The sequence below is a fragment of the Haemorhous mexicanus genome, chromosome 4, assembly GCF_027477595.1.
Source record: "Haemorhous mexicanus isolate bHaeMex1 chromosome 4, bHaeMex1.pri, whole genome shotgun sequence".
Classification (NCBI taxonomy): Eukaryota; Metazoa; Chordata; class Aves; order Passeriformes; family Fringillidae; genus Haemorhous; species Haemorhous mexicanus.
The window spans coordinates 31,965,922-32,110,100 of NC_082344.1; the positions used below are offsets into that span (position 1 = coordinate 31,965,922).

The 144,179-nt window shown below is 41.8% G+C and overlaps 1 long non-coding RNA gene across 1 annotated transcript; it reads left to right on the forward strand.

Moving 5' to 3' along the window:
- Positions 1–27,056: 27,056 nt before the first annotated feature.
- Positions 27,057–104,378, forward strand: LOC132326912 (uncharacterized). Its single transcript, XR_009486364.1, has 2 exons — positions 27,057–27,179; positions 104,172–104,378. It is a non-coding gene; the product is annotated as an uncharacterized LOC132326912 (long non-coding RNA).
- The last annotated feature ends 39,801 nt before the right edge of the window (positions 104,379–144,179 follow it).

Consider the following 144,179-nt stretch of genomic DNA (forward strand, 5'->3'; position numbering starts at 1 on the left):
TTATTTTTGATGTATTCACAGTTGCACATAACCACTTACCGTAAGCAGACTTGGGAGTGCACAGGTCTGTGACCCTTCTCCATGGTCTCCTTTTGCTTCATGCAGCACTAAGGTCACATCCTTCCCACCTGTGCTGTGTCACAGGACACGTTGCTTGGCCAAGTGGCACACGTGAGCAGGCGGCTTTGGGGTGGGATACATTGCCAGGAGGGACAGTAATGGTAGAGGAGGGTGTGTTTGCAGGCTGTGATGCGGGATCCAGCCTTTGTTGAGGGGCTTGTCACAGGCTTTGGCTTCTCTCTAATTGGGATCATACTGATTGGTTGCTAAAATGATGCTCCCAATGGGCCAGTGTGAGTTTTCCTAAAGAGAAGACTGAATCACGTCTCTCAGCATGGTAGTCTGGCTGATGTGAAATAAAAGGTATGTTTGTCAGTTTAGTGTCACGCTTCCTCCCTCACCTCCTGCTGGGGAGTAGGGCTGATATGATTAGAAGCAGCTCAGACATGCCTTTTGGATTGCCTGCAGCAATACTAGCAGGGACTTTGTTTTTTGTTTTCCATTTTTAAAGCTGGACTTGGTTTCTTCCAGTTCAGCTTTTCTGCTGCTCTTCTGAAGATTGCTCAGCTCATTGAATACATACAGCTATAAAAGCATTGCTTAAAATAGCCTCAGATTTCTGTCTTCGGTCACAAACCAAGGAGTGAAAATATTTAGTCAGACGTACCCTGTGTGTTTAAGCCATAGACAGCAATATTTGCAAATAATCCTAAAAAAAAATAGGGACTTCTCTGGAAAGTCAGAAAATTACTTTCTCTGGAAAGTAATTTTCTGACTTTCAGATGGGAGCCTGCAGAAGTTGATTAATGGGTGTGATTGCACTGACAGTCAGGAAGGGTGTAACTTGGAAGGGTAAAATCTGCAGCAACATTTGCAAGTTTGATGCCACGTTTTGTGTCAGTACACACCGTTTATGCTGAGCACACCTTCACTTTCAGACGTGCACAAGGGAAAATTGGTTCAGTACTTTCCATGTGGATGATATTATGGCCTCTGTGAAACACAGAAATGTAAAATACTTTAAGCCATGCAAAAACCTAAATATCTCAGACCTTTGTGGGTGAGCCAGTGATCAGCTAAAAGTCCAGTTTTTCTGAAGGAGGCAAATAAATTTTCAACCACGTCTCTGCAGCCTTATTCGGGAAACTCAAGCCATCAGCTCTAGGATATTGAGCACTGGTACTGTAATTTCTGAAAACTTGGGCTGAGAAAAACATTCCAGGTCTGACTTACTCCAAGCCTGTGTGATCATCAGTCCTGCTATGTGTGCTGGATTGTGTCACAAGCACTTCACTAGATGGGAACCAGCCCCTCTGCAGTATCATCTCCTTTTGCCCCTGGAGCTGTATCCCAGCTTAAGAGTTGCTGGATTTATAAGGACTTTATGCAGACCACACTGAGAATCTCTGTAGCGTCTGAACCTCCATTAGCTTCCTTCAGCAGGCTCCATGGTACAGAGGGAAATTTTGGGTTCCCTGCTTCCCTCTAGAAGTGCTTTATTCTTGCCTGCAAAGCCCCTGTCTGGGCAGTGTGCCATAGTCTTCAGCCTGCAATAAACTGCCACTGGCTGATGGTGCAGTGGGCATCGAGTTTAAAGGTACTGGTATTATGAAAAATGTTGTGTGATGCTAAATTAGCTCTGCCAAGGATTGATATGACTTTTATCCCATTTTTTAAATACATATAAAAGTGTCTGTGCTGTAGAGCTGCCTCCTTTGGCAGATTTATGTGCACATTTGGGAATAATGGTGCCATATGATGATTATAAAACTATATAAAGCATCCTTTATTGTTCATTACCATTGTTCTATATTAACTCGCCATTATCTCCTGATGCATTGCAACTGCAAATCCTGGGCCCCTCCACATGGGAGTCTGAACCATCTGATCTCATTTGGACACTAGATGTTTTGGGGAAGAATGTACTCTCACTTGTTTCCATGCAGAGGCAATGGCTGGTCTTCTTTCTATCAGCTTGCAGAGTTTCCCACAAACACTGGAAATGAGTGGTAGGAGGTTTTTCTAGGGGCTGTGGGGAACCTATTTATAACCCATGTTGCAGATATGCTAATGCACCCCCAGGCAGTCAGCAGGGCCGTGGGATTCCTCAGAACAAGCAGCCTGGTCAGCTCAAAACCTGCTCAGGAACTTGGGACTCAGGGACTGAACAGATGCCACAGCCAAAGAAAATGCCCTTCTTGCAAGGAATCAGTAATGGTGTAACTTTTAAACCTAAGGGGCTTCAACAACAAACTGTTGCCAAATCTTCAGCACCTCTTAGCATGTTGCATACCAATAGAGGGGCACTTGGAAAAAAACTGTCAGTATTACATTAGCAGGAGCTGAGCTCTTTTGGATACCTGGCCCAACTGGTGTGAATTAAACGGCCAAAAAATCCAGCCCTGAGAACCTCAAAACCTTTGTTTTTTTTTTAACGTGAGGCAATTCCCAGAGATGGGCCTGAAAATAACTTTCATTGCCTTCAGAAGGATTGGGATAATGCCATTAGCACCCCAGCTGCTTTTCCTCCTGTTGGTGAACACGTATATGTGGGAATTGCCCGCTGATTTTTTGAACATCAAACTTGCATCAATTAAATATCACAGCGTACTGGGATCGCTCCTTCACTGCTTGTGACTTTTGTTTGCGTATAAGACATCTGGCTCTGTGAATGCAGCATCAGTTTGATTTTTTTTTTGTTTGGTTGCTTCTTTCTCTTTGAGTGAAACAACTCCCATCTTCAATGCCTTCCCCCGAAAGCAAGAGTACACATCTATGTCTCATAGCCATGCGTGCAATGGCATTCTGATTGCATTTTGTGTGGCTGGCTGATGATAACATTTTATTGAATTGGTGCATAGATTAAATCCCTCCAACTAGGACAATTAAATACAAAAAATGTGTATGCCATTTACAAGGATACTATTTAATCAGAAATAGACAAGAATATGAGTCATCAGCTCAGAAACAAACCCAGTCTTTATATAAATTCAATTGTACTTGTTCCAGCTGTTTGCAGCAAAAAAATATAATTTTTCATAGATACGGCAATTTCAACTGAGCCCAGTTGAATTTGACCAAAAGCAGAACCTTCAGGGCATTTTAGAGACCTCACATCACTGTTTATTGATGGCAGCTGTGGAAAATAACTAAGCAGTGGCAAAGGCCAAGTCACTGTGGGAGCACTGAGGGTGCTAAGCAACATGAGGCTTGAGAATAAGGCACACAAGCATCGCATCTCACTATGAATTCAGTTTGCAGGTATGCATGGCTGCCAATAGCTGCCATGCTCTGGTCCTGGCATCCTGTGTGCAGTGACCTTGCCCACTCCATGGGGCAGAGACTGTGAGGGACAGATGTTTAGGTGGAGGCATGGCTGGAGCCCGTGAAACAAATTTTTTTTATACATCCTGTTCCCCTTAAGGACGACATAGAGAGCACTGGGCACTCAGCTGCATTTTTGGCAGTCAATTAGTATTAATCAAACCCAAGACATAGAGATAAATTATTAAGAATAGTCAGAAATGAATAGCAGAGGGAGGTCTGCTGGGACAGCAGCAGTCTGGAGAGGTTCCAGTTGTTTTCAAGTTTACTATAACCTCTTTGGCAGAGAAACCATGCTGGATGTTTCAGGCTGACAGGTTTAGTTGCACAAGATGACACTCCAGCCTGGTTGGAGACAAAAGCAGGAGGAAGTTTCTCATTGAAACTTTGCTCCTGTGTTCAGGGTATCTAAGAATTTCAAGTGAGTATGCATATCCACGAGCAGCATCTTCCTGTCTGCTGGAGATTTTCCCCAAAGTCACAACTTGTCAATCAGTTCCTTTTAAATCCATTCAATCTGCTCATCTGGTTCCAGACTTCAATGATTGAAGTTCCTCATGGTCCCAAGCACAGAAGTCAGAGCAGGATGCAATCTTTGTGGCAGCAACCTTAGGACTTTTCCAAAATTAGTATTACATTAATTTGACAGGGTCATTTGCCCTCATAAACCCATGCTAACTGAGGTTAATTATTTCAGCCTTTTATTCCTTACTAACCCATTTCCTCTCACCTGCCTAAACTAATTTTGACTGACAGTCCTCTATATACTGTTCCCTTTAACAATTTTTAGGCCTGATTCCTGTATTTATTTTATTCTGGCCCTATGAGATCTGGATGTGTTCCAAGCTGAAAAATCAATGCTGATTTTGCTGAGTGCCCCTCGGCCACCTCTTTCTAAAAATCTTGGCTATGAAGTAGACTACTGCTCTTAATATGTCTGACTTGAGTAAATGAACTGGGTCAGGCTAGATGGGAATGAGTAACATTAGTTTCACCTTCCTAGACATTTGCCTCAATGAATGGCTCAAGGAAGTTTCAGTGTGGATCAGCTAATGACACTGAAATCAGCCACTCTGCTAAAAAGACAGGAAAATGAATTTACGTCCTCAAGGAGACCTTGTGCATCTGTGTACAGCTCAGCACAGAGGATATGCACACATTTACTTAGAGGAAATGCTCAATCACCGTGCTGTACAAGCAAGAGCACCAATGACAGCAGGCAAACAAGTGACACGTGTGAGGGTACAGCAGTGCTTTTCCTGGCATGGTGGCAATGTCTCTTTTTTACTCTTTCAGCCTTCTACTGAGCAGAGATGCATTTTCAAAAAGTGCAAGAGGTAACATCCAGGGCAATTTAACGTGGTGTTGAATCAAAGATAGGGGAGCGTGGGGAGAAAAAATTCTAAGCACTCTTTTAGGAGAGAAAACTAAAAATGCAGCGTGCAGCTAGTGGAGAGGGACATCAGCTGATTCTCTCTCTTAGGGTATATCTGCAGCCCAGTGTGGGAATGCAATTTGGGTAGATGTGCCTGAGATCCCACTGCATGCACAGTTTGGGAACTCATGGTCACAGAGCTGCAGCGACCAGCACTTAGTGTGCTGGTCAAAACAGAAATGGTCCTTCTTTGGCTTCAGCTATTTGCATGCCAGCTAGACTTGTCTCGTGACCTTGAAACCCGAAGAAAATGTGTTTCTATTGTCATCAATCATTCTTCTGCAAATGCAGGCTCTACTGAAGGCTAGGACAGCAGCAGGAAGGCAATATCCTCCAGTCTGTGACTTGCCTTGCTTGGCAAGCTGGCACGCTTAGTGTGTGAAGGAGAAATAACAGGTAGATCAACAGCTCAAAGATGCCCACAGTAGGTGGCATAAAATAGGGAAGTACTTTAGCAGTACTGGCTCTGCAAAGTCCCCTTGTAACCTGCTGCACAGCAGCAAGCTGCCAGTGCTCTTCTTGTGGTTACAAGAGACTCATTAAGTAGGGATCTGCCTCTCTCCTACAATCTCAACCTCCCTGGCTGTAGAAAAAGCTGGTTTTTTAAAAGTGATGAGATGTACTCAGTGTCACCTCGCTTTCTTTCCACTCTCACCATTGAAGTCTCCTTGTGTCACAGGCTGCACACACTGAAAATAGGCTGGAAGGAAGTAGGTGACACAAGGGGGAATGCAGATTACACTATTTTGTTTTTTTTTGTCCAAGTAGGCCATTTAGATGTGGCTTTTCTTAATGACTTTATTTGATGGCTGGCACACTCAGTTGTTATCCAAAAGTCAGTGGAGCCTTGGTTTAAAGGTGCGGAAAAACGATGTCAAATCAAATCCCTTCTACAGAAGTTGTGATATAACTTCAGTCATAGCCTAGCTACAGCTGTCTGCAGGTACTCAAAATATTACAGGTGTAGCTGTTGCAAAAGAATATCTCTGACATCAGGCTTTGATTGAGGGTGAATGTTACATTATTTTTTTCCATAATACTAGTAGCACATTTCAGAGAATGGAGATGCTCTCTCTAGGAAAAGGAGAAGAGAGACACAAAGAAAAGTAGCAGACAAAGCAATGTATGTTCCTGTCTGAGGGCAAATAGGTCGCATTTGAGACGTCAAAGGTGACTTGGGAGATTTATGTTCAAGCTTCCCTGAAAGCAACTTTTTGTGTGTCCGGGAGCGGGTCCTTTAACCTCCCTGTGTTGCAGTGACCTGTTTGTAAACCGCAGACATTTTTTGCTTAATTTGGGCTTGATGATGCCAGCAGATTTTTTTCATGTGACCTTGGCAGGAATTGCTCGTATCCTCAGGCTCTGGGGTCTTCAGGAAGGACTGGAAATGTATAATTGACTTACCTACGTCCTACACGTATTTGCACAGTATCTTGTAAGGTGTGATCCTGATGCTACTATGTGGGCTTTTTAAGCACTGCCAAAACAAGTGTCATGGTCAGTAAAACATGATAGATGAGCTCTCCTGCCTCAGTTTTAGTGTTGCTGGAAAACTGAAGTATGAATTGGTAAGTAACATGTCTCTCTGTATATGTATGAATGCACACGTAGTGCTGTGCTAAGTGAGCAGAAAGCTGTCACTGTCCTGGGAAGTTAGGAAGCAGGAAGCTGTGCACAGGACAACTATTATAAGACAGAGAAATGTTTGTGTTGGAAGTAGCCAGGCATTTCCTAATAGGCTGTGCTAAATTCCTAGGCAGGGGAATGAAAATGTGTACTTGCTTTGACAAGTTCATGCGTGCCTATGCAATAACTGCCAGAATAGTATTTTATCCCTATCTAAAAGATAAAAGCTTTGCTTTTGTTGTTGGAGAAGGCCTGTTTAAAAATTGTGTCGGAGCTTTTCTTCTTCCTCTTGCTCTGCCCATGAATGTGTGTGAGAGAGAGAGTTGCTATGGTGAACAAAGGCTGGGAAGAACTCTGATTTTTGCCCACAAAACTATAATCTTATTCCTCCTGATACTGTCTCTTTTCTGAAATATATATATACATATGTATATATTTATATGAAATATATATATGCATGCAGTCACGCACATTCATGCACACAGAGCTGCTTTGGAGAAAGGGAAATGTGACTTGTCACCGTGTAAAGCGACAGGCTTCTAGAGCCACAGAGCTATTTTTTTGTGAATGGCTCAGCTGGTGACATTACTTGGCTATGTTTCCAATTTAAGCAAAGCAATCTTGGGAGGACTACATGAATCAGAAAAAGACTTCCAGATTATTAGCATTTTAATAGCAAAATGAGGCCGATGGTCCCCCTCCCCCTGCAATGCTCATGTGGAGGTGCAGTAGAAACGTGTATGAAGAACTGGAAGCTGTAATATTAAAGCCATCCTCCTTAGCCACTGCAAACTGAAAAATGAGCAGGGAATATAATAATCTATACTTCTTTGTTTAATGTTTTGTTAGAGTAGAATAGTTTGAGCTCAATGATTTTATTAAGGAAAGAGAAGGTTTCAGCTTTGTGTTAATTTTGCCACAGCCAAATTTATTTTAGGGCTTAAACCTGTGGACTGCAGCACATTCCTGCCTTTGCAGTGAGCTAGTGGGAATGTTTTAATCCAACTTCATATCAGGGCTGGAGAAGTTAATGTGAGTGCATATTGTTTTCTGCTGGGGACTGACAGTAAGATGACAGGAAAAGGGAAGCATTTCAATGGCATTTTAAAACTTCATTTTGAAATACAGGTGACTTCAGAATATACTGTCTCTAGTTTTTGTAAGTGGTGTTTTTCAGTGCACTGCTTCAAAATGACTTCTTGTTTCAATCTGTGTCTCTCAAACAGTATCATTTGGCTCGATAAACTCAGAACTGACATAACTTCATTTTCATGGAATAAACTGTCACCAGATAGACCAGATAAATATGGTTTAAGTAAGGAATTCCTGCATATCTGTCCCTCCATTGCCTGGGTTATTCCCCATTTTTTTTAGGATCCGCATCCAATTTCTCTTCTCACATGATGTTTAGACATTTAAAAAAATATTGGAGTGCCTGGCCCCTTTTGACCAAAATACTCAAAAGTGGTGACAGTGGCATCAGAATAGGGCAGATACTTGCTAAAAACCCAACACTTTCCAGCACTTTCTGACCCAGGTAACACAGGTCCATATGGAGAGCCTGGCTGGCAAATCTCTTCATCTCTACTGTCACAGTATATCTTACTCTTGAATACAACAGGGCGAAGTGTTCTCCGTGGTCATTAAACATTATTGCTGTAATCTTTGTTCTATGGTTTTGTGGCTTTATTATTTTACAAAGGTCAGCATTAATTTAGCAATTTTCTTGCCTTTGTTCCAGTAAAAACCTTACAATATCCATTTGTTCCTTACAGTTTATTATTCCAAGCCTTGTGTCTGCTGATCAATGCTTAATGGAAATACTGCAAAATATGATTTCCCACCTGTCTGTGTGAGTTTAGTACTTACAGCAGTTTTGACTAATTTCTTAATCTGCTCTCTCCATAATTACAGCTGTGCCTAAGTGTAATGTGTAGTCAAGGTAAAAACAAAGGAGCTCTTCTGATATCTTGCTAGTTTTCCCTTTTAAAGTGAAGGACAACCAAAATAAGAGGATTTTTTACTTTTGCAAGCATTTCAAATTATATTTCCCCAAATTTTTTTTTGGTAGCTGGGTTTAGCTCTGAGCTCAGTCATAGCTTAAGTATCCTTGAGCAAATCAGTGATGCTGAGGTCTCCACCTGGTGAGGACAGAATCCTTTTTTAAGGGCTGGCAGTGGGATAAATGCCACTGACGAGTGCTGCATACTGAACACTGTGGTGACAGAGTCCAGCAGAAGTGCTCGAGTGCTGAGGCATCTGTCTCTTTCTTTGTCATGCCAGGTTCACCCTGCTTTGGCACCCTGAGTCTTAGCAGGGCTTCCAGAATTAGCTTTGACCTTTTAGGTGGCTTGCTTCCATCTAATGAGCATGGCAGCTTCTTTAATGAACATCAGAGCCGGGTGCCGACTCAGCTAATTTGATTGCGTTTTATGCATTAATCAAAACCCTCACAGTAATCTGACCTTGACTAGGACATCATGATATTGAGTGCTGGTCTGCACTTCCCTTTCAATGCTATGGTGGGGTGTTGCAGGGAAGGTCCTCTGGGCCAAAGCCCAACCTGCCCTCTGACCCTTTCTGTAACATATATTCCCTGGGAGTCTTTGCCCCCTGTTTTATTCACAATGCACAGTGCCCCTTTCTTCTTCACCTACAGGTATCAGATCCTGAGAGTCTATCTCCCACCCATCTTTTAGGTCACCATGTTGTGAAACTTAAAAAAAAATCCCATGGAAAACAAAGTTCTCTTGGAAGCTATAGGAGTGCTTTTATTCAAAGGGAGGGTTGCTCCCTCATTTGTGACATTAATAATGGGGAATATTGCCTACAGGCTTCTAGTAAGGCAGCTAGATAACTTTCATAAAATATGAACTCCAGAAAGGACTTTGGAAGATGATGACAGTAATTAATGTAACAATTACCAAGGTATCGATTCATGATGTCTTAAAGTTTTTGTTGCCATTGAACCAACTAATAACTTATCTTGACAGAAGTAATGTTGGTTCAGCGCTTCCATCAAGCATCCAGGCTCTGCTCAATCTATCAATCAGCTGGGCTTGGACCTCAACCATCTCCCACCTGGCAAAAAGTGCTCAAGTGCTTCTCTTTGGCTTTCCTACACCCAAAGAAGGCTTCAATGGCTTTATTACAGTAGCAGCCAACATGGAACAGAGGTGGAAAGCTCAGCACCTCTTTACATGACCCCATCAAGGGCAGAGACCACCAGAGGTCTAAAGGATGCCTTGTAGATTGCTGTGCATTATCCACATGAAGAAATCCATAATAAAAAATGTTTTTGGGGTGAAGCCACATTCCGATGTACATACCCACACATCAGCCTAGCAAATAATTTTCTAATCAATCCTGCTGTTTATTCTCAGATGACCTCACCTCAAGTTAGATGCCTTAATAGTGCAGATGAATTAGATCCTAAGAGGAGCCGGTTTTGTTTTCTTGGTTATGAAAGAAGATGGACTTTAGTCCATCCACAGCTGTTGGTGCTGTGAATGTCTGAAATTTGTTGCAATTCTGTCCATATCAGCCCACCAGTCTCATATGTTTCCCACTCATGGAGATTGACAGTGGATTTAGGGCTCCCAACATTCCTGTAATCTTTTTTTTTTATGTGTGTGTAATTTCTAACCATGAGGGCAAAGCCAGGGGTAAGTTTAGTGACCTGCCTAAAACTGCATAGTGACTTAAACCTGAATTGTACCCACCTTTCCATTCTGAATAAAGACTTTAAGGCTGGGGTCAGAGAAAAACAAGAACTCAGTGGACTTGGAGGAAGCTTTGACCTTGGTGAAAACTTTGATTTTGGGTAGCTGTGTTTAGAGTCCTGAAAGCTTCCCATCAGAGCTGGGGACTTCAGCTTTAATCCCAGGTTTGAGTCTGATCCGATGAATCACCTTGTGTAAATAATTTCTATTACCTGTTTGTGTTTCCCTTTCCTCAATCTGTCTTTTGTATCTGACTAGAAAGGAGCAGCTCCCTTTCACTTTAACACTATGGGGCCTGTGGTGTCTGGCGAAGCTGCTAGTTGCTACTGAAATGTAAATATTGATTATGTAGAGAATATATTAAAAAGCTGTTAAAGTGGCAGATGGGACAGTCTGAAGGACAAACAGGTCAGCTTTGGAATGCTTCTGAGATGAAGAAAAATATTTTGATGCCTTTGAAAAAAGACATGTCAAAATGTCCACATTTCTTTTCAACAAAACAGAAGTTTTCTGTATTATTTTCCTTTACTTTTTGTTTCTATTTCTGGGGGAAAATAGTCATCAAAAAGAATTGCTGTTTGTTATACTTTACATTAAAAATTCCAGCTGCATTTGCAACTTTAACACTCTTTCTAATTGTACAGTATATTGGGCAGGTTATTTTGTTCAAAGCAAAGTGAACCCATTCTGGTTTTGCCCAATCCCCTTTAATGTGAAAACTGCAAAAGCAGTCCCAGCTCAGAGATCCCTCCTTCAGACATTCCTGTCATTTGTTACATGTCATGTATCACATGGCATATTGATGCTGTTGCAGACTGTCCTACTGTAGCCATCCCACCAGCTCATCTGTGTCTGTCCATCCTGACTTCTGACAAGCACTCCCTGAATGTCCCTGTCCCTCTTTCCCCCATCTGTCCTTCCCTCTGCCCTATATATCCCAGATGTTTAGGGCTTACAGCTGTCTTGTTGAGAACACACTATAGTAGGGTCATGTTGCCTGTGCATGTGTACAGGCAAAGTCCCCATAATTTGCCTCTGGCCTTTGTTCTTACACACGTTTTATTCTCATCCTGCTGCCAGATGCCTTTGCTCCTGTCTCACCCCAAAGGGGTGCTAGCAGCTCTGAAACTACAGCTGCAAGAAGAATAAGGGCAGGAGTAGTTCCATAGTCTGCAATGGAATAACTGGCTTGACAGACTGAGGCAACTATTGATCTTTGAGAGCTCACTGCCACAGGGATCGTCAGCACTTCTGCAATTAGCAGCTGATCAGGGTGAGAAAAGATTGGCAGACTGACTTCTTCTGCACAGATAAGCCACATTATATTTTTTTAGTGCCACAATCTCCTTTCCAGCAAGAATAATTTTCTTCTGCCTTTGAAGGTCTGCATGTTTTTCAGTCAGTTTGTTCTTCCTAGTTCCTGGTTGGCACTATGCAGTTGAACAGTATTCCCAGGGGACAAATTTTAAGAGTGTTTGTGAGAGGAGAAATAGAGATGTCTGAAAATTGACAGGATTCTGGCACACATGAAATTAAAATATTTCCCTTCCATGGTTGTGCTTTTGTCAATTCAAGACTGACATCCAAGCATAACCTGGAAATTGAGACCTCATTAGCACTTCTCTATATTGCTGTGTTGGGGTATATCTCTTTAGAGTGTAGGCACATGCTTATTGGTGTGACTGGAATGGTTTCTGTGTGCTACTGACTGGCTCATCAATGGGTCCATCTCTCCATATCTGTACACAGGACTACAGATACTGTTCTACTGCCATTGCTGCTTCATGAAGGAGCATATGCCCTACTGTTTTACACTTTACTGCTTGAATTCCATCACAAAAGTTATTTGCATTTTAATCCTGAACCTCTTCAAGGAAGATGTGAGCTTTCTTCACTGTAATGAGAGAAAAATTCTTCAACCTGTTTGTCATGGGATAAGGTTTTAAAAATGCCCCCTTTCACAATCTGGATTTAGTCTCAGAATTCTTTATTCTTTTCTGGCTTAACTAAAAAGCCCCCAAAAACTATTCACAAGCTTGAGATATTTTTAACTTATCTGGAATTATGCTGGAATGGGAAGCTGTAGGACTGGAAAGAAAGCTGGTGACTCTTCTTATTTTAATAAGGCAAAATAACCTGGATATCAGACAGCCAAGGAGCAGAAAATGAACTACAATTCCTTGTATGAGAAGCAAAGCTTGTATGAGAAAGAGTAGTCAGGCTGAGAGAGTCGTGCAAGCCATGCCAGAGACAAGATGCTTGTTGTAGCCTGTCCTTTGCAGGTAGTTGGTGCCTTTCCCCTGCGGACTTGTTAGCTCATCTCTGCCTTGAGCTCCCTCCGCTGCTGGCCATCCTGCTGCAGTGTCGGGCACAAAACAGTTCCATTGTGTGCCCTTCAGCAGAAGGTAGCTCCTGTTCTGAGGGAATTACCATCTTCAATCGGCAAGAGCTTAGAGGAGAAGGAGGCAGAGGGATGCCCTGTTGTGTCAGCCACAGGTCAGCGTCGCAGCCGGGCGCGCAGCTCAGGTCGCAGCTCCCCCCGGCGCTGCCTTCACGGGCCAGCAGGGTCACTGATAAAACCAATTTGGGAAATTAAGCTGTTAAATATAAATGTGATTTGGCTTTAACAGCACTGCAAGGCTGGGAAACAGGTCGTGTCCGAGGGGGCTCTGTACAGCTATGTTTGAAAATAAATTGTTTCTCTGTGAACAGAAATGATGGGAGATTGCGAATATTGAAGGAAACCCCATCAAATCTACCAAAAATATTACAGAAAAATCCTGTATAAACATATACCAAGCTTGCTGGCTTGTCTTTTCATGCAGAGTGTGTTTTATGCAAATAAAACTGAAAAAAAATGAAAGCAAATCACCTCAGAGAGAATGAGCAGCTAATGCACATTGAATATAAAAATCCATATGAGTTCTTTTATTTTTCAGAAGTTAGCAAAGGTCATTGAATCCTTTGAAGATTAATTCCCTTTTTAAAAATCCCAATTCCCCCAGATGCAATCAAATTGTTTCTTCCAATGACCACAGATACAATCTCAGAGCCAAATGCTGTATTGTGCATCTGTCAGAGCTGCAAATCACTGTCCTAGTATCAGGTTTCTGAAAACGGATGCAGCCTTGTGGCGCGTTCTTGTTTGTTGTCTGCACTCACTGCTTGTGTTTAATAGTGTTGGCTCCTTCCCTGTTATCTTTGCTAAGAATATCTTTGAGTGAATTGCACAGCTTACCAGTGGGAGCCTCGACTCAATTTCTGAGCCAAATGTACCTTTTTCAAGTCTGGGTGGAAACTAGAGTACACTTTTTGTTACTCCTCCAAATAAACCAGCGTAAATCCTGCTCCTTTTTCCCTGCTGTTTCATTTGGCTGCAGGTTTCTTTGTATTGCAGATGGAGTCCAGGTGTCAGGTACCAAGGCAAATGTCCCTCTGTTCACCTGTCTCTCTTCCCTGACTAGCCAAATTGACCTGCACTATTTTATGTAGCTTGGAGGAATGGTGATTGCAAGGAGAGAGCATATCTGAGGGTTAAAAGCTCCCTAAATCATGTCTTTTTCTGCTGTCTTCCCTTCCCTTTGAGTGCACTGATTTTGCAAGCTTTTCTGCATAGCCTGTAGTGCTGATTGCATTTGAGATTCCTCTGTGATCACATAAGGGCAGGAGCCAGTGTTTTAAGAAAGACAACAAATATTGTTTGAGTCATGAGAGCTGGGGCATGGTGTGGTCTTAAATCTCTTCCCAGTGAAATCGATATAAATTTCCATATGGACAGAGATAAGCCGCTGCTAAGAGCTTTGTGGGGTGCACAAGATACTGGACTATTCATCTTATTCCATCCAGCACTGCCTTTTATGGAGTAAGAAAATTCTGGTCCTAGTCTGGCCTTGATAATGCTAAACTTCTACAGTTAGTCTTTCCCTGGTTCAATGACAAGAAAGGATTCCTGTGGAGCAAAATCAAAGGCTGTAAGAATGGAAAGGTCTATATGTCAAAAATCCCCACCATCCACTCAAAAGCAGTTGAAGCTACGATCTCCTTCAGCAGGTGTTCTCCAGGGGAGAGCCACTTCTCTGTTAAATGCTGCATCTCTTATTTTATTCTGAATATATCCAGCTTCAGCTATCTCAGCCTCAGTTTGGGGCACGGTAGAAAGGCTTGGCCTATATATTAGTCTCTCAAGTTCAGCCCACTAAAAAGAAAAGACCTAAACATGCCAGTCACTTTGAAATATAAGGACAATTTATATAGTCAGAAACGTAACAATAAAAAGAGGGAGTGCTTGCTCACTTTTTTCTTCTTGCTGAATTTTATTTCTACTTGATTGTGACTTTTAAAAATAATTCCCTCACCCCTGTAAATTTTATTCATTCTATGTCCTTAACCGAGTTCTCTAGTTTTTTCTCACTCTAAGATAGCAGGCTGATTTTGTGACCTACATATTTGACATAACATCAATGAAGAAATAATGAATTGAGACCTTCTTTAGTGATAAAGCCCATTTTTTAGAATGGACAATCGGAATGTGTTGGCTCTGATTGCTACATCAGGTGATAGCAGGTGCTTTGTCATCTCTAACTTTTATTTTCAGTAACATTCTCTTCTGCCTTATGGGATCATTTGTCTTGTGTTGGTAAATTCCCATCTGCACTCGAGATGACTTTTCAGTGCTGTATCGATGGATGGATATAGTCTGCCTCTGTCCCTTTAGTCTTCGTCTGTGTTGTTTCCCACGTTCTTTTGTATCACAAATTACAAAAGGGGTCTGTTTACAAAAACACTTCTGTTGTCATTTTTATGCATGTCAATTTATCAATATTTTTTGCTTCTAGAGCGATGTTATATTTGTAGAAAGAGAAAATACCATTTAAAGCCCATTTAAAGAACTTCAAGAAATAAAATATTAGTTAAAATTTTTGGTGCACAATCACTTTGATTTCCCTGAAAGTCAGAAGTCCATATTTTAAATTTTATTAATTAAAATGATATGGCATTTTTGGGTCTTTTTTTTCAGATATGAAAGCAATCCTAACAATCTTCTTGGGTACTTTTGGTCCTCCAGTCCAAAACCACATAGCTGCCTACAGTATAATACAGCTTTTCATGATGCTGAGCTTCTGTGAGAAGCCTGAATCAGTGATTACACTTGTCTTTTCATTCCTTTTCAGGAATGAAGAGTCCATAGGAGTATTCAGCAGGAAACAGTCCCTGTGCACTCAAATAACAGTGCAAGGCTGCAAGGGCTGGAGGAATTCTGGCACAGCTCTTGGGATTGCTCATGATTACGTGGCTGTCCATCCTGGAGACTGAGTGATCCCTGCTTGATGGTGGGGTTGTCCCTGTCCTGCTAAATTTTACTTCTGTAACCTCTTACAAAATAGCTTTCACCTTAAAGGCACTGCATAGCCAGACTGAAATGCAAGAGGGCAATATGACAAAAGAAAAATACACAGCCTATATTCTCACTGGTAAAGCACAGTAGTTTCACTTTTCAGTCTAAAGCACGTGCCACAAGCAAATGCCACTTCTGTGTATCACAGGCAGATTTCCTTTTAGCTCCATTTTATCTCTTTTGGAAAAGTTTGCTTTTCTTTAGCCTTTTAAATGTCATGTTTTAACAGTGTTACTGTAGACAGCACTACTCGATGCAGAATTTTTAAGGCCATGTGTGTATGTACTTCTTATCTCTGTCACAAGTCCAGACCCTAGATCCCAGGCTAGTTTCAGCCACTGTCAGGACTAATTCCCTAAAAGGTTTTCAAGTGCTTTGTCTTTTCTGAAGTAAGCATCCTCCATGAACTCTGCTCCCCTAACACCATCCATTTCCATCCTACATTTCCATCCTACTCCTGTTTGCAAGGGTCTAACTCATGCTACCATTCCTATTCACCAAACCTCATAACATCCAAGACTTTGAAATTATTTTTTCTAATAATTTGATGGTAAACTACAGAAAGAGTAATTTTTTTCCGCTGGTATCTGGTTACTAACTCTCTAGTAAATACTAAGTGCTGTGATATTAAGTGACTGTTCTTTAGGATGTTTAATTATCCCCAAAAAGGCCCCAAAGTGCTACTAATGGATCCTCTGGCTCATGACACACATTACTGTCAGCTTCCTTTGCTTCTGATTCTTATTCCAGTAACACCAAAAAATGGCACAGGTCCTGCAAACAGAGGAATTATTTGCAACATGATCCCAGCCTGCTTCTGTTTCAAAACACAACATTTTTGTAGTTCACTGATCTTGACACATTCTATATAGGTCTCTTTTGGGGCTTGCTTTGCAGTGCAGTGGAACTGCAGGTGCTTTCCATTCTTTTGTGTCGTGGGAAATCAGGTTGATGTTTCAAACCTGTTCCCCTGTGGCTGTTTTAGGTAACTTGGCTATTCATCCCAGTCCTTACATACATTGCTATCCTGCCTTCCTCTGCAGGGAGGAAACAAATCCCTGACAGTGACAGGAAAGATGAAGACTTCTCTCCTTGGAGTAGCCAAGTCCCTTGGACACGCATATCCTTTGGCCTCATGGAAAAATAGAGTGAAAAGCCTGACCCAAAAGGAGGCAGAGCAGTCTCAAAAAGCCAATCAGGACAAAACACCAAGTACCTTTTCTGAACAACCTTTGCAAAAATGGCCAGCTGTCTCAAAGTTGGTTTTTATTTCATTTTCACATCTGTATGGATTTTAATTGCTGTAGCTTGAAATACATCTAGTCTGATTCCTGGTGACGTGGTGTGTCTGGTGAAAAATGGGGATGATAACTTCCCAGGGAATGGCCAATGCTTCAGACAACTGCTCAGTTAAATGTCTTGGCTGCCAGATGTGTTTCAGACCTGCACTGCTGCATTTCGTAAGCCATGGAATACAGTTTGTAAGAGCAATCATCTTCCCAGATTGGTCATTACCAAAGTTAATGACCTGTTTATTAGAGCATCAACCTTGGCTTTGCCTCATGCTGTTAATTAACAAATCTGTCATTAACTGCTGCTAGCCATGACTTTGTGCATGTGTGTGTTTATTGGGGAAGAGGATAGAGATCCTTCGTTAGGCATATTTAAGGTGGTATCCCTGCATATTGGTAAGAACTCATTCCTCTATGAGTCTCAGAGAGTGCACCATTCACATGTTGTCCACGAATTTGTCTAATCCCTTTAGGGACCTGCTTTGTTTACTGTTTTAATCAAGTTCTGCATCAGTTTCTGCAGGTGCTCCCTAGTTCTCATATACAATATATTCTCAACAAATGACAGCTTTGCACTGACTTTACCCCTGCCACAGCTGTGATTTGTGATCACTGTGCATTTGGAAATGCACCCAGAGGGGCAAAGGGTTAGCCTCAGAGCAAAGGAATTGTTTATTATCAAAACTTCTCCCTGCAATAAAATCGTTTGTTATGCAAGAGGTACCCATAACTAATTAGCTATTTGTTACTTTCAAGAAGAATGAAATCTATAATTGTGAGGTCTGGCATAACATCTGTCTCCTTAGAGAGGGTTTTGAAAACCATAATTCAGGTGAGAATTACAGGTTTTATCCACCTTTGTCGAGATAAATGTATTTTGCCACTCCTCTTAGCCTCTAGTGCTAATTACACTAACATAAAATACCCTGGATTAATGAGGTTTTGAAACACACATCCATTTTGGCCCCTTCCTTTTTTCTGCCCTGAGCTGTTCCTCCTCTCTACAGGTGAGTCTCTTTGTATGACTGTGCAGGTGGAGACCCCAGCTGAGAGTGACTTCCACGGGGTCCTTTGAGTTACACCCAGTGTGAACAAATTTAGAAGAAAGCCCATCCAAGAAGTTTGCAGACCAGGGGCAACCTTCTGTGAGGTGACCGAGTTGGTGTCATGATGGTTTTGCCAACAGGAAGATCTTCCTATCCCAGCTCCTATCCATTCATTTCTTTCCCTGCCTTGGCTTCCATCACACATGGCACAGACCCAGTTCATCTCACTGCCCCACCATGAAAGGAGCTATATTTTCCATGCTTAGTTTTACTAAGCAGCACTGACTTGAGGAGGGTCTAGCAAACATCCTGTCTGGGTGGAGACCACAGAGCAAGTGTGGGTGAGCACGGGGCATGGGAAGGACAAAAAGAGGTGCAGGGACCTGGTGATGGTAAAGCACACGGGTAGCTTCAGCCAGCCTGTTGCACAATGAACTCTCAGACAAAATAACTAACTCAGAAAAAATAGCTCCTTGGGCAAATACCCCATTTTCAATCTGATGAGAATCTGTTAGCAGGACTACTTTTGGATCCAAGCTGGTTTTTTGTATGTGCTAAGGCAGTTTGGTATCCAAATCTCTCTCCAATCACCTGAAAATTAAGTCCCCCGAGTACAATTAAAATTTTCTACCTTAGAGCTGTATTGGCTGAAGGTGTAGATAACCTTTTCAAGGTCACAGAGAAAGGCAGGAGGTAAACCTTCCCCAGTGCCCCTCTGAGCAGGGTGTCCTGCCACCCTGGCACAAGATAAAGGGAGATGACACTGAGGTTACCACACTGGCTGTTGCTGTTTTCAGGCTCTGTAAGGATTGTCAGCACCCAAAGCATAATGTATTCTACAGAGAATAGCTGAGCAGTCCTTTTCCTTCATTGGTCATTTTACCTGGTGGCTGGATTAGTCAGGAGTTAAAGTGTTTGCAAATAGTAGCTCCTTCACACTGCAGACTCTCCTTTTCTTCCTTTTCTTTCCCCCTGGGAATTTTGCTGTTTAAAAATAATCTGTCTGTATTTCATCGGTGGACAAAGGAGAAAGAGGAGGAATGGATTGATGAGACCAAGGTGTTTCATACATCATGGACAGATACAAAGCAAAATAAAATGTAAATTTTAAGAGTCACTCAGACGAAACCTCAATCCCTGAGCTCACTCAGCTGGCAAAAGACAAACCCTTTGTTTTCCATCAACTCTTAGTTCACACCTGGAAAAACAAAATAAATAGGGTATTTCAGAATAGGTGCTTCAAAGCTATTTTTACCTTTGAAATGTATCACTGAAAACAACACCTTCTAAATAAAATAAAAAGAAGAGAACAAATGTTACCCTATTCACCAAGTTTTTAAGGAAGGAATGTAACTAAAGACTCAAATCTTGAAAGGTGTCTTGGTTCAACCTCAGACAGCAAATAGCTACCATGCAGCTGATTATTCACTCCCCCACCAGAGGGACTGGGGAGAGAATCAGGAGAGTAAAACTCTGGAAACTTGTGAAACTTGTGGGTTGAGATAATGATAGTTTAATGGGCAAAGCAAAAGACACACCACCCCCACCCCAAAAAAAAAAAGAAAAAAGAAAGCAAAGCAAAAGAAGGAATTATTTCACAGCTTCCCTTGGGCAGGCAGGTGTGCAGCCATCCTCAGGAGAGCAGTGCCCCATCACACATAACAGTGACTTGGGAAGACAAATGCCATCACTCTAAATGAGTGCTCCTCACTTCCTTGTCCTTCCCCCCTCCTTATCTACTGAGCATGATGCCACATGGGCTGCAAGAGTCCTTGGGTCAGCTGGGGTCAGCTGTCCCAGCTGTGTCTCCTCCCAATTTCCCATGCACCCCAAGACTTCTTGCCAACTTCTTGTCTGTACAAGAAGCAGAAAATACCTTGACATTGTGCAAACACTGCCCAGCAATAACAAACTGTCTCCATATTATCTACCCTGTTTGCAGCACAAGTCCAAATCACAGCCCCATATTAGCCAAAGAAAATTAACTCTCCCCTTGTCCAGGGGCAGAAGGTCCAGTTTTAGGGTGAAAACATTTAAATCTGATTTTTTTTTTTTTTTTTTTTTTTGTGACTTTAGTTGGCAGATGTCTTAGTCAGAACTCACAAGTTCTTTGTAGGCTCCAGACTGCTCTACCACCTAATCAGAGCCCTGGTCCCTTTGGAGATCTAGTGTGATGACTTGTATATATACATAAATTAAAAAAGTCATCAAAACAACCTGAAGCTTTGATTGGACACTGGAGCATTCATATAAATGTCAAATAAGTAAATGTTTCTCCCATTTGTGGCAAAAATCCTACCTTTTAAATTCAGTGTTTGATGTGCTAATTATAATTAGGCTGCTTACTGAATGCATTTAGAGCAGGAACAGGGACAGAATGGAACTGGAAACATCATGTTTTCAGTAAATAATTTCTTATAAACAGCAGTCTCCTTACCGGCTAAAGATGCTCTCAAGTGCATCTGGCATTGTCAACAAATCCTGTGTCTTTTTGCTTGATTGATCATGGAGTTTAAAGAAGTGGTTATTTCCCTGATAAATGAGATATCATATATATTCATCTATTACAGAACTCCTGTAGATAATTAATCACTGCCATCAGCTTATTACAGCTTTTAAGAGCATGTGTGAATGCTCTAAGTTAACAGAATGAAAACTCCAGGTGGAAGGTTAATAGTACTTTGAAAATCAAAGTGACAGTGTAGAATAGGTCAGCCACAGCCTTTGTAGATTTGGTGCTTGCCCCACAGGATCCCTCACAAGACACCATTCCCCTAATGACAGGCCAAGGCTGCACCTAGTGGGAAGCAGAGCAATTGTGCTGAAATCTGGGGAACCATCCCTGCTGCAGATGCAAAGCTCTGTGGGTACTGCCAGCTGAGAAAGAACCCTGCCTTGTCACTGGGAAGTGTGACACAAGGCTAAAAGCAGAACAAAAAATGTGTCAAACACACACAGCATCCCATGGGCAAACTGCCTCTGGACCTTGTCAGTCAACAGTAGGTGTGATCATTTCATGCCTCCCTTCATTCTTCCTAGCAGTGGGTAAGAGTGGACCTGCTCAACAGTGGTGACAAGTGTTCACTTTAGGAGAGGTGACTGTCATTCTACCAGTTTGCCCGGTGTCCGCATTGTTTTCTTTCAAAGGCTTGTCTTTAAAAGCAGCAGCATAAGATCAACTCTCTCTTGCTGAGCTGTTGAGAAAGATTATAAGGAAATTTTTTATTTCTGCCAGCAGTGGCCATGTCAGATAGCATGAAATCTCTCACCTGTATGTGCACGGCTCCTCGGGAAGTCACGGACCTCACACCTCGCTAACTGATGCCGTTCATCTTGATATATTACCTCCTACTGAATCTCTTTCTTTCAAAGCCTTTGGGAAAAAGTGCAGATAAATGGTGAAAGATTTGTTTTCTTTACCCACACAGTTCACTCATTGGTTTGCACAAATACCTGTGGGGTGTCTTGAGTCAGGTTGGGCTATGTTCACGCAGGAAAAAAGGCCTTGGAGGGACCCGTAGAAATGACCAAATATGCTTCCTAGAGGATTTTTTCATAATCAACTTTGAGGCTCTTGCTTGCAGGATCGGTTCAAGATGTGGTAATAATAACTAAAACAGAAAAAGAAGTTTGAACATGAAACAGTCAGGAGAGCATTCTAGGAGAATAATTTTCAAAAAGAAAGACTTGTTTTCATGCTTTTCCAGATTTCCAAGTAGGATTAGCACTGTGTTTGTGGATAGAAAGGCTTTCTGGAGGGTTACAGTTTCGTAGAGAGCATTTACTTTTAGCAATCTATTTCAGAGTTTTAACAAATTTGAAAATCATCTTGTTCTGAAATAAGGGTGTTCTAAAGTTTTTGATTTAGAATTGTCGCAGCAGAAAGAATAAAAGGAATAAAGGCTCGGGGGAATAAAAAGCAAGGGCTACCCCCGGTCTTTTCAACAAAGACTGTTGAAATAGATGAGTTTAAACGTATGCATATTAAGTGGTTGAAGAGGGCAAAAGGTTGTGGAAACAAGAAGACGGTGACAGTGGGACAAATGGGACATTTGAGACAAGTTCTCCTCTGAATTACAAAAGGAGTTTTGCTGATGGTTTTCTCTGTCAATTGTAATTATCCTTCCACTAGTGAAACAGGGAAGAGTTCTGGCAGGGACTTCAGGCTGGAGCTACTTCTCAGGAGGGCTCAGAAAAGGCAATTCAGGCCTTGATCAAGTGAAGGATCTCAGCTCATCTTTAAATTGACATTAATGAGTGATCACATCTTCAAACAAGAACAGTTTGCTGAAGTTTGCCCTGCAAGATGGTTTTAAAGTGCCAAATGTCCTTCTTTAACCTTGGTAAAATTCAGACATGTTTTCAAAGGGAGCCCATTCACAGAGCAGAGAGAAATCATGAGAGAACAAAGATTTTGGTTCCACTGCAGCTGAAGCCAGAGAAGGAATGCATAGAGCTACAAGGAAGAAGAAATAATGCAGCCAGCTCTGCTGGCCAATGATGTACCAAAAGCCCCAAGGACTTGGATTTGCTTGAAAGCTGTTGAGGGATATGAACCCATGCACTTAAAAGGAGTTGCCTTTTGAACAAAAAAACAAAAAACAAGCCAGCCCTGTCAAAGGAAGGAATAAAAGCAACTTGATGAATTCTGACGGTGAAATAAGAAAGCAGGCACATACAAAAGCCAATGAGCAAACTGTGCAAGTCAAGAAATGTGATATGCCCCGTATTCTTTTATTAGTTTATTACTTAGAAGATTACATGATATTGACACTGGTGCTTGAAAAGTCTCCTACTGTTTAACAGTACTCTGCAATAAAGTGCTGTAATCTGTTAATTCTGTTAATGCACCATACTGTCATTATAACCCAGAGTTTTTAGGGGAATTCTTCCCTTCCTTTCAGTAAGTTGTCACTTTGCTTAAAGAAAGAGAAGAAAGTGTGATTTCTCTCCACCCTCTTTTCGCTGATTACAAGCCCCCAGCCCTGACTGCTGCTCCCTAAGAGCTTCCTTCTGCCTGGGTTTTCCTTGCAGTCATCCTTTCCTGGTGCTGCTCAGAGGCTGCAGAGGGAATGGCAAGAATACACAGCAAATTGAAGCAGAAGCAGCAAGGCAGCAGTGGGTGGAGGGAAATTGCCGTTTCCCACATTCAAGGAAAGAGGTTCTGCCCTGGCAGAGGGCAAAGGGCCCTCAGGCATGGGGAAAGGCTCTTGTGCATGGGAATAGGGCTCCAGCTGAAGGCTGCTGCAGGGGGAATGACTTGCTTCAAACAACAGGCTGGAATGATCATCCCTTGGCAGCATTTGGAGTTGGCAGTAAGGGATAGGGAACAGCTCCAGCAAAAGATGAACTCACCAGGCAGACAGGAAAGGCCAGATCTTAGAAATGTTCTGTAGTAAATGTCCAAGATATGGATGTGGCTTTGGCTGGAGAGAAGACCACATTAAGAAACAAGAATGAAATAAAGAGTTTGGTGGGTTTTGCAAAGTATCTGGATGCAGAACTGAATGGAAACATGGAGCAGAGCTCTTATTTCATCATAACACTGTAAGCAATCCCTGACAGTGCATTACTTTAATATTTCTCTCCTTCAATAGTTATAGCAGTAGCTGCTGGAATTAATTATGATTAATTTAATTATAGGTATAAACCAGGTCCTTTTCAAAGTGAATTATAGTTTCCTTCAATAGTATGTGGTGGTTAAGTGCTGGTAATTAAGGGTTTGAATGAGGGTTTGACAGTGCATTTTCCCATAATTGAAATTCCACTGCAAACCCCATAGTGTTTGCAATCCAGCACACAGAAATGAGCTTTCTCTGGGTGGTTTTTTTTTTTTTTTTTTGTGGTATTTTATATATATATATATATATATATATAAAGTAGGTTACCATGAAGGACTGCCTTTATGAACCTACTGCTGAATGCATAAGCTCTCTAATAATTCATTTAACGTGTTTATCTCTGTAGTGCAGTCTTTGTAGGGCAGGTAGGGAAATGATGGTGCTGTGAGTTTGAAATTCCAGTGTCAGTTTCATTACTGTGGGGAGAGGATTTGCACTGAGCCTGAAGTCTCTGACTCTGACCCTCCAAGGGGAAATGGCTTTTTGAAGACTACTGGGAGAACATTCCTCAGGGAAACCCAGTTATTTCACAGAAGATATGTTTGTGGACTGTGCATTTCCAAAAGCTCATGTGCCAATAACACATTCTAAACAAAGCACAAACCCACCTCAGCATATGCTTCCCAGGAATTCCTGTCCTTCTTGGACTGGCTGCTGGCATGCCCAGCCAAACCAGGTGGGTTTCTGTGGCTTTTTAATCCTATGTGAAAATGAGCAGGTTGATGAGCTGCTTGAGGAGCCATTAGTTTATTCAGCTTGAAGTTATCTATAATTTCCAAGTGTCTCCTGTTGTAGGTTTAAGGGCAGCCCTACATTCAGGTTTTCTTCACAGTGAAATTTGTCACAGGGTGCAACTCGGAGAAAAAGGCAGTGTCTGGGTTGTGACAGGAGGTGGGTGCTGGTGGAAGCTCAATGCCCAGCAGGGGATGGCTCAGGTCTCTCCTGCTTCCACATAACAATTCCATAATCCACAAAACTAGGGGAGGTTTGCACACCACACTGTATTGGCTTTGTTCTGGGCCAGCAAGCTGTTGTGTAAAAACATGCATCCATTCCCTCCCATGGGATAAAATGGCACCACTGGAAGTGTGTGAAGAAGAGCCAGGGATTCAATTCAGCTGATCACAAAGGTGGTGTCAATTAGGTATGAACTCAAAAGTGCAGGATGGTGGGGGAGGCAGCAAATGCCAATTCCTTCTCAAGTCTTCTCCATTCTTTCCTCTCAACCACCGAGGAAAAGTTTTCACATTGAATTTGTGGTATTTTGTCAGGTTGTCACAACCTTAACATTATTTAAATGTAATTTTTTAGTCTATGAATTTGAATTATCCATGGATTTGATTCATTACCAACACATGCCTAGTAGCCAGTTTCTAAATTATGTTGCTGCTGACTTGAATTATTATAAATAAGACTGTGCCAAATGTCAATTGATTATTCAGGAGTAATCAATAGAGAGAGAAAAAAGACAGCTTTTGTTGACTAACAGCAAATGATTTTTATTCCGCAGTCCTGGAATTTAGAGTAGAGGTGGTAAGCCAGGCTGCATGCCAGACCCCCAGCAAACAGAAAAAGTAAAGGGATGTAAAATATAAAAGAAAAGGGATGCTGGCCTCCTTACAAGCAGACCCAGCAAGGCTTCAGTGGGGCCACAAGCATAAATGCCCCTGAGAAGGGCTTGCAACTGATGAATCTCCAGATGGTTTTTGTTGGTTTTTTTTTTTTTGGTTGGTTGGTTGGTTTTTTTGTGGTTTTTTTTTGGTTTTTTTGTTTTGTTTTGTTTTTTTTTTTGTTTTGTTTTGTTTTGTTTTTTGGGGGTTTTTTTTGTTGCCTTTTTTTTTTTCCCCAAAACAAGAGAGCTCCTTCTGCATCCTCTCTGCAGCACTGTCATTCTGATGCTGGTGTGGCAAGCTGGCAGTGATCAGCTGCCAGGTACTCACCTGGACACTCACTCCCCTCCCCAAAAGGAAGGGGTGGTGGGGAAATGAAGTGAAAAATAGGCTCATGGGTCAAGATAAAGACAGAAAGATCACTTACACTTAGCATCACTGACAAAACAGTCTTGACCTGGGAAAGTTTATGTGTTTTCCCAGAGGGGGTATCACCTTGGCTGAAGAGCTCAGAGAAAAAAGGCAAGGAAAAGTACCTCAGGATAACTCAAAGTGAAGTTTTGCTGCCAGAATTTGTTCTTCTTTGCAAAAGACTTTTCCCTTGCTCACAGAGAGGAGGCCATCACCTCAAAACCTGTCTGTCCTTTTGTCACCCTTCTCAGCATGAAAATCTGAATCCAAAAGGGAAAACAAATATAAATGTGTTTTGTGTGATTGGAAAGAAAGGTGCATTAGTTGTGTCCTTTTATATTTGCATACACTTGCCAAAGGGAATGTTTGCCACAGGTCATAGTCATGTGTCTGGTTGGGGAGTTGTGTTTGCCAGTGCTTGGAACAGACAAAGCTTTTATACTCAGGGACTGAGGTCTCGGAGCAGATTTTCTTCTGCTCCTGGGGCTACATGGGTTTGCCTCCAAGACTGAAGGTATTTAAACTGCAAAACTAAAATTCATCAGAAAAATTCATCAGAATCCTCAGAGAGGCTTGAAGTAATAGCCAAAACCTGGGCAGATGAAGTTCTCTTGTGGAAAGAGCTGTCCTGTGCTCAATAGGTCTCACTGGTCATGCAGCATTGATAGAAAAGTGCAGCAACCCTGTCCCAGACACATACCCAGCCCCTCTGTCTACATACAACCAAATGTCCGGGCTAATTTTTAATGAGCAAATTAAATACAACTATAAAGTTCATCCCTTGTGTAACTTCATGAATTTTATTACAATCATAGAGGAAAAACCTGTTTATTGCTCTGACAGATCTGCAGTCTTATCAGTTCTCATTCTCACACCGTCATGGTGCTTGCTGATTTCTGGAAGGCTGTTGGAGTCCTACAACTGCAGGGTTCCCTGCAGAGGAATGAAGCAAATAAAAATAAACTCAAAATAAGCAAATAAACAGGAGACATGCTTCTAGATACTGTAGCTGCAAAGGGAAGCTTTAAAAATATGAACACAAAAGGCAAATTTTAGAGAATCATTGAGAATTCTTTAACAGAGATGATATTCAGCCAGGGTAGGTTTTTTTAATTTGTTTGGGGTTGTTTTTATTTTTGTTTGTTGGGTTTGGTTTGGTATTTTGTTGTTTTGGTTCACCAGTTTGTTGTTTTGGGGTTTTATTTAAGTAAAAAAGCCCCTCAATGAGAAAATGCTAGAGGTTTTTAGCTGCTTAGGTGGGAAACATGAAAATCGTGGTCTGAAGAAGCATTGCTATGTCTGAGATTTTTGACACTTGTCTCAAATCATACCATAGTCATTGACAAAACGTAAGCTTTGTGATTTTAAACTTGGGGCTGGTTTGAAGTTTTATGCCTTGGTGAGCTTTGGGTTTCCAGGTGCTTTGATGTTGGTAAGAGCTATAAAATCACCTCCATTGGTGTCAAAGGTCTTGTAATTAGGTCTAGTGAGTTCCACCTGTGAAATGCAGAGCTTGTTCACACCAGCAGAGAGCGGGAGCTTGGGAAAAGGCTGTGAGAACCTACAGAAAAATAATATTGGATTGGTGCTTTGGCTGTAAAGGAATAACCTGGATGTCCCACTTTGAAGTGAAACAGGTATTTGCTTCCTGTGGGTGTCTACCAGTTGCTGGTTGCATTAGGAAAGGAATTAGACCTTCTTTGTTACTGTGGGTTAGTGGGAAAAACTGTGTTTTGCCATGTTTGGTGTGAAATGGGGCAGCAGCAGCTGCCACAGCAGCCTGTCTTACCCTTGCTTCAGCCTTCAGTGGGGCATTGGGGGTGGCTCTGCAAATAAGTCTGGAGCTGTGCTCTAGTGCCACAGGAGCTGCCCATGGCATGTGAGATATGGGGAATTGCCTACTTGGGGGGGATGTGAAGAGACTGCAGAAGTTTTGGGAGTTATTTTCTCCTGTACCCACAGTCCCTGTGCAGGGCAGGTGTGGAGCTGGATACCTCCCTACGCCCTGAGCTCCACCTTTATCCAGGAGGGCTGTGTGGGTAGAGCCCTCCTCTTTTTTGGCAACGTCCCTGGGTTACTGTAGCTTTGGCTTTACACCAAAGTGGTCACAAAAAACTGCTCCAGCATCCCGAGCAAACCTGCAGCACATGGCTGGTCTGAGACCTCATCAGAAAAATATGGTTTTCTTTGTGCCAGTCCAGTCTGGGCCACTCCAAGTATGCTGCTGTCTTTTATGGCCAAGTCCTCATTTCTGACCTCTGGCAAAAAAAGTTAAGGAGTGCTTTTGAACAAGGTGAGGGTGCACCTTGTTTAGTGCTACTGGGGGTGGTTTAAGCACAGATTGAAGAGGTGGAAAAAGCTCCTTGTAGAATTTAAATAAAGATACAGACTGGGATGTTTAGTAGAGAAAATTTTTGCAGATGGTGATGGGGAGAATGGCAGCCAAACCATTACAGAGAGCTGCAGGTTTCCTCCAGGCTACCAGCACATGCAAGCATCAGTATTTCAGCTAAAATAGATTGCCTTTAATTCTTCTTTTCTATGAAATTTTAGCTGAATGGGAAAGAATGATGTTCCCGTGTCTATGAGATCAAACAACTCCCTCTTATCTGGGCTACCTCTACACCCAGAGTGCTTATGGAACAGGTGAATAGGATGTGCTTTCAAACTGACAGCCAGCAAGTCTTTTGTGCTAGACATCCAAACACCAACGAAGTGACAAAATGTTCCAGACGTGTCGTAATTATGTGCACATGTGCTACAAAGGCTGCTAATATCAGAGCAGTTCAATCTGTGAAATATGTTGGCATGTCAATGCTTAGCATCTTTCTGAGAGACTCATTTCTATAATGCTGTGTGTTGTATGAAAAAGTTTTCATGTGCTGGAAAGTTTTTTTTAAAAAAACAAGAATTAATTGCTTGGCTTGAAATATAGTGGAATAACTCAAGAGAACTAGGCTTTTAAAAGTGACATAAATCAATGGGAGCCCTAACTTGGGATTTTCTGCAAGCAAGAAACAATCAATGTACTTGGAAGGGTTGTTTTCAAAAAGCACCTTACTTCAAATTCTTGGAACAGCATCCGTGACAAAACTAGTGGTTTTAAAAATTTTCTTTTCTTGTTCTTTGTACCACACTTTCACTGAAGGTCTGTGGTGTGAGTGTTTCCAGAAAGACTACCTGCTGGTTATTCTGTTTTGTGGGTTTAAAGCAGCAAATGCTCATCAAATTAACAGTGGCTTTCAGGAGAAAAACTGTAATGGATTTTTTTGTGCTTACCAGTCCTGCAGGGTAAGGCATGGTTTCATTTCATGTGAATTGCTGGCTGGGAATATGGTACTGGAGGCTTCTGCAACCAGAGTGCAAGGACTCCCTGGTCCCAGGTGCCCCACCAGCAGCAATGCAAGCTTGCACTTCTGCAGAGGAGTCTAGACAGAGCATCAGGTGGCTTGGGGCAAAACTTCTCCAAAACGCTGCTGAACATTAAGTGGCCTTTGTGATGCCAGGTGATTCTGTGCAGCTGGTGCTGGCTGCTGCAGCCTGGAAGATGGGTGGGTTGAGCGACCTGAGCATGTTTGCACCCGCAAAGGTGCAGGGTGGGTGCCTCTCTTGCACGTGTCATGTAGGGAATGTTGGGGAATACAGTAACTTCATTCAGTGTCTTATGGAAGGAAGTACTTTGAAATGTGTCCAGACACAATTTGTTTGGCAGCTTGAACCTCTTCTTGCATCTTGATGGCTGCTTAAAGAAGTCCTTGCAGTGATTGAGGCCCCCAAAGACACCCACTTCTGTGGCAAGTCTCACAGGGTGGCTACAAATAAACAGCAGTCAGAGAAAAACTTTCTCATCGCATCTTTTTTATCCTGAGTTTGCTTTTATCCTTTGAGGCATTTTGCTGTTGCAGTGGGGAGCATTGTGTGTAAGCAAGGCTGGTAAAACCCCAGTTTCTGTGCTTATGAACAGTGGGGGTAAATGCTTTTTCAAGAAACTGAACCTCTCCAATTCCCGGATGCTTTTCCCCTCTTCCCTCGGTTTGTAAGTGCAGGGAGCACTGGCGGTATAAGCACAAATTCTCTGCTTTGAGCAGCACAGGCAAATCCTACATGGACAAGATGAAATTAAATCTGTGCTGTCATGGCTGGGCAGTAAGAGCAGCACATGCAGCACACCCTCCCTCCTGAGCTGCCTGATGAGGTCTGTGTGCAGTCATTACGGGTACCAGGGAGCTGGGCTGCTCGGCATTGCTGCAATTTGTAAATGGCTTCATTTAGATGTCACCAATGAACTAATTTATGGAAGCTGTAATTAGTGGTGATGGGACTGCAGGTGGAAAACAGTAAGTGGTGACATTACTTAGTGACTTCATGAGGATTTTGAATGTCCAGCCGTTGGCTGCTGCACATAAGGAAAGAATGACAACAAATGAGGGAAAACAAAACAGCAACAACAACAAAAAAGGCAAGCAACAACAAAACACACAAACAAATGGAATACATCTGGGAAGATGGATGGAAAATTAAAATCACCTGAGTGTTGGATAACCTGATTTTAGGCAGTTACTTTCCAAGCAGAGGCACAATGCAGCCCTGTACATCCTGTCACAAATGTACTGAGTCGAATAACTTCCTAGTGGTGCTATGTTTGTTATTCCCTTGAGGATGCTGGTTAATCTCTGGAAAAATGGGCACTGTGGAAAGGTGTGTGCCCTAATCTAAAGCACTGCAGTGCAAATGGCCTGTCCTGAGCACCCCCAATAAAAGAAGTTGTGTGTGTGAAGCAGGGACACAGATTAGCCTGACTTTAAAAGCAGTGCTTAAAATGACTGCTTGCTTCACCAGCAGATGCCTACCCTCTCATACCTGCAACTCTGAGTGCTGCTTCCTTGCTGTATGATGTTCCCTAGGAGTGTACAGAGAAATGCTCAACTATGGTGAAAAAAGAGTGGGAGAAAGTTCACTACTGTGCTATCTGCTCCTCACTGGAGGGTGTTTTCAAAGGAATGTAATTACTCGTGTGTGGGTGCCAGGTTAGAGCCCTGCAGAGATATTGCACTGTGGTTGTTGCATCATTCCTGTTAGAAGCTGTTGGATTTAGCCCTTGCTTGTGCTGCAGCACAATGAGGGGAAAAGAAACCCCAAAAACAAAGGAAAAAAAAATAGACCAGAATTGCAGTCACTGTCTGCCAGTGGGGAGCATTTTCAACTTCCTAAGGTTGTGCAAAATGAGTTTCTGCCTGTGAGTTGAGGTTCCTGTGACCCCCACAGAAATAGGTAAGAAATAGCTCTTTGTAGTGAGATAAGCAAGTTGTGGGGGCATGAGAGGGAAACTGCCCAAAGGCAGCATTCTGGGCTGCTGCTGTGGCTTGTCTCCTGATGCCTGCTGCAAGAGCAATGTGGTGAGTACCAGTGCTGTGCACACAGGAGCAGTGGGAAGAGGCAGTCTATAAAAAGTGATTCTGCAGGTGCTGTGGTTCTGGTTTGTTTTTTTCCTGTGCTCTCCTGTGCTACTGGCCCTCTAATGAACTCCTGCAATATCCACAGTGTGGGAATGCGTGACAGACTGAACAAATGAACCCTAATAACGTGCTCTTTGCACTTTGTGAAATAAAAGGAGTGCTTGAAGCAGACTAAGACAAGTGCCTTGAGGGTTTGAGGCAGAGGTGGTTTTTCACATGAAGGCCACCCACCATGAAATATCCATTGCATGCAACTGTTGGCCACTTTCATAAGCTGTTTTCTCTGGGTGAAAAGAGGGAATTGCAACACAAGTCTGATGGGAAACTCACATGGGTTAGGTCAGATGGAGGGAGGGAACCAAGCACAACGTGTTCTTTTATCTGGTAGAATAGAACAATCTCAAATGCAAAAGTTTTACTTCCTGGAGGTGCTTTCTCCTCTTTGGGCCTGCCCTGTTTGGCACTGTTAGTGACTTTTGCTTTGCCAGCTGCAGCCAATAGCTCTCCAGTGCTTCCTCCATTCCTTACCCACTGGCAGGGTGGTGCCTCTGTGGCTGGGCTGAGTGACACTGCTCTTCTGGCTTCAAGGGGATGAAAAAGCAAAATGCACACTTTGGGGTACTTTCATTGTGACTCCAAAGCTTGAGAAGCACATCTGCAGCCTCCCAACTGCTGAGCTTGGCTGGAGGAAGGTGATTTCTAAGTTGGCTCTGCAATCTCAAGCATAATAATTTCCCCTTTCTTGCATGCTAAATCAGCTTTTTTTTTTTTTTTTTTGCCATAATGCTTCACTCCCTGGACTTGTGATTGATACTGAAATTGCTTTCCTGTTCAATTAAAGAACTACCTTTTAAGTAAAAATGGTAGGAAGAAAGAAATGAAATAACTATATCAGTCTTTTCTTGTTAATTAGGGAAAATTTCTGAGCTACCAGTAATGTTTAAAATGCTGTGAATAGAGGAAACTCTATTTCAGCATATCTTTTGCCTTAATTGCAGATTGAAAATAATTGAATATTTTTCAATTAAATATTGAAATGCAACTTTCTGTTTCTTTAAATCAAATTTCATACTTATTTTTCCTTCACAAGTATGAAATGTCACATTTTTGATGAGTTAAAAATTAAATCAGCATTCATCTAAAATGCTACTCTACCCCAAAAACTAAACCAAGGAAACACATTTTGCTTCATATTTTCCTGATCAAAAGCATCTTTACTTTTGTTTTGTAGAAATAATTAAATAACTGTAACAGAAGTCCATAATGAGTTGCTCTCTTAGCACCTTTGATTCAAGGCTGCACATTGGGCTTTTCACACAGTGGAATTACCCAAAGAGGGAAAATCAGACTGAACAAGGAGTTGATACCATTGAATCACGTGCTGACTAATAAGGAGTCAGTATTTGTGCAGCCTAGGCAGTCTGAGAACTGCAAATTCTTCAAAATGAAGCTGGATGGGGGGTAGCCACAAAATGGAGCAGAGCAGGATGAGCTGGCCAAAGGATCATTGAGAACTCGTGCTGATTTCTCAAAAAGGAAAGGGAGGAAAGGGAGCAGGGCTGGTGGTTTGCAACCTGGCACTGCCATGCCTGTGTCCTGACAGAGAGTGAGAGAGAGCCAAGCACAGGCAAAATCAGTTTAGTATTCCCCTTGGGTTGTTATAAACAAAATCAATATGTACTAATGACTGCAGCAATAAATTTCATCATGCTTCACGTGGTAACGTTCTGCACTTACCCAGTTGTTGGGTTGACAGAGAGCAATAGAGTTTACCCTTTTAAAGTTGTAAATTACTGTAAAAATGCTGAGCCTCATGATAAAATACATTCATGGATGATTTTAAGCTTAGGAAATATTGTAATACTTTCACTAAGCATACTATTAATATAAATAAATAGTATTTATTGCTTGGTTTCCTAGCTGCAGCTGGGTGAAGAAACATGGCATGCATGTTTATCATGCCACTTGTGGTTTCATAATGTTTATCTAAAATTGATTCTCAAAGAAGCTATCTGAGAAGCTTATTTTTCCACATATTTGTCCAAAGAAAAATCTTCCCTTAACAGATTTCTAGCAAGTAAAATCTTATTTTTTTTAAGTGCTATTTAGTTTAGGAAATGCTTTTCTATTTAGATATTTCTTCTTGCCTGCATTTTTTATTTTTTTCTTTCTGGCAAATAAACACTTGGAAGTTGGATTAAATATTTCAGCCCCAAATGAAACATTGCAGACTTTCTGCTCATATTATATTCCAAGCTTCAACACTCTATCTTTTCTTCTGAATACAAATAGAGTGCTGAAATTACAGGAGTGTTCCACAATGCAGAAATACAGATTTACTTTTGTCTACATGTCTGCTACCATATAGTTTTCTCTCTTAAAATTTGGAGCTTGTAGGGCGATGTAAAATCCAGGGGCTTTGAGCTATACACTTATTATTAAAATCAGTCCACCTGAGAAATCCTGAATGTCAATTTTGGATAGCCCTCAGCTGTTTTGCAGTCACCTTCATAGACTCCACTGAACTGTGCACTCTGTTGGCCCTTGAAAGCAACTTTAGGACACAGGTCTTAATTTTGCTTTCAGAAAGGATCCAGATGAAGCGCAGGAGAAACAAAAGATAACGTTTCTTCTCATTTTTTTAAGTTAAATGTCATTATCTGGTTGCACTTGTATCTCCAGGTAGGACTCTTTGAGGTGTGTGGTGCCATCTGCACCATCCTCAGGGAGGGGCAGATCCATCTCAGTGAACCCTTGCAAGAGGCTCAGCTTCTGCATTAGTTTATGAAGTTTTCCTAAAGCTCACCTACTGCACTCTTAACACAACTCAGAGGGAGTTGTCTGCATGTGAATAATCTGAATAATCCAGGCTTCCCATCCCTGAGGGCAAATGACATCTACTCCCCAAGTCTGCTTCTCCACAATGATTTCTCATTGATCTGGAAATAAAGCAAGCTGCCAGAAGCCACAGTCTGAGTGTGTGTTATAGTTGAGAATAAATCAAACCTGCCATAGTTTTGGCAAAGACCAAGCCTGCCCTGCTGGCTTAAATTCTGTGCAGTATGGTTGCACAGCATTTGGTCAAAGAAAGCAATAACAAGTGCAGATTAATTCTTTGGCAGCTGCACCTCTGTGCAGGGAAGGGAGGAAGCCTGGCCTTGCTGCTGTGCTTCACAGCCAGCTGTTGCTGGAGTTTGGCTCCACCAAGCCAGACCTGTGCTACCCAAATGCAGAGGGTTTGCTGTAGTAGGGGGTTCCTTTCTTCATTTCCTCACAATACCTGGTAAAAGGAAATACCAGTCTGCAACTGCACTGCCAGTGTCCCACACTGAGAGGAACTCTCCAGTGCTCCTCAGTGAACCTTTTGGATTTGAACCTCCCCATCCTGGAGAAGAGCAGTCATGAGGTTGCAGCAGAGCAGAGCCAGCAGAATCACACCTAAGGGCTACTCAATGCACATGCTGCAGACAGCTGAAGGCTGACATCTGCATTACAGTACATTGCTCTGAGTTTTTTCAAGTTAAGTTCACTGGTATATACAGAAGACCAAGCATGTACCCACAAAAATGTCTGTTTTTATCTTAGAGTGTCCTGGCTCTGAAATAATTATTAATTTGGGAGATATACCATGCTCCAGTATCCCAAAAGAGTGGCAGTTCATCAGTACCACTCATATTGACCCCCTTTCTCCCCTTATTTCTTTTGGGTGCTCTACACAGTCTGGAGCTGGAGAGGTACTGCTACCCCTGATTTATTTCCAGTACTACCTAGTGACATTCTAGGAAAGCTGTGGGGTTTTCCACATAAGTTCATTGCTGTACTAGACAGAGGTAGCAGATAGCAGATGTGCATTCTCCAGGATGATTTCAGTATCTTCCATGTGGCCACTTTTCTTTTGTAAAAGTAACAATTATTGCAGTCAAAAGAACTGCATATCTGTGCAGAGGGAAAACACATAGAAAGCACTGCTGTCCTGAAACATTACAGTGGCCCTGCACCATGCACTCCATGACAAATCCCTCCAGTGCTGCAGCGTGTGAGATTGGGAACTTGCAGGCAGAAAGGGTGCAATGGATTCAACTGTATAAACATGAGACTTGCACAGATCCAGGCTCTGCTCTGAGCCTTTCCCCTTGTCTGGGGCTGCACTGCAGTGAGGTGCTTTCTTCTTTGGATTGGTCAGGGCTATCGGGGCAGAAAGGTGTTGGGGTGCCTTTCCTTGCTATAGCTTGCCCTGCCATCCCTTTCTGGGGACACGAGCTCAGCCTCAAAGAAGGGAGGCAAGTGAGCAGCCTTTGTGCTGCTGCCTTCTGCTTAGAGGGCAAAGGCTGCTGCTTCCCAAAATATGTTCCCTGCTTCCAACCCTGCACTCCTCGGCCCCTACTGGCAAATGCCATGAGGAGCTATTAATGACAGGTGAGTCTTGTTTAAGGTAGGGCTGGAGGTCTGTCATTTCTCTTTCGGGGGGATGGAGGCATGCTCTGTGCTGTGGTTTACACTGCTGTGTTGTGACACGTGCTGACGTCTCAGCACTGTCCTTGAGCTGAGATTCACTGTTCCACATGCAAATTAATCACACACAGCAAGATGGTGCCTTTTCACAGCCCTGTAGGCAAGCTGCCCATTCTCCACGTGAGCTGAGGCTCAGGCATGTGCAGGGAGTCAGATATTGCCCAGTGTGCTGGCAGAGAAGCACCCCTTGCCAGAGCACAGTGGCTGGCTGGGTCAGACTGCTCACCCCAGTCAGGCTGCTGGGGTGGGACATGAGGCTCCTCACCTTCTGCTGGTCTGCAGCTGAGGGATTTCCTAAGGCACAGGTAGCACCGCTGTCCTTCCTAACTTGAGAAGGGTTTTTCTATTCATTAATTTCTCCAATTCCCAGAAAGGTTTTGGCATATATAGTATCCCATGGCTCAGCTGCACAGCTCAACCACACTTCTTGTGAAAAAGTATCTCTTTTGGTCTGCTCTTGAGCTTAATGTTTTGGGGTTTTTTTATTTCATTTGATAACCTTGAGGTTTTGCATCAGAAAATTATGAGCAGTCATTCCCTACACTCTGCCATGCTGTTTGTGACTGTTACAGGCTTTTACCATATTATATTTTCTATGCTGGAGTCTTATTCTTTTTAAGTCCCTCTCTGCATAAAAGCAATTGAATTCCCTTAACTCTTTTTGCTTCCCTTCTTTATACCTTGTCCAGATCTACTGTAATTTTTAAGCAGGTGAGGTGGGTTCTACCTGCAGTATTCAAGGCACCATGGATTTCTGTGGTAATACCAGGGTGTCTCCTGTTTCATTTTCTGGCACTGTCAAACTGGGAGGACTGTGGGATTAAATAAAATGGTGCTGCAGGGTGTTAATGAGCTGGCCCCAATCCCAGCCTGTTACTTTCAGTGTCCTCTGCTGCAAGGTATGTTTTCTTGTATCAGAGTCCTGCTATTTTGGAATGCTCAGCCGTGGGGCAGACCTGCCTGGGACCTCAGCAGATTTCTTGGCACTGTGTTTTGGAATCAGCAAAAAACATTCCTCTACTTTTCACATGTAAAATTAGGACCAGCAGTGATTTCCTGCAATACCAGGGGCTTCAGTGGAGAAAAGAGCTGGTGTAAGGGCACAAAACAGAAACATGATCCGTCCTGCCACTTTGTCTGTCCCTGCTGTCAGGGCCTGAGCAGGTATTTGCCCAGGAGGCAGGGAGCAGCTTGAATCTTTGCTCTTGTTCCCTACCTGCTAAACTCACCACCCTGCAGCTGCAGCAATTCAAAGGCAAATTGCCATCTTCCACCCTGCTTCTTCAGCTAAAAATGTCCTTTGCTGGTGCAGTGTCAGCCCTGCTATATTTCATGTTGAAAAGCTACATTGGGAAGGGACAGGATCAGACAGCACATTACATTTCTAGTTTGTCAACTGTCTCAAGGCTGTCTACAAAAATTAGTGTAATATCATAACTTGTCTGTATAGCATTAAATCCCACAAAAGAATAAATTGCATTTGAGTTAGGACATGAAGCTGCTATTAATGCCTATGTTAATTTTCCATGGTTTATTAAGAAAATCATAACAATGCATTCTATTTATGCAGGATGTATTCAGAGATTTATCTCCCTAGTTGGGTATTGAATTAGAACGGTAACATTAGAGACATACAGTAGAAATGCTAATACATTAATCTTAGAGCTAGGATTATATCACAAAAGGAATTAGTTCTGTGATCTCTTCATAGATCCATTTTCAGGGCTATCTTTCTCCAGCTCATTGGCAATCACAGTCACCTGGACAGATTTGTGTTTGTGTCACTTTTCTTCTTGTAATTCTCTTTGCTATAAACAATGGGACACTGGGAATTTCAATGCTTAACAGGGTCTGGGAAAATAGCTTGTTCTACTGCTTTAGTCCTTACTTCTGGGAGTTACTCAGCCAGTAGTCCATGTTTCTTCCACATCTGTTGCAATAATCCCGATGGCAGCATCGTAGGGCATTGGAAAGGCCACATTCTCCTGCTATGGCTGTCGTTCACTGAATACATATGACAGAACAAAAACTATATTTTTGAACAGAGGTTCTTATTTAAATAGTTACATTACCTGTGATGTCAATAAAGAAACTGATTTTTTTTTAAAGAGTGATGTTGTGAAATTACATAGAGAGGAACTTGCGCTGTGTGCCTTTTGGGCTGGTTGTAAGATGGGCTGTAATGTCAGCACTTCAAGGCTGCCTCTTGTCTGTTTTGTTGCTAGAAAATCAGGAGATGGTTCCCTCTGTGTTAGTCCTGACACAGTTTTGGTGTAGGGAGTAACATACTGGCAAAGTGCTTTGGAGTGTGCTTCATGAGCCCTGCTTCTGGGTTGAGGTTTCAGTTTTCACACCACAAGCTAGGACTGCAAGTGAAATTCAGTTCTTTGATGAAAAACAGTGAGAGAAATCACCACGTGTTTTCCCCCTCCAGAGAATACATAGCATTTTCCAAAAATTAGTCTGAGATCAGGGAAATCTCTACAGCTGCTTTTTGGTTACCATATGGGTAAAAAATTTTGTTTACTCTTCTTCCAAGACAAACTCAAATTGCTCATTTCCATCACTGAAGCGCCAGTCCTCAGAAAATTGGCTTTTCTTTAGTACCAGCTGAACTCTGTGCAAGTGGCCTTCTCCTTTGCTCTGCTCTGTCCCTGGGGACACCTGAGCATGTGGGCTGAACTGAGAGCCAGAAAAATTGCCTAGGCTTTTCTGCATATGTATTTACAGCCTTTCCTGTCATTTTCTGGACACCTTAGCTGTCCTGAATATAAAGATGGTGAGGCAATGACTGTCCTTTGTGATGTTTACCCACTGCTGATAGCAGTAGTGCCCAGCTGCTGTCCACTGAATCCCCCATAGCAAAAATAATATGAATTTAAATGAGATTACTTCTTTCTCTGTTTTTCTTTTTTTTTCCTGTTTACACAATGAAATGCTGCCAATGTGAAAGGATCTGATAGAAGCAGGAGATGAATGATTTGACTTTGAAGCTCTGTGTATTTTTTTTGATTCTGTAATTTCAATGCAGTTTGAATGTTTAAATTAAAAGAGAAATGAATTATTTCGTTAGACATCATTAGGATTTTTCTTTCTCCATCTGTTTTCCAAACAAATCTAATTAAACCGGACTAATCGTATGGAATATTTTATAATCTCCTCTTCAAAACAAAAATATCTACTAAGAAAATGTTCTTGATCATCTTGTATATTCTAAGTCACTTAGTATTTCAGGCATTTTCACCCACAAAAACTTTTGCTTTCAATAAAATTCTATAGGAATGTGAAAAGTTAGTAATTAGCAAATATTATTGTGTGTGCTGAAAAGATTAGTACATGCCTTAGATGTAAAGACAGTTGAAGCTCATCTTTTCTTTTAAGAAGGAAAACTACTTAAAAGTATTAATTCTCATTTGACATTTCTTGAGATGCAAATGTGCATGTTAGACAATTCATGTGTGGGTGGGCTGGCCCTGGCTGGATGCCAGGTGCCAACAAAGCTGCTCTATCACTCCTCTTGTCAGCTGGACAAGGAAGAGAAGATATTTTGAAAGGCTCCTGGGTTGAGATAAGGTTGAGAAAGAGATCACCCAGCAATTACCACTATGGGAAAACCAGGCTCAATTGATGTGGGGAAAATTGATTAAATTTATTACCATTCAAATACAAGTAGGATGTAGAGAAATGAAAATGAAAAACCTTAAAACACCTTCCCCCTACCTGTCCCTTCTTCCTCACCTCAATTTCACTCCTGGTTTTCCCTACTTTCTCCCTGCACTGGCACAAGGGAACAGGAATGAGGGCTGTGGTCAGTTCATCACATGTTGTGATTCTAGAATTTTTCAGTCTTTCAGAGACGCCAGTCTCATTTCTGCAGTAAGGCAGCTTATAGGTTACAAAATAACCCTGCATAGAGCAAGTTGTGTTTTCAGTCCTGCTGCTCTTACTTCTGGGTCTTGATGAAGGCAGTCCCTGCACCACTGACTGTGCCTGCTCTGCAAGCACACAGCCTTCTCTCTGCCATTGCTGTTGGGTGGGTGCAGGTAATCTGTCTGGTCAGCCAAGTGAGACATGTTTGCTGCTTGCACAGAAGCAAGCTGGAACTGGAGGATGTAAAAGTGGCTGTTAGTGCTGTTTTATACAGTTTTGAGCTCCATTTACCTGAGCTCTCTGGCCTGGCAGTGCCCACAGAGGCTTTCAGCAAGGCTTGGGGCTCACATGTGCTGGAATTCCTTCTATGCTGCTGTGGAGGAATGGCAGTAGATGGGTACCAGCAGCACCTGAAGAGATGGACAAGAGGGTATGAAGCCTTCAGAGTGCTTTCCCCAGGTAGTGGACCTCAATGAGAAAGGGTACACATCATTGCAGTAACTTTAGCAGTGCTGCAAGGTGTTATTTATCTTAGTGTTTGACATTGCAGGAGACTTCAAACTGGGAGCTGGCTTCCTGTGGTCTTGTGATTTTCAGATTTTGTTCTCTGCCTGAAGCTGATCCTTTGGAAAAGTTATAGATAAAATTATTCAACCCTTTCTAGAATCATGGCTAAGGAAAAAAAGGAAATTTATTTTCCTCCCCTTTCTGGGACCCAAATATATTATGGGAATTTTAATTAAAAGAAAAAAAGTAAAATCAGAAAGAAGTTCTGTCCTCTACCTGTCTGTCATTTCATCTCTCCTTGGCAAGACAAGACAGCCTTAAGGTGAGAGTAAAAGTTTCTTGCAGTCATTACCAGGCTTTCTTTTCACATTATGCAGTGCCAGTCTCTGTGCAACTGCTTTGGGCTCAGGGCTTGCATGAAAGAAGCTGAAAAAGAGCACCTAGCAATGTGAAAGGGCCCTTTTGCATTAAATCTCCTTAGTACAGCCAGGAGCAGTGGGCAGAGGCGTGTCTGAAGTGGCGCAGCTTGGTGTAAGCCATGTTCTTCTCCCCACACATCAGTATTTTGGGACCCTATCACACCCAGTCACCGTTGCTTGACATCACTCGCACTTGTCTCCAAACTCTGTCACTTGTTCCTGGGCACACACAGCCACTCTTTAGGTGCCTTCCCCAGCCACATTAAGCAGTGAAGCTGCACTTGGCCATACTTGCAAAGCCTCCTGCAGCAAGCCTACTACATTCTGACTGCAACAGCTGCTGGGCTTCCTCATAGGTTAACTCATAGCCTTGCAGGTTTGTGTCTGTACTCATGTACCTTGTGTGGGAGATGAGTGCAGCTGACCTGTGAGCTTGGACGTGCAGGGGGTGGTGAGGCTGCATCCTGCCATCATCACAGCCTGGGACAGCACAAGCATGCTGCCCCAGGCTGCACCTTTGTGCAGCCAGATGAGATGAGGTCTGTAAGCCAAGTAACACATGTTGATGTGGCATTCACATTCTCTGAAGAGAGAGAGACATAATTTTCTCTCCCTGGATTTTTCCTGGAGAAGCACAGAGAGAAGAAGAGAAAGCAATTCTTATCTCTACTTGAGGCTCCTGTTGTTTTCGCACATGTGGAATGTGTTAGGAAGATTGTTTACCTGAAGTGATTTGTCAGTTGGATTCTGCAGAATTGTTTTGTTTCCTTGGCCAATTGGGTCAAAGCTGTGTCCTGGCTGGAGACAGTCACGGGTTTTTCTTTAGTATTCTTTAGTGTTATATAGTATTAATGTAATATAATATAGTTTTAATAAAGCAATTGTTCAGCCTTCTGAATCAATGGAGTCAGATGCCAATCATTCCCAGACGCTGGGGTTGCCCTGCATACTAGATGTTGATGATCCTTGGGGGTTTTGCCACTGTGATTTCTCTGTCTTGAAAAAAAACTTGGCTTCATTCACGTATGTCTCAATGTGTTCAAGCATGATCAGAACGTTCTTTTGGAAGACTTGTCAACCATATATCTTCATAAATTACTGCTTGTTTCATCACTTATCTCTTCTGGCTAAGCATCCCAGATTTTTCAAAGGTTCATACTTGACTAGAATTGGTTTGCAATTTAAATGGTCCTTCCTTTAACTTAAGTATCACCGGACTCAGGTGAATTTATTTAGTGTGCACGAAATAGTGATCAAGCCAACATGTCAAGCAGCTCATCCCAGACACCCTAGAGACATGGTGCTTCTGGCTGAGGGTTTATCTCTTCTGTGTTGGTTCAAGTTAGTGTTTTATTTTCTTTCGTGTCAGAGAAATTTGTTGATCAAAAATGCTGATTCATCTTGGTCTTTACTTTTCCTCATGCTTCAGAAGACTTCTTTATCTATGTAAAGGGGACTTTTAGTTTACCTGGAGAGAAGCAGGGAAAATTATGGATTGATTTATCCCTGAATTTGATAGTACTGGTAGAATAAGCTTGAGTATTCAATATTAACTCCTTATTTTTGGATGTGTGAATCAGCACACTAAGAGAAGCCTGATCCTTATCATAGGTGCCCCTAAATTTGGGCCTTCTGAATTGGCATTCATATTTGAGGATTCTATAAGTGCTAATTCCTGTATTAATTAGGAATCTGCTTCTGAAATTGGGTGTCAACCAGACGGTTTTTGTTACTTTGAGCAAATAAAAGATGCTGAAAATGATGCTTGTAGACTGTGAACCCTGTTGATACTGGCGAATAGGTTAAATTGTAACACAGATTAGGGAGAAATCTTTTGGACTTTTGTCTATCCAGAAGTAGATTGATCCCCTTTAAAGTTTATATTTTTATTTATACCTCTTCAGGCAACAAAGGCTGAAGAGCAATCCCATGTAGTCCAAGGAAGCAAGCATGAGATTTGACTCATGAGGCAGGGCAAGCAAGGAAACAAATTGATTGACTCTGCTGGCTCTCCAGGTGATCTTCTGAATGGGATGTCATTGTCTGTTTGAACCTTTGGATTGTGTAAGAGCAGAAAAGCCTCAGGCTCAGAGTTTATTTAGGAGGGGTGTCTGATATGGGCATAAACAACCTGTAGATCACACAATTCAAATACATGTATTTCTGAAGAGACTTAGGATGAGTCCAAATAATGCTGGGCTCTTGAGTGACACGTGCACAAGATGTGTGACTAAACCTCAGGATAAGGTTGGTAAAGCTTAGATCTAGAGTGGTGTATCTGTAACAGCAATTAGAGGACTGTGTGCTTGGCAGCTGCAAGACAAATGGATAGTTTACCATACTTAAGGGACCTTAGTTTACCATACTTAAGGGACCTATGAGCATAATGTTTATTTTTTGAGGTTTCAGCAGCGCCTGGTGCTCATCAGCAGGAAAGCCTCATTGTTAAAATGAGGACGCTCTTTGAGGGTACTGGTTCTGACCTTTTGAGTTGGCATGAATAAAAGCCAGGTTAATGAAATGTGTTGCTCCTGTAGCAAATTAGGAAAAAAAACCAACTTGTCTGCTGCTTGGAAAGACAATAAATGCCACAGAGATTTATGCAGAGCTTTTGGTGTAGCTCCATAGCCATGTGAGCTATCTGTACATAATATACTGGGGAAAAGAAGTCTCTGCTTGGATCTAGTGAAGCACACAGCTCCTGATGTCTCAAGGTGACAGATAACAATAGTCATAGTGATTGTGACTTGCTTGACAGGATCCATGATTTAGCGTTCTTGCCCTTATCGCTTGCCACTTTCAAATCCACAATCCTGAAGTGCAATCAGGAAAACTGTATTTGGCATGGCTTGTGGAAGAACAGCATAAATCCCCCAGCACCAGGCAGTTACGTGTGTGTTAGGCTGACCACTAAGTGCCCATTCACTGAGGAGTACCCAGAAGAGTTGGCTGCTAATGAAAACCCTGGAGCTGGCACTGAACTGATAAGACTGCTGGGTCCCTGTTTTTGTTTTCTGGGCTCATGCCAGTTTAACGACAACCTCTTGCAAGCAGTAATTTTTAAGCTCAAAATATTAATGTAAAGTGGGTATAAAACTGGCTGGGGACTTCAATGTCAGTGCTTACCAAAGGAAACTATTTCTTGCTAAGCATGGCTGTTGTTAGCTGGATTACTTTCTCGGCGGTAGCGCTGAGGTGTTGGCTCTGCAGCAGCTGGGTGTCTCTCTAGCAGGCAGCAGGAGGTGGCTCCTGCCGAGCTGCCAGGCTGTGTGTGTGAGGCAGCAGGGCTCCGTGTGTCTCAGCGCTGCGCCAGCTGTGTGCAAACCGCGGCCAGCCAGACATTTATCACCGCTGCGCCAGCCCAGGGCTTTGCTGCTGCTGCAAGCACAGCCTGAGATACGGGACTTGAGGCAGAGTAGTTTGCTGCTACACCTCTTTGCTCTTCCCATTGCTGGTAGGGATAAAATCCCTTTGGAGGAGCTAGTACTCCCAGCAGGGAGCAGGACAGCTGGGATGCAACACCGACTGTCTTCAGGGGGACGTGGTGGGCTCCTGCTTTTAGTGCATAGCAAGAACTCCCAGTGCTTTAGGACTGGGTTTCTGGATGGGATCTGGAATTGAGGGAATTGTCAGGCTCTGCAGTCCAGAAACTAAAACTGGCTTTGTAGTTACTCGATGTACTGCTGTATGGGATGGAAGGAAAATTATGGGTGAATTTAATACTTCTTTCCTTGTGCCTCCCCATGTCCCTGCTAAACAGAGGGAACAGAAATGCTGTGGCAAGGCCCATTTTAAGATCAAATCTGGTTGTTTTATTTCTAGCCTCACTTTCCCTGGAGTAAAATACATTTAATTGGCTCAATTCAGTCTAAAATAAACCTCTAGTTCCAACAGTGTTGTCCTGGAGCACCACTCCTGGCCTCCAGCTGCTGTCCAAAAAAGCAAAGCTCTTCCGTGGCTCCTTTCTTGTCTCTGTTGGCCTCACAGGAAAGTTTTGCCTCCACTACAGCATCTTGAATGATGCTGGGTGCCCAGGCAGTGGCACAGAATCTGTCCTCACAGCTCTCTCCAGACTCAGCTGCTTGGAAGGATCATGGAATGAATGAAAGCCTGTGGATAAAATTTCATAGTGGGTGACTTCTTTTCAGGGCCATTAGTGAGACTGAAAAATCAGACTTTATATTATAAAGCAATCTTCCACCTGAACTCAGGACAGCTACTCTAGTTCCACAATATGTTATTTAAAGCCTGTTTTATAATAGAATTTGGTATTGCAGTATGTATAATTTATAATATATTAAAACCCATTTCATAATATATTTTAATCTCTGATGATGAATAGCTGGGACAGTCTTGCAGGTTCTGTAATATCACTATGGCAACATCCTTTAAAAAAAGAGGAGTAGGACAATTGAGAGATACCAAGGACTGGTCAAGGAAAGAATAATGACACTTGTCAATTTGCATTTTTTCCTATAGTTTATTTTCTTCTTGGAAATGGCATCTCTTCCGATGTTTTTGCGTGTGTTTTCAAGAAATCACTTGCGACATTACTGAAACATTGCATCTCCTTTAACCTTTGAGGGCTCCACTCTGAAAAGATTTGTTTTCCATCTCAGTGCTAAATGACTTAGCCCATCTATGAAGATGAGCAGAGCTCAGCAGCTATTGGTGGACTGGAAATATATCTTCCATCAGATTTCCAATGTTTCTCAAAAATCAAAATAGTATTTATGAGTCCAACCTAACATGCTTAATTTAGAAAAATTGGACTTGTCTTCTGTACTAAATGATTGGCTGTTTTTAAAAATCAAGGTGCTTGCTTTGAAGGCTTACATTTTGACTAAACCTCTAAATAGCAGTTATTCTTTTCCTGAACAGTACTCAGCAAAGCACATTCATCATACATTTGCAAGGAAAGAAGAAATCTCAATTGCCTGCCTTTCCAAGCAGCAGTGGTGCATCTCTAAAAATGTCACTGCAGTGTCTCATGTGTTAGGGATCAAAAAGCCAGGAGATCTGTAGACCACTATTTGCTTATCAGGTGACACAGTGCTCATTCATGGAAGACTGATTTTTGTTGTTTGCCCTAAATCAGGCAGTCTCTTCCTGAAGGGCAGACTTTTGAAGGTCCCAGATCTGAGGACCAAGCACCAACAGTGCAGCAGGTAGCCTTTTGAGATGTTTCTATTGCTGGGTGTTATTCTTAGTTTCATGCTTTCAAGCATGGGAAAGATACTTCTTGAGGATCCAAGTTAATGGTTATAGCGGTTTGTTTTCTGAGTAGCTCTTCTGTCAAATGCTCCAGGCCTGAGTTCCCTGTCCATGGGGAACACAGTAGTTGGACCTGAGCTATGTAGGAAGTCCCGTGCCCTTTGTGCTTCCTACTTTGGTTTTTTTAAATACCTCAGGTCTCTGCTGTTTCAATCAATTCAACAAATACTTCAACTCTCTTCATTCTTTGTGATTCTCAGCACAAGTGGTTTCCTTCAGCCTCCAAACTCTTCTTTTTCAGGGCTACCCCTTGCCATCACAGGTTTTAACACTCCCTTGTCCTTCTCCACCTTTTACAGAACAGACTCTTTTTGGCTGTTCCTTCTCCTTCGTGAGCTAAAGTTTCTCTAGTGCATTTCTGCACCCAGCTATGTTTTGACTAGTGGCAGGTCCTGCAAACCAAAGGCAGGTATTTATTAGCCCTAGTTACATCAGCTGATATGGGGCTGAAGGTAAGAATGTGCCTAAAATGTCTGGGGACACCTGAGCATTCATGTTTTCCCCTGTTTATCCCAAAGCAGAACACAGATGTTGACCTTTACCTTACTAATGCACCTGCTTACTCAGGCTTTTGCTTGAGGGGTGACAGCAAGTGAATTTCTGCCTATAGGGTAAATTCCAGGATGTATCCATTACTGTGCCATTGACATTTGCCAGCCAATTCTTATGTTTTCAAAGTAATTTTGTTCATGTGCCCAGGGAAATTAGCAGTGAACTGTTACTGCGGTTTAAAAAGCATTTCTGGAATAAAATTTCTTTTAACTCTTCCTATTTAAGTCATTGCTTGCATAAAGCTACTGATTAGAGAAGAGCTAGAATCCTCATGAGAAATAGGAATAGTGAACTTGATGAGTTTTTATTCTGACTTTTTTTTTTTGTTCTGCAGTTACAGGAAGTCTTTTGCCATTGGCGCCTCATCTGTGACATGGATCACAGTCTACAAATAATTCTAGGGTTTAATTTTTCCAGTTCCACTGCTCTTGCAACATATCTTGTAAATGTGCAGCTCAAATCCCGTAACTAGATATCTAAACAGTGAGGAGACAGTCACTTTCCAGCGAAGGAAAAACTTCTATAGTGGTGGCATAGAGATCCAGCTTTACATTACATCTGATGCTCACACTGAAGCTCTTGTCTGTTATCTAGAATAAAATACAACTAATACAAATCATGAGAGTGTATGAAAATGGACACATTGAGTCTCTTAGAAAACAAGATTATAAGGCAGGAATCTTTCTGATTTGGATAACACTGTTAGGGCTGATGGGATTTCTTAGGGTTTCCTCTTCTAACATTTATTGAACTTGAGAATGAAAACCAGCTGAGAGCAGTATCACATAACCTATTTTCCTGTTCTTTGTGGAAGATGAGTACTTTCTTATCCTAGAACCACTGGGCCCATTCATATCTGAAACCTTTAAAGTTTATGAACTGTGAAATTAGGTGACTAATAGACAGGTGAATCATTAGGCTGAATGCATTCAGAGACCTCCTTGTTCCTGTTTCTTATATCTCCCTGTAGACAAACACATTTACTTCAGCACAGAAGAAAACCAACATCAAAAACTCCTCATGACACTGAGGTCCTACATAATTGCCAGAGAATGGGATTTTTGCCAGGACACAGTGAATGCCTACTGCATCTGTCCATTTATTTTCTCAGGGTGTCATGCCTTGTGCCACACTGGCATGTAGGAGTTTTTACTGGTTTATTGGTTTGTTTTTTTTAGTTTCAATGGGTTTTTTGTTGTTTTTGTTTGGGGGCTTTGTTTGTTTTTTGGGAGGTTGTTGAGAGTTTTCTGCAATATGTAGGAGAAAAGCTTTGCAGCCTCTATTTGCTGGAGATCTTTTTCTTTCTTTTTTATACCAGTCTGTCCTGTGCAAAGAGGTCTGAACAAGTCGAGAGCCAGGAGCAGATTTGTTTCAGGTACTCCTGCCACAGCAATGTTCTGATAATAAAATCCTCCCAGCTGTTTGGAAAAGCTTCAGCATTCCCTGGGAGTAAGAAATGTCTGACACAGTCCCAGGAACAAAACAACTCAAACCAACCCAATCAATAGCACTTCATTTGCTTACTGGAATGAAATCTCCACAAGTGATTTTTGGAGTGAAGAGGGGACTTCACACTGCAGTTTTGCACATGTCCTGGCTTTTAGATTTTACATAGGATGTGATTCAGGAGCATTGAAGTGGTCCTCATCTTTATCAGAACTCCCCTCCAACTTAGTTTCACCAGTTATTTATTGTCACATGTGGAAGAGGAGTTTTAGCCAGGCTGTATATCTTAATTAAAAGGAACATCTGCTTAATATAATGCATTATATAAATGGTATTTCCTTTGTATACCAGGCTGCATGAAATAATCTGTTGGCTACTGACCCAAGTTCCTGCGTGCCTATCAGATAACCCACAAAAAGCATAAGGTCTGACATCATGCGTGTCCCCTCCAGGCAACATTTAGAATAAATACTGTAAGCTTACATAGAAGCAGGTGAGTCCAAAAGCGCAGAAAGGGATCTACACATTCCCAAAGTACAAACTTAAGTGGTAACAGATGAATCCAGAAAGTGATTATAAACCCTGGAGCTGATTCATAAACTTCTCAGGCTGCAATCTCCAGAGTCTGAGGGCAAAACTGTCTCTGATAGGCTTTTTTCATGTCTTTATGGCAGGAATAAGTTCAGTTCTTTGTATACTTAGGGAATATGGATGAAGACGCTGATGTTGTTGAGTGGTCTGAATGCTCAATAGCAGTGAAATCAAAATAGCACTGTTGAATGGTGAAGCCATTAATGAATTAGAAAAATTTCTCTGGTTTCATGCAGGCAATGATGCAATGCAATCTCATCTGACCTGCCATATTTTGCAGATCTTGTTTGCATAAGAAATATTTCAGTACTTGGTTTGGGTTTTTTTGGGTTTTTTTTTGTTTATAGAGCCTAAATTTCGAGTAGGACTTTGTGGGGGGAAGAGTTGGATCTACAGTCAATAGTCCAGGGAATTTTGGCTGTTGACTTGCCTGTTCCTTGCTGGAAGTGATTGCCAGAGGTCTTGTGTTGTTGGGTAAATGTTGGGGGCAGGAGGGGTGTTGGGTGCTTTCCGTTCTACATTGGTACTTTGGTGCATATCTTGCAAGCTGAGAAGAGGATGCTCTGCAGTGCTCTGACACTTCAGTACCTGACTCTTGTTGGTTAGAAATGGAAACAGGGGTGGATCTCACTTTGCTGATTCCTAATCCACCTTCATCATGTCTCTTCCCTGTCTTTTCCGTCTGCTTTGGCTGCCAAAATGGAGATGTGCTAGAGCTAGACATGGTTAGAGGCAAGCCATGCTGACACTGTGAGGGCTTTTGGAATGCATAAGAGAGGCCAAGACTACAGAGGAGTTTATTTGCAAACCTCTCTGTCTAGTTAGCTCCTATAATTATTTTCTGTGCTTATCCCACTACTCAACACACAGCTCAGAAGAGCAGCCAAACCATTTTAGATGCCTTTGTTACCTCAGACATGGGAGCACAGGATGCTACCTCAGTAGGCTGGGCTGTGTTTGCTATTCTGATGCTGGAAACAATCATCTTTGCTCTCAGGACAAAACATTCCCAACTGCCTGACTTTGGGGTTCCACTTTAATCCTACGTGCTAATGTGCTGGTTTACTGTATTAATGCAGATTAGCTGAAAATAACTTGGCACGTCAGGATTTTCTGCTCTTCTTATGCTTTATAATCTCTTTGCTTTGGATAATGTTTATCACATACTGAAATAATGGGTTTAGTGCTTTCATGACCTCTGTAACATGTTCTTTTTGTGATTCCACTCAGAACTGCTCTTGCTGAGCAAACCTCCCAGCCAGGAATCAGTCCAGCACAATTACCCTGGGCATGCTGGCAGCCACTTTGGGGATTCTCTTGGGTTGGGTCCCACTGTAGATCTGCTGCAAACAAAACAGGCATTTGAGCTTATTAATTCTGGCTTATTAATTTCTTTCATTGCAGCTGCAACCAAACAAGAGCCTTCTTCAGCCCTCACCCTGGCTTCCTTCTCATCTGCCTTGTTTAGGATGCAGCATAAGATGTTTGGAGGCTCACCAGGCAAGGTTGATAGAGAGCTTCCTTGGCTGCCAAAGCATTTAAGACCACCTCAGAAGGGCTGTTGGGGAGATTCTACAAGCACAGAACATATGGGCAGGATGGCCTGTATTTATTTTGGTTGCTAACAGACTGCTTCTGCTCCATCCATATACGTTCATATTGAGCTTTGTGTATCTCAGTAATCACTCTAATCTTCTGGCCAGATGTTGGATGGTATTGGGAGGCCAGAGGTGTAAAAACTTCAGACTCCACTTGCTTAAATGCTATGTGTTAACAGATTTCTGGGGCCTTCTTCTGGTCACCATCTGTGCTCTTTCCAGCTCTTTGAGTCTGCTAATGCTGCTGTTTGCTCCCATCTTTGTTTTTCTTCCCTTGACCCCCTCCTTTCTCTATCTTCCCAAGGATGTGTTTCTCACAGCCTCCATTATCTTTTCTTCTTTGCAGAAGGGATCTGAAGTTGCACAGCCACAGCTGGCACTTTTGTTATTTTTGGCAGAATTTTGCCTGCCCTATGTTTTGGGTGGCAGAAGCTCTGTGGGAGCCTTGCTAGGCAGCAGGGGAGGATAAGCATTGCTGCTGTGCCCTGTGTTGCGCCTGGCTGTGGTTTAGACCCTTTTTCCCTAAAAAGCTGCTGCTTGTGCTGGCCTAACTCAGAGCAATTCCCTCAGCTCTTTGCAAAAATTCCAGTCTTTCAGAGTGGAAGCTGGACATGTGTCTTTAATACAGAGCAGGAGCAAAGAGGAGGGAGTCAGCCTTACTGAGGGCAATTAATTTTGCTACTGACAGTGAGCCTGTGTGCTGCCTATTCTAACTTTCTTTTCTTTGAAGGTGACTTTTACAAATGGATGGAGATTGTCAAAGCCTGTAGCTTCAGGTACTATGCCACCTTTAATATTGAAGTGAAATGAGTCTCCACCATCTGTCATTGCTGGGAAAATGACAGCATTACCATTGCCTCTGTCTTCACAGAATTAAAACATGACATCAGAGACTGTCTACATCTTCTCTCTGGTTTTTGTGCAAAGATTTTTGCTTCCTTTTTCAGTTTGCTCCTGTTTGGAAGATAATGAGGGCTACTGTCTTCCATGTGCTTTTTATCAGGGAACAGTGCTCTTCAGCAGACTCATTAAAATAATGAATGGCCTCAGATGGTTAATTATCTCTGAAACTTTCTTGCTGTCCAGCAGCAGGGAAGCTTTCTTACATGGGGTATGGATAAGAGGTACAATGACTGTCCTTCTACGATATCCTTTAAGACATCTGACAGAAAAATAGTATATTGATCCCACCAAACCCAGATGAAATTATTTCTGTCATTTAGGTGTGTGGTATGATCAGTTTGACAATTGGGAGTGGATGGATTTTGGATTGGGAGGGCAACAATAATTCACTTGGTGGATGGGAGTGGCAGTGGAGTTTGGGAGGCATGTTGTAAAGATGGATGAGAGAATTACAAAGATATCTCTTCTGGAGACAATCAAGATTGAGGGGAAAAGAACTTGGGTTCACCAAGGCTTCTAAGCTGTCAAAAAAATGCATGTTCTGGTTAATCCATCTCTTTGGATAATGGGTTGCATATGGAGAATTGAGTGAAACGTGCTTCCTCCATCCAGATTCTCATCCCTTAAAAGCCAGCTTTGAACAGTATTCATAACAGCAGAGAGTTCTTCTTTTTCAAAAATTAAAAAAACACAAGTCTATGAAATACATCTGTTTTGTTTAAGGGAGTTCACCTTGCCTTGGTTAATCTGGGAGAGAATTCTAGACAAATTTGGTGGTCCTGACAGCATCTGTTCACTAGGGAGCTCAGGTCTCATTTAGACACAGATATTAGTGCTGCTGTTAGTTCTTTGGACTTCTCTGGGGTTAGTGCTACTGTTGAGCAGTCGCAAAAACTCAGCTGTTTTGTTACCTGACTAAATGAGTACTTATTCAGTCAGGAACTACACAGTGGCTGGCACCCAGGTATGTTGTGTGATATCCAGTATAATTAAAATCAGGACTTGTCTTCAAATAGCCATTAGTCATAGAGAATCACATTCAGACGGCACAGCAGGATGTGTGTCAACTAGGTGCTTTGGGAAATCTTATGCAGAGTTTTGGGATTTTTTTGCCTTTTGGTTTACTTGACTATTTCATTGGAGATGAGGTCCTCTGAACTTGTTCAGGGTGAGTCTGTGACATATGAGATGAAGTCCATTTTGCTATGGAAACGGAAGGAAAAAAAGAACAAACCCCTGTAAGTCAAAGCTCTTGAAATTGCAATTTTTTTGGTATGTGTACAGGTGCCTTATATATACCTCAGCAGAGGTGAGCCCCGGTCTCTACCTGGCATCTGTATGTGGTGTTTTAATTCAAATAACAACAGGTGTCTGTTTGTAGGTTGCATTTTAAGTATCTGGAATTACTCACCTGGGTAACATTAGAGATCAAAGCTGTAAGAAAGTGCATCTATGACTGGGGACCTAACATTTGATGGGTGCTTATGAGCTGTGAGGAACATCTGCTCTGAGTGGGCAGCAATTGCTTTTCTGTATTGAATATTGAAGTGGGTTAGCACACCGTGGAATAGGTTTCTTTCTTCCTTTCATCTCCATGGTATTTTTTTCCTTCATGTTGTGATTTCATAAAGATTGAATACTCACAATGAAAGAACAGTAGACAAATGCATACAGAAACAATTTAGCTTTCTCTGGTGTCAGATGCTGTTATAAGAAATAAAGTTCTGCAGGTTTCTACTTAAAATCCTCTGACCTGGCAAGTGTGAGCAGCTGCATAAGGTCCTCTGTCAGAAATGTCATCCAGCTGTCCTCTCAAATAAACATGGCCTGCTTGATGTGCTGATGTGGCCAGCATAAAAAATTCAGATCTTTTTAGGAATTAACCTCTAACATTAATTTATTCTTAGGAGCATTAAGTTCCTGGGCCTCATGGTTGCAAGGAATGCCTTTAAGATGTGGCCCAAGAATAAAGGATGTCTCTCCTAAAGCAAGTCCCTTCCTCTGCCCTTGGAGGACTCAGAGTTGGTGATTATACCTTTAGTTTAATTCTAAAAATCTTAAAACTTTTAAAAACCGCCTCTGGAGGCACCAGGGCTAGGAAGGGGGAAGTGCAGGATCTGGTGCAGGATTGGGAAGAATTACTCAAATTTCACTTGACACTTTACAGGTCTTCCGTTGATGGCCAGGAGCCGTGTGCAGGTCTGTGGTGTCAGCAGGCACCTTGTGTGCCCTGCCACCTTTATTGGAGGTCAGTCAAACCCCATAGGTTCAAACTCCTCTCCTGGATGGTCCGCTTCCATTGACCCCTTGCCATCTTTGATGTGACAGCTGGCACCCTTGGGCTTTGTGGCACACCACCTGATGTTTGAGAGCACCTGCTGCACTGCTCCTGCCTGTGCTTCCCTGTACCAAGTCTGCTCCAGAAGTTGGCACCCCAGGAGCAAGAGACTTTTGTGAGTTGCAGGCTAGCCTGAAATAAGCTTGCAGGAGAAGGAGAGTGAGACAGAAAGTGTTTCTCTGGATCAGAGGGTGATGCGTTCCTGTGTTTTGTGCAATGAATAATTTCAGTAAATAAGAATTTAGTGTAGATGAGACCTGCCTCTGTCCTGATGTTCTCCCCCAGAAAAACTGACTGAAGGCAGGAAGGGATCTATGTAGTTTCTGGAAGAATTTGGTGAGAAATACCCAGCTGTTCTTCCAGAAGAGAGGGTGTGTGTGGAACTGACTAAAGCAGGAGAACGAAGCCCTACGTAGCTTGACAACTGCATTTAGTTCCTATTCTGCATAGTCCCAAGTGCAAAGATAAGAAACCATTGTTTTTTCAGGATACTCACTGCTGACAGCTCTTGCCAGGAAGGGCTGGATTGACTTTTTACTGGCACCTTAGCACTTTTGATCAATAGCTTCACAAATGGGAGGAAATTAATACTCTGCCAACTAAGCTGTCTTTTTTTTTTTAAATGCTTTATTTTAATCAATTTTTTCTTACTAAGAAAAAGAGTAGTATAAATGATCAAGGATTAAAGCAACTTTCTCAGTCCAACAAATGTGAATTTGTCACTTCAAATCCAGTTTCCTTCGAGGAACGCCAACACTGGATTAAAGCTTTACCCCAGACTTATAATTAAAAGGCTAAATCCCATATATAGCATTACAGCTGTAATGCAACTGGAAGAGGATTGCTCATTACAGCCCACAGGGATTTCAATTATGGCTTTGGGGACTGATAGCCACCCATCTTGCCATGAATCCTCTTAGGGCAGACACCAAAACACAAAACATTGTGTTACAGCTCTTCATTGACAAGGTTTTATGCAGACACCACCTTGCACAGAGGATCTGTGGATTCACATTTTCTCCAGACAGACAAATGTACATGAGGATGCACCTGCAATAAGCCCAAAAGACATGCCCATCTGGCACAGAGCCACTATTTCTGTCTGTAGATCAGGTTCAGCATATGCACTTAGAGGAGGAAAACCGTACCAGGGCCCAAGACAGCCTTTGGAGTGGGATCAAATTGCTCATTTCTCAGAACAGGCCAGCAAGGACCCTAATTGCCAGTGGGGTCTTGCTGCTGACTAGTGCCTCGGAGGCGAGGAAAAGCTGCTTCCTTTCCATTTGTTTGCTTAAAGACGTTGGGAGTTCACTGGGTGTGATTTGTGAGGACAGGTCTCCTGTGGTTTGGAGATACATGTACCAGAGGCACATCTACCTCCAGATTATAATATTCATATTAAAATAATAGAAGCTTTAGGTACGTATTGTGTATGCCTGTATATTGATTAAAGTCCACCAGCATCCACTTTTGTATCACACAGGGTCCAGCTTTAGGGCAAAAATAGAAATGGGCCCCAAGAGCTGGGACCCACTAGCATGTTTACTACTTAAAGTGGCAGGGCACCTGTGTATAAAAGAAAGAAAGAAATAAAATCAGCAAAACAGAGAAAAACTGGCAAAAATGGCAAGCCCTTGGTAAATGCTTTCCACCACTGCATCACTGTCCCTTTGAGAAAAGTTATTTTTATCTATTCCCTTCTGAGTGGACTCAGGCTCCAGCCCTCCCTACCTTTTCCTGCTGCAACAATTACAGTTCTGCATCTACCTTCCTGGGGTAATTATCGGTTAAAGCCAGGTGACATCCCCTCTAAGGGCAACAGGCAGGCTTTGACTAAACTTGATTTTTATTTACTAGACATGGAAATAACTAGTTACACAAAACACAGGAGCATGTAATCCACCTATCCAAAGCAATTTTTAAAAAACTCAGATGTGTGTTTTGTGTGATGTCGATGCCACACATCACTGCAGTGTGTGAGTACAGGTGTTCCTAAATGGATTTTTTCTGATTTAAGTCTGGTTTTGTTAACTTCATTGTTCAGAATTGTATGGTTTTGGTGGGTCTGTAGGTATTGGATTTTCAAGGCTTGACTTCAATGATTATACTTGACCACATTTCCAAGGAATTTAAATTATCTATTTTACAGCAAGAAAAATTACCTTATTGGAAAAGCTGATTTGGGTACAACAGAAATGGTCATTTGAGAAAATTTCAGCAGTTTTCTTTTTTTACATGTTGCTTAAAGGAATCAGGCACCCAGACATTTCTGGAAGAACTTTAGTCCCTCTGAAGCCAGAGTTTATCTACATGAAATCTGCTCTGCCTCAGCTTGAATAGATTCAGATGAGGCTCTGCCTTGCTAAAAGAGACAGGGCTCCAGTCCAACAAGGCTGGGACAGAATGGCTGGCAGGGTGGCACTCTGTGCCAGTATATCTGAAATACATCTGTTCCTGGTTTTGGTAGCGTGGGGATGCAGTTATCTGGAGCTACTGCTGCCTTCTGCTTTTTGTGATTTTAATATGGCCAATCAGTGGGTTTGAAATAAAAGCTGAATATAAGCGCTCTTAAACATAGAAATCAATCATATTAATAAAGGGCCCTTATTAATATGGGGGCCTCTCTCTGTTTCTGTTATTTATTGCTTCTTGTGCCTTCAGTTCTCTCAGATACTGAAAATATACACAAAACCATTGGCTTCTGTGAACTAGCAGAACTGGAAACACACTGTAGAGCAAGCAAGTGGGTTGCTACAGCAGGTGAGGAGACAGCTTAAGGAGTGGAATTTTGGGGCCACTGTTGCATTATCATACCGAGATTTTCACTAATTTGAGACTTTTATGGAGAAAATTGCTGAAATTTCCAAGTCATAATAGCGATATAAAGAGTCTGAAATATTTGGAGCCATCAAAAGTACTGCTCTTCTCCTGAAGCATTGCAGATGAAAGCTCTGGTTACTGTGTCTGGCAACTGCCATGCCAAGAGGACTCCTCAGGCACTAGGTCTGTGTTTCAGCACTCAGAAGAGCTGCCTTTGGATTGGCTCTGTCTCGCCCCCACTCAAGCAGAGTGTATCAGTAGGAGCCCTGCATCCTGCTCAGCTCTTGACCACAAAAGTGACTTTTCAGTGCTGGTCATTTTGGGTCTATAAACGTCCTTGGGAACTTTCCATGTCAAACGATTGTAGGAAAAGGTCATGTCAGACTGACCAAATCATCTGACTCTTCATCTCATCTTTCTCCTGTGTTTATCAGGTCACTTGAAGCCATCTGTCTACTTAGTTGTCACTACACTGACTCTTTGCTATTAAGGATCATTAATATTGTAAGGGCCGTGCACTGTCTGTGCAGCCCGGCTAATTATAAAAGACAAAAGCAGGTACCTCACAAGTCATTCACTCTGGAGGGAATAGACCAGAAGCTGGAATTTAAAGTCAAGCACTGGAAGCTGCACTAACAAAGCACTCGTGTGGCTGTTGAGGGCACGATCTGCTAAGTCACACTCAAAAAGGGCTTTAAGTCAAAAGTGTAAATTCTGCACAGCCAGATTTGACTATGATTTCCCTATAAGTTTTGGAAATACAGATGGGCCTGAAAATGGGATTGCAGTTTTATAGTCCTTTTTCTGCTCCCTTTGAAATAGTAAATACTGCAGCCCATTGAATGTGGTGGAGTTGCTGGACTCCAGCTACTGCATACTCCTGCTGGATAGGTATCCTGAGCCCAGTGAGCTACTCTGGCGTTCTCAGGGGTGAAGAAACTGCACTGTCCCAAAAGTGGGTGGCAGAAGTCACCTCTGTCCCTCTGGCTTCCAGGAAGCCAGCCCTGTCCTTCAGGCAGGAAGTCAAGGACTGCGGGAAGTGTTGACTGTTTGGTCTGTAATTAAAAGAAAGGTACTTACAAGGACCTATTCATATCCTTTATGATCTCCCCCAGGATCATTTAACTGACTAATTTGGACAGCCTAGACAACAAATGAGGATCGGTCTCCTCTCTTTCTACAAGTCTGTAAACATAATCCTTGATTGATTGGCCTCTAATACATCAGACCTAAATGAAAAATTAATTAGACTGGCTGCAACCCTGAAGTGAGCATTTTACCACTTTGTTGTTTTGTACATTTGATCCTTTCTTCTTTGATTTACGGGCAAATGAGAAAGGGGAGAGAAAAAAGAGGAAGAAAAAGAGGTTTGTTCTTGATGTTCCTTGAAGTCAGATGGGTTTATTGAAAACTGAGCTCTGCTTGGCCAAGAAGCAAAATGAGCAGCAGCAGCTGTTCCCTACTGGCACATACCATACAAGTAGGAAGGTCCAAAGGGAGCTGCTCTTCTCCCAAAAGCTATGCCTTTAAGGAAAGCCCCCACATTGGTTTTAGCAATCTAGATTTTCCCTGGCTGTGTCCATGTCCCAGTTTCCACGGCCCTTCCCTGCAATGAATTTTTTTCTCCCTGAAATAATGGGGCTATTACTCGGATCTGCCTATGGAAAGGCCAGTAAAATATGTTTTGTTGGAGATGGTAAGATTCACCACTGCTGATTTTTACAAGAAGTGCTCGAGGCTTGTGAGAGCTGGCCAATATGATGCTGGTTTGTCTTGGAGAAATCTTCTGACTTTGTTGAATACTGCCACATCAAAACCACTAGCTAAACACATGGCAGTCACCATGTTTCACAATCTCAAAGGGTGAAGCATACCTCACAGTGAAAAATAAACCAAATGCTTTCTAAGTTGGTAATGTAGCATTCAGAGCAGAGTTAGATGATGCAACATAAATTTAAAAAAACCCAACACAGCGAAGAGTGGAAACAAAAAATTTGTCCCAGCCGAGGTGAATAGCAAGGGCAAGTGAAGAGCATGTTGTTAATCAGAGCTGAATTTTTGCCAAAGCCTGAGGCCCAGAAAGGCAGCTGAAAAGTAGCAGTATATTAAACACAAACCAGTCTCATGGCCAGGAGGAAATAATGCAACTCTAAAGTGAGGCACAGTTGAAATAAGAAACTTTTATGTTATTTAAAGAGTTATTGAGAGCAGAAATTAAATTGAATTCCAGACAGCAGTTATATGGGCAGATATACAGAAAATTTTGCCTTAGTGTGGCTTTATCCTGAAAAGGAAAACATTTGCTCCAGGCTTGAAAAATAATTTTTTTTTAATTTTTTTTTTTTGTAAATAACAAAAAAACCCCTCCTATTTGCAAGAAAATACTTTGATATAAACAGTGGCTGATTTCAAGAAAGCTTTTATTAAAGTAGCAAAAGCAAAATTAAGAAAAAAAAAAAAGAAAAAGCAAAATTAAAGTATCATATGGATGTTATGTTTCTTTGCTGTTTCCAGAGAGCTCTTCATCAGCTGTCCAGACACAGGAGACCGAAAACTGGGACACCCATGTCCTTGACTTCCTTGACTTGACACCCTTGACTTCCTGCTCAGAAAATGCTTTCTTTACAAACCATCTCTTCTGCTTTTTTCCTGTCTCTCTTTCCTTTCTTGATTTGACAGGATTCAGCCCCAAAGAACTACCCTGAACACTAGTCTGTGTGGTTTTGAGGTAGAAACTGCATTGTGTGTCTGTGTGCAATGTTTTAAAATATACTTAAAAAGGCTTATTATTCCATTTTCACCTGACTGGATGGGGAACAAACAGAATTCAGACTTTTTCCATTTCCAAGTCAAAATCTCCAGCATTAAGTCAGGCAGAAGAAGGACTTTTGCAAGGATTTCAACAATCCTTGCACTGATTAATTAGAAGACTAGTGCCAGCTCGGGGAACTCTACCTTGCATCTTGTAATGAAACCTTCAAAAGAGCCCTCTATTTTTAACTGTCACAAAAGCAAATTTACAGCCATGGTGCTTTTTCACTAAATGAATGTGCAGGTTTATCTCCAGCTGGTGCATGGTGCAAGCCAGGCTCGCTCTCAAGACAAGCTGGAAAAAGCTCAAACTTCAAGCAGTGGTAATGTGTATGGGGCAGGTCTGCAACTGCAGGAAGAGGGGCTGCTTTAGCATGCCCAGGCTGAGGGAATGTGCATTCAGTAGCTTGGGATGCGTTCATGGTATGGCTTGGACAATGAAGCCTGAGATTTCTAGTCCTAAAAGGAATTTTCCTGTGGGTGCAGGCCTGTGGTGCTGTGTTTCATGTGTAACAGAGCCTGCCTGATAGTCAGTTTGGTCATCTCTGAAAAGGATAATTTCTGCCTCTCTTACCCTAGTGAGATTCTTCTTTCCACTCTGGTGAAAAAAAAACCAACCATGGCACAATCGGATTCTCGTCCCAACTTCAGTGCACCTTTTCACCTGGGATGTTTTTTGCCCTACAATGCCATGGTGAATTTCTTGGGACTATTTACAGGTGTTCTATGGGCTTCTCCACTTTATTATCCTAATGGTGATCTTTGACAGTTGTGAATGAGACCAAACTGGGAAAAGGTGGCTGTTTTGCCCAAAGCCACTTTTGTGCTCGACAAAGATGATACCTTGCCTAAAATGGTACAGTATGAATATGCTCCATGTGACCATAAGCCCATAAAAAGCATGGGCATGGGCATTACTGTGTATTTTCTCATTACAGATTTCAGATTCATGTCCCTTTTCCTTTTATAAAAAATATGACTATTTCCAAGGAAACAGAATCTGAGAAATTAATTATAGCAGGTTCTGCCCTGGAAAGGAAAGGCCTGCCTGTGGAAAGGATATCAAATTCACAGCGTGACTAGGTCAGGAAAGCAAAATATGCACAGCACTTTGGGCACTAGAGGTTTGGTGGCTGTGGGCCTGAGCTTATTAATGCCTGTTGTGTTGGGTGGGATTTCCCAAGGCACTTGTGAGCCATGTGTCTATGACATCTGGCTACTGAACACCCCTTCATCTTCTCTGTGGCTGCAGTAACAATTCTGAAATTTGGCTGTATCACAAACAAGCAAAGGTAGTGGCACATCTCCTTAAGAGGATACGTGTGCACCATATACACACTTTGCCACTTATATATCTCTGGTCAGCTTTTCTCCTAAGATCTTAATCAGTTTCTGACCCAACCTTTCAGAATTCCTTTAATGTGTAAATTAATGATATCTCAGTTGTTTGGAGCATGGTGTTTACAATGTGAAAGTCATGTGTTTGATCCCCATATGGATTATTCACTTTAGGTCTTGACTTGATGATCATTGTGGGTCCCTTCCAGCTCAAAATATTCTCTGATGCTGTAATTTTGCTGATTTTTTTCATATGAAAATTCCATGGGAGATATTCTTTGGAGCCGAACAGAGATCCCACCTAGCAGTATCCATGACTTCTGCTCCCCTGTTGCAGACTGTTACCACTGTGTTGCTGTCTGAGACAGGAAGAGCTACTGCTAAAAAACTCACTGAGTGAATAGCTTTTAACTTTAAATTTTCAGTGAAAACCACTGACATTTTAATTTTGTGCAGATGCTTATTTTCTTTAAGCTTTCATTTTCTGCAGATTGTCTTGGGGAAAAATGTTTTACATAATCTCTTTTTCTGCTTTTGGATGCTTGACCCTATCTCTGGAGCAAATGCAGGTAGGGAGAAGAAATTGTGATGTGACTTTTAAATATGTACATTTAAGAATCTACCACTGAGACTTCTTTTATAAGTTTTTGGATACCATCAAATAAAGCCATTAATTTCTGAAAAGGATTAAAATGAAAAAACTTTGAAGTCAGAAAATTGTCCTGGTGAGTTAACTCTGTGAGAATGGAATGGTGTGGGTTTTTTCTTTTTTTTCCTTTCCTTACAAATAGGAAAATGATATGTTGTAACTTTAACCTGATCAGATCAGTGTCTGAAAACTCAGGGTGAAATATTATCCCTCTTAAAGTCAGTGTGAAAGTCCCCACTGATTTCAGTAGAGTTATGATAAATCCTTGTGGAAAATGACACATCGCATTACAGTAGTCTCAACTTCTTATTTTTTTTTTTCCCTAAGTGATACATCTTGTGAGCCATATACCTGGTGCTTTCTCTCTTCTCAAAAAAATACAGCTTTCATTGAGAAAACCGGATATGGTGATCCTTTATGTCTTGTATTTGAAAGTACTTCTATAATTTTTAACATAACTGCTACAAGGTGTGGGAACAATTTCCTCACGTCCATCTCAGAAATATGTTGACACCAGGAATGTTTGTTCAAGTAATAATAATCAAAGGGCTGGTTATTCAGCTGGTATTCCTGTTGATGCTATTAAGTCAATTCCTGAGCTGGTGGTTTATTTCTTGCTGAATGGAGCAAATGAAGTTGCTGCTTCCTGCTTAGAAAGGTCAGATGGAATAGTCCATAGATTTGGGTTAGAGGCACAAATGAAACAAGGCCACATTAGTGGTGACAGCCTTCAAGAGGAACTTTCTTCTTTCCTATTAGCTCCAACACAAGCAAATTATGACTGCCTCTCTGCCTTCTGTGCAGGGTGATACTGTACCCAAAGGACAGAGGGGAAAATATTAGTAGTCTGCCATTTCAGACCTCTTTGGGTCTTCAGAGGAGCTCAGCATCAATCAGTCACCATGATGAGCACCAGGAACTGTAAGGACCCAGTATTAAGATAAACAAGCTTCAAAATGGAGATTGAGCTCATTGAGGAACTCTTCTCTGGCTCCTTTTCTGACCTGGTTTAGAAAGCTGTCCCTTTAACTGCAAATTTTTTTGGCTTGCACATTGATCTGATTATTTCAACCTGTAAATAGCTTCTATGATGCAGCTCAGTTACATTACTTGTTCCAGGTTTCCATTTTGTTTCTCTCTGAGTTTATTTTATTGCAGGGAATGATATAGCCCAGAGGATTTTTCTTCATATCAAAGTTGCCAGTATTTTCCTCATAAAATGTAGTCTGTATGAGATGGAAGTAGGCTCAGCCTACAAGGGAAATATTCTGAAGCAATATCAGCATTACAAATCTCTCATTGGTCCAGAATCATGTAGGACCCAATGGTGAAAACATCCTCATGAATAGTTTACACTGAATTTACCAAATTCTTTTCAATGTCAATGAAGCCTGCTGTAATGTAATATGCCTCAGAATTTGCAGAATGGGATTTTAGGCTTTTATTTGGCATAGTACTTGAGCATGTGCTTAAAATTAGGAGTAGGTTTGTATTCAAGGTGAAGCATGTACTTTTTGTTGCCAAACCAGGATGCTTTTTAGTTGCTTTCCTGTTTCAGAGGCCTCTTTCTCAATTAATGCCAGGTAGCTGGCCTTTTCTGCTTGCTGGAGCCTGTCTAAAATTAATAAGTCTCCTGGCAAGTGGGGCTTTAAGCTCAGGTTGTAGAAATGTGAATTACAGCTTGGAATTTGCAAATAAAAACTGATGACAGTTATGAGAATGGAGTAAATAGTCAGTGCATTAACTTACTATTAGCTCATTTCATCAGTTTCAGGTCACTCTGTGTGACAGTGCTGAGGGCTGACTGTGCCAAGCTGTGTTTCTGGTCAGTGCCCACTGTGCTGCTTAAAATGGATTTTGGTTTTCCATCCTGATTTTCCTCCCCCTTTTAGTGGACTGGGGCTATTTGGAGCCTTACTGTTAGTTTCTTGAAAAGTCAAAGAATGGAAGAGTTGAATTAGCAGCCTGACCTGCCAGTCAGATACCCCACGCTCTTTGCAGACTAGTTATGCATATGCACCCTTAACTCTCTTGCATTTACTTGAAAATAAGGAGCTGGGGGTGCCAGTCTTGTAAAATGAAGTAATTTTGCCTTCTAAAGAAGCCAATAATGAGGGGAGGGAAAGTAATCACTGAGGGACTGCGAAGACTTAATCTACAAAATGTCCTGCTTCATTTTGATATCTTACCTGTTTTTAAAATGCTTAAATAATATCCCAACTAATTTTCATACAGGATTTTATAAGTTGTAGAAAGTCAATTGCCTTGACCTACTCTTGCTCTTGCTCATTGCCAATAATTCTTAGAGGAACTTCACCTGGATTATTTTTTAAATTGTTGCCAAGATGCCAGGAATTGAATATCTTGCTGAATTATTTCATACCCTGATCACTTGTCTTGTTCTGATAACTTCTGTTCCTGGTTCAGGGCAACTATCTTCTGTTACATGTGAAGAAATTTGATTTTTATTTCTAGGGTGGAAGACATTTTGGGTGATACAATCTTTTGAAGGAGAGGTGCAGAAATCCCTTCCCTCGAGGGATGGCTAGCAGATGGTTTCTCTCCAGCAGGCCTCCTTGGGGCCCATGAGCTGGCATAAGATGCCATCAGTCAACCAGCCTTGTTCTGTCACCTGCTTTTACTATGTGAGGTCACAGCCTTCCATCAGATAATGCTCAGTGTATCCCCCATTCTTGATCCCAATTTTTTCAGACTGGATTTTTTCAAAAAGCAGTTCAGCCATTTTGCTGGGCTTGGTGCCTGAGCCTTGTCCTATGTGACAGCCAGAGGTGATCTGATGCACCTGGGAGAGGAAATGGAGGTGCTGGGCTGGCCCAGCTGAGTGTTTCTGTGGGCTTGCAGTGCTCAGCCCATGTGTGTGAGAGCACGTGGCAGCTTGCACAGATGCAGTGCAGCACCAGTGCCAGGAGTTTGGGGCACCCAAAATATGGGTGAGGGGAAGGCAGCCAGTGCAAGCTGGGTACCAGTCCATTGACTTACCTAGAAGGACTGACAGATGAAAATAAATGCAAATTCTGAGTGTAATCACTGACCTGATATGTTATGTTTACCTAGTGGATAAGAAGAAGAGAATATAGCACTAAGGACAACTGCAATATAGTCATTGAGTACTTCAGCTTGAGAGATTTTTCCAGTGGTAATTAACGTATTTAACTTATTTCTAAAGATTTACAAACATTAAATGCCACTAAGCATTCCATGCCACGAATGTCAAAGAAGCTGATGTAACTTTGGGAGCATATATTTCATCCATCATAGCACTCCTGTCACTTAAATGGCACTCAATCCACTTAAAATTGCAGTGATTATGGAAGAACATCAAGTTTCATCAGCAGTGATTACGCTGTGATTATCACACACACACTTCTTAGGGCTTCTTCTGCTCTTATGCAGCTGCCAGTTTGCAAATACATATTGGGGAAGAGTCTTTGGGGCTCTGTAGATAAACCTGGCATTTCCATTCCATCAGTCAGTCTTTTCAGTGTCTTAATTTGCACTTTGGGCAGAGAAATTTAACTCTTAAGAGTGATTTGGAACAGGAAAGAAGTTAACATCTCAGTGAAGACCTTCTCTAGCTGCAGAGGACGGTACTGGTAGTGAGGTTTTGATCAGCCGCTTTGCCTTTCTCTCATCAATCTACTGGGACCCTTTAGAGGTAGTGAACCACCTTTTCTGGCAGGAGGATGGAGATCTAAGTAGTCTTCTCTTTGTAGAAAAGTAGGGAGGAATCTCTTCATTCCCTTGTTTACAACTCATATGCCTGACTTAAACAAAAATTTTAGGCTGTGTATTTCCTCGGGAAGAAAATAGCAGAGAGAGATGAAAATGGAAGGCCCAATCCAGACCCAAGTTGCTGTCAGAGGAAAAATTTCTGCCACTAATCTTTAGGTTTCAAGATGAAAGTGTAGGAACTGGGGGAGACGACAGGAAAAACAGTTCATTGTGGCCAAAATGCATTTCCCATGAAGTTGGTAATAAAGTTAAAGTACAGGAGAAAATATGCTGGTTTTTTTATTTTTATTTTTTTTATATTACTGTAGCTTTTGAAGCCAAGTTTCCAAAAGGACTCAGCTTCCTGCAATTCCTCCTGAGAAGAGCAGTGAAGCTCTTTTGAAAGGATGAATTTCATACAACATCTGTGTCTGATGTACTCCCTTCCATCTGCCTGTCTTTTTGCGTTTGCCTTCCATACTCTAGCAAACACTTTGAGCAGCAGGAATTCTCTCTCAAAGAGTGAAATGTAACACCACATTTGCAAAAAAGCAAACCATTCACTTCTAAATCCCACCACTGCACACAGAGCCCAGGAGTCAGGTACACAATATTCAGGCTGCTTGCTTACTAAGCCCTCCCTAGTTTTTTCCCATTATTTTTGAGGAGCACAGGTCAGTTCTGTGATTTGCAGCCTGGTTGCTTGAAGGATTCCATTGGCAGCAGTCTGGGCTATCTGAGCAGACTTTGCCACTTGGTCCAGCCCTGCAGGGGACAAGAGTCCGTGTCAGCTGTCAAATAAGTGAATTTATAAGGCAGTAATCCATGTGTGATGAGCACTGACTGATCTGCCTTGCTTTGATTATTTTTTTGCTATTCAATATCTCCAGCTGCTTGCAAACAATCTGTGCACCCAAACTGAACCAATAAAGCCTTTCAAAATTTCAATCTATATATATATACCTGCACATTAAACTTAAGCAGAGCAGGCTAGCTTTTCTAGAAAATATGTTGTCTGGGAAAATATTTACTTGAACTGACACTTGATATATATTGGGGGAAGACAAAAATAGGACTTTATTCTCTAGTTTGCTAATTCTACTGGTCCTGAAAATACCACTGCTTGTATTCATTGCTGTTTATGTTTACATGAAGTTGTAGATATTAATAGCTGTTGTTCACATATGTTCATATCTAGACTGCATCCTTGAAAGAAATGCATTTCCCTTCTTTAATGAAAAGAAGAAAAACTCTACTCAGAAAGGCAGATTTTCCAATACATTCTTTGACTGCTGCAGATGTATGCACTGAGGCAGGCAGTAAATACCTCTTAGTATTGATCCTGGGTTTAACTGAGTGACTTGAGCAGGTTTGACCTTGAGAAATGGCATACATTGAAATAACACAAAATCCTGACCTATGCCATGGAGAAAAGCAGATTTCTCCTAGCCATCCCTGGGACTTAGCACTCCTAGGTAGCTCTGCCCTCTATTCAGCAATATAGTACATATATGAACCTTCATGCTGGGTCACAGTATTTCAAACTAAGCCAGGAAATGGGGACTGTGTTGTAGCTTAACATCCACATCTAGTGCTGCACTCTTAGAAGAATCTTATTTAAATGCATATGAGTGTGCATGCAGGAATGGAAGGAGAAATGGAAAGACTGGAGCCTTCCCTCTCTTCAGACATCCTGTGTTATCTTCTGTGTCCTTGCATTTTAGAGTTGGTCCCCCTCTCCTCTTTTCTCTGTGCTATTATTGAAATGAATAGGCACTCCTAGGCATTTTTTGTTTTGCTGCTTACCTTTTAACATGCCTTTTGAATACTTGAGAAATGGACAGTGTAATAAGTGGGATTATTTAATTCTGTGCCTTCATAGTTTTTAATGGTGGAAATTTCAGAACATTGCAGGTTAAAGATAACTAATTTTCCTCTTCTAAGCTTGAAAACACAAAGGTGAGAAAGTGAAAGCCTTTGCTGCCCTTTCTCCTCTTGGCATTTCTTGATTTTATCCAGATTCAAGGATATAAAAATGAAAGAACCCCAAATTTCTGTTGTTAGTGGTATGTTTTTAGACATAAAATCCCCAGAATTTACTTTGAAATTTTTTTCATTAATAAACAGAAAATCTGACCATCTGTCAAAAGTGACATTTTCTTGGATAGCAATGGATTTATTTATTTACTTATTTTGAAAGTCCATTTTTCATGAAGGAGGTTTGTTGAGTTGGAACATTTTTACAGCTCCTCTGAAGACTTGGTCATGAGGAAACTCACAAAATATCTGGGGGAAATTTCATAAATAACAAGAAATGAAGCAACTCCTCTGCGATGAAGCAGGAAATGAATGCTGGCATCCAAAGTTTCTGCTGTGCTAGATATCCTGGGAGGATTATTACTATTTTATCCCTCTAAGTTGGAAAGCAAAACAAACCTCTCCCAAAAGATCTAGTTCAAAACACTCTAGATTTAAGTTTTGTTGTTAGCTGTCTGTCTTGTTATTGGTTTATTTTAAATTCTGTTTAGGCAGACAGTGCTAGAGGTTTTTCTGTGCTCTGCAATGGAAAGAAACAATATTTGCTTTGAAAGCCTACCCAAACTGCCATAAAAATGGTGATTAGAACTTCAAAACTTCTCCATCAAGTAGTTGTGCATTTTGTTGAGAAATGAGGGAACTCCAATCGTATTCTCCATTTTTGCCAGGATGAAATTATGAGCTTTTCAATTTGCTTATCCCAAGAGATCACCTTTTTCAGCCTGAAAGTCTTGTTGGCCATCCTTTCTGAGAGCCAGAGGGTGCTGGCAGCAAGAGGATCATCTTAGTAAAACTGGCTAATATAGTTGTATAGTTGTAAAATAATAGTATGGTTTGGGCAACAGCTCTTTGCACGGTTAGAGGAAAGGATTGCTGAAAGTCCACTTAGAAGTGTACCAGTTCAAGTACATTTGAAAGAAAATAAAACACTGTAGGCTGGTGTCTACAGCAAAGCAGGAGCATCAGCAAAGACAGGTGTCTTTATCTCCTGGAGAAAAACAAGTGGTCCTTTACGGCTTGTGAAACAAAACAAGGTCAGAAAAGGTAGAGATTATGCTGTTTCATAAGACTAATACCATATTGAGTTTTCCAGTTCTTGTACAGCTGTCAGTCTTGTTCTCATGCTCGCTCTTGGATGGCATTTTGCATGGCTCCCAGGTGGCTCAGAACTGACAGAGCATCAATGGACTGTTTTTGTGTGTCTTCCCCCATTAGCAGTGTGTTCTTTATCTTTGAATGGTTGTGTAATTCATTTCTGGTGCAGGTTGCCTCAGTCATAATTATATCAAGATAGTTAGAGTAGCATGAGGGAGTGTCTTCTTACTGATACTTTCTGTTTCTTGGCCTAAATACCCAAGTTTAAATACAAGAAAAAATATTTCTCTGTCTTGAAGAGCATAAGTTTTAAACTGGCAACAATTTTTCTGTTTTTAAAAAGGTTTGGAGAAAATCATGTCACAATTTCACTGTATTTCAGTTACCTGAAGAAGTGCTGATGGTTCCAATATTTTAAAGAAAATGAGGTGCTGCAATAGGAAAGATATATTCCTTGCTTTCCCAAGCTGCATATATTCCCTCCCCATTTATTCCTACTGCAAGGGTCTGCTATTTTGTAACTATTGTGCTTTCAGACTAAATTTGTTGACAGTGGAGACAGATCTAGCTGTGCTTATGTTAACACTGGTTTAAGTTGCCCCCTTTGGATATTTCTGAGAAAGGAGGAGAAGCTGTGTGCCCTCTCAGCTTTTATTTTGCAATGCAAAACATGGCAAGTTATTTTAGTTTCTTGTCCTCAATTGGGCTGGTCACTAGCCTTATTTAAGTAGCCCTAGTCCGTATGTTTTCCTCTCTTGGCCACAAGAGATTGCAGTGGCACTTGAGCTTCCTCCTGCTTCCTAGACTGTGCCCATGCCATGGGAGTCCTGTCCATCATTCACTGTCACCTCTGCAGGTTTGACTTTCTAACAGCACCTTCAGACAGATGATTTGAAATCATTTTATGAATTGCCTGTCCTCCCGAGGCTTTTTCTGCCATGCTTTCACACAGTGAAATCATTGAAGGTGTTATCACCAGTGATCCCAAATTACTGCCCAGAAACCTGCTCAGCTCCATCCCCTGGGCCTTTTTCCAGATAATTTTGGCTGCAAAATGTGCCAGCTTAGCCATGGGATGGCAGTTCATTCCAGCATCATATCATCAGCAAATCACATTGCTCCAGAAGTCACACAGAGGCTATTAATTTAAATAATAAAGAAAATTATTCCCCTGGCCAATTTTTACCTTCCAGAGTGGTTCACCCTTCCCCAGTGCAATCTGTTGCCTCTTCGTTAGTTTCATAACTCCTTTTAGTCCCTCTGATAATCCCCGTTTTCTCAATTTTGAGTATTTCCCCTGTGTTATTATAACCAATGCTTTATTTGAAGTTTGAATAGTCTCCATTCTTGTGTACCTTTTATCTAGAAAATGAGTTATCTTTTTAGAAGGTACCTGCTAAGGCTTGTATGATCTCTGATAAGCTCATGCTACACTTTTCCACCTTTTCCTCTTTGTCTGCCTTATATTGTTTTTTCCTTCAAAAGTTGTGCCTTTGCTGTCAAATTAATATTTTGTAATTGCCTCCAACTCACACTTTTCCTCACTTCCATGCTCAGCAGATTGGTATTTTTCACTCTGTGACACTACTGTGAGTTGCCAGATTTAATAAAAATCCTTTCTATCAGCTTAGTGCTCTCATGAGATTTGTTAAAAAAAATAAAAAGGCAGTGAAAGTAGAGGGCAAGCCCATAGTGGCGCAGGAGATAGAGCCAAAAGAGGTCAAGGAAGTGGATTTACACTCCCTGAGCTCAGGAAAAAAAAAAAATATCCCTCCCCTCTGTATCTCCTACCACTTGAGAATATCTTCCCTGCTTTCAAAGTCCAGTTGCTTCAGAATGTTCTCATTTTTTGGGACTGAAAGGACATAGATTCACCAGGAATAGGTGTGAAGTGTATCCATTTCTGGGGGAGAAAGAACAGTACCTGTCCTGCCAGACACCAAGGTGTCTTTGAACTGTGGTGGGCCCTATTCCCCATCTGGGCAAGAACACCCTCAGGAGTGACAGCCAGGCTGTGCCCAGGCCAGCCCTGCGTTGCAGCTGCCCAAGTGTTGTGTTTCACTCTGGGCATGTGTGAGCCCCTTGCAGCCAGCCTGGCAAGGCTCAGAGGGACACAGGCTTCTACCCCCAGGTATTTCCTGTCCTTAGGGAGTACTTTGTGCTGGAAATTATGATTTTTGTGAACAGTCCTGGGATCCTTTCCTTTGTGTTTGTCGATGCTCTGGGGGGGAGCTGCTGGGCACCTCCTTGGGTTTTTTACCACTGTTTGCTCCGCTGCTGTTTTGAGAGGGCAGAGCGCTGTTGTACTCAGTGCTGTATGAACACATCACAGTGATTCCTGCTCTGAGGGATTTCTAGTCTAAGGAGAGCACTGGGAGAAGGCATTTATGGATAGTGTTCAGAAACAGAGTGTAGAAAGTATTTTGCAATAGTCACCTGCATGAGGCAGAAGTGAAAACATAGCTCAGTAATCATGACTTTCAGTTCTGTACCTTGATTTATCTATAGTGGAGCTTGTACTTTAATTTTGTATCCCTTTATGCCTTTTCTTTTTCAGATTGATGATTTAAAATCTCCATAAATTAACATACATCAGTAAAAATTAATGTGGCTTAATTATCTTCCCCGCCTTTGCAAATTGAGGTTGGCCTCTGTGACCATCTTTAAATGATCACTGCCTTTCTGACTTGTTCTGTGAGGAACCAAAGTCCAGTGGTGCTAAGTCACATCCAAAAATGATAATAGGCTTCCAGTGTGGAGAAGGTTTTGAAAATCCATCCCACAGAAAATTGCTAGCTGGGAAGCAGCAAAATTCAAGTGTGTGTTGGTTAATGGCCTGCTTATTTCACAAGGGGCGTGAAAAATAATAAAGCATCAGAAGGTGAATTTGAGATATAGTAGAAAGGGTTATAATTGGAAAACTACATTGCATCTCTTCCATCAGCTGATCAACCATGCCTCTTAGATGGCCTTAGAATCAGCATTATTTTGGCAGTAAATAATTTTAGGATTTTTTTTTTTTTAATTTTCTGCTCTCAAAAATAGTAGAACCTTTTTGCTTTGGCAAGTGTTGATTTTGTGATAATATCCATAAAGGCATTTTGCTGCCAGGCTTGGTTGAACAACAACAACAACAACAAAAACCAAAACAAAACTTTTTTTATCAGGTGGCTTTTGCTATCCATGCTTAGATAAAAGCTGTGTGGGAAACTTTTCAGAATGGTTGTATTTTTCCTCTGCAAAATACTGATTTGTCAAAACAACTTTTTTTACTGTAATGTATTGGTCTGATATAGTGTTCTGTGCAAAGATGCTGCCTAGACATCAGATGAGATGAAATTGTGTGACCCTCATTACATCCCAGAGCAGTGACCAGCCCTGTGTTTGAGGCACACAGAGTTCAGACTGCCTGTCTGCTTGTGCTAAAAGCCAGGCTGTCCTAGATTTGATCTGCCTCTCCTCCTCACTACACTGCTATGTTTTGTTTCTCTCTGTTTTATCCCTTTCCCCAGACCATGTCTCCTATAGCTCATGGTGGCCTAGGACATTGACCCAGATTCTTCTCCAAATGATATGTTATCTATTGATTGGATACAAGACTCTGGAACAGGATGTCTTTCCTGGTGGACAAAGAGGGAGCTGGTATCCAGTAAGTTTTACTGAAAAGTGAAAAAGTCAGTGGGGCTCTTCATTCTGGGTGAGGGGCTCTGGGAGGGCTGGGAATTTAAACCAGTAAAAGAAAAGTAAAAGGCAGCATGATACTCTACTGTATCTTCTTTATATATTCTTCACTAGAGGGAAAGCTGCCCTCTATGAGACGTTTTTGATAGCAAGGAACCATGTAATAGGAGCCAGGAGCTGGGAGCTGAAACTGGAAAAATCCATCCTCAAAACAAGATATCCCTTTTGTAAAAAACCAAAAAAACCAAAACCAACAAAACCCAGCAACCCCCTTGCCCCACCCCCAAAATAAACCATGACATGAATCATTATGGCAGTTTCCCAGAAGATATAGTGGATCTTTATGGACTTCAAATTTGAGACAGCTTGTTACTTTGAAAAAAATCAGTCTAGGTCTGTACAAGTTTTAGCGGAAGATGGGAGAGCTGCTGTGTGACATCTTCTGCCCATCATAGAGCTAAAATTAAGAGTTCATTCCTGAGTGCCACTTTATCCCTAAACTTTCAGTTACTCAATCTCCTGTTAGTGTTTAAGTACTGGTGATGAAGTTTTATTGATGCCTTTTAGATTTTATCAAGTGCGTATTTATTCTGTATGCTGTGCTGAAGAGTCCAAGCTCTCCAACAATAATATCTGTGAAAATTGCAAAATGCAGGCCTGAGAGTGAATGTGTTTTGCATGGTCAGTGTGCCTTAATTTGTTTGTTTGATTTTTTTTTTCCTTTGCTTTTGTTTTGCTTGAATCTGATTTAAATGCCCAATGCTAGACATATAATTGAAACATTTTGGTCTCAAACTTAGACAGTCGTATTTTTTAACAGTCTCTGCTGCTCCCTTGCTCACATAGATGCTGCTTTCTTGTGCTGTGTCATGCAAAACAGAGCGCACCCTGTGCTGTCACTATGGGGACAGAGCATAGAAGGGACTCCTCTCCAGAACAGGGGAAACAGGTGTCCCTGTCCTTGGGAAACTCTGGCTTCCACCACAGCACCGGTGCCCAGACAGAAAATGCAGAGCTGGCTGTGAGCAGGTGGGACAGGGGCCAGGGGGTGCACGAGTGCACTTCCATTGCTGGTCACAAAGCACTTGGCACAGTGAAGCCACCAATGCAGCCCCTGCAACCAGATGGCAGGTGGGCTTGGAAGATGGAGCTAAGCAGGAATAAGTTGTATCATTATTGACGACCTCTGCATAGAGGGAGGGGATGATGGTTTGGAAAGGGAGGTGTTGCGCTGATTTTCCTTACAGGGCAGTTTTGTGTTAGCAGTCAAAGAAGAGAACCTATAGGCCTGTTTTGTTTGGGTCCTCTTTGTATTTAGCATGGAGCCATCCCTACCACAATTTAGGAAGGAAAAAATCCCAGCCTTAAAAGATGGAACTAAAAATTGCTTCGGGGAAAGCACAGGGAAAGCAAATTTGTATGATGTATGAAGTTAGCACAGTGGTGCAGTAAGCTTCGTAGAGGACTTGGAAAGTCCCCCTCCTCCACCTCCAGGGTTTGAAAAATACTTTTATTGCTGTCTGAGGCATACAGATAGAATAGGTTTACCCATAGCCTATGTCACTGTAGCAAGTGACATATGTGAGCCCTGACTTTCCCCCTGACTTTGAGCTTTGTGCCTCATTCATGATGTGCTTCCTCCTTCTCTTGAGGCAACAGAGTCATCCAGGACAATGAGGTTCTTGGCCTATTCCTGGTTTGTGGGTAGTAAATTTCAGAAGGAGAGGCAGTTTGAGTGAGCCTCGGTGCTGTGACAAAGGCTGGCTGTGAATACCCCACTTTCATAAGATAATCAGCACTCTTGCTTTGTGGCACCAGTTCAGCCTCTCTTTCTGTCTCCAACTTGTTCTTCTTGCCTTGACCTGAATCCAGACATCCCCAACTGCTCTTCAAACTGTCTCATGAGTGTCAGCTTCCACGACTTCTCCAACAGGAGAGACTTCCAGGCAACCAGCTTTGCTGGAAAGTTTCAGACACATCACTGCATCATGGCCAGGATGCTTTCTACCTAGCAGCCATGCAAGAAATGGGAGACAGCAGCAGGCTCAGCACAAGCCTGGACTTAGTGGTAAGTGTACTGAGTGAGAAGACGTGGAAGAGCAGTTTGCTGCTCCCTTGATGCTTTAGAGACTTTCCCAGCCACTGCTACAGGTTCCAATTTCAGTTGTGATGGACAGGGAATCGAAGCAGTAAGGAGAAAGGAATTTATGTATCTAAAGTAGGAGGATCGGTGATGGCTATGAAATAATTTCTGCATGGCATGCTTTCATAAAGCTAAAATTCTGAGTTTCCTGAAAGGTAGACTATTTGGAAAAGGAGTTTTGACTAATTATTTCAAGATAATTAAAGCCACCAATGGTACAATCTCCCTTCTGCACAGAGGAAATACCAGGTATTGTTTAGTTTCTAATTTAAAAACAGAGTTATCCAAAACTAACTTTAACACTCTAAGGGCTGTTACAAAACTCAGTGAGAGTAAGATGATAATCTGCACTTTTGAATGTTAGATCAAACCACTGGGACAAGAGAAATTAGGAATTAGATGCATGCTATCAGCCAACGTGACTTTGAAGAGTTTGTCCTGTCTGCATGATATACAGTTTGTTGCTTGTTTTAATCAAGAAATTGGTAAGAATCTGTTACATGCTGGTGCTGTATGACTTGATACCACAGTTCAGATTAAGTGTTCTGCAGAGTTATGTTAAATATGGAAGATATGGTAGAAACAAGATTTAGCCTAGTATGTTTTTATTAATAGCTTCTGATGGAAGGATAAGTTCAAGCAAAGACTGAAAGGGGGAAGGAAAAGCAATACAGTATTTTTTGCACAAGCTATTGCAGTAGAAAACCAGGATAGTGAGGAACTGGTTGAAGAGAGGTTCAGTGGTAGACTGGAAGGAGCATTTCTCCTTTGTGCTGAATTTATATTCTTTTGGTTTTACTTCTATGTATGTTGCAAGTCTTTATTAGTTAAATATGAAAAGAAATTAAATTTCATCATTTTCCTATAGCTTGAACTAGTTGCTTTGGTATTGTTTTTGATGCTATTGACAGTGTGCTGCTTTGAATAGGGTTAACACTTCTATTTATGTTTTATTGTGATCTAAATTACCCCACATTCTGAAGATAAGACAGCTTGTAATGATGCAAGGAAACCAGACTGCAGACTTATCATTTGTGCCATTTCTGTGCTTGGCATTTTTGCTATGTATCCACATGGGTCTCAGCTACTATGGGTCCATGCTCAGCTCTGCTGAAGGCAAGGTTTGCTTCAGCATGTCTGCTCAGTGTTGGCTTTCTTGAATTTTGTATAGAACATTGTACACAAGAGACCAAGTGTTTAGGTGAGAGAACTCTTGGGGCCCACTGCATAGCCAGAAACATGAACTGGTTCAGGAGATCGCTTTGGTTAAAAGCAGAGGAACAGAGGAATTTTCACAAGGTTCTGATATGTTCCCCTTCTGATATCTATCCTGTTCTTGGTGTTTTCTGGGTACTTGCTCAGGGCCCCTGTTGGAGACAGGTTGAAGGGTTAAATGGAGCCTTGGACTAGTCCCTGTTCCTTTGAGCACAGGAGGGTTCAAGTCTACGTGGGGCTGTGCACTGGGTTTATCTGGGCTCCACAGGTCATGGCCGTCTGCTCCGGAGCGGGAATGCCGAGCACACTGAACTGGACCTGAGGAGCTTGCTGGGTGCTGCTGGGGGTGCCACCATGAAATGACCTGGCTCCCCACCCAAGCATGGGTCAGCTCAGCCCTGGCACACACGCCAGCCCCAAGAGGTGCTTGTGCAGTGCGGGTGATACATGGGAAGGAGATGGGTGACCCCTGGCCAAGGGAGATGTCACCCTCAGGAGTCCTGGAATGGCTCTGTTTGGTGGGTTGGAATTAAATGGGATTCAAGAGAGCAGACATCAGCTGCTGACTGGGAGTGCTGGTTTAAGGAGCATCTCTTTGTTTCTGCTCAAAACATTTTGGGCTGATATTTTATTTTCTGCATACATTGAAAAACAGGGGTATTTGAACATTCAGATGACTCGATTTACTCTATAAGACAGTTGGTAAGGGAATTTGCCAAATACTATATGGATTTGATTTTTATTTTAAAATGTCTGTTAAGCCACCACTACTGTACAAAAAGGAGGATAGATTTTACTAACTATAAACCCTTCCTATATTGTCTATGCCCAGAGAGGGAGAAGTTGCAACTACTTTTTCCAAAAAATCAGAGTTTAGACTATGCATTTGTCACTCCTGTGCTGCTAGAAGTTAGTAGATTATTGCATTCTTTCCAATTATCTGAGCAGCCCTCAGGTCTTTTAAAATAAATAAGATGTCAGGGTTTGCTGACTCCATCAGGAAAGTCTGTCCATTTTTAGTTTTAACTATAAAATATGCACCTTAATCTTCAATATCATGTAAGTTGCCATTATTATCTCAGAGTCAATAGTTCCATTAAAATTTTCTCATCTTTCCAATGAGAAAATAGCTTAATTTTTCTCCTTGCTGTTTTGGTCTATATGGAAGTCACACAAGGCTGAGAAAACGTCCTCTGATGAGCAATGTGTTCAATGTGCAGTAGAGCTAAAGGGCTGGACTGTTATGGGAGCTCAGCTCCCACTAGCCACACTTCATCTCATTAAACACCTCGCTGTGGTAAGAAACACTGTCCCATTTGATAAGACAGCTGTTTAAATAGCTGAAATAAAAAGAAATTATCTGCCATGTCAGTATCTACGGTATTGCATCTTTTGGTATTGGTACGTTGCATGTCTGGTTTGAGCACAGCTATCCAAGTGACTTCTGCACAGGCTTCTGCACTGTGCTGAACCTGAAATCTTCCCACTTAGAGCTATCGTCTTTCCTTCTTCTGAAATGGACTTAGTTTTTCAGTCTGCCTTTTCTTGTTATGTAAAAGCTGACATGTTGTGAGGAGGTTTTAAATCAGGAATAGCCAATCCTAATTTTATTAGGAAAGAGGAAAGAAATTAGATCAGACTGCCTGTCATGGAGAGGCTCAGGACAGAAATGGCCTTAGCATATCTGCATAAGTAGAATCACCGTAGTGCTCTATGCTGGCTCCAAAATCAGCTGCACTTTTTCATGGTGAAACATCACACATTTTTTCTTGTGCTCTTATAATATCATGATTACTTTACCCACTATAAATCTTAGAGAGACTTTTGGATTTTGAAAGAGAGAGATATCTTCAAAAGGTACCTGATTTCTTCTGATTATGTGAGGCAAGTGCCATACCATAAATTATCCTGCTTGATATATCAATGGCAAACATTGATTCCAACTGCAAGGGCATGTGCTGCCTATACAAATGTCTGACACTGGATGCAAGCCACCTTTTTACCATGTTAATTGAAGATGGATAGCAAGGACCTGAGATCAACAAATGGGCCTGTTTATCATGTTGTTAAAACTCAATCTGTCTGACACTGAAATGTTTTTCAGCTCCTTAAAATGAAAGGGAAACTGTCAGCCTGAAAATCACGTGTCTAACAGAACTGTCATCTTTTTCCTTTTCACAATACTCCTTGAATAAGAGCTCAAATATAGTAGCTGGGAAAAAAAAAAAAGGCTAGAAAATGCAAAATTGCCTTTTATGGAGATGTGAAAAATATTGTCCAGATTGGATTGTGGTGGAACAGATCCATAAGCACTGACCGAGCCCTGTTCCAGTGTTCCTATGCCAGCCATGGGAGTGCCTTTGGGTTTTGGGGAGGCTTGGGAGAAGAGAGACAAGTGTGAACAGAGATGTGAGCATTATCCCTGCAGAAGTCCCAGAAAAGTGCCTCAATTTTCATTAGTGTTGATGGTACAGTGTCATTTCATGTGGATCTTTTGTTATCAATGGTCTCAGGTACTGCTGCTTCCCAGCCTGAAGATTTTATTGTGAGATGCCCCACAAATGTCTGTGAGCTATTAACAGCTCCCTTGCTCCACGGGACTGATGTTGCATTCCCTGCTGTATTAAGATCTGGCATCTAGGTTGTTGGACTCTTGTTTGTCTGCTACCACAAGTAGCCCATTTTTTTGTGTCACTATGAATGTTTAACAGTCATCTCTGAGTTGCTTCTCCTTGCAATACTGTGGAGGAAACTTGAGTTTTCAATTTATAAAGGCTTATGAATGAACTGAAAAAAACTCTACAAAGAGTAGCCCAAGGGGATGCAAGCTAATTGTTCACTAGTAGCTGATGGTGAGCTAGGGAAAACGCAATTATTTGGAAAATAATTTGTAAAACACTGAGTTTTGCTTCTCCCCACCCCCATCTCAATGGGTGTCCAAGGGGAAAAAATCCCTTATGCTGTAAGTGCTGAGGAATGGATTTCTGCACAGTGTTTGTCTTCTCTTGACTACTTCTGCTTGGCTATGTCTCCCTTGAGAGGGAATATGAGCCCTTCAGAGGCATGACTGTGTGTGCTCTTTGGGCTTCCTGAACTATGGGTTCATTTTTATCTAGACGTGCAAAAATAGGATTACCTCTCTTAAGCTGATTTATCCCCCTCGAGCATAGTGTTTCTTTAAGTCAAGTGAGCCCATTTAGGAATATCTTAAACTGTGAGATTTTAACGTATGTGATCATTAATTTTAATGCCATTCAGTCAAAGTCTGAGATGTTTCCAATTCATGCTGGTGCTTCCCTCTTGCTGCATTACACTGAGATATGAAGTGGTGGAAGAGATTCCAAGGGATGTGTATGAATGTGGATAAGTTGCTGTAGGTCTGGTAATTTGAGGAAGTGTCTGATTTACACCGGTCACAGGTCTGCCTTCACTTCCCATTTACATTAATGGGCATCTGGTTCCCCTGATATACCATAAGGAAAATTGGTCATACAAAGATTAACACTAGGGTGATCATAACATCCTCTGGTTGTTACAATAAATCTGTTTATCAATAGACTCTAGACACATTCAATATTGGTGTGTTTCATAACAAATTACTGTAAGTTGCTGTTCTGTTTTATTCCCTTATTGCATTTTCACAGCACATTATAGGAGTGATAAAATTCCATGAGCCATAACTCCTAATGGCAGAGATGATCAATTTGACTTCCAATTTGGAAAAAAAAAACCCATTCACAGTATACACTCTGCCCTAGTGCAGAATAACAGTTCTGCTTGTCTTTCTGGCAATATTGGGACATTAGCAGTAATGATTAGCAGTAATAGCTTTTAACAATAATTTATTTCTAGGTATGGAAATGTATTTGATTCATTGGTCTTGGAACTAATGCCAACAATATCAAACAAACGTGTGAGAATGTGCATTTTTGAACGCATCTATAATTCAGAGCATCCCTGATGTCTTTTTAAGGCACAAGAAGTTGTGCACAAAGAGATTAACTTTTGCCCATGGTTTGTTCTACCAGTGCCTGGTAACCCATGGCAGTCTGTGAGATGGGTACCTGCAGATCTCCTGCAGAAAGAAAGTTAATGACTTAATTACAAAGTTGAGCTTGCCCTGCTCACAGCATCATCACAGTTCTGCATCAATACGGGGGGGATTTTTTTCTTTTTATTCTTTCTTAAAATTTTCATTGAGAAGTTGTTTGAGAAGTGAGCTGGAAGCTCTCTGGAGCAAAGGTTAGGAGGGTTTGGATGTTTCCCTTTTTGCCAACTTAAGCAAAGCAAAAGCTACGCTGAAGCCTTCCAGTGACTCCTCTATATGCACTAAAATGTGCATCTCCCATTTGCAAACTATTGCCTATTCAAATCTATTTAATTTACAATTAACAAGACACCTCTTACTCTTTCAACTTAATTAAAGAGCTACTGACTCTTAGAAGGATTGAAATGCAATAAAGAAGATAACCTAGTTAGGGTATAATTAAGGAAATTTACGTAAGTAATAAACATGGTATTGCTGCCTTCTAAAAAAAAATTGCCCTGAACTTGTGTTAATTTCTAGAAAAGCTTATCTTAAAATAAGTGTTCAGATGTTTAATTAGAATAAGGCAAGGTAGCTATTGCGAATTAATTATATGTAATTTCCTTTAAGTAACCATCGAAAGCATGGCGTACCAAATGGCCTCTGTGTGATCTGTCAGCAAGCCAGGGCTTTAACTTCTGTGTCTTGGATTAACCCCTTCTGCACAGCTGCTGCTTTTAACTAAATCCTACAGGTGCCTACTTCATATTCTTCAAAGAGGAAAATTGAAAAGTGGTTGGAAGTATGAAATAAAAATTATCTGCTTGTTTAAACACTCACTTGACCTTGAGTTAAAAACAAAGAGTTCATTTTTGAGGACTCCAACTGGAGCAGGAAGTAAGGAACAAAGCATTGTTGCTGTGCACTGGTGGCTGGTACTTATTTTGCCCTGAGTGTTATAAGCCTGGTAAGCACAGCGGCATGGGCCTATTCTAAACCAGAAAATATTCTTATTAAGGAAGAGGATTTTGTTGCCAGTCCTAGCAGAGGTATCTGCCTTGAGTTTCAAGATGTAACCCCACTTTACTTTGAAAATTGTTTGGCTTTTTGAGTAGGGGGGAAAGAGTGCAAGCCTTGGTAAGTGAATATTGGTGCAGAGGTGAGCCTGCTACGTGCTCGCTTGTGCTGCAGGAGAGCGTGGTGGCTCCTTACGGACCACCATGGTTACAGCTTGTGCGGAACAAATCCCTAAAGCACCGCACTTGGGTTTCTTGTAGCTCAGCTTCTCTTCAACCCAGTGAGTTTGCAGCTGCCTGCTTGGCCAGTGGTGTGTGAAAGTACAGTCCTGAAGCTGCTTCACCAGCGCCAGTGGTAATTGCTTTGCTCCCACGTGTACCTTGCTGGATGCAGGGTATGCAGTGTTTATTGTGCACAGGCAGTCCAGAGAGAAAGACTCGGTTTTTTGGTTCCCATGCCATTAGGCTGGGGATGAAGGTAGCACAGCCACACATTTAAATGAGTTGACTGTGGCAGTTAGAGCTATTAGTGCTGGTGACAGAATGGCAGATGCTTTCTGATTGAAAACAAAAAAAATCTCCTCCACAAATTACATTAAGCCCTTCTTTGCATTTTGAAAAGCGGTATGTGCTTTTACACCTGCCATAACTGTCAGCTGGCATGTGCTGACTCCAGCCAGGCTTACTTCTGCAAATTCATGATCTGGGCTGGCGCTTCCACACACAGCCACTCTTTTCCTGGCTCCGAAAAGCTCTTGACTTGTTTGCTGGTTGTACGGCATGCAGGTTCAGTCTGAGGGGGCAATTAGGACTTTCCCAGGAAGGTCCATGCTCTTCACCTGCTTTAATGGACTTCAGAGATACCTGGTTTTAATTTTGGAGTTTTTTCATTTTTTATTAAAGGGGCTATTATAGCTAGTTATATTTTAACTGAGTGTGTGGTATCTCCATTTCTACTCTAAGCTAAGGTCAGTGTTTAATTCATCTGTTTCTGTACATTTTCATCTAAAAAAACCCCTGAAGAACAGGTGCTTCATTGCTGTATTCAAACTAATCTTGCCTGGGCATCCCATTTTGATTGGTGGCTGAAGCACCTTGAATCAAAACAGATATTTGGAGACCATGAGGACAAGTCTTCCGTCAGTGCAGTGACACTGTTCTGTTAGATGTGGGACTCAGGATATATTTATATGCCCGGTAGCAATGTAACAAAAGATGACAGATTAATTACTGCTGGAGTTGGGCCAGGCAGAGGAGATGGTTCTACCAGGCAGCACATTCCCCTTGTGATAGATCATGTTTGTTCAAGCACTCAGAAACTCATTAGGTTCAACCTGAGTTATTTGGTAGAAACTGTTATTTAGGTAATTGCTGCTGCGTTGTTTGGGTGAGCTTGTGTTAGCAAGACATTTGCAGGAGGGCTATTGGGGTCTGGTGAGCTGCAGGGCTGCAAAAGTTGTTCAGTTGAAGTGGGTTAATCCAACTGGAAGCATAAGAGTTACAAAACCCACTTTGAGAGGTGTTCTTGGTTTGAGTTTCTCTAAACAAGTATTTGTTTTCTCGACTGTTACAAACTTCCAAAGAGGAAAAGTTGGAGGGGTAACTTACTTAGAGTCTTTTAGAGAAAGAAAAAAAGAAAACCAAGAAAGAAAATCAAGAAACCTTTAGAGAAAGGAAGAACTTTCCCTGTCCCAGCACATTTAGAGCAGAAGGAGGAACATGAGTGGAAATGTGTTGTTAAAGCATTTGGTCTGGAGCTGCCTCTGACAAAGAGACAGAAGCACTTTTCCTCCATGCTGTGGCATGAAGGACAAAGGCTGGGGCGTTTTTTAGCAGTATAAAAGGGTAGAAGGTGTGGCTTGGACCACATTTCCCCTCTCTGCCATGCTCTTTGGGGATTTCAGTACTTCTTACTTGGGCTCAGGTGCTTTTTCTGCTCTTTTACCTGCTTCAGCTTTGTTGTGGTGCCTGCCCTCTGCAATGGAAATTGTCGGTGGTAGGAAATGTTTACGGGAAGGAGCAAAATAATTTATTATCAAAAAAAAAAAAAAAAAAAGAGAGAGAGAACATTGTTCCTCCAGTCTGATGTTTATTTAGTGGCTGCATATCAATTATCTGTTTGAACAGGTTTCATTACAGAAAGTGCAAAACCCCTGAGCATGTTTTAAAATATGCTAATCCTTACTTAAGCAGGAAATAGAAAAGGCTCACTTACAGTTTAATTTCTAATCCATGTGGGCTGCCATGTTGTATGCTGGGACATAAATAGAAAAGCTGGAGAGGACAGCTCACTCACAATAAACAGGTGCTGTGGCTTTGCTTTTCTGCTTATCCACTCTAATCATTTGTCATAGCACAAGCCACAAAACATTGGGCACAAACTCTGCCAAAACCTTTTTATTCTGTGCTTTTCCTTTTGAGGGATAACACATGGGCAAGAGCTTGTAAATCAACACCGATGAGGAGGGAATGAACAGGTTCCTATCTGATGTGCTGAGGACCTGCACAAGGAGCTGCTACAGCCCTTTCCTTTGGCTGGCCATATTAACAGAACAGGATCAGCACACAGCCCCACAGAATACCCAAAAAAAGCAAAACCACATTTCCCACTCAGATTCCTGCTGCTGCTGCAAATGCGCTGGGACAAAGAAAGTTCTTCTCTTTTTTCTTGGTTTCCTTTCTCTAAAGCAGTCGTGTTGCACTAATGAGCTCCCCCTCCAACTTTTCCCCTTTAGTAGTTTATAACATTAATGAAACCAACTAATCCCTCTGATAAGATATTTATTCAGGCAAGGCTACCAATTTTGCTATCAGGCCTCCCGTATCAGTGTTTAGCCAGTTGCCCAATGATGTTGTTTTCTGGGTGATACAAATGTTATCCCTACCTTTTCAAACCTGGGCTGTGTGCTCCTCCCCTTTGAGATTTCTGGAAAGAAGATAGAATTTGCAAACTTTATTGTGCAAATCTTTCATGAAATAGCCGTCTCTGTAGTTATAAGAAAATCAAGAGAGAAAGGCATGTTAGGAGCCTGGGAGGGAAAACCCAGCTGTAGCAGGAGATGCAGTGGCAGTCCTGGGCCTAAGCAGTGAACAGAAAAGGAACATACTTTTTTCAGGACACCTGCTAACACAGCCTTGTCAGGGAAGTGACAGATATCTGAAGTGATGGGACACAGTGTATATTTGATATAGAGCAGCAGAGTTTAATTGTGGACAAGAATCAAATTGATATTCATAGGGTGATAAATAAAAAATATGTATGCACAGCCTTAGGCTAAGGTTGGTAAAAAGGAGAAAGCTGTGGAGGGAGCCATCTTTTGGCAGTGCTGTGTTCCCCTTGGCATGCCCTTTGCAGCTGCAGTGTGCCAGGAGCTGAGGGCTTTGTGATTTTCAGAACCCTAACCCTAGGCAGAACCCTAACCCTAGGCCTAGCAGCAAAAGCAGCCTTGGGCTAAGGCTGGTCGAAAGGAGAAAGCTGTGGAAGGACAAGAAGGACAGAGAAATACAAGAACATTTTTCTCAAGTGAGAGAAGTAAAATCAGCAAGACAGACATTAAAAATTGATCTATTTAGCAGAGTTTCTGGTCATGTGATGAATGCATCAGTTGATGGGGCTTGATCCCTCTTTTTCTCAAGGAGTCACTCACATCTTGGCTAAAGGCTATGAGATGGTCTGTGGTCACATATCTCATTCTCTTATCTCTTCTCTGAGATTTCCAGCTAGCGTTTTTTCTCCTCGGGGGTGTGAAGTGAGCCTCAGGAGGCTTAGCAGCAGCCGAGAGCTAAAAGGACAATAGGAAAACTGCTGGACCTGATTTGATGGTGATGGAGAGAGAAAGGAAAGGGGAACAGTATTCTCCCTGGTTGGCTGAGCTGGGGGTACAAGCCAGCACACACCTATTCAGCTGGAGGCTCTTTAACATGGGTTAGCTTTTATTTTGACCTTATAAAAAAGAGCTGGGCAGTTCACATTGAAGGATCAATGTATCAGTGCTACAGCTGTTTTTTTCTTTTCCTAATTTCAGGAAATGTCTCTTAAACAGTGGGTGCTTCTGACAAAGTTCCTCTCTGAAACACACCTGTTTCTTCAAGATAAAGTCTCAACTTTCACATATAGCCTGATGTTTCTTGTACTTGCAGCTATGGACATAAGCTTAGAAATTTCAAAGAAATTCTCTGAAATGAAAAAATGAGTGAGAAAATCAGCATGTTATGCTTTCAGCAAAATGATTAAAGTTTTACTCTTGGATTTGGGGAGTGGATTTGAGGCCTCACGTCATAATGATTTCCATACGTGGTGCTGTCAATATTGTGCTAAAAAAACGTGGGAACTAACAAAGGCTGACAGAAAATGGCAGCTTGGATGAATCAGGGACTCGGGTGACTTTCATTTGTCCACTGAGCACCTTTGCATGCTTCAAAAGGACTTAGTCCTGGCTGTGCCTGAGTCGGTGCTGTGCTAAGAACCAAATAGCATTTATTTCTAGAGAGAAGGTAGGAGAAAGATCACGCCAAAATATGTGTATGCGTGCGTGTGTGTGTGTGTATCCATATGTATGCATAAGCTTAAAAAAAGATATAAAGGGGCTTTTAGGTCATGCTTATTGTAGCCAAAGCTCCATGGGGCAAGGCAGCTTCTTGGTGCTCCTTCTCTTCCTTTATCCCCTGCACTCAGCAGCCACCTGCCCCAGCAACTGGGGGGAAATCAGAGAAATGCTGCCTTGGCAAAGGAGAGCTTGACAAGCATGGAAGGATTCCTTTTTAATTAATTTTCTTCTTCTTTAAAGAAGACAGAGAGAATGTAGTGTGGAAGAACAAGATCTGAAACAAATTGCTAACTGTGGTAATAATAATTTTGTCTTGCTTATAAGTTTGGTTTTTTTAACCTTGGCTGATGGACACACAAAAGTCCTGTAGCAAGGATTAAAAGAGCAGGCAAAAGTGTGATAGAGGCATTGCTTTATTTTCATGTGACCTAGGAGGTTTTTCAAAGTTTTCCAGGAGGTGTCAGCAGTACTTTAAGCCTTTCATTTTCTGTGATGGAGAGTTCTGACAAACTTCTTTTTCTAAATTAAATAAAGTGAAGAATCTCATGCTAAGGAAATAGTAAATATCGTCATCCAGTCCCGCCCCTGAAGAGATGAGTCCTTGCTGCTGGCTCAGGCTACGTTTGCAAGCTTTTGGGCACTGCATGTTTTGGCAGGGCTTCTTACCACCAGACTCTTGGCTAGTGGGCTGTGTTGGCATTGTTTTCCTTCCTGTGTTCTTGGGAAGCATCAGCCCTGCAGCTGGCTCTGGAGATCTTCTTGTTAAGTTGTGGGACTTGGCAACTTCCAAGTCCTGCAGAACCTGAGCTTTCATTACTATAAAGCAAATTTTTGCCCAGCTCCTATAAGAAAAATCTTGAAAAATATAACCCTGCGTGCATACATCAAAAGATAATTTTAAAAAAAATTAATAATGGGTTTTTTCTTTCAAAAAGAAGCAACCAACCCTGGTTTTGGGATTGGAAGTGCTGCTTTTTGGATGAGGAGAGAAACAGCTCTATTTATACTTCATTCATTGTCCATAGCTGGCTTTCATAGGAGCTGTTAGGATAATCTGCTCCAGGTTCTCAGCTGGTGTAAGCTGGCAGAGCTCAGCAGGCTTCACAGAGGCTGAACCACATTATACTGCTTTAGAAGCCAGGAAAATAATCATAATGGCAGAGAGAACACTTTCCACCTGACGATCAGAAAGGAGACAGGAAAGCCCATGGAATCTCTGAGGGAGAGCATTACTGGAAGTGGCACTCTGTTCAGCATTGTGCATCTTTTTGTGATAATAACAAAAAAAAAAAAAAAAAAGGTGGGAGGATGCACAGCCATAATCTGGTGCAACTGGGAACAGAAAATGCTGTGCTTTAAATCCTGCTGTTGGTTGATGCAGCAATGTTAGTGAGAGACATAGGTGATTTTGCCAGTCTCAGTGCTTTCAGTCTGTTTTTACATGGCTAATTAGTAAAGAAAAAGGGTAATCATTGGAATAAAAACTTGAAAACATTTCATTTCAGGGCTTGCTGTGAGAAGGCCTTTAAAAAAAAAGCACAGGAATTGCAAGGAGATAAGGCTTTTCTATTTCAAAATCCAGCAGAGTCCAATAAAATCAGGCAGATTGACAGGCATGAAAAATTACAGTCAATTTACTTTTGAAAATTAGTACCATTGGGTAGATAGTGGGTAGATTCACTCAACTAAGGTCTGCTTTGGGACTTTCGATCCAACTCTTGTATGTGATCATAGATATCACCAAAAGTATCATCTTACTGATGCATGATTTTTCACATTGCAGTAATTAAGTGCTGAGATGCTCAATAAGCGCTGGGGAGAGCTTGGGTGGATCACAGCAAGTACTGAGCTAGGAAAGCCACACTGCTGTGACGTATGTTTGCTTAACCTCTTGTACTTGGCTCTGGCAGAATATTTTATGAAATTATCTTTTAAAATAGGTCAGTTGTGTAAATATAATCAAGACATTTGCCCGTGAGTAAGAGTGGCTTATTAAAAAAAGCACGGCGCTGTTCAAACCATTAGTGGCCAGCAGAGTTAGAGAGGAAAAAGAAGATAAATCTGTTGCATAGGACTGTGTGAGATGGAAGGTCCTCTGCAGAGTGTCTGCCTGAGTCTTACCCCATGCTAGCAGGTTTGGAAAAACAAGTCGCGTCAGCGCAGAGCTAGTGGAGCCTAGTCAAGTCCAGCTCGCTCTCATGTGAGTTCTGTCGTGTATAATAAATTTGCCCTTGGTAGAGGCATTGATAAGGTTTTTCCTGTCAATGCCAGCTTGCAGGAAACTTGTAGGAAGCACCAAACAGAAAAGGTAAACCAAAACTGGGCAGTGGGCTCAGTACATGATCACTGCACAGAACATTTGTTTTCCCGGAAACTCAAATTCCTTAGCCGTCAACCTCTCAGCTGAGCTGTCTGAAAGGAGGAAGAGGAGAAGACAGTGAAGGACAAACCCCAATGTTAAGATGTACATTAATGAGTTCATAAGGGCAAACAGAGTAACTGTGTGTGAGCAGAAGTGTAAGGGGAGGTTTTTGGGAGATTGCAGGAATACGGTCTCTTTGCGTCATCCCTGTCCGGCCTTTAGTTCTGCTTGACAATTGCACTTTGCCATGCTTGACTGGGGTATTAGAGAAGGGGGGATCTTATTTGCCTTTTTTTTTCCTTTTTTCTTTATTTTTATTTTCCTTTTTTGCCCCTTGCTAGATGTTCTTTCCGGAGCATCTCCTCTCAGGCTGCCTCAGCCCCGCTTGGCAGCAGCGCGCCTGCGTGCTGCAGTGCCCTGAGCCGTGCCTAACGTGTCCCCAGGAAACCTGGCCCCGCGTCCGCTGGGACCGAATTTCAAGGCATATCCCTATTAGCTTATTTTGATGTTTTTATCTTTCCGTGATCGGGAACCATTCTCTGCAGCCAAAACAGACACTTTCCCGATGGCATCAAGTGAATTTTTAGCTCTCCTCTGAGGAGAGGCCTTCAATAAAAGATGAGCCGCTTGCCACGCTGACTGGCTGGAGCTCCGTGGCGTCTCCGGCGGTTCCTGCCTTTTGCTGTAAGTTTACACTTGTATGAACATCGGCTCGGCTGCCCCGTGCTGCTGTAAGTGGAGCTTTGCACGCAAACATGGCCTCCCCAGAAGCCACCTCGGGCGAAAGCACTTCCCAATGCAGCGTTACCCGGGGTCTCCAGTGGGTAACTCTGCCAGTGGTTTGGCACTGGGGCATGTTTTAGTCATGAGGGATGGGGGGCCCTTCCCTCCCTCCTCCTCCCTGACCAGGGAGCCTGGCAGGTTTGCTCAAAGGCACTTGAGAGCAGATTGCCTGTGATTTCTGAGGAGAGGCACATCACTGCCACAAAAAAAAAAAAAAGAAACACCAAAAAATAAAGTAAAAAAGTTTGACTCAGCTATGGGAGTGTTTGTTGAAGGTTTGATACACGCAAACCTTGTGCTCTGAAGAAACACCATGGAAGCTCCGACCCCCTCCTTTAACTCCTGAGCTGCCACCTTCAGTTCCTTCAGCAAATAAACCCCACCAGTTATCTTCTGCAGCTGGGAAGGTACAGAAGGTCTGTGGGTCATTCAACTTCCTCTTCTACTGAAGCTGAAAATCCATGGGAAAGTCCAAAATGGGGACACACACTCTCAATAAATCAGGTCAGATTTTGCACCTGCTGAAACTTCCCGGTTTCTTTTCTTCATGAGGCTAATGCTTCTGTCTTGCTGCCCTTAATTACAGGTTGGGAAGCTTCTTTGTTGCTTCAGGGCCGCCCCTGCACTGTGGCACAGATTGCTGGAAATGTCCCTGAGGTGTGGCAGTTCCCACCAGCATACAGCTTTTTGCCCAGAGTCTGTAAAATACAGTTGAACAGATGTGGATCCTGCATGGCATAAACCCCACAACTTTTGGTCTCACCCAGGCAGCATGTCTATTGGGAAGTGTGTAGGACCAAGTGAGGAGGCTCCACAGGAGGTTTGGGGCAGAAGCACGAGTGAAGAGGGCATGGAGAAGAGAAAAACCATTGGCAAAGTTCTGTGAAATTGGTGGATCTACACTCTGAGCTATTTCAGTACTGTAGTACCCAAAATGTAATTAGATCTGTGTGACACTTACTAGCTCTTAAGTGTTTCAACAACTGCTTTATAGGAATTTCCAAAGCAGGCTGAGGCTGTCCTACATCCCAGGTGGAGAGAACGTGCCTGGATAATAATTTCCATGGGCTGTCCTGCTTGTTTCCCTGTGCCATGCAGCCAACTGCATCCAAATCCTGGGGGAGGCATATTTCAAAGTAATGCTGAACCAGATTACCAAAGGAGAAATTCTGGAAGTTTTCAGGAGATGAGACCTGGGGTGTTTCAGGAGGCTTCAAGGCAGTGGAGCCAGCGGAAGGGGGAGAGGGATACTCACAGCAAAGATGCTGAAGCTACTTAGCTAAAGGGGAGATGATTAGCTTTGGAATATATTTGTAGGAGGACTGACTTTTTGGCCAAATATTTAATTTTTCTTTAGCAGCTTATCCTTCTATATCTGCCAGCACTGCAGCAAAGCATGTGAGAAAATGCTGCTGCTGAAAGTGGAAGTTGATAAAGGGAAACTTTTCACAAGCAGGTGGCTCCTTGTGGTCCCAGGACCCACTGAGTTTCAGTCAAGTTTATTTGTTACTCTGGAGCTTTTGAAAAATTACTGGAAGTCTCTCCCCTCTCATTACTGCGGGCTCCCCAGCAGGTAGCTCAGGCTTCTATAATCTTTAAATCAAGTATGACAGCTTCTCTCCTGTATTGGTTTTCATTTTCACACCAACTTCAGGATAGATATTTCTCTTACTCCTTGTTGCCAGTGGACTGATGTTAACCATTTTAAAAGAAGCAACAAATATTATCTGCTTTTGTATTCAGGTGTGCCGCTAATGCCAATTGCTGCAGCTTTGGGTAATTTTGGATATTAAAAAGGTAGTGCTCTAAAAGGAAAGCCAGATCCATGCTAAATGCAGTAGTATTATTTATGACTGTGTTTGCTTTCTGTTTCCCAAAATCTCCTCCATAAAGTCAATATTTGGCATTAAAATCTATCTTAAGATATCAGGCTGAAGTGTGTAAGGAAAAAAACAATAACATCCAGCAGCACATTTTCATTACCCTGGAACTAAAAAAGTCCACTAAGAAATAGTGGAATGTTTCCTTGAAGCCTTTTTTTTCACCTTTCTGTACATATTTTCTCAAACAGTTTAATCAGGCAAAAGCTTACTTTATCATTTGACTTTTTTTTTTTTCTTTTACTCCAACAGTGGTTCCTGACCTTTTGGGAAATTGCTTATTTAAAATGTTGCAAAGAAAGTGCTGTCAGTTATTTATCGGGTTTTATGTCATGATTTGGGAAAACCGACCTTGATTTACTTGTGCCATTAGAGACTGCGTGAAAGGAATAAACAAGCATTTTTCAATAGCATCCCCAAGTAAAACCAGCAGTCTGTGAGTCCCTTTTTCCACGTTGTGTACTTGAAAAAGTAGGCAAAAAAATTAATTTCCTTGTTGATTATATTGATAGATCCAAAGCAACTTTAAATGCCTTGACCTGGTTAGTGAATATTTCCTCACTAAAATCAGTATTTAAAATTCTTTCCTATATATTCCCGCATAACCAGGAATGGGAATGGAGAGGTGCTCAGAGCCTGGTGCTGTGGGAAGAGGTACAGTGTGGGATTGAAATGAAAAGGCAATTATTTCGTTTTTAAACCGTTCTTTAAATAAATGCTCAGCTCTGCAGGACACTGTGAGAATCACCTTTTGGGGTCTGGGAGGGCAAGCACTGCCACCAAATATTTCTTTGCCCAGTTAATCCCTTTGGGAATTCTCATGTGCTTGAAATGAGGTGCCTGCTTGAGTACCTTCCCCAGTCAGAGCCACGGGCAAGGAATAACAATGATGTCGGTGGCAAATGCAGCAGGAAATAAGCTGAAGATCAGGAGTGTTCGGCACCCTGTGGCTACCCGTGTTACCAGGCATTTACACATAATTTTTAAGACTTCCTTCTGCTCCCCACATTCTCCTTCCACACTAAAGCTTTGGGCAGAATCCTGCTTTCCTTTTCCCTAAACAATTGTTCCAGCATATCTGGAGAGTTTTTTAAGTAGCAAAAAAAACCCCCTTATAAATACATCTAGCACCCACTTCTCCATTGCTCCATCCATTCCTCATTGATTAGGACCTGGAGAGGCTCAAGAGGTGCTCACAAAGGACTGATTACAAAGTCAAGGAAAATGAGGCATTCTCCAAAAGGGCTTCTCATCTGCTGCTGTTTGTGCTGCCGTGCTTTTCCTGCAACTCTGGACCATGCCTGTAATAGCTTTGCACCTTTTTCTTTTTTTTTTTTTTTTTTCTGAAGAACTCACTGAACAGGATTCTTATTCCTGGAAGCTCCTTTGAGAGGCTGGAGGTATTTTTTAAGAGTCATTCCCTACGTGTTTAACATGAGCAAATATTTTAGAGCTCCACTTTGACAGTTTTAAGTAAATATAACTCTGGTTTCACTACACAGAAAGAATCTGGATGTTTCACCTGTAGAATAAAAGAAGTGGTTTTCTTCTAGGCATTTATAACCCCTACCCTCTGTAAGCAAAGCCTCTTTGCATTTTAAAAAGAGTTCAGAGAAAGTGTTTTCAAATTGCATCGTGTGCAGTCTGAGGTAGAATGTAGGCTGGCTGTATTTTGTGGGCATGATAAATACAGCTTTTGATGAGAGTCTCAGCTGTAGGTGTTAAGTGAAGTAGAACAATAACAGCAAAAACTTCAAATTCTTGTACTTTCACCTTCCCTCCAGATTCTCACTTGAGAATGAAAAATCAGCAGTAAGGGCAGACTGGACTGTGTTTTGCAATAGCAAAAGATAATGTGGAATCTTCTCACTCGGGCAAAAACAGGTTAAAAAATACCAGATTGTGGCATAATTACCAAATTACGACATCTAATTTGTAGGTTTAACTTGCTAATTATGTGTGATACATGGGTTGTGAAGGAAGAATACCAAGCACTAGAAGCTTTCCTTTTGTCTTTGGGAATTTGGTTTGGTTAGGGGGAGGAAGAGAAAAAAAATCTCTCTTTACCACATGCAACTGAGCCTTATTCTCTTGTGCCAGGTGGAATAAAAAGTAACTATACAGAGTTGTGGGTGATGTGTTCGTTTTAAGAGAAATAGAGGGTGTGATAGGTGTTTTCCAGGGTTTAGATGCCTCTAATGTATGTACATATGCTTTTGTGAAAAAGAATTCTTCCAGTAAAGACTAGCACCCTGAAGTTTTTATTGCCAGACTGTGTTTCCAATGGCTGTCAGGAGTGCCAGTGCCGATATTTATGATGAATCTGTGTGTAAGTGCCAGCCCTGTCTGCACAGACAGTTGCTCCACGTTTTTTTTTTCCCTCTGCTTTGTAAGTAACTGTCAGTATTTGCTAGCCAATATTAAGCAGGACTATTTACCTTGTCAAAAATGTATGTTTTTAAATTAATTCTGAAGCGGGGAATATACTGCTCTCCCCTGCAGCCGATAGACAGGGTTAATGCTCTCGCAGCTGAAAGCTGGGGACTGGAGCAAAATGCAAATGGCCACGGAAGAGGCTTGAAAAAACGGCAGCAGCGTGTGAACTTGACAGTGAGAGAGGCAAGAAGGAACAAAATGACCTACATTTGCTAGGACGAGCCCGGTCGTTAATGAAAGAGAAGGGCATCCAGGCATTTGTACTTTTATGTGTGTACATTCATAATGCTCACGCTTGCAGTAAACCCACAATCTGTCTAGAAATCATTCTGAGGTATTAAATAACTCTCTATACAGCAGATGCATTTGAGCTGAATCTTCTAGGACTGCAGCAGTAGACTTGAAAAACTCAGTCAATATTGGCAAAATTTGAAGCACTGCCTTTTTTGCTGGTGGACATGTAAATATTTTAGTTGTTAAAGGAGATGCTTCTCTGCTGCCTTTAGCTGTGTTTTAGTTAAAACAAACCAACCCAAAACAAAAACCCCAACCTAATCCTGGCAAATATTTTTCTTTGTATTTCAATTTTAAGAACTTGCACCCCTTTGGAGAGAGAAGGGAGAATGTTGCAGCACACACTGATTAACCATTGGGAATAACACAATGCACTCAAACGAAACCCATTTCAAATCAATAGCAATCCTAACGCAAGACAGATTTAAGTTCACCTGAGAACTGTATTTTACCTTGGAGATAAGGGAAATGGTTCCACTGAGCTTAGTTGCATTAAGAATAATAATTACATATCGAATTAAATACATTTTGCCCCACATACAGCACATTTCTGCAGCAAAACCTTCATTAATAAGAGATGCAGAAATGTCCTGTATGGAAGAATGAGAACTGAACTGGGATTACAAAGTCAGTTTTGTTTGCAGGTTACACTGACTCCGCTGTTATTTTTTTCCTCCCATAAATTCAAACTCTTAAAGAAAACAGATTATGATGATATTTATTGTTACTGGAAACAAGAGTTACAGGCCATATTGTTGTACCTTGGAAATCTAATCAGCTCAGAGTTTAGAGCACATGTGGGTGGACCAGTCCAGTAATTAAGGGACACCTCAATCATTCACAGCAATCTTTATTTCAGGGAACTGAATCCATGCTCAAAAGCCTAAGAAATAAATATGTATAGTTTCAGAAAATAGGAGGCAAATGTGCATTCTGAAACAGAGGAAAGGCTGAAATTGAAATGTCATAACCAGACAGGCAGATGCAGTTTCCAGCGTGCTCTTGTAATTGCAGATGCGTACTTGTGATAGCGGATCCACTTTCTCAGTCTTGCTTATTTTCTCTTTGGTGTGGTGTTTGGAGTCAGAAATATCTCAGGTCAGTAATAGCCTTGCTGTCAGAAGAACCCTGCAGCTTGAAGGGGGTGTCCTTTCACAACAGGGGGGCACTGAACAAATATTTAAGGAAAAGGGGGAACAGAGAGCCTGGAGAAGCTATGCTGCAGGCAAATAATCTGCTTCTGTCCAAGGGAGCAAGTGAGGCATCCTGGGCCATTCCTGCCTTTCTCAGTTCCTTTATAGGCTGTGGATTTCAGGGGTGTAAATCTCCCTGGCTAAACTCTTTTGTTTGTTCTTTTATATGCAATATTCTCACAGTAGGGACAGCAGAATGTGAGAGGCTTTCCAGTGTTTGAGTTGCACGTGTAGATATCCTCATAGCTCCACTTCCCCTGGCTAATATTGATTTCCCCAGGCAAGCCATGTTTGCACAAGGAGGGTACACCTTTCAGGGACACCCTCATGTCCTTCACAGAGAAAGGAGAACCATCTCCTGGACACTGCTGCTTTAATACAGGGAAAAGCTTACCTTCCAGCATATGTCATAATTCATCTGGCTTCTTTCCACAGTTTTACCTTGCATGGCTCAGCATGAGTGGAACATGTTTGATTTGATCCTAATTATTTTTTTAATATATCTTAAATCTCAGATGTTGAGACGATTTACATTAATTAAACTTCAGTTGGCTCTAAAATTGTCATGTATCAATTTCAGCAGCGTTTATAGAGAACAAGATAGAGGATTTAAATTACACACCATATGGGGCAATGCTAGGGACATTTGCTATTGTGTTAATTGCTTAGAGCTACATTTTCTATCCTCCTTCTGAGCAAGACATTTGCTCTCATTCTTGCTGAATTAGGTGAAGAGTTTCTTGCTTAAATGGAGTAAGCACAGATTTCTCCCCCTCCCGCTGGCTTTTGCTCTGCTGCAAGAATCAGCTTTTCAGAGGGGCTCTGCTGCCATTAGCACCAGCCTCACATCTGCCTTTTCTGGGAGGCAGAGATAAAGGTGTCTGAGAGGTCCCTGGCTGACACACCAGGACCCCACCAAATTCTCATGGGGATAAAGAGCCTGCTAACTATGAAAACATGCAGCCTTCTTCACTGCCAAGGTGGAGAGGGGCATGCTTTGCTGGATCCTGAAAGGAGCCTGAATTTTCCAGCCGCATTTCTGAGAGCTGTCATCACAGTTGTGTCTCGGTTTTGTTGGCACAACAGGGACAAGCCTGACAAGTGATCCCCAGCCTGCTTCTGCTGCAGGGGAATTAACATTTGCAAGGTGCAAATACCAGTTTGCAGGTCTGTGCAGAGTGTTGGCCAAGTGGTGCCAGACATGCCACTGGGAAAGGGGCTTGAGTCAAAACCGGAGGCTCCTATGGATGAATGTGTACAAATAGGGATTGTGGATGCCACAACTGGGAGGAAAGGGCTTTCCAGGGGGAGCTGCAAGGCAACATCACCCTTTTGCTAAAGTTTGCAAGTGATGTTTTGAGCAAGCCTACTGAATCAGTGTTTTCATTTGAGGGAAATCAAATTTAAATGCCTTAGGAGCTCAAAGAACATAAACTAGTGAGTAGCATCCTCTTGAGAACTTTGGGATTAGGGATCCACTCCTGGGTGAAACAGCTCACTTTTCCTTGTCTCTTTAAAAAGCTCCATATCCTTCTTGAAGTAAGAGACACAGAAGGGGTCAGATGGTTAGAGGAAAATGATTCAGTATGCTCAGCAAAGCTTTCCTCCTTGGAGACCTTTCTAGGTGAGCCCTCAAAACCTGAACAGGATGAAACCAGAGGTCTCAGTCCCTGTCTGAATCCCTGCCAGATAGAAACTTTTGCAAAGAAGCCCCTCCAAATATCAGTACAAAATAATTTTTGCCTTGCAAGAGCCGCAAGTACTTGAAGGTTTCCCCACAGCTGGCTTCAAAGAAGTGGTGAAATAAAACACAGAAAGATGTTAGGGAGGTGTTATGTGCATCTGTATCTACCAGTTTGCAGAACCTTTCTGCTTTTGTCTGGTGCTTCCTGCTTGGCAATATTGTAATGGGATTCTCCCATATTAATATTTTAAATGAATAAATAAATATCTGATGAGATACTGTGGATCTCTGCAATATTTTCATAAATTCTGTGGAAGGCAAAAAGAGAATTAAAGATGAGATTAAAACAGCCTGGGTGATGTATTTCTCTGGGATGTGGTAAAGTCTCTAGGTATTTATGCTGTGCAGTTGATGTTACAAGTTACATCTGTATTAGAAAGCAGAGGGGTTTCTCTTCTCTCTCTCTTCATAAAGGCCATGCAGGCTGTCTGCCAGCAAAGGGGGTCCCAATTTCTGCTAGAACTGCTGTGATAATAGCAGTTAATAATGTTGTGATGATAGCCTATGGCAGCAAACTGTTTTTAAAGCATCAGTTCCTATGTTTGCACTTAATTTTGGTCTGAATCTATTCTACCAAATAAGTCAGCTGTATGAGGATCTTGTTTTCCTGATATTTGGGGGAAGTGTTAAGTATTTTTTTTCCTCTCCGGCTCTGCATTGCAGAGTCCAGTTCTGGTCTGAAAGGATGCTGAGCCTTTATCCAGAGTTAGTGAGAAGTGCAGGGTGAGAAAAGATGATGGAAAGAAACCACCCTATCTCCATTAATAGAATTGGAATCTCCAAAAGCCTGTCAGGAATGCTGCTCTACTCCAGGACAAATACTAATGTTAATCCCAATGTTATAACTATGTTATTAGGTGTTAACATAAATCACACCTGCTAGACTGAGATTATTAATAAATTGAAGTCCCTGGTTTCTGCAGGACTTCAGGAGTACTCAGGAGTAGTTTGCATTGGCCTGACTCTTCCTAAATCAGGAGATCTTGCAGAGACCTTGCCAGGGCCAGGCATTTAGACTGCTCCTTCCCCTTCCTTCCAGATGTGCTGGAGATTCAAGATTTAGGGTTAAATTCTCTGTCTCAGATGTGAACATTTCTGGAGGTCCAGAACCCTATTTTAAGTTCACTTTAGTGCTAGTGCAAGGAGGATTAGTTGTTACAGGTATAACCACTGCATCTTGAGAGATTCTCCAAATGAAGTCAGGTGTGAACTAAAAAACTTGTTTTCATCTAGGAATGAAATGCATGGTTTCTGTATTTTTTTCTGCATGAGAAAATACATTTATCTTTCCCTGCTGTACAGCACCATATGAGTTTGTAGGGGACTGGGGGAAAAGGATGGGTAACCCCCCAAAACATGTTATTTATAGGTATCTCTGTCATGTCAGCTGTGACAGAACATGACCCAGATTGCTTGAGTAAATTCCATATTTAGGTCCATTATTTGTTTCCTGTATCTAACATGGAGTTTTGTTCGATATTTCTAAATGGCAAACATTTTTCTTGATGCAAAATGTATAATTGACAAACTGCTGTTGGGAAAAGCAGCGTTATTTTCACCAGGAAAACTCTTAATAAGAATAAACTATGACATTTAGTCATTTTTCAAAGTGTTTTCTCACTGAAACTTTAATAACCTCCTGCTACATATCCTAAGTCATTGCTCAGCACCTACTGTGAGCCTTCCTGCCAGGCAGCTTGTGTTTTGCAGGCAGATGGAAAAGTCTCATCATATTTTGGCCAGGTTCTGCCTTTGACCTTCAGCTGCACACAAACAGAAAGCTCCCAGCTCAATGCTGGAGCCCTGTGGCCTCCAGAGTCATCAGCTCCCCACAGCTGGAGCGAGGAGCCGCAGGAGGGGATAATTGCTGTGCAGTTTCCAAAACATTTTTCTGCTATCTGCTTCCATGTTTGTGAGCCACATTTCTGGCTACCTGTATTCATCAAATTCACACTTGGAATAGGCTATTGGCTGCACGCTAATAACCCCTTGTTCTTTAATGTTCTCTTGCTAGTTAATTAATCTATTTATGATAATAGTATGTCTCATTTTGTGCTTTCACTCTAGAGGGTGTGTTTGTATTATCCTGCTGCATAGTGTTGACTGGTCTTATTATCATTTATCATTAAAGGCTGCAGCAACACCCTGGCCTGGCCTGCCAATAATTTTTCAATTAATTGCTTAGTGGTTGCTTTTTCTTCCCTTTTGGTTTTTGCCAGTAAGTACAAGGTCTTTAAGCTTTCCCCCCAGACTTTCTTTTTTTAAATTTTGCAGCTTTGTGCTAGCTTTTTCTATGCTGAGGTATCTGAAGCCTGTGGTGTGTGGAAAGGACACAGGAGGGCAGGCAGGGCTGTGGGCCAGCAGTGCTCTGGGTTACACTCCCAGATTTGCCCCTTATGGGAACTGGAGCCTGCAAAGGCCGGTCCAGCAAGTTGAGAGCACCACGTCTGTGAGTGGCAGGTGGCACACTCAGGTCTGGGGCTGGCATAAATCATAAAATTTCAAGGGATAGCTGCAGCCTTGGACATTTCCACGGAGTGGCTGAGAATAGAGCTGCTGAATGCAAGTCCCTGGATTTGGCTTGTAGACAATCCCTCTGTGGAACAGGGTGGCAGCAACAAGCTGTAGCAATAGGTTTGTATGTTCAAAGCTTTGCTTTAACCTAGCTGTGGTCTGTCTCCCTGGTCATGGGGCAGCTGTTTGCATGTTGGGGTCCCATGAACCCAACTCTGGACCCAGAGGGGCCATTTCTAGTGTCTGCACCCACCCTGGATAGCTGTGGAATGTTAGCCAAGGGCTCGCCCTTGGCACCAGCAGCATATTGCTCCCAGCTTCCACCCTGCCACCGTGGCACACACACTGCAAAGGACCACAGCCACCACCTAATGCATCTGTGCCTTGGCTGGCCAGGCTGCTGGATTAATGCTTGCATTTGTCTGCATTTCTGCCCTCTGGAGCCATCTCAGAAAGGATGACAGAACATGGGTTTAGAAAATAGAATAGCTACAAGCCACTAAGTACATCTAATGAGGGGGTGTTTGTGAAATAATTGGAGCTGATGATTAGTAGAAATGTTTGGATTTTCTTTGTTTACAAGCACTTCATTATAGGCTTGACCTGCTTACCTTAAATTAATTTTGTTTCCAGCCACATGGCTACTTGTTTCCTTCCATTCTCCCAAGTGTTTTATTTTTAAGCAGATTCTCCTCTGGACTGTGTTCATGCCAAGTTTTGTCTTATGTTCTTTATCAGTACAACAATATGAAATATTTAAAAAGAAGTTATCACTGTGCCAATATGAAAGATGAAATAGGTTTGTCGGCCTCAGTTCCTGAAGGAGGAAACCTGGTAGGCAGAAGGAGTCTGAAGAAACAGCATCAAACATACAGATGTAGAGTTGGATCAAAACATGGGAAGCTCTGCTTCATGCCCAACAGCTTTCCCCTTTGTCATGCCAAAGGCTGAGGGGGAAGGAACAGAGCTGTATTTGAATCTAAATATGCTGTTTGAAATTAAATCGGCCTTCTCCTGCAGAAGAGGGGGCAGCATAGGAAGCCCTTGTGCACAGAAGCACTGCAAATGCATTGTCACATTGTTGGCACCTCTGTGCTTTTATCCTGGCTCCTGTGTTACCCTCAGCCTTTATTTCTGCCTGGGAGATCAGCTGGCTTTTACCCCACACTCCTCTGGGGCCCTGCATAAGTCACTTAAGCCTCCTGATTTTATTATTTTTTCTGCTGTTATGCTGAAACTCCCTCCTCCAAAAGGTGCTGTCAGTGTGTGTATGGCAGCTTCCCGGCATGTCTGGTAGAGGCCTCTTGGGGGATTGATGGGCAGGAGATGGCTCAGGCAGCTTTGCACAGGCAAAATAATGGTATGTCTAGACAGCAGAAATGCTGAAGCAACATTCCCAGCAGCAGTGGTGGTGCCAGATAGCGCAGCATGCCCAACCCTGCCGGGTATCAAAAGCCCTTTCTGTGAGTTGCTCACTCTGGTGCAGACATCTGCCATTCCCAGCAGTTTGTTTCGGCCAGGAAGGAGCCTCTGTGTTGGCTGCCCCACTGAGGGAAGCTCTTTATTCCCAACATGGCTCGTGCTGATGAGCTTGGTGTGTGCTGGCAACAGTGCACATTTCCAGCATGTGAAGGTTAGGAGGGAGTGGCTGTTAGGAAACTATGCAATGGTTTCAGTACCCTGTAGCTATAATAATGTTTTGATTCCTGTAAAATAATGTACATGGCAGAGGTGGCCTCAGAGAGGACTGATAATGCCTGCAGTGTGATAAAGCATGTGTTGGGGTCTTTTTCCTATTTTGCTAACCATATGACTCATAGAAAGACTGTAAAAACCCTATTTATTTTTTCACACACTTCAGTGTATGGTTTTACTGTCAGTACCCTTGGATCACCCACGTAACTTTTACATTCTTGTTAGCATCTTTGATGTTCTCCTTTGTATACTAACAAACAAAAGCTGAAGTCTACTGATTGCATCACTATGTTCTAAAAAGCATTGAACAAGTAAATGCTATAAAGCTGTGATAATTTAAGATTGCTGTTGTGCAAGTTGGCTTTGTATGTGCATTACACTAACATGCATTTATTTTATATAGGTCAGTTCTGTCATTGTTGAAGTGCATCCATGTCTAAGTGCTGGGGCATCTCCCAGTACATCCCAGTGCTCCCTGTATAAAAAATGCGTATGGAGCATGCAGAGAGCTGAAGTATTCAATGCTAGAAATGCAGGTTTAACTCTCATCTTCTGTAAGCCAAGACAGCCAGTATTGGGAAAAAGGCAGCCATGTCTTTGGGCACAAAAGCTTTCCTTTTTTGTAGTCTGCAGCAGGAGTAGTAAATTCTAAAGGAAACTGTAAGGTGAGTGGGAGCACCCCACTGGTGAGCTCTGCAAGTAATTAAACATCTCTGCAGTAACAGGTAGCTGGTACCAACAGTGAGGAGGGCACGCTGGCAAAGTAATGCCATGATAATGCCATGAGTTGTCTGCTAAGGAGACAGGATCTGTTCTTGGTCTGGAAATGCAGTAAACAGGCAGCCTTCTGCGTTTGACAGTGGCCAAAAGCAGGCTGTTAGAGGCAGAGGCAGCCCAGAGACACACCTCTGCTACTCGCCCCCGTGTTCTGTTCAGCTGGGAGGCACACAGCTTTCACCTGGTTTTGAGAGATAGGAGATCCCTTTTTGGCAATTCTAGGCTTGAGCAGGCAGTACTGCAGTTTTCTTAGCTAGAAACGCCAGTTGGGGAGCAGCTGTGCTCCTGAGGACTGATGAGAAGCAAAATTATTTATAAACAGGGCGAATGAAAGCTGCTGCATATTCTTTCTGGTTCTATATCCTGCTGTTGTGTGTAGTGCCACCTTTCTTTCTGTCACCCTATCTGCCTATAGAGATGGAGCAGGAGAAAATTGAAGTTGTTTACTCACTACTCAAAGGCTTAAAATGCAAAGGTTAAGGAGAAAGCATTGCTGCTGACATGGCTTTCTGTAATGAGAAATTGAGGCCAGAGAAAGAGAACAGAGGTTATGCCCAAATGCTTGTGTGTGGTGGTGCTGGTGAAGCATTCAGTGCAGGGAACGTTAAATGGCGCAGGAGGATCATGCTGCCACAAGAACTCTGGCTAAAACAGCCAGGCAGTTCCCAGCCAGGCTGTTTCACTCCCATGAGGAATCAGGGTGTATCACATGTCTGGAAGCTGCAGGGATGTTATTTGCTGTGGATCTGGTCTGGGCAGTAACGAGCCAGGGTCACACACTGCCTGGTTTCAGAGGCCATCTGCCTCCTTGAGTACCAGCCCTTGGGGGCCATTGCTCCCTGCCTAGCTGCAGTGGTTTTTCCTATGAAGAACTCATGGGAAGAGAAGTAAGGAATAGAGACTGGTTTGTTTAAAAGAGATTTGTTTCTATTTTGCATGAAAATTTTCATATTTTTGAAAAAAACAAACTTTGTTCCCCCTTCCCTTTTCAAATCTACACCAGATTCTACTGATTTAGAGGAAGTTTGCATTTTTAAAAATTCAGTACTTTGAAATTAACTTAATATGCAAATAACTCCTTCCTCACTCAGGAACTCTTGAATTTTTGAAAACTAAAGAGAACTCAAGGGTGTTGACAGGTGTATATCTTCAAAACATCCCCAATGGTGCAGATTTGGAAGCATTTATGAGTTGTTTTGATAATCCTTCTACTGAGCTATTTCATAACTTCAGGTTCTAAAATACTTCCCTGACTCTGTCCCAGAAATGAAACTTAGGCACTTAAATCGTAAATCATTAGGAGAAAAAATTCACACTGGTAATATATAAGCCCTTTTGAGAGTATGACTACATGTCTTTGGCAGCAAGTCCATAGAACCCACATGTCAGACAACAAAGCAGCTTTTGCTAACAAGAAAATCCCCTCAACTCTGAGAATTAAACTGCCGTGACACCCTACAAGTCATGTGCTCTTTGCAGCAGCCTGTCATCAAAGCTCAACATCTTATTCAGGTCCAGTAGAACAGCTGCTTCTGAAAACCAGAAGCTGCTCAGGCACCTTCCAGAAAAAGCAAAGTGTGACAAATTTCTCCTGTGTCACATCTCATGCAACAAAATCAAGGAAGAGTTTAAGTGGTCCTCAGAAACAAGGAAAAATAATTGTTGCAGCAAAGTTAGATGACCTACCTAATTACACAGTAAACAGATAATGCCTTTTTTACATACACAGGGGAGAGGAGTTAAATACAAATCCTGACCTGGATTCTTCAACAGGAGAGGGTGGTTCTTTGGTTGGCTTCTGCAGGAGAAGGGGAAAACTGCACTGTCAGGCAACTGCAAACGTGTCAAGTTGTGACTCTGAGTGTGCCCTGCACTGAGCCTGCATCTAGCAATAGTTTAGATGTTCATTTTGCCTAGACCTGGGTCTCTGCTGTCCTGAGGCTGGCAGACAGGAGTGCAACCTGCAGGAGACGTTGTTCTGGAGAGGCAGCCCAATGCTTGGCTGTCCCCTGTGGAACAGGGAAGACATTTCTACTCTCTGTCTGCAGCCTGCCTAGAGGTGAGTTGGAACCCTCACCACCCCACAGGCTACAATACTTACATAGCGTGTGATGGTAACGCTCTTTTACCTATGCATCCCTATCTGCTTTCCTATGTGGCACATGATGGATGCATCTTATTCAGCTTCCTTTGCTAGTAGTCCAGGAGCTTCTTTTACTTTCACATATTTACCTTAGGAGTGAGAAAAAAAAAATAAAAAAAGGCATCAATAATCTGGTATTTCTTCTGTATTTATTTGTAATACGTGCTTGGCCTGAGGGCTTCTTCTTTTTCCAAACTCAGTGCTGAGTGGATGACATACATATGTGCAATATAAAGCATATAGTTACTGATTGAGGTATGAGTTGGTTATTGAGCATTGTTTTTTACAGAGGATTCTTTTCCCCACAGTACAGACTACTCCCATTAAAGAGTCCCTGAAATAGTTTGCTTCACTGAGCAGTCATGGAACAGCCTTAAAGAGAGAGTTTCAAAGTCTTATCTGTTCATTAGTCATATTATTCACTCTTTTTCTGTGTCATGGATTTTGCTGATCAAAACCACCGGTAATACTTTATTTCAGGGAGCTCTGTAGCCTCACATCCCCTCATCTCCTGTCATTTGCTTGTTCCTGGGGAACAGTATCAGATTTTTTACAATAGAATTATAGACTATTTTGTGTTCTAAAAGACTTTTAAAGATCATTTAGTCCACCCTCCCTGCAATCATTAAGGACATCTTCAAATAGATCAGGTTGCTCAGAGCCCTGTCCAACCTGACCTTGAATGTTTCCGGGGTGGAACACCTACCACCTCTCTAGGCAACCTGTGCTGGTATTCTGCTGCCTTTATTGTAAAAAAATTTTTGTCTGAATCTTTCTAAAGTATTGAAAGGCCACAATAAGGTCTTCTTGGAGCCTTTTCCTCTCCAGGTGGAGCAAACCCATCTCTCTCAGCTGTTCTTCACCAGAGAGGTGCTCTAGCTCTTTGATAGTTTCTGTGGCCTCCTCTAGACTTGCTTGTCTCCAGAGCGCAGTAGAGGGGCAGAATCACCTCCCTTGCTCTGATGGCCACACTTCTTTTGATGCAACCCAGGGCACATTTGGCTTTTTGAGCTGCAAGCATGCATTGTTGCCTCATGTCCATCCTCTCACCCACCCCTGATGCATCCCTTGCTAAGTTCAGCTCCAGCCACACCTTGCCCTTCCTGACCCAATCCCTACAATCAGGCAGTGTCTCTATATACTTCCCAGAATACCCATCTCTGCTTCCACTGCCTGTGCATTTCCTTCTTGTCCTTCAGTTTGACTAGCAGGTCTCAGCTAATCTCTTTGTGTCTCTTACCATCCTTTCTTAATTTCTTACACCTGGGCATTGCTAACTCTTCCTCTCTGTGCCACTCCCTGAGGCCAAGGGGACAGGCCTGCACAGTGTGACTGCCAGGATGCTGCCTGATCCTGCCCAGCTCCTGCCATGTTCATGGGGCAGGGGGAGATGAGTTCCAACTCTCTGCAGCACCAGGGGAACTCTTAAGATGGTTGTAAATAATTTGTTGTGATCATTTGAGTATAAGAATCATAGTTTAATATTGAGTATGTGTTGAATAATCAACTTACAAGTATACAAATAATAATTAATTACTAGTTTACAAATATTGGCTGATTATTAAACACTTAATTATTAGTTAATAAACAGAGAAAGTATTATTCAAGTGTAACATGTGAAATTGAAGATGCTTTTTGATGGTTTTCTCACTGAAAAGTGCCTTCATTCCCAGGGAGGGAAGAACCAGTTTAGTCCTGGGTTCACCTGCAGAGAGTGAGGGCAACTAGGCCAGTGGTGCTGCCCCACAAATTGCTGAGGGGGAGCCACGTATGTTCTGGGATACATCACTCCTGCCCTTGAAAGGAGACAGGGAGAGACCTGCCCAGGGTTCACTTAATCCTTGAGGGAGAAGCCAGGCTGCCTGCTCTGCTCCTGGCAGGGGAGAGCCCTGCCCATCCTTAAGCTAAATTACAGCTTGTGTTCATTAGGGCAGTGGGGGCTTTGACAGGATCGTCAGTCAATCACTGTTCCAAGAATATGAACTGTCACAGCTGTACATTGTTGAAATATGGACTGATGAGTTAATGAGTGTTCCAGCTGCCGTGCACACCCTGAATAAGGAGCTGTGCCCATGAGCACAGTGTGAAAAGGCCATGCTCAAAGGGGCTCTGAGCGACCTGATCTAGTGGAAGGAAGCAGAGCTGAGCCCAGTGGAGAGCAGCGTGACCCAGCTCAGAGGATGCAGCTTCCAGAGGATTTGTTTGTCATTGTTTTTTGTTGTTTTGGGCAGGGAGAAGGAAACATTAACCATGGGAGCCTCCCCTGCCGTCTCGCCTCTGTTCCCAATGGCCATGGGATGTGGTGTGCAGGAGCAGTCACCATCTGATCCTCGTCTGGAGAAGCCACATGGACACAACCTACAACAAGAGTCCACTGTCTTGTTTTTGATCCTGGTGGTGAACACCTTTTTGTGAATAAAACACCCTCTGGTTTTGCATACTCTTGGTATTAATATTGTGGTTATTATTGTGCATTTCTTATTCTGTTCCTTTGTGTTTTCAGGAAATTATCTCAACCCATAGGTTTTGCTTTTCTCCCTCCCTTACCTACAGGGGTGGAGTAAGAGGAGTGGCTTATTCAGAGTTTAATTTCCTGCTGGTATTACATCACCACAGTGAGCAAAATCTGAAGGACCAAAAGTAACCCTAGTAGCTAGAAAAATAGTGAGTTTCAGATAGAGAAACATTTTTCATTATTTCCAGCTTTTCTCTCATTCTGCTGCTCCTTCTGAGCTATGGCAATAAGGACCAGTTTGATTTCTGGTATTCACAGTCAGGGAGCATTTGCACAGGAAGGAGCACGAGCCATTTTTTGCAATGAGCACATACAGACACACAGGTTCAGAAATTGCTTTCACCATGTGCTCACCCAGCAGGCTGCTGTGCCACTTGGACCTGGTGGCCATGGGGCTTTTCAGCCCCACAACCCTACTCCTATGTAGTTGTTTGTGCTTAGTACAGAGCTGTTTTCTAACAGGCCTGCTTTTCTTAGCCATTTTCCTGAAATAAAGGTGGTTTGGGATTTTTCTGCCTTTCTTTAGCACACACAGCTGCAGCATTTAGTGTTTGTATGGGCTGTGTAGGCTGCAATCATGCCATGAAGTCCCACTCTAGACCCAGACCCTGAACATCCACTAATCCTCTTACCAATGTTAATATCCCCTGTACCTCCATGATAAGAAAGACTGAATAGAAATTCTCAGTCTGCTTTATATCTTGAAGTTCAGGACAGAAATTAACATACATGTATAATGAGCTGTACTTATATAATAACAATATTGTTTTTAACTAAAAAAATGTCCGTGCCATTTTCCTCCTATAATGGTATCTCCATTTAGCTCTGCTTTTAACTTCCCATGGAGGCAGACATCCTTTGATGCTAATTCATGAACGCTCAGTGAATTCCCGTCACTCCTAATCCCTCAGCCTCTCATTCTTTATAAAATGTCTTAATGCCTTCAACAAGGCCCATTAGCACTGGAAACATGGGTTTCCTTGGCCCCCAGCTGAATTAAAAGGAAGCAGGAGTGAGGGCCTGTTTATAGGATAATCTTGTCCACCATCTAATCCTCTTTCATTTGGGTTTATTTCCTATTGGGTTTTTTTACCTCTTAAATAATTGCATTCTGGCACCAGCCATTCAGAGCACATTTCTCTGACTCAGCCTGACACCTGTAATGCCACCCCCTGGCACTGTTCAGGCTTTCTAATCAGTACCCATCACTGCTGCTGGTCCTCATGCAGGCAGGTAGAAGCAGCACCTCACTGTTCTGGGAGGGAAAGCTGCTCATCTGCCAAGCTGGATTACTTCCAACATAAATGCAGCCTTTCTTCCCATTTCTTCCTGTACTTTCTCTTTGGTCTAGGCTTGTACAAGGGATTTTTAATTGCTAAATGTTCAATGTTAAGTGCAGTTTATAAGCTGCTCTTGTGTTCAAAGTAAGAATAAAATGATACAGTGTTAACTTTTTTCAGTTGAACAAGGGAAAATTCAGCCATGATGCCAACTTACATGCTACCAGTTAGAAACAAGTGGTTTTAAATGAACTTTGAAAGTCAGAGCTGGCATGTAAAACTCAGCCTTTCCTTCCAGATATAAAGCAAACAGAGCTAAGCCAGACTATCAGACTTTGTGCTCTAAGTACATAGTTCTTATTCTGTAAAACATCATTACATTCAGTCAAGACAGGAATTTATAAGTGCTTACAGTTGCAGTTGTGGACCCTCTTAAATGTCTAGTCTGGTGCTGATTAATAGGCACTGATTGCTCTTACTTTTAAGGCAAAAAACCCTAACAACCTCTCTCATCTGCTGAGAGTTGTGGTAACTCATTGATTTCAAGGGCAGAATGGACAACTGACTTGTTTATCCTATTCCATTAATCAAGGACCATTGTATTTTTCTAATTTCCTACTCTCCTCATGGTTTTGTTGAGTAGTTAATTAACCTTAGTTTAAAAAAAAGCAACAAACCAAACAAACCCACAATTACAAACCAAACAAAACATAAATAGGTATTTATATAATAAATATTATTATAATATATATGTTGTCTGGCTTTGGCATCAAGATTTTTTTCCTATTACACCTTTTTTGACTGGTATCCAGTCCTCTTGGTGAAGATTCACATGAGCCCATTCCCATTCTGTGTCAGGAGAATGTGCAGCAGCCATTGTGCCATGACAGTCATTATACCACTGGGATAATGTCATTTTGATTGCATTTGTCCTTTGTTAGAAAACCTTTGTTTTAGCACAGGATGGTCAGATATGGGTTCTCCGTGCTGCAAAACAGAATTATGTGTCTCCACAGTGGATTATCCAGCACTAGAGTCACACTTGCTGAGGCAGCAGTCTCCCTCTATGCTCTTCATCAAAAACCTTGGCTTCTAAAGCTGATGGAAGAAATCCTGGTCCAAAGGCTCTAGGCAGAGGGAATCCAACTGGATTTTTAATCCATGCATCAAATTATCACAAAGTCTGAAGGCTGCTAGGCTTGCTGATGCAACAGTAATGCTCTGTTTTGATGTGTTTGAATGGGATGAAGAGAGCTTTGGGCTTGAAATTCTTCCTAAATTTCAATGGGTTTGTGTAGTGAGTTTTCTGATGGTCATTTGGAATGTAACAACTTATTACAAATGAATATCCACCCATCATACAAGTATTTCAGCGAGGGAATTAGCAATTGCTGTGGTTGGAGTGTTTAAACATCTGATAAACCAAGTGGGTTTCCAACTTCAAAACAGCATTTTTCTAGATTGACACTCATTAACAAATAGACACTGCCAATGGTTAGCGCTCAATCACTATCAGTCATTAGCACCACTTATTCAAACAATTAGTCTTTAGCAGTCTTATTCTAAATTAGCCATGAGTGTGAATGAGGCTGATGCTGTGTAGCTAGCACTCATGCAGCTCTTGGTGCTTTCCATAGCTCAGGTCCTTAAAATCAGATTCAAGAGCTCTTCCAGAAGGAAAGCTGGAAGAGAAGTTCATTATGTTCCTCTTCCATATTTTGCCTCATTACCCCTTCATTTTCTTATGCTTCTCAGCTCTCCCCAAAAAGTGAAGGGATGGGAAACCCACCTCCCAGCATTATTTATCCTATTTTTAGGATCCAAGTCTCCCTCTTTTCCCACTGCAGTTCCATGCAATTTAGACACTTCTGTTCAGCAGTATTACAAAGTCTCACCATGCTGATGGTTGTTACTGGTGGTGTTACTGTGGCAGGAGACACTTGCTCACCGTGAGAGTCAGGCCAGTTTAGTGTGTTTATGTTTGGGTGGAAGGCAAACAAATATTGATTATCTTTTTCTTTGAAAACTTGTAATTTATACTTCAAACAGGCCCTGTCTTTCCTACAAGGTCTTTTGGTGGAATTTGGATGGTTAAGTTTTAGTTATTTAATATATGAGCGCACACTGGAATAGAAACTTCTCCCTCACTAACTAAGGTGGGGGAAGTTGACATCTCCAGAAGGTGGGGAAATTTATCCCATTATTGTAAAAGCGTAGATTAGGTCAAGATGTGCCTGGCACTAAACTCCTTTGAAAGCCTGGAGATTCTGTTGATGTGGTGGTTTCATGTGAATACAGCTCAGCAAGATTGGGATCCTGCACTGATTTTTCCCAAGCTCATGCTGCCAGAAGGCTGAAATGAAGCTGTCACTGAAGGAGCCCACCAGGTGAGGTGACTGCATATCCTCTCTCCTGAAGTATGACACGATTTAAAATCAAAGCTGATACTTTTGAAGGGCCCAGGATTTTGCTGACTCTGTGTCAGGCTGCAAATAGCTAACATTTTCACCTTTGCCACACTAGATTTAATGTATCTGGGAAAACAGGCAATCTGATAATGTAGTGCTACTATTGACTTAAAGGAAGGTGCAGGAGGCGTGCTCTCCTCACAGAGATCTCCTGGGAAACTCAGTATTTGACTACAAAAGCTGTGAGTTCTTTTATCCAGGCACACTTGGTTTTAGAGGTGATATGCAGAGCACCAGCCTTACTGTACATCCTGCCCTTAGTGAGTTTTACACGTCTGCTGCTTCATGCTTTGCTTGGCCAAAGGAGGCAGTTCCCTACCTGAAGTAAGGCATCAGTAGCTGAGAACTAAATTGTCCAAATGCCAAATTTCTCTCCTGTCCACCAAGCGTCCCCTTTGCAGCACGACAAAATTGCACGTGCTCCTGTTGGGGCTTTGGGCCAGCAGCTCTGTGGCTTCCTTGGTGTTAAAGCCACTTAGGTACCAAGTGTTTGACAACCTCTCTTGCCTCTGTAGCTCTGATTTCAACAAAAGGATTCAAACAATAATGGCCTGACATGAAACTAAATGACAAAAAGTATTAGTATAAAACTGAAGTGATCTGAGCCTGCAAGCACCCTCTGGGTATTTTTTTTTTAGTGGAATACAATGCTGTTTTCCCAGTCATGAAGCAGTAACATGTGGCAAGGGCTCTGTCAGTGTGGAAGGCCTTTGTAAGTGTTTCCCTGAGAGCTGTTATCTGAGGAAAAATTCTGAGCCAGCATGAATAAATAATGTGCTGATAAGTTTGTCTAGCAATACCCACTCTACAGTGAAGAAACCTTAGATGATCAGCTGGAAACCAGTGGCCTTTCAAGAGTGTGTTGATGCCCACAGCAGAATCATAATTGTTTTTTTCCACTGCGCTACTGTAAGTACGCAATGCTAAAACCACCAATAGTAAATGAGAATGAAATATGGTGTAGACAGCACAAAAGTGTCAGACAAGTTCTCTTTCTGATGCTAAAACCATCTGCATTGTCATGCTGCTCCAATGAAAGGCACCAATGGAGAGACGCAGATAGAAGAGAATGAGCTGTCCTGACATCCAGTGCAGAGCTGTGACCTGTAACACATCCTCTGGGTATCAAAGTTGAATTTCTTTCTTAAAGTATGCTAGTGAGTTTTTAAACAACCTTCCTCCCTTTGTGGCATGTGGGCATTTTTAGGGAAAGTTCTGAGAACCCTGATGCTAGGATCTCTACCAGATAAGGGGAAATACAGAAAGAAAAAGTTGCTGTGGAGTTTTTAAGAAATATTATCCATGTACATTAGCTAGTGACAGCCTAGTTCTCTGGCTGGGGGCACTCTGGCAGCCAAAGCTATTACTACCTTTGCCACTGACTAGGGATGGGGGAGACGGTGAGAAAGTTGGGTCCTCTCTCTGTTTTCTTGGCTCTTGAGCTTTATATCCATCATTTCAGAACTCTTCAGTGCTGACTCCCAGGAGCCAGAAGCCACTGTGTGTTTGTCTTTATAATGAGAGGCTGCAGTTGCTTGGACCTTTAGGCTCATAGCAAAGCTATTAGTAAAAGCCAAGTTCATCAGACTGCTGTGGACTTCAGCTTTGTCACCATCATTTCTGAAATAGCAGTCAGGGGATCCCATTGACTGTTTCTTCCAAATTACTTGCTAATGCAATGCAGTAGTTAAGCACATTTCCAATTAAATGCAGCTACTTTATAAAACAATGTTTAAGTTGCTGGCCTAAATTACTCCTTAATTAGGTCATTTTTTCCTAATTGATTAAAAATAGGATTTAAAATTAAAACAGAGAAATTGAGTAACATCACACAAATGATATTATTCAAATCTGAAAGTCATGAAAATAAAAGAACTGTTCTATTGAATTGCAGATCAGCTGTAGATAGGACTTTTGGGATTGTTCTCTAGAAAATCTATTATTTTCCTTCTTTGAAATTAGGGCAAGGATGCAATCAAATAAAAAAAGTTTAAAGCCCAGAAGAAAAAAAGTCATTACAAGGCAGCTGATCAAATATGATATTATTATTATATATAGTTTGTTGCATGATAGTACCTAGAGACCTAGTCTAAGGCCCCAGAGAATTTGCAGAGAATTTTTTTACCTCATCCTCCTGTTGACAGAGGATGAGGTAAAAAAACAGAGATCCAGAGTTTAGCTTCCAAAACCCATAAGAAAATTTGGAGGTAGCTCAAGAAATAGGGCCACGAGGTCCATTGGCTTCATGCTGCTGTGTCTAACAAAGAGTGCTCCAGCACAGAAATCTGGGCATGGAAGGACTCAAAAACACTCACCCTAAACTATGCTCTGTACTCTAAAATAAAACACTATGGCCCAATCTCCAGTAACTTTAGTTCTTGTCATAAACAACCAAAGCCACAAAGAAAGCTCAAATGTCTGATGAGGCTATTCAGAGACAGTTTGCAGTGTGGTGATTCAGGGCTTTTTTGGTGAAAGAAAAAAACACAGGCTGTCTGACTGGGATAGATAAAATTTAATACACCTACACTGATTTCTGTAACACCAGACAATTCAGCTAAAGCAGTGTTAAAGTGACTTTGGGAAGCATTGTCAAATAGTTGGTTCTCTCTCTTTGCTGCTGCCACCCTGATTTATTTGAGATGAGAACCTAGTCCCTGATTGAAGCTCAGTTCTAGCAGTTTAGCTGATGTTTCACAGCATCATTTCCTTAGGAGAGCAGAAATGCAGACTGTGTGCTCCTGATTTTCTACTCTTCAAAAGCTCTCTCCTGGCTGTGTCTTCAGTCAGTATCCAGCAGAACTTGTGTGGGCTGGTTGCTTTCACAGCCAGAGTAACACTCCATCTCTGCTGTACTTATAGTTTGGCTTAAACCTTAGTCTTGTGGGTCCATCTGCTCCTGTCCCCTTAAACTTACTATCTTCTACTCTTATTATCTTCTGGCTTTTCATTTTTTCAGCATCCATGGTGTACAGAACCACTCTAGGCAATTCCCTGACATTTTTTTTAGCTGGTCATGCCCATGAACACAGAGTAATGCTCCAAGAGCTGTAGAGTGAAATATGTGCTGCAGAAGGACTTGGGCTCAGCTTGACTAAGCACACCCAAATGCCTCATCTGCCAAGGCAACAGCTTTTTTGGGTCAAACCGGAGCTCCCTTTCACACAAGTAGGCAACACCAAGGCAAAGAAAGTAAGTGTACAGCAATATCTTTGCACCTCTAGTGATCCATATCTTGGAGGTCTCCTGAGTTAGCTGTGACATTTTCCTTTCACAGGCTTGAGCTGGTGTCCTCTATGAGTTTGTACAATTACACTTTGCACCCGTGTGAATTGATGGTGTACTGGGGAACGTGCTGAAATTTTTCAGCAGGATTTGGCAAGTAGTTCTTGGGTTCAAATATGCAGCATATGGAAAAGTATTGGTCTGTTTTTTTTCTACTCTGAATGGTGAACATGAAATGTAGAAGCCTCTGATTCTTGTATTCTGAGAAACATCAAATAATCATTTTATTCCTCTACTCTGCCAGCTGATATCTTTTTTCTTTATAAACCCCTCAGTCATCTCCTTATAGTACCAAAGCCTAGTCTATCATCACTCCTGGACAGGAAGCTGTCCAGTTCCTTTGATTAGTCTTATAATCCATCTCCAGACTCTTCCTAGTTACTCTTTGATCCTTGCTGAGGCCAGGACCAGAACTGCAGCTGGTATTTTGAATGCAGGCACATATTAAGAGCTATGCAACATCTTTGTTATGCAACAATGTTGTCTCCTGTTCGGTTCTTTTTGCCTTTCCTCTAATTTATTGACTTAGACCAACACTGATGTGTTTCTTTCTTAAGTGATTTAGAGCATACCACTGAGCATGCATGGCTACTATTTTTTTTTCTTCATGCTTTTTGTTTGTGTTTATTGAACCTAACCCTCATCTGTGATTTTTATCTGCAAGTTTCTGATACATTTTTTTGCAAGTACTTAGAGTTATTTTTTTGTTTAAAATTTTGAATAATTTAGGAACACAAGCATACTTATTGTGCACAACCTCTTACCAATAAGCTGAATCAGTTCACCCCAAATAACTCTGAAGGAAGTCTAGCACTAAGCTGTCTCTATTCATTCCCTCTTCTTTTGTCCATTACTTTAATCAGAGTATGATTATGATCTTCTCATAGTGATCTGTGAGAAGACCTTTTGTTTACTACAACTAAACACGGATCAGAAAGAGAAACTATGAATGTCCTTGAGGCTGTTTAAATTGTTTCATAGTCTTTAAACAATGTTAACATGTTAGAGATCTTTGATTATTGTGAGTCTGTCAATTTAGATATTCTTATGACTTGAACTCTGGGCACTCAGTCTGTGAAGCTCAAATGCCTGTGCAGAAAGCTGACAAGTTCCCATGCAGAAATTTGCTAAGAATATAATTCAGAGAATGTGGGTTTCTGGGAAGCAGAAAAGCACACCTCTCAGGCTGCAGTTTTGAAGAGGAACTCCCACCTGCTGAACATTTTTTGCCAACTTTAGGTATTTACAGTGCTATCTTGCATGTGTTTGCTGTAGAGCTGTTAGGATAATGCACTTTCCACAGCCATGAATCTTCATAGCTCATGTTCTCATAGCAGCAGCACCTTCTCCATGTACCTGTTGCTGTCCAGGCTGCTCTTTCATTGACACCTTTTATTTACAGCCCCCATCTTTTCACAAAAATGTATCATTGCCTTCTCTGGCACATATGAGCTTTGTGTTTTTGTAGGCAGCTGTCATGCACAGCAGCTTGACCATTTCCCCAGCAAGATCTTTCTGTTATCTGGCCCCACCTGGCTAATCCTACAATAGACAGACAAAATCTGAGCACACTTGATGGAACAGATCTTGTCTTGTCTGCCTTTTTTTCAGAGGTAAAATGAATTCCACAGAACGTGCTGAATGGCCAAAAAAATAATGGGATAGTGTTTAAATCAGTTTGTCTGTCATGATTTAATTTTTCAAGCCAGTCAAAAAATAAATAATATTTATATATTTCTTTTCATCACTAAGGATTTCATGTGCTTTCCAGAAAGATATATCTATTCCAGCCACCACTGAAATACAAACTCTGCTTAATTTCAATATTAGTTTCCAGTATGAGGAAGAGCAAAAAGACAATCTTACCTAAAATACAGCAATTTTCATTCAGAATTATGCCTTTTAGGAATAAAAAACCCATAAAAATCTGCATGATTTTGGTGCACAAGATTGGGCCAATTATATGACATTTAAGGGGAATAGTAACATTTCTCCTCTTAAGAGCTATAAATACTTTTTGAACATTTTGTGTGGCATCTTTAATTCATCCTCACATCCTGAAATTTCTGTCATCTGAAATATGCTGTAGTTGTAGGTAAGTTCTGCAGTGTAAGGTTAGTAGGTTCTTGTAAGTTCTACAGTGACTTTTAAGGACACTTTGCTGATTTACTGCATCAGAAGCCAGGAAAACGTGAACATGGCAGTACAGTTTAGGTTTTGTCACATCCTGTGTGCTGAATGTGGTACTTGTGTGATCCACCTCTGTACCTTTTAGAGAAACAGCTGAGTTTTAGTAGTAGGTGAAGTACTCCTAACTGTAGGTCTTTTATTTTTTTTAGATGTGGGTGAGAAATAGAAATATTAGTCATTGTGAGAACTTTTTTATCGGTATTTATGTACATTTTTGCTCAAAGTAAACTCAACACATGTAACTGTTGGTGCCATGGGAAGTACTGCCATGAGTTCATTTATGACAGTAACTCTGAGGGTGTTGACTTACACAATATTCTCATCTATACTTTAACAACCTGATGGGTTGGAAAACTGAATAACACGTTTGCTTTTATTTAGCTCTGGCTATCCCTCCAAATCTTCTCCTGCCTGCTTGATAATTGGATTTAAATGGTTTTTAATTACTTTGTCTGAGGCTTTGGTAATATCAGCCCCTAAGTATTTGTACTATATTTTTTGGGTGCCCACTTATGATTCCATGAGGTGAGCAGGGCTGAAGGGCAAACTCTAGAAAGCTGCATCACGGCAGTCTCAGAGTCATTAATTTTGTGCAATGATAACTTTGTACTCAGAGAGCAATATTCATTATAAGCAGGAGGGGAAGCATGCAAGTCCTTAATTAACAGTAGGATATCATCAGCATAAAGTAATAGTTTAATGTTCTACAGAATCAGTGTTATGGCCTTTTAGGCTGTTGGGTTTTCCGTTTTAGACAATGCCAACGTAAGACTGTAATTGACTGGATGCCATTACCTGGCTCTCATTATTACTCTCCAGGCACTACCCACAGCACCCCATTTCCTGTAAGTGACCCACAGCTTCTGTTTAATGACCCAGATAAATGTCCTGGTTTCCAAGAGACCACCATTTTCATTGTTCACATGAACAGTAACTGACTTCTTCCCAAAATCCAACCCAATCTGCTGTCTTGCCTCTTTATTGGCTCACAGAGGGGGCAGATTTCTGCACCAATGGACAGATCTGCAAAATGAACAGGTGGTTTATTTTATTTATAGGACATGCTGCATCGAAGGTGAGCCACCTTCTCTTCCCTGAGTGAGAAGCTGAATTTCTGTCACTTGTCAGCATCACCCTGAAAACAGATAGAAGAGTAACTTTCAGGGACCAGCAACTGCTCAAGGAGTTAGTTCCAGCATCAATGTATTTGTACCAACCAGCAAGCTCTACAGCCTAAGTGAGGCCCCAAGGCTGAGACACTGCCTTTAAGAGCAGCATGAGGAGGCACTGGGCAAGCCCAGCCTGTTAGAGCTTTGTGAGGCTGTGACATCTGTGGGGATGAAAAAACCCTGTGGATTTTTTGCCCCCATGCAGTTAATCTCATATCTATATTCACAGTCTCTTGCATCCTTTTGCTTTGATTTTTTTGTCACAGACCAGAACTGAGGCATCTAGAAATCTTCACATGGCTGACACTGCAAGAAAAAGCTCCTGTTCTACCAGCACAGATTTGTGAAGACAGAAATTACTATTAAAAAAAGAAAATGTAATTAATACCTTACACAAGAGGGACAGTTTGAACCTGGTATTATTTCTCAGAAGAGACTGACCACTCTGTTTCTGTGTGTCCAGGGCTGTGCAGCAGTGAGGCTCAGAGGAATTTCTCTGTGGAAGCAGACTACATTAACACTACCTTCTCAGCATCACATACGAGGACTAGGACTCCTAGATTTATTTTCAGTGAAGCTTAGAAGAGACAGAAAGGTGTTTCAAGGTTAATATATTTGTTGCACATTTCAGGGAGTGAGGGAAGAAATTAATTCCCAGAAGACTAATTCCGCGTGAAGGGGAGCACTAATTTTGGAAGTGCCATATCTCTGCTCTGTGGGTGTAGCTAATACTTGTGGGTTCTTCACAGACCTACATACTGTGCTTCAGCAGAGAACTGACATTGAATCCATATCTCCCCTCTTGAAAATTTAGCACCTTCAAATGCAGCTTTCATTCTTCCTATGAACAAAAATTATGAGTATTATACTGCACATTTCCTGTTGTGTTTTGGGAATATTTAGAATAGCTGGAATGAATGTGTGTCAAACAAGGCTACGTGTGCCTCTTCTACTTCTATGCATGCCTTTTCAAGGTAAATTGACACCTTTTTTTTTTCCAGGCTGAAAGATCTCTTAAGGAATCCATCTTGATTTATTTGGCCAACAGGTAGCATTTAGCTGTCATTTGAAGCAAACTTGAAGCATGACTTGCTCTGTCGATGTATTCTCTTTGCATGTCATGTAGTGACTTAGGCCATAGGTAGTTGATTAAAATAGAGGATTTGTTCCTTTTTAAAATCAAGGTAGTCTGCTGTTGCTACATTGTAGTTCATACACACTTTTGTGAATGCTTTGTTTCAACCATGTTTTTTTCTGAATTGTCTGTCTTAAGTACATCCCGCTCTTTCCTGAAATAAACTGTGAAAGCGTATTTAAAATAATGCAGTATTATTTTCAGTCGTTCATGACCTCTATACATAGAGAAGGTAGATGGTTATTAGAATGCATATTTATACTTAATTCTGGCCCAATAGTTTCCTTACACTTACTGTGGAATTAGAAAAGGAGAGAAAAGCTAAACAATTGAGCTAGAATTAAAATACTGTGGAGTATTTATCCTAACTCTTTAAAACGACTGAACCACTTCAAATATACTGACATTTAAACATACAAATGCTGAGGTCACCTGTAGTGACTTACAGTTGATGTCCTTGACTGAAAACAGGTTTACCCTCATGAGGATGGCTGCTTTGAAAACTTAGCTACCTGAGTACAGAACCAAATATGAACAAAAAGCAGAACTGCATCATTTACCTGTGTCCAGTGCCCTGGAGATCTATGGGGACTACTGGATTTAGTCCCAGTGACAAGCATTCTACACCCAGCAGACAACTGCAATTAATTTTCTGTTTGGTGATGTGCTCCAGGCTGATGACTTTGTCCTGCAAGAAAAAGGTAAGAGCTAATTTGATCAGAAAAGGCATAATCCAGAAGCTGACTGAAATGAGTAAATAACTTTCAATTTTCTACAGTAGAGTCTGGCTAGGTCCGGGATGAGCTCATGCTTCACACGGAGCTCACGCTGCAGGGCTTTGTCCAAGACTTCACTGGACCACTTCTGCCAGTATGGTTTTGGTTTGTTTTTATATTAGAAGACTAGAATTTTTATGATGCATTGACTGTAGTACTTCTTTTCTTCCATCAACTAGTTCTAAATCCCATTCTGATTTTTGGATTTGTTTTGGGGGTTTATTTCCCAAATGTTTCATCTATTTGATTGATGTAGCTGGTCAGCACTTCACAACAATTAACTCAATTTAACCTGAGGAATTTATGACAATTAATTGACTTGCTATTTAAACTGTACTTACTGAATTAGTCTGCTGACACAGAAAAGAGTAAAACTATCTCTGAATTCTGCCTTGGCTTTTTAAAAAATTTAATTCCTATTTAAACCTACCTTAAATCACCCCAAATTGCAGACCAACTTCATTGGAAAAAAAAAAGACTGTTTTTTCATAAGCCAGACACTTAATGAATACACCTGCTTTTTTAGAATTCATATATTGGCTGAGATGGGAGCTGAATTTCCATCTGCAAGAGAGAACCAGTTTCAGAAAACATTTATACTTCCTTGTGTGATTCCTGCAGTATGCACCCAAACCCACAACACTTACTGAACAATAGCAATATCCAAATGCAAATTGAATGACTTGCACTGCTTCCCTTCATGAAAAGAATATGTCATTTTCTCTATATGAAATGGAGTTTTCTGTCTGTCATTCATGAATTATACTAGCAGAATGTATTCTGACATTCAAATATTTACGTACACAACTTAACGGGTCTTTCAGATACCTGTATTGTTTTAATGGATGCATCCACTTGCTGCCCTGGCTATCTGTGGGCTCCAGTGCAGGCCAGAAGATCCAGGTTAAAAACACTGCTGAAGAAAAGCAATAGAGGCAGCAAAGCTGCAGCACTGAGCAACTGCAGTCCCAAGCAGGGAATCTGGCCATTCTTATAGAGAATGCTCAGGCTGAGACACGTGAGAGATGGCAGGCCACTTCTGCCATCCCACTTAGTCAGCCTAGAGGAACAGTCATTCTTCCAAAAATTCATCAGGCAACAAAGAGACACAGATTTACAACTCCCTCCTGCAAACAGTCCTGGATGACAGCAGCATCCCTAGAGTCACTAAAATATCTCTTCAAACATGTCACCTCACCTGGGTGCCAGGCCAGTGCTCAGCTCTTGCCACAAAAAACAGGTGAACACATACAAATTTTTTCTGCAAAGGACTACATCCGTGGCCCAAGACTGTCCAGCTCCTGCTAGCACAACACTAGCACAACATCTTCTTGTTGAAAGGACACATAAATAAATGAACTAAAAGATATTCTTAGGAAAAGCAGGAAGTGCAGTTGCACAGTCAATTTGAATTTGGTCAATACAATGTCTCTGAAACAAGAGAGAGATACTTTTGATGGTGTCAGTTTGTTCATGAAGCAGCAGTATCTCAGGCATTCTGTGAATACTCTTACAACCATCAAGATAATACGTACTGTTGGGTGCTGGTGAGGCACTAGACAAGAAATCAGGAGAAATGGCCTCTTTCCTGGTTTCCTCTAACAAGGTTCAGTGACACATCTGCAATTTTCCAGAATAAATAACTTAGATTAGCCATCTTGAAAACTATTCCCTGATCCTGAGTTCTGAAAGGAATAGAGAACAGCTCTGTGTAAGATGAGACACCAAACCACAAGTACCCCAAAACACCAGTCAGATTTAGCATACTTTCTTCTTACCAGCTTACATCCTTATTTCCTGAATTTAACAATGCTTCCTTGTAAAACACTCTGCGACTGAAGCACAGCAACTGCTATTAAAGCTATTACTATTTTTGTTTTGATTGTCATTTTCTATTTCTGCTGCTCTGGTATTTGATTACATTTGAGACATGGGAATATAGAAAAGAATGCCATTATAACTGCTCATTCTTCACAAGGTTACTCTCAGGCGTGCTCGCTCGCACATGCCGCCGCACTCCCGTTACTGTTAGCATTCCTAAGGCAAGGAGATGTGCTGCTTTATGGACCATCTGTCAGGCGGCAGCAGGGCCCTGGATATTGATGCCATGTTTGTTGCTAGCCCTTATTTGAAACAAAGTTCAATTCAAAGCACTTCCAAGTACAGAGAGGGGAGTAAAAAAAAAAAGATGTCAATGTGTTTAGATTACATTAAAGTTTTAAGATTAACTAAAAGAAAGGGAAAAAACAGTCTGCTAATGGTTAGAGCTCAGTGAAGAGCATTATTGTATTACTTCTAATGCACATAAAGCATCTCCTATTAAAAAGGGATGGCAGTTTTACATCCTATTAAATATATCAAAGCTGTTCTTCAATTACAAATCCTTTTATATGCATGTTTTAACAAATATGTCTTTGATAATAGAGTGCAGCAGTAGTTTTTTATATGCTAAACAAGATCTCTACAATATAGCACAATGATAGAAAAGGAAAAGTGCCAGAAGAAGGTAGGTCTGTTTGGCAGGGCAGAGAGGGACTTACTTCAGTATTTTCATTCCCTTTGTAGCTCACAAAACAGAGTTTTCTCACCATTGCAATGTACATATTAAGACACTGATAAAACAGCACAACCTGCAAATGGTACACTGAAGGAGTTTGGCAAGATGCTATTGTTTTTCTACATCTTTATCTTTGAAAGCAAGCTGTGTGCTAATAATGCTGGGGACAACAAAAATAAAAGCAAGCCATGCTTGGCTGCAACCTGCTTTGAAAAACATAAAATTTCATCCCGGCCTGAGATGAGCATCTTCCCAAAAGAAAAGACACTGTTCCTGCCTGGAGAAGGCAATGAGGTGACAATGCACATGGTCCTGGCCCTACGGACTTACCCACAAACGTCACTTCCACAAGCCACCAATGTCTTGATGCTGCCCTGGGAAGCCCAGCACATGAAATTGTGCAGTGGCCACTCTGGCACTGTCTGACCCAGGGCAACAGCAGCGTTAGGATGATCAAAGAAAACCAGAGAGGGACACAGTGTGATCCTCAGTTATTAAGCCCCTTCTGCCTCTTCAAACAGTTTCTAGGGCTGGGCAGTGCACTGCAGATTTTTCTGAGCCCTCTTTGTGCAAAAACCCAGCCTCTTGCATTGCCTTCCTGTATATGGGGCCTTGGGAATGGAATACTGACATTTCAGATTTCAGCCCCAGAGATGCAGAGTTGAGATCCCTGTCTCTCACCATGGCCACCCCTGGCCTTACAATTATGCCAAACCCAAACTCCATTACTACTTAGGAGAACTGGAGTCACAACATTAATTAGATTGGGCAGCAGGCTGCCACAAACTCAGCTCCATTTGCACGGATCAGGTATTATTGACATCTGGCACAGGAATGAGCCCGTGCCTATGGAAATATATGAACGCACAATTAGCTTTTTCAGGCTTCTGATGAATTAATTGAATGGTGGTTCATGAATCTTAAAAAGAAGACATAAGATATGATAATAATAAAGAGCAATAATAAATTCTGCTCAGCCTTTTGTCCCTCTGGTTTCCTGGTTATGGAGATACGGAGAGCTGGAGAGATTTAGTGAAATGAAGTCACTTAGCTAGAAAATAAAGATGAGCAACAGCACTGTAGTATCATAACTCTCATGCCCCCAGACTGAGCACCAGGGCTGTCACAGCACTCGCAGAGCGAGGTCTTGCCTTGCCTGTCCTCTGCTGCTCTTTATGGCTACGTGTCGTACTTGGCTCTGCTGGGCTTCTCTGCACAATACGTGAAGTCTTATGCTCAGTCTGTCTCCTCAGCAAGGTGAAAGGGAAAAAGGGAAATCTAGAGCCAGGTTAAGCCTCCTCCCTTCCTCAAAAATAATGCTATACAGCAGCATACGTGCCTGCAGAAATCTGAACAAAGGGAATCAGTACAATCGGAGAATTGGTCCCAGAATTGCTGGAAGATGGCACCAGCTGTGAACTAGAAGGATAGAACTATAAGAAATTGGCTGTTGTCCCTGATTGCCATCCCTGTCTAAGAAAGAGCCACAGAATGATAAAACTCTGTGGTACTCCATGAGCAATACACGGCACTTCTAGGACAACCAGGTTGTGCAAGACAGATGCTGTCCGCCTTGGCTTGCAGAAAGATGTCACCCAAAGGAAACACTACCTCCCTTTGTCTCTGGGCCAAATCCTCTGTGTGATATAGATCAGGATCACACCACTGAAGTCAATACTACAGATTCCAGCTGGTTAAATTGGCTTCAATCCACCCAGTCAATGAATCAGATGCTCAGCAGGTGATATACAGTGTTTGACTTGCCTAAGCAATCATTACATCCAGAGACTCGGAAATATATTCTGGAGTCTAAGCAAACAAGACAAAATGTGTTCCTCTTTTGGCCTCATATATATCATTTCACATTAAAAAGATTTCTTGGGTTGGAGGCATCAGCATTACTTCCAGCAGTTTCTGGTGCTAAAAACTGACAGTACTTATGGCTGTGTTTATTTGTGCTGATTTTTTTTTCTCTTCCCAGCTGCCTCTGTTAGCACAATGGCTAAATGCAAATTGAAATCACTGTGGTGATTAGCTGCAAATACTGCTTTTTGCAATGGGTTTGGTGTTGCAAGCAAACAAAGGACTGTTCTCCAGTGCACTGCAGACAGTATGATTGTGGACTTCACAGACGTCATCATGCAATCAGTTTTTCATTACTGGCCTAAACATAACTTTTGATAGAGCTGAGAGAAAAGAGTGGCCTGCGATGGGAAGCAATAGTTCCCTTACCTGGTACACAATATTTCTTCCCCTGGAGACATATTGATTACTGAGGGGCTGCTGAATGAATGAGGTGCTACTCAGCATGAGCGTGGCTGGAACAAGCCCTGTATAATTAAAGAAAGGAACAAATGACCTGTCCAAAAACTTATAGTGACTATCCCACAACATTGTAATTCATAGCCAAGTGCACTTGTTTCACTTTTTCTCTGCTATAGGTCAAAAAAACACAGTGGAAGGCTGGCAAATATACAAAAAAGGAAGGAGTTGTTTCTAGAGCTAGGGGATACTGGGGCAAAAAACCCAACACCTGCTGTCTTCTGAACCAGGAGCTAAGGCATCTTTCTTCAAAGATGTGAAACCTGCCTTGTAAGAGCATTACAGTTGGGCTGTAGTGCCACACAAGCCCCTCAAAACCAGTAAAAGGTCTGCTGAAATGGCAGAGCTGACCAAATAACAGCTTGCAGGGTTGGCAAAAGGCAGGAATGAAAAGCAGAGTCCATTCTCTCTATGCATAGTGAGCAGATAATGTAGTCATGGCTGAGGGAGATTTAGGTTAGATGTGTTTTGAACGTCAGAAAACAATCTCTGTGTTTCCACTATGGCTCATTTTTCAAGGCTAGACAAACATGGACAAGAAAAAGGCAGAGCTGTTCTCACCTTGAAGAACAAGAAGATACTGGATGATCTCTTAAAGTACCTTTTTTTCTCCTTCTCCTTCTTCTTCCTCTTCTTCTTCTTATTAATTAGTATTATTATTATCTAGTATTAATGTTATTTAGTATTATTATTATCTAGTATTATGTAGTATTGCACTGATAGGACCTTTGCCCCTGGAAATCACAAAAATCCCATCCAGAGAGGACAGGAATCCCTATGTTGAGAAGGAAGCAGTGGGTGTGCATTTGTGCTACTTCTCTGTTGGCTTCCTCACCTGAAGAAAGGTGTTTATACAAATAGGAATAAAGGGGCATTGAGCAAGCACTCAGAATGTATTTAATCACTTCAGTTAAAGTCTGTGATGCTTCTCCACATCCTTATGTGCCTTGCTGGGAGGAGAGACGTGATTTTTAAGGCATGAAGTTGGAATAGTGGAAGAAGAAGGATAGCCCTGCATAGCAAACAGGAACATTGCAGGATGTCAAGACAATCCAATATGAATGAATGAGTAAATTAAAGGTAAGGAAGTATTTTTAAAAGCCAATACAATAGTAAGGAGATTTTTAAACTCACAATCCTGGACTGTGACGCTATAAGAGAGGAAATAAGGCTGAAGATAAATTTCTGTTCTAACACACCATTGTTCTGGTAAATCAGCCTTTTTTCAGCAAGGGTTGATGAGCTGTTAGAGAATAAGGTGACAGAGATGAAAAGAGACATGGCAAGACAATCACAACCAGCCATACAACAGCACCTGCTGGTAACGTGATGTGCCACTCTAACTGTAACCAAAATACATGGAAGCAGGAAAGATAAAAAATGCTTCAAAGGGATTCCAAAGTCTTCCCAAGGCAAGGACTTGGACCAGGTCTCTAGGATAAATGACTGAAAAAGATACAGTCTATTCCTGATTTTCTCAGCAGCCTTTGGTGTGGTGGTACAAATAATTTCCTCTTTTTTGCCTCAGTTTCTCCACTATTCGTTTATATTCACTTTTTACAGAACATAATGAGCAAATCAATAAATTAATGATCTGAACTGAAAGAGCACAGTACAGGGAAGCAGGCCATCCTCTGCCTTTCTCCAGAGAAGTGCTATGAAGGTTCTGCCCTTAATAAAATTTCTTAGTATTGATAAAATTCTGACAAAGGGAGGCTTCACTATCAGAGAGCAAACTGTGGCTATGGTAAAGATCTTCTCAATGCTTCAAGGCTTAAGCAGTCTCCTAAACACCTTTTTTTTTTTTTAACTTCAATCCTTGCCTTGTAGCCCGGAACAGTGAGAAAGAAAAAAAGGAAACGATGTGATCAATAATTAAAGGGCTGGAAATGAACAAATGGAATTAATTGTTCCAAGAAGGGTGAGGAAAGGAACCTGAGAAATATAATCTATCTTTATCTCTCAATCTGGCAGGAAAATTTACAGAGTATCTTTAGAAAGAGAGAGTCTGAGGTTATATATTCCCTGGTTCAGGTTTCTGAGTGATATAAATTTAAAGGTTTTTTTCAGGTCGGTTTTTTTTATTTCTTTCTACATTATGCTTTCTCATTTTATGACACTTCTCAGACTTGAATCATTCACAGCAGATGGCTCCATGAATACTGGATATTTCCATAAATAATGACAGATTTCCCTCCAGTCTCCCCACCCTCCTCCACTCCACATGCCCAAATCTTTTGTGTGTTATCTGCAAACATACATTCAAATTCTGGTCAGTAAACAAGCCTATCTAGTACCATTGTCATTCCTGCAAGCCCAGTAGAATCAGTAAAACAATGAACCCATCATCCCATCTGATTCAAGAGTATTTTTTCCCCCAAGAAATTCAGAGAAAGAAGGGAAAATCTGCTAGACACTTAATGGAATTTAACACCTCCATGGGTGACAGCAGAGGACCACTGCAGAAAGCATCCTGTTAGTCCACAGCACTGGTGAGACAGATTTCCTGCACATTGACTTTAGTTCAGGAGTGGACAGGAAATGTGCTCAGGTCCTCTGAACACCCTGGCCACTAAAAAAGCTCCAAGCATTATAGCAAGTGTGAAATTGGCCCTGAATTAAGCAATGGAAACTGTTTGCACAGGAAGAATTTCTAATAAAAAAGGAGCCTCAAGAGCTAAAAGGAGCACAAAAATCCTTGATGTTGGGGCATAGTACTCTTAGTTGATACACATACAATCAATTAAATGGGATGATACAGTCTTAGTAAAAAAAATGCAAGGTAGCTTTTGGTTTGTGACATTAAGAGGAAAATATGAAAATATTCTTATCAGAGCAAAAATTTATGGTTAACTTATTGCTTCAAGTGCTCATAATCTACCATCTATATACATTTCTATCAAATGACCCTCTAAATAATTAATAGATCTAATTCTGTCAGTGTTGCCAGGGCAGGTTTCCCTGTAGAAGGTTAATGCTATGATTTAATTCTTTATTTATGTGATTAGCAGCCCCAGTCAGGCTGTTTTAATGAGGTCACAGGCAGCAGATTTTCACAACTGACTGGCCTAGTAGTCTGAGTGATTCCACTGCACAGTCCAGATTCCCACAGGAAACTGCCAACAGGTATTAGGAAGCAGAGCCAGGTACCAAGCACTATTCAACCCTTTCCAGGGAGTAGTACCAAACCACAGCAGTCCAGATATAACATGGAAACACAGGAATTGCTAAAGTTCATCAACTCCACAGTTTATCTATGTAATTCTCTTCTTCCATAATGCCCAGAAAAGCACAGATGAGAATATCTCTATAAGAAGATGAAGGATAATTTGTTATTACTGCAATGCTCATCTGTAATAGTTAAGATTTAGGCTCATCTGTAATAGTTAGCATTTGGATTCAATCCCAGTGATGATCCTCCCCCTGTCAAAAGGAGTACCTGGCAGTTATGAGATTCTTCACACTCAACACTAGGGAAGGAGCTGATAGAAGTGCAGCATTTTAAGAGCTCATATATCTGCATTTCTTCGTACTCAAAAGATTAAAGCATACAAAGAAAGCAGAAGCAGTGTGCCTTTCTTTCACTGTCTTGCTCTTTTGTTCCATTTTCCCCCCAAAATGCACCAGCTCTCTAGAGTTCTGTCCAGGCTGCTAAAGGTATTAAGGGCCAAATGCCAATATTCATTTTCATAAAGACACTTGAGACCAGAGCATTCACCTTGCACTCTAACCTCCCACCTAGCTGGTGTTCTCACTCCATGGGGAAAGGGCTATCCAGGGACACTCTGCTCTCAGCCATTCTGGTTTCAATGGAGTAATAAGGGAGCACTGGAAAAGCATGGCCTGCCTGGATAGGAAAAGGTGAGATCTCTGTACTTTTTGTTATTCAGTCTCCATTCAGGCTGGTTGAGAAGGGCAGGAGGAACAGCTCAGATGTGCCTTTTCTTTTTTCTTCTTTCCCCCTTCCACTGTTGGCAAAGGTGTCTTTCTACCTCTTTTACTGACCAGCCTTTTTGTTCTGTTTTGTTTTCTGCAGGGTTGGTTTTTGTTGTTAGGTTTTTCTTTTTTAAATTATTGAATGTTGTTTCCCCAGCCAAACTGCCTTCAGCTCCTGTTCTGTTTATTATACTTGGCACAGAAAGGGATGAAAAGGAATGAATCTTGGAAGAGAAACCAAAACCTGCAATAAGCTGTATTCTGAATTACCCTGTAGCATGCTGACTGGGAACAAGAAGACTTGCCATGCTGATACATACAGCTGAAAATTGGGTTTGCCATGTACGGTGGTGTTAAATGAAAGCCTTTCACTGCATCCCTCACAGACTGCCACTGTGCTGTGCCCTTCATGAACACTCCACTGCTTATTGGCACAGGTATAAAAATGTTCTTTGGATGACAGACAGCTCAGGTAAGCTCTAGAGAAATCAAAGCAGGAAAGCAGATAAAAGGCTAGCGATATTTCTATCACTTACTCATGGATAGGTTTTTTCTCTCTAACAATTTCCACCTCGGAAAGCTCCAGGTCACTAAATCAACACCCAGAACAATGAATTGAAGATATTGAAAAAGATCACATAAAATTCAGTGTTCTCACAGAAATGTAGAAACTCCTTCTATTTCCATGTGTTGGCTAACCCCAGGCTTCCATCAGGTTGAGCACTTTTCTGCCTCACTCACACACTGCTTCAGGTTTCTGTGCAAAATCCCACTGAAAAGAATGGAAACTCATTGTACAAGATAAATTGTATTAATTTTATCAAGAAATGGGACCATCCCAATCGTCTGATCAGATTCCCAGGAGGCTACGGACCAAAGATTCTCACTTAAGAATTTCTGTGCTATTCACAGGGAATAAGGTCTGGTCTCATGTGGTCAGAGACTTGACATCACAGTCCCTGGTGGTTTAAGTTACCATTAAGGCTGCAAGTCCAGTAGCTGAGACACCACCAATGAAATCCTCTACACAAACCCCAGCAGAGGGGCAGGGATGACAGCAGCAGTCACAGAGTATTTAAACTGTCCCAGCAGGAGTGGGACAGCATAGGACTCACTGCCCAATGATCTGGCTGCTGGCCTGGCAATGTTCACACCAGTCCAGTGATGTCATTTGGGTTTGGCATAACTAAATAGGAGTAGGTGATGTAAAGCTACTTGCTGTCTGCATAATTTTCCTCACCCTTATCCTGACAGGCAATGTTGGCCCCTTGTTTTAACGTGTTACTGCTTTCCATCATTTTAAACCACAGAAGTAGTGGCAATATTTTCCCTCAACAGGCAAATAAAAAAAAGGAAAATGCTGAGCCCAACAGCACTGTCTACTCAGGCTGCAGATTATTGCAGGACTCAGGAGAATAGCTCTAGAGAGCTTTCCTAAAGACCCAGCCGAGGCGGTGTCACATCCAGAGCAATGTCCTCGTTATTCTCATGCAGCCGCAAACAGCTGCCGAGGCCCGCGGGACTGGGAGGGAGGGAGCAGAGCATCCGGGCTGCCTCTCGCACATCCTCACCTGCAGCAGCTCCAGCAGTGGGCAGCAAGCCAGCCTGCACCAGCGGAGGGGAGGCAAGTGCTGCCCTTCCCACTTGAGCTGGGTGCTTTAGGGGTTTGGAATACACTCCCTTTTTAAGGAAGTGTTTATCTTCTGCCAGTTTTCTACTTGTTTTCTTTACAAACAAAATCTGTGCTTAAGATCTCTTACTCCCACAGATGTCCTTTGGTTTTCAGTTAAGGGAAGAATGAATCCTAAAAGCAGAGACTGATGAGAATTCCTTTTCCCATATCTGCCACTAATTCAGAGGGCACTTTCCCCTTGATCTCTCATGTCTTTAAAAGCATTGCCTGCAAAATGCTGTTTTCTCTGATAACATGTCTTTTAACATCTGGTTTTATCCCCTGTATCTACCTCACTTCTATTTCACAACCTGGTTCTCTTAAAAACCCATCCTAATCTCCAGGCAGCTCCAAATGATGATTATTTACAGTTCTGGGTCTTTTTTTTAGTAAGGTACTCACTTCTGTGCCTGTCTTCAGATTGGGAGATATATCAATGCACTGCAGGACAGCTTGGAGATCAAAGCAAACCCAACTCCTGGATCTGTGCCCAGGCTAACCTGAGGTAAGGGGTAGGAGGGCTGCCCTGCCCACACATTCACTCCCCCAGTGCTACCCAATTGATTAGTAAGTCATTACTTTTAATCTCAAGAGCCTGGCTTTCTGCCACTATGATATTTATTGATGACCTCATTCATTCTGTTACTATTCTGTTATTATTTTAACTTCTATCAATGTATGTATTGTGGGATTCTCTCAGGAAACAATTTTAAAAAAATTGTGTTACACTGGTCCTTACCCTCTGGTACCAGAACTCAAGCTAGGGGATGGTATAATTACCACATTAACTATTTCATCCCTGACATCTGATAGGAGAAGAATTCTTCTGTGGGAACATCTCAATTTTCCTCCACAGCAAAATCACAAAACTTTTAATTTTTCTGAACACTCTTTCTGCATGTTTATTGTTTACTGAGCCTGCAGACTCCAGCAAGCTTCCTGCTTAACATGTTTGACACAGGACTTTAGGGATTTTTTTTGTGATTTCTGTAAGTTTCTCCAATTCTTCTGGCCTTTCTTATTACATTTTCCCCTACAAAATGCCTGGGTTTATGAGCCTATCTACTTTCCTCCTTTGTCAAGCCGCAGCTACTTGAAAAATGGCTTCCTGCTTTTTTGGTATGTTTTACCTGCCATTCAGCCACTTTAGTTTCTTTGCGCTTTTTTTGCTTGCTTGGTTTGGTTTTTTGTTTGTTTGTTTTCTCAAATCAGTGGATAATTTAGTCCTAAGGTGGCATTTTTCCTATTGAGGCCTAAAACTTATATTTGAGTTGCTGACATGGCCAGTTTAGGAATGTGATTTGGTTTCATGAACGCAAAGCACCACTCCTCCAGCAGAACTTGACCGTCTTTTCTTACACTCTGCTCCTTGGCCCTGCCTCCTCCCTCTGAGAGGCTTGCAAGGCTGGTGTGTCAATACTGTGGCTTGAAGCTGTTTCTTGTGCCCCTACATGGAAACACTGGATCCACTGCTTTCACCTCCTACTTGCCTGCAAAGGGCTTCAGTGACACTTAGCACTGAGTGTTGATTGCCATTCTTGGTAGATCACTGCCCATGTCTGTCCTGACCTTTAGTTTAAGGACATGGATTTCACCTCTCAGACAATGTGATATCTCAGAGCACGCATGGTTTCTGGAAGGAATGGTTTAGACTTAAATCCTTAGAGGTTTTTCTGTGTCCTTTAGTCCTAGTCCAGTTTTCCAAAGTTTATGTCATAATCCTTAGGGACATCAGGGATAACTTCATCTCATCCTGCATCCACTGCTTGTACAAATCACATTTATAAAATCTTCTCTCATCTCCTCTTTTAATGAGAAAGGGGCAAATAGCAGAGATCTTACCAGACTGCTTAGTTTTTATCAAAGACCACTACATACACTTTTATTCTCATGCTCCCACTGAAAATAAACTCGTATCACACAGACAGATCTAAAAGAACACTATGAAGTGACATTTAGGCTGTGAAGCCTTAATTTAGGCACCACAATGATTAGAGTGTTTTAATATCATAATAACTGATAAATAGACTATGTGTCAGACATTTCATTCCCTTTTAATCAAAACTCCTAGTCTGCTAAATTAATCACCCCCTTGGGGTACAGTAGCAGATTTCCAATTTAGTCATAGAGCATCATTAATAATGAAAAGTTCTGGAGGCAAATTCCGCTATTCATGTTCCTACGTATGATCCTGCAGGTTTAAAGAGACAAGACAGAGAAGGTAGAAAACATCAACACCTTGCAACAATTCAATAAATAAACATCATTTTTGATGTCAATCTTCTAATGATTCCCCTCTTGAGTATTAAGGATATCACAAAAAAAAAAAACTAAAAACCAAAACCCAAAAGCCAACAAAACCAGAAAGCAGTCAGAAGAGTTTTAATCTTACCCAAAAGGTGTTACCAATATCAAAGCTAAAATGCATCAGGAATGGAGAGCAATGCTGCATTTTGAACAGCTCCTCTATTGTGGTGCTGTATATTTGGTCTCTTTAATTGGCTAGTTTCAGAATAAAGCTGTTTCTGAGCAAGCGTTCTTTATCTGGTATGTTTTGATTTTTATCACTAAAAAATCATTAAAGGCATATTTTCTTCTCTTTTGCCTAATTATAAAAAAATATTTGCACAGAGAATAAATTTCTGCACCACCCACTAACGGATATGCTTCATTTTCTGTTCAAGTGTTGTCTAACTACATTTAAAAGTTTGTGACATATTTGATGATAGCAATATCTGGGGAGAATGAGTGGCACTGATTATTCTGAGCCAATGGCAACAGTAATTTTGTTGGGCTTTAGGGAAGCATTTTCTCTTGCCACTCATACTCGCATCTTCTAATTCATGCAGAATTTCAGGCTGACTCTGAGCCTTTTCAGGACACAGGTAAAGCTACATTTTAAAGTGTCCATTAATTTCTTCCTATCTCTTATGTTACATGCAGCAGTGGCACAAGAACTTGGGAGTAAGTTCGTGTAGCCGTCCTTTGCCATCCTCACAGTGCTTGCAGTTGGATGTCAACCAAGGTAAACATATTACTGATTCAGGAATGGCTACAATTGTGACCCCAGAAAGCATCTCTGAACACCTATATCTGTATCTCAGCTGTCTGTGGTGTGAGATCATTTAATCCTGAGGCACTGCTTGACTTTTTGCCCCACAAGGAGCAGGCAGGCCTAGGCTGCATAAGCGGGAGAGCTCTACCTACAGGAACAGATTGCTGATTAGAAGATTTCTTTCTGTTCCTGAGGCTTGCAGGAGTTTCTCCATGTGCATGAAGCTTTCCAATAAAACCCTCCTGCAAATCACTCTGGTGTGCTGACAGTGACACCACTCCTGTCCCTCCCCCACTGGGAGACCCATAAAAGTCCAAGGCCAGAGACTGCTGCTGAACCAACAAGCAGGAAGGATTTACAGCCAACAGTAACATCTGACCTCATCAAACTCCACTCTCAGCCATTTATCACTTCTCTCTAGGAAAGCAAAAGCATTAGGATTGAGAAGGGATCAGTGGAGACAGAAGGAAGGGAGAGTGAACCACAGTCACTTTAGCTCCACTAAAAGTTATAGAAAAACCACCAGCAATACAGACAAGTGCCTAAATGCCCTTGAAAACCAGTGTCTCAGGAAAAAACCCCTAGGCATTAAGTGAAATGGGTTTAAAAGAAATGCTGAAATTTATCAAATACCTGAGCTACTCCTTGTCTCTAAAGCTACACAGCACAGAAGAAGGATGCTTAGGACAAAAAGTGAGAACATGTGCCATAGCAGGCAAGAGCATGTGAAAGAGACTGCCAAAAAGCCTTTCTGTTGAGTGTCTGCCACAGATAAGTTGACCAATATGCCTTTGTCCTGGGGGACAGAGCAGGCAGAGCCTTGCAGGTGGAGTCAGTACAGGAAAACCTGTCTGCACCCTGTATCAGTCTCATTGCCATGGTGGTGGTGAGGACCCAGCAGAGACCCCAGAGAGGAGTTTTCTTGAACTACAGCATTTCAGCACCTGAGCTGCTGGCACATAACACATTCAGAAGCACACATGCAGCAAGGGTGGCTGGCTCTAGGTGGGCAGGAAACAACTGAGTGCCTGCACTGGGCAGACCACAGACTGGTGAAAGAAATAAATTGCAAGGGAAAACCAGTGGGACAGTGGGACTGTGTCCTGCAAGAGGCATAGAACAGAGCGATCTTAAAGGAATGGCTTGGAGGAAGTCAATCAGTCTGATCACCTGAGCCTTTTACTCAAATAAATGTTTTTCCAGAGGAACATATCTTGACATTTGCCCCATCTGTGATGCCCACACTTTGGCTGCTCTTCCTCTGCTGTGTATTCTTGAAAAGCATATACAAAGAGAGCTAATGAAAGGTTCTTTAAGGGTAAGAGCAGAAAATCTCTGTGTACAGAGAGCAATAAACAGAGAGCGAAGACTTATTTAAAAAAAAATTCACAATTTTTTTCAGTCTCTCCTTCCAAATTTCAAGCCGTCCTCCCACTGATGCATTTAGAGAGGTGCCTAAGAAGAAAGGCCCTCCAATCCTCTACCAGCTTCTAAAAATCTCAGGTCTGTGTTTTATCAGAACAATGTAAAGCTGAGATGCACCTTCATTTTGCCTGAAGGTAACTGTTGAGAACAGGATTGTGGGAGCACTTGTCAGCCCTCTGAAGCACACGTACTGGCCTAATTAAGGCAGCTGGGACTCCAGCGGCCACTGACAGTATCAGAAGAGAGAGCTGTTCTGCATCATAGCCACCCTGTTCTCATCATAGCATCAATTTCTGACAAACCAAGGTACAAACCCCCTGACATTAACAGTGAAATCACAAGTTCTCAAAGAATCCCAAAGGTCTGAGGATGGACAAAATTTCTATTTCACAGCTGATTCACTCAGTAATATGTAAATAAAATGATAAATAAATAAATAAAATAAGACAGTCAATTTGTGTGTGTCAGTAAAAGGCAGGAAAGATGTAAAGATTACAGTTTGAGAGAGCCAGCATGGAAATGAAAAACTGTGTAAAATAACGCAAATATAAACAATCAGAGAATTTCCCCCCTAAAAACACTCACAAAAAGTTATTGGTTTGGAGAGAAACAGATGTTTTGCAACCACAATAAATAGTTCTCAAAGAGAATTTCAACATCTGCAGATGGAAATCTCTAACACAAACTCAAGGACGAAGAATTGCACTCAAGCTACCAGATATGTCTTTTATTGTCTGAAATTTTACAGCGCTAGCAGATGTGCTTTAAAATCCTATTTTATCTTAATAAGGCATAACATACATGGGGCACTGAGGCACTGGAGCTGACTTTCTGCACAGCAAACCTAACACTTTTCTTGCAACCCCAGTATCTTCTGTGTCTGTTATTTCTCAGTAACCAAAAAAATTCAGTTGACTTAGGCTTTGCCTACTCATATTCACCAAACTACTTCTTCTGATTTTTAGCTCTTCTCTCACTGGCCTAAGACATCGAATGTTTCCAGTTCTTTAAAATAAAGTTTCTTTAAAATAAAGGATCATTTATGAATGAAAAAGTATTTTATTTCGCTTTGAGAAAAGTTTATTAGGGGTATGCAAAGCAAATTTGGTCTTAGAAAAATTGTCTCTAAAACTGAAAGCTGTCTAGTTAGAAACAGTAGTTTGAGAGGTGCAGTTTGTGTTTCTCACATACTGGTTCTCCCCCATGTATGTGGTGAGTTCTGTCTCTGAGGGAGAAAAAGCCATTGCATTGCAAAGTCTGAGGATGGTGCAGCACAATAAACACAGCCTGACTTCTTGGGACTAATTTAGATTACAAAGAGTGAGACTGAGACATCAGAGCTGCAGCTTCCAGAATGCACTATCATTAATAAAGGCAACCCCCCCCCAAAAAACAATAAAACAAGAAACCCAACTGTCAACAAAAAAAAAAACAACAAAACAAAACAAAACAAAAAAAAAAAAAACCCACAAAAAACAAAAAAAAAAACAAAACATCCATTCCCGCCAAGATTTCTGGGGAAAAATATGCAGCCCACTCTTTCCCTGAAATATGCTATTTCTTTAAAGGAAGGGGTAAAAAAAGAAAAAAAAAAAAAAAAGGTATTTGCCATCAAAAATCAGCACTGGCTGACTTTTCAGTAATCCTAGCACCAGACAAATTACAACATTCCTCACTACAGCTTTCCAACCCAGTAATCCTACAAAGAACTGTGCAATCAGAATTTTAAATGCCCTGGGAACTGAGTTAATACCAGATGGTATCCAGCTATATTCATCATTATAATTTCCTAATATTATATTAACATTTACTAGTTTAGCACTTGAATCATGTAGCACGACACTGCTGAAATGTATGTCCTGAACTCAATATCATGCAGAACAGTTTTCCTTCTCTCTCCTTTGCTGTCATTTATTCAAGTTTTTAATAATCTTAGTTTTTTTAACATTTCATCGCCTTATGAAAATGCACACATATGATATTATTTTGTCTTTTCAGTTACAATAACAGTATTAGATCAATCTATATGTGCTTCTGCTATTTCAAGAGATCCCACATTTTTAATACTATCAAGATGAAAGTGTTGCTTTCTTTCAGACAATGTAAAATAGGATGTATGAGTCAAGTGTGCATTTTCTGCATGGGGGAATTATCAGAGCTGTGAATTTCCTTATGTTGTTCTTCTGAATACTGCATTAGGAAAGTGCTGGAAATCTCCAATTGCATGACTATCTCTGCTCCACGTGCAAGCTTATGGCACTTAAGGTAAATACATCTTATCCCAACCTCACATCAAGGCTAATTCACTAAGTTATACTAGTCTCAAAGGCATTACAGTGATAAACTCTTTTTACAGAGGAATTCGGTTCTTTCTTAATTGTATCACATGCTTCCAAACTTCTTTGGTGAGCATTTACCTTAGAACAGGTCTGCATTTTTATTTCAGCTTTGTTTGGAGAGAAAAAAGCATTTTTGTCTTCTACCTGTCCCACCTTGTGCCTCTGGGGTGTGGATATAATCGATTCAAAGCTTGAAGAGCTGACTTTATCCCTGCTTTTTCAAGAAATTAGCCCTTTTTCAAAGCAGAAAAAGAATCAACTCACCAAGAAGCATTTTCTTGGCTTTCAAATCACTAGCATAGTATTTTGAGCAGCTAAAGCATTTCCTTTTCACTATGGTATGAAAGAGCTTGTGAATAAACACTATCTAAGGCATACTTTCACTTAAGCTATAAGACAGTATCCAACATCTGTAGTACAAGGCATACCCCTATCCCTGAACATAAATGGGAAATCTTCCATATAGCCTCTTCCAACAATATATATTCATTGTCACTAGCAAAGCAGCAATACTGAGCATTTTCTACTTGAGACTGTGCTCTTTAGGAGCAGTCCCTGTGAACACACAATACTTGGTGCCCCCTCTTTGCCCTCCCGCTTTATTTACTCCAGGCATGCTCCTCTTGCACAGCAACCTGCCCAGCCAGTGGAATTGCATTGAATGTGCATCATGTTAAGTCCTCTTCATGTGTTTCCTCATTTTCTGCATACCAAGACTGTCCAAATCTACCATCAACATCAGAAAGCACTTTGAAACCATTACCCAGTGGTGTGCTCCAGGAGATAAATTGTTCAATTACAGCTCAGCAGAACTCACTGTAGATGACCATGGGAGTATGTGATTATCGTTGTTATCTGTTTACAGCACAGGTCTTAACCCTTCCACTGGTATTTCTGATTCTGCCCACTGCTGGAAACCAGCTGGGCTTTGGGTTTGATCCAGCCTGGCAGTTCCTGGGAGTCTGTGTCCTTGGATAAATGGTGACCCAGCCCAGTTAGCCCAGTTAGAGCATAACAGGATTTGTATTTGCATTAGAAATGCCAGTGTTCCTCCTTCAATTATCGTTCTACCCTTTGACTCTCTTATTCCCAGCAGGAAACTAAGAGGTACATAAGTGATACCACTGTGCACAAAACTGGCATGAGAAGCAAATGTGGTCTCTGCCAGGCTGATAACCAATGGTCAGCTCCTCTGCTGGGCTACACTGCTGTGCTGCTTGGGATGGCAATTTACTTGCAGGATGATGTGACTCCATAATGCTTTCTCTGAAAGAAGATGCATAATTTAACCCACAAAGATAATTTCAAGACTCCTGTGATCACCCAGTCTGATGTCTTACAGATTATTTCACTCTGTGACTCTTAGATCATGGAGAAACAATGCACAAAAGCTGGCTTTGAAACCATGCAGCAGTTTCTAAAACATCACTCTCAAACCCATCATTAATTAAAAACAAAATTGACAAAAGAGCATGACATCAATTTTTTCACTGAAGTGGGGTTATCAATAATGCATTATTTGTGTTAAGAGAATGGATGCAAAAGTACACAGGTAAATGACTACAGTAATTTACTGTGCTTCCTTATTGCAAAGCAGGCTAAATCTACTTTTTAGGATTTTTTTTTCTTGCAAGCAAGCATCTTTGCTATTGTGCCTACTATGCATTAACTTGGGGAGTTTAGCTCAATCTCCCATGACATAAGGAAGTGAGTAGCCTGCAGTACATACGCCTACATTTTAAGGAGAATTTTGCCAGTTCTGTGCTGACATATCATGACATATCAATGGCAGCATTTTCAGCATGTCCATGCAGCTTAGGAGCCTAAATACCGCTTTCAAAATTGAATTTGGTAGTTCTGTGGTTCAAGATCAAAATAATTTAATTGCAAGAGTGCCATCTTAGCTCAATTGCCACTTGAAAGTACAATGGCAAGTGGACAAACAATAAACTCCACAGGAACCTGGAGTCTTAGAGTTCCCCAAGATGCATCCAAGTAAGATGTCTGTGAGGATTTAACCTGGTGACAGCTATAGGAATGGCACACTTTGCATCCAAAATTTCTTAGCAATTCCAAATAAAGTTTGTTCCAGAAACCACTGGACTTCAGACATTTCAGTCTACAGCCTCATTGGCATGGATAGCTTTGGCAATAGCTGGGATATGATGTCATAGCTATATTTTATTGCCCTTTTGCATTTAATATATTTCTGGTCTGGTAAATTGGATAAAGAATTTATCAGAGCAAAAAGCATCCTTGTGACAACAGATAGTGTATATTAAGAGCATACCAAGTTTGCATAGTCAGTGCCTTCTGCATCTTCAGTTTCACCTCCAAAAGACTTCTGAGATTCCCTACCTCTGAATCAGGCATCCTTTGTATCTCGGTGGAAGATGACCATGTTTCCTCATTCAAATCCTATCAGGCACTCTCTGGAACAGCACTTAGCCCTGCTCATCATTATTCTGGATCCCTAAATTCTAACTGGGCAAGCATAAAATCTTACAGGTTGCTAAAAATTAGCAGAAAAGAAAACTTGGTAGAAGCGGTAGCAGACTTGCCTTGACAAATTCTGAATCAAGTTCCTGCATCAGGAGTCTGTCTGAAGAGTGGGAGATACCTCCTCCAACAGAGCAAGATTTTTTTCTGTTTCTCTTGGCTGTCTTTCACTAGCATGAAAAACCCCACCCCAGGCACTAATTTGGCTGGAGGACAGCAGAAGGACCAGCTGGATAACCTACTCCTGATGACATTCACTGATACACAAGACCAAGGTTTCAGGCCCTATTCTCCTGCACACCTGGTGAGTAACTTGAAGAGATCAGATAAGAGTAGAGGGGTTAATTAAGAAGTAGCAATTTGTATTATATACCAGCATGATCCACAGTCCACTAAAATCAATGGAAAGGATCCCTGTAGTTAATTCAAATTAATTAACCCAACTCTGACTCTCGAGTGCAGTATGCAGCAAGCTGGAAACCAGAAACAGTTATATTTTGCATCAGTTTATGTGGAAGGTTAAAAAGCCTGTATGGTCAGTATATATGAAATAGTGTTTTCTATGTGTTCCTAGACTCCTGTGCCCTTTTGAATGTTAAATTTCAGCTGAAATCCCCTGAGTAATTAATATAAGCCACTGTCTTCTGCAAATCAATTAAAAATATTCATGCCTCTTTTCTTTTAGTGATGAACACACTTCACTGAAAAAAGTTCTCATCAAATAATGTCTGAAGTAACAGGAATGGGAAAGCAGAACTTAAACTTGCCACTTTGAAAAAATATTCTTTGAATGTGCAATTTCAAAATAGCATAGCAGTATCTAAACATAAAGCAGCCACAAGCATGAATAGTGTGGCTCAAGATATGCTTTCCCTTCTAACCAAAGAAACCTGATTTGTACACTAAATTGTTGGAATGATGCTTATAATTCATAATCAAGTGATGAGAACTAACAGCATCATGCTGAGTCTTGCTCTCAGCAAGGGCTCTCACTCTGCTCTCGCTCCACAGCAGAGTTGCTTCGGATCACAGTTACTCCTGCTGCCCATCCTTTCCCCTTAAAACCTCCAAGTCCTTCCACCCTGGGTGATCAAAACTTTATTCTCCACCAAAAAACCTGCTACTGAAGAGAATACAAACTATACTGTTGCACCCTATGGAATGGTGCATGAAATCAAAATTTCTAGTTTAGAACTGCTGAGATGACTTCCTTAAGCATGGGCACTGTTTGGGATTATCCACCAGATTTCCCAGCCTGTCAGAGACGTGATGTGTACCAGACTGGGGACAAGCCAGGCACACTCTGACTGTCAAAGCCAGCAGTCCTGCATCCCCCTTATAACTCAATGTTAATATTCATAAATTGGTGAATAGATTTTCCAAAGTATCGAGTGACAAACAACTTAAGGAGGTTTATCTTTAAACATCCAGAGCTTGCCGCTGAAATTGCAGCTGCAGCTCTCAAGAGGAAAGCAGACACCATGGAAAGGATCTGGGTATTTACTAAAACCAAAGTGATCAGTTGAAAAGACAGTTTTCCTTAACTCACCCTAGTAAACAAATTTCCATCAAAACTGGCTCAGAACCCAGCTTTTTGTCAGGCTGCCTAGTACAGAAACCAGCATTTTCTGTGTATGCAGCTTTTGAGTGCCCCTCTCCCAGGATCAGGAAATTCAAAGTCTCTGGGAGGTTCTAGAGGTCTGTGCAGTTAATAAACATAACTACATCTCTATAAACCCTACGTCTATGTCTTTTAAAGGAGATTGTGGAAGCAAGATTTGGTTTGGTATTATTTTTCCTTTAACGAATACCACACAGTGGGAAAAACACTATGGAGGCTTTACATCCAAATCAATGAGCAGTTATTACCTCTCCAAGGTCGTTCTGACAGTTTTATTATCAGTGACACAGGAGCAAATGTTGCAAAAGCAATGTGGCAAAATCACCTACGTATTATGCTCCTGTGCATGGTCTGAAGCTAAATTACTTTGGATATTGTTCCAGTGATAGTTCTGATAATATATTTTAAGACCGGACATGGGTCATGTCACATCCATGGATTATGTATGAAACTGTCAGAATTCCCAGAAAACCTTCTGCTGCTGTGTGTGCTCATCTGTGTGCTGGTAGCCAAATCTGCAATATTATTTATAATTATAAAGTGCCAACAAGTATATACATGGGAAAACATTTAGGACTTAGACGTGCACATATTGATAACAACATACATTGACTCCTAGCTGATCATGACAGACCTTAAAAATATGTGCACTTTACATCTTGAAAAGCATAAAAAAGGGAAAGCAAAACCAAAAAGGAGTGTATACAGAGACAACACAAAGTTCCTCCTGTCTAACAGTGTATTTTCAATGAAAAGCACCATGAGGTCTTGACAAAATTTTCTTGCTGCAGATCACAAAATGCTGCATGAGCTGCCTTTCCAGCCCTAGCCTGGCAATTCCTTCTGTGGATGATGTGTTCCACTGTCTTACTTGTATATATACACACAGAGACAGTGCTTGGGCTTGCAAACACAACAGCCCCAAGCTTTACACAGGTTTCTTTTGAGAGACATGCCCAAAGCAGATGGAAATATATCCAAGAGCACTACAAGCAGTTTTATGGGGAAATACGCTGCTGGAGCTGAGCTGGGTTGATCTCTGATGTAAAAGGCAGTAGGGGCTGTTTTGCTCCTTTTGGCAAGTAGCAGAGATGTTTGATAGAGGGGAGATCCTGCTCTGAGATCAACTGAAAACCACTCGGATTTTCTCTCGGCTCTCGCCTCTGTGTAACTTCCTCTACAAACCACTTTCTCCAAAGAACTTTGTTATGTTTCTCCAGCTGTGCTCTAGTGCCTATAAAGGCAGGAAGGTGTTTTTAGCACACAGAAAAACATACGCTTTGACAACTCCTGTCTTGAAAAACAATAGCTCCCTTCCTTTGCAAATTAATTTTAATAACTGTGGCTAGTTTGCTGTGAGTTGAGTAGTTTTGCATGAACACACACAATTAAATTAATATGCAAATGCTCCCATTCCTCTGAGAATACTGAAGCATTCTTTACAGTGTGTGAGACAAGAAGACGGAAAAGAAAAAAAATAGCAGGCCCCAAAAGAGTCTTGTTTAGGAGGATGGGATGTCTTTTCTTTGGCTAAGCCACTGAAAGGGGATTCAAGCCTGACTGAAACAATGCTTGTTGATGAAGCAGAAATAAAGAAGGAAGAGGAGCCTTTAGAGATAAAGGAAAGAGGAAAAGACTGGAGCATCCCAAGTTGTTAAAAACTGACCTCAGCAAGCCTAAATCTTCACAAAAGTAGCATTTACTATGCTGGGCCTGACAAAGGTTCCCATTCTTCCCTTGCCTGTTGGGACCCCCTCCTTCTCCAGCCATGTTTGAGCAAGGGCCTCAGACAATTAGCACAGACCCTGGCCCTTCACCCTGTGGCTGTCAATCACCTTCCCAAGCAGATGGCAGCAGAACAAGGAAAGATGGTTCCCAAGCGGCTTTGCCCTTCGGCTCATCTCCGTGCGCCGGGCCCCTGGGAATGGCGGCCTGGCGGGGAGGGTGTGGAGGCCCCGAGGGCACACACCGCTGCTCCCCGGGACACCGCTGCTTCCAGGCACGGCTCTTTGTACAGCTGGAGCATGAGAGAGCCAGCACGGACAGGCTTCCCAGGAGTCTCCATCCTCTGCCACAAAGGAGCCTCTGGAAGCTGAGGGGCCAGCGCAACTCAAGAGTCACTAAAAGTTATTATGGAAAAAGCAATCCTTTCAGTCGAGCTTGCTGGCTTTGTAGGCTTAGACAAAAACAACTGCTATCCAGACAGCAGCTGTATCATAGGAGAGTGCATTTGTGTCAGAAAGATAGATTAGGAAAGACTGGGAGCACGGAGGCAAATAGATATAGATGTGGCTCACCGGGAAGGGAGGGAAAGAGATGGGACACAAAGGTGGCCTTGTGCTGCTGCTCTCAGCACAGAGCCTGTCTCTGACCTCTCGTACCAGATTTAAGGGAATAAAACCGCTGGTTACACTGCACTGGGACCAGGAAGGAGGACACAACTCCCACTTCCTCTCCCAGCCTGCGAACAGAAGAGAGGGAAGGATTGTGGGATGTGTAAAAATGCAGGAGCAGCAGGGCAAATACAGCCTGGTAGGCAGGGAAGCACTTAACCCTTGTATCAACAGCAATGGAAATGCAAGTGGAGGAAGAAGAAAAGCCATTTTTGAGATAGGATGAGCCAGTATAAGTCCGAGATCAACCAAGAATAGCATGGCTCTGATCTGAAACCCTCTACAGGGGACTGTTCAGCAGGTCCCAAAGGACAAACAGGGTAATTCTGCTCACCCTTCTTGGCCATGAAGGGAAACAAAGGGGATGGAAAGCCCCCCTGTTCGGTGGCCTGGCATTTTCTCATTACACCCCTGACTTGCACAAGATTTGGAAGATCAGGGGTCTGAAACAAGCACAGACATGTGACAAGAAGGGAGAAAGCAGGGCTACACGCCCTTCACCCACCCAGCACAGCTCAGGCAGCGTGACACAAAGAGGGTGACATGCAGGGGTAATCACCACTCACGAGGAACCATGACATTTAGTACATTGTCACTTTCTCTCTTTACTTTTCACACTGTCCTTCCAGGCATGAGAGTGCTGTGACAGAAGAGAACTCAAATTCATCCAGAAGAATCTGACACTCTAGGTCAGTAGTTGCAGAAACAAGTGTTTTGCTAGGAACTGTACCCATTTCTTACAATCTCATAAATTCAGGGAGAGGATACAATTTATAAATATCCTCTTCTTCTGCTGATGTGGACCTGCTGTCCCTCATTCTGAGGAGTCCAACACATCTGAGAATGAACACAAAAAGCTTCCCCTCACCTAAAATTCTACAACAGGTTAAAACCTACTTGAGATTTTAATAAGGATCCAATTTTCCAATTTGGTTTTTATTTACCTTCTGGTTTTAAGTCTTTAAGAAACAAATTGGTATGCAGTTTTGCTGGCAAAAAATTTAAATCATTACGTAAATTAATCAACAAGTAAGCTGAACAAAAATAAACAGATCCCTGAAAAAAAAACCATCATGACACTTCCAAAATCCCCTGCTCCCAAGAGTTAGCATAATAAGGAGTGCACCAGACTCTGCTATGCTCTGAGAAACAATAGCAAAATTTATTAAGATTTTATCCATGTTGCTGCCTTTCTACTGTTATTACTGAGTTGATTCTACTTTTCTCCTTCCTTGCTGAGCACACATTGTCTGCTAGTAAGTACCAGGTAAACAGGAGAAGGGTATCATTATTTGTAGCCACAGACTAAGGCTGCAGCACATACAAATTGAAAAGGTAAAGACAGTCAATGCACTAGAAGGATCAGATATCAAAGAATAGGTGGGTAAGGGAAGCTGAAGAAACAGTGAAACTATTCCTTGGCCTCGGGGGTCTAGGTTTTGATGGCAGAGGTGATGCCCTTAATTTTAATCTCTTTGAGGAACACAAAGAGGAGAAGGATTTATGATACAAATAAGGAAATTACTATGAATAAAATGTCTCTCTGATCTACAGTGAAAATTTCTGGCCCAGAGTTTTATTGTGTTTTTGTTTAACCTCTTCACACAAGACAAAGGGAAGAAACAGGGAAAGCCTCCGCCAACACCTCCACACCGGCAGCAGCTGGCAAACACGGGCCACAGGCATGAGCTCAGCTCTTATTTTGAGTGGGCTCTGGAGTCCCAAAGGGATCTGCAGGCACAGACACAAGTTTTTTAATATGGATGTGCAGGTACTAACAATATTACTTCACGGGCCCTAGAGGTCCCTGCTGCCCAAGACCAAATATTCCACCAAACCACTGAGACTGAAGTAAATTGCAGGGAAATACACTGTTTTCTTCATCTTCTCAAAGTCTACTTTCTGGGGACCTCTGGGCCAAGAGCTGAAAACCAAGAATCTAATTTAGGCATAACTCCCTTTGCTCAGGAGGACCTGCCTGGAGATGCAACAGAGGTGCAGCTCCTAGGGGCGCTCCATCTTCTCACACAAAGGTGTGAAACACAAGCTATGGTGTACGCTCTGCTCCCCAGTCGTATCTCAGACATAGTAACTCACTACTGTGTTTATAGTTAGCCACAAGCTTAAGTGCTCAATGAACTAAGGCAGGAGCCCCTGCTATTATTTAAATAAGTCTTAAATACATTTCAGCCTGTTTGCTCCCTTTTATGATCACTGACTGTTTTTCACTGGATACCCTCTAATTTTATATTGCTGTATCTGTATATCAATCACCTGCTGAGAAGCAGTTTGAGAAGCTTTAGACCTTTGTAATTCAGCCTGTTACTGAGCAGCATTTCTTTTTCTGCTCTGAAGATGTGAATATCTTAGAAATTAAAAGCTGTGACCTGAGTGTGGTGATTTCACGGAGAAATAAGACCTGCAATAACAGAAAAACTGAGATATTCCTAGAATGGCTTTCTAAAAGCAAATGGGTCCTCTGAGGGCACTGGTAACAATCTGTAGTAGATAAAAGCACATTACTATTACACAAAGCTGTAGCTACTTATGACAAATCTCAAAGAGCAGGTGAGGATGAAGTCAATTTATTCAGAGCTGTTTGCATCCATAAAACCTCCAGGTACTGACATCTTGACTTCCCACTGGCCTGGGAAAGCTGCTCATTCATCTTTATGAATGAAATAAGCAACAAGACAGTGATGCAATGAGAAAGCACAGATGAGTAAAGGATAACCATGGCTGTGTGGCACAGCAAAGAACGCAACAGAAGTACTACATGGGGAATAACCAAGGGAGCAACATAAGGGATTTAGACTTGAATTTCAGAATCCTGGATGATTTAAACACAAATCTCTTGCTGTGTCTGAAGGGGAAGTGGGATCTACTTGATAGCTCAGTCTTCTGTATTTCTTACAAAATGTCCTTTTGCAACAGGTAGAGGCAACAAAAAGACAGCTAAATTACAGATATGTCAGGATCTCGTCTTACTCATTGTCTGACACTCAGAAAATGGAAAATGCCAAAAAACTCATAATACTTGAGCCATAACACTTGTGAGAAGAGATGGAGTCAGTGTGCCTGTGGCAAAGGGTACAAATAAAAAATTACAGAAATGTAATGGGCATTGTATGGTCTTGATCAATGTGCACAGAACAAGAGAAGGCAAGAAAAATTTGCTCTTCCTTTTCTTTGCCCATGCTGGCCTCAGCCAAATCAGGTATCAGCCAGCTTCCAGGCCTCTCACACCCACTCCAGTGGCTCAGCCAGGCCTTTGTCTGCATGGTTTCTTCCCCATGCAGCGAGGATGTCTGGGCAGAGACAGCACAGACCAGGGCAAGGCAAGCAAGCAGCTGGGAGGAGGATCCAGCAGTAAGAACCTGGCTCAGTGTCTGTTCCTCAAGAGGCAGCATCAAGGACGGTGATGCTGGAGACCTGCTCTGTCCCAGCTCCACCTCTCTCATCTGGATAAAGGTGCAGATCCCCTTGCAGGCCCCAAGACACACTTTATTGTCTGTAATCACCACTGAAGTTTCAAGGCTGAGGCAACTTTGCCTTCCTTACCTCTCCTGCCATGTGCGTCTTACTTCCTTTGTCTTTTCCCG